At 42.9% G+C, this 144,179-nt stretch overlaps 1 protein-coding gene across 4 annotated transcripts; it reads right to left on the bottom strand.

The window, feature by feature from the left end:
• Window positions 1-2,023: 2,023 nt before the first annotated feature.
• POC1A (POC1 centriolar protein A) lies at window positions 2,024-111,489 on the bottom strand. Of its 4 annotated transcripts, XR_012159880.1 has the most exons (12): window positions 111,310-111,489; window positions 110,373-110,457; window positions 107,461-107,632; window positions 102,727-102,906; window positions 94,983-95,090; window positions 93,386-93,501; window positions 81,109-81,242; window positions 59,512-59,580; window positions 56,566-56,664; window positions 24,834-24,974; window positions 17,413-17,889; window positions 4,337-4,397 (listed from the first exon to the last, which is right to left on the bottom strand). XR_012159880.1 is itself a non-coding variant. In XM_073352460.1 (11 exons), the coding sequence occupies exons 1-11, from the start codon at window positions 111,325-111,327 to the stop codon at window positions 4,299-4,301; spliced, it is 1,221 nt and encodes a 406-aa protein (XP_073208561.1). In that variant the 5' UTR covers window positions 111,328-111,486; the 3' UTR covers window positions 2,024-4,298. The 4 variants fall into 4 exon arrangements, 3 of the variants coding, with proteins under 3 accessions (XP_073208561.1, XP_073208563.1, XP_073208562.1); XM_073352460.1 differs by lacking the exon at window positions 17,413-17,889 and having other exon boundaries at window positions 2,024-4,397; window positions 111,310-111,486; XM_073352462.1 differs by lacking the exons at window positions 17,413-17,889; window positions 111,310-111,489 and adding an exon at window positions 110,930-111,075 and having other exon boundaries at window positions 2,024-4,397.
• Between the last annotated feature and the right edge of the window lie 32,690 nt (window positions 111,490-144,179).

Consider the following 144,179-nt stretch of genomic DNA (forward strand, 5'->3'; position numbering starts at 1 on the left):
GCAGTCTGAAATATCCTAAGTGACAGGAGCCAGTCATTCCAGCCAAGGTAAAGCGAATGCCAGAGAGGTGGGAAATTTGTAACTACACACTGATGGCTTAATTTGCTGCAGTGAGAAAGATGAACCAAAGTATGCTAAAAATCTACTTGAATAGAATATTGGTTCTCTCCCCCTTTAACAAACATACGGTATTTAGATCTATCATTACAAAAGTTACGTGTCGTTATCCCTATTTTAGAGGCTGGGAAACTGAGTCACAGAGCTAATGAGCTTCCTCCGTGATGACTGTTTCGTTTCAGAGCTGGGAACAGAACCCAGACCTCATGGCTCACAGTCCAGCATGTTATCGACAGCAGCAAGCTGGTTCCACGCAAGATAGCTGTTGATTGGGTTCCGTTTTTTTCCCAACGCCTGGATTCATGTGAGCCATCCATGATCTTCACTTCAAATCAGTGCTGTGTGGAACAAAGGTAACAGAATAAATCATCCTGTTGGAAATGCATTTGGCATAGGGTGACCTTTTCTAAAACCTGGATAAAAATTGCACCTCTGCCTTCTTAGCACCACAAAGTGGCTAATTCAAGTTGCTTATGCTTTGAAAAGAAGTTTAATTCTAATGCAGATGTAACTTTATTTTATTTTTTTAATTATTAAGAGACCAAGCAAATGTGTGATTTGTACTGCCAGGCTGGTAAGGACAAGTACAGATTCTCCATAGTGCCGAGTTTAATCTTATTTTTTAGTTAGCTGATGGATGTCTGGTTATGACACTGCAGCTAGAGGTAATTTCTGCTGAGAACCCAGTCTCTAACCCAGAACAATCAGCATCATAGTGCTCTGTGCTTTTACCTACTTGGTTATGAGCTAAACTGTGGTATCTCTCCAATTCCAGCTCCCAGACAGGAAGGAAAGTGGGCCGTGCTTGAAGATTCTTGCGTTTTCACAGATCATGCTTATGTTTAACATGCTCCATACCCAGAGCAGCCAAAAATCCATTTGCTGCAGCCTTCAGGCGTATGTAGCTCCCCTAGGGACCAATCTCGGCACAAAGAACTGTTGCTAAAAGTTGAGTGAGGTCATATGTCTGGCAAATCTAATGGCAACAAATTAAACTGCTTTTTTAAGAACTTGGCTTAGGGTTTGCCTTGGAGATCCAAACCAAAATCCTTAACCCCTGGTTGTCCTCCCAGGAGTCACCCAGAGCAAAATCAGCAAAACTGAACCCTTTTGAGACTGTATTACAACCCGTCCCCCACCACTCATCTATTCAATTGCTTCCTGAAGTAGCAGTTTTGCAAAATGGTCATTGCAGATTGTCCAGTGCCATGAAAATGTGAAACTTAAAAATGAGAAGAGATTTAAATCACTCGCGGGGGGCGGTGGGGGGAGTATTTTGTTCTAGGTTCTGTTAAGATACTTTATCAGTCTTTCTGAGATCACAGAAACCTGGAGCTACATTGGTAATGTGAAGTGTGGAATATCCAAAACCGCCTAAGTGAATTAAGAGGGCAATTCTCATTGAAGATTCATGGCATTTGTGTTCCTAACTTGAGAATGCAATCTCTAATGCTCAGGAGAATAATTAGAAATGTGTTGATCAAGAGCATTTTTGGTTGAAAGTTGTATAGAAAGAAGCAGCCTCAGAATATGATATGTCTACATGACTATTATCCATTTAATCCAATTATAATAGAAGTTGTGTATGCATATATATATATATATATATGTATGTGTGTGTGTATATATATATATATATACACACACACACACGAGCATCTTTGAAATTAGTTCACATTAAAAACTAAAAGGAAAAGGGTCTACATCAAATGTTATACCCAAATTGCTTTTATTGAAAGCTTCCATAAAAAATACTATACAAAATGCTTACATCTCCAAGACATTAATATATTTACACTATTAAGAGCAATACAAAGCTATATTTTATAAAGTTTTAGGGGGAAAGCACTTAAGAGAATCAAGAAAATGGAGAAAATTGAAATTTAATTTAACTAAAGAGCATTCCAACACATTTGGATTCAATTGATAAGATCCAATTACAAGTTCTCATTCCATGAAACCACTTTTTATTGTAATAATTTCTGCCAATCAAATTAGATCAGTTTAGGGATAGCCCTCCTCCTTTAAAAGCAGATTTTCCTCCCCCCCCATCAGTGAAAATGAGGTAATGACTTCACAACAGAAGGCCACTGAAAGCTTCTAGAAAGAGCATTAAAAAAAATTGGTTGTTAGGGGAAAAAATATCATTGAATCGATTCCAGTAGATGAATCTAAGTGAAAATAACGATTTTTCAGATTCACAGCTTGGAAATGGAGAAAATAAGCATTCTTAGTCTGTGGTTACACAGAAAGAGATTCAAATTAATCAACCAAAGATGCTTAGAAACAAAACAAAGCCACTGGCTGCTTGCAAACCAAAAGGAGTGAAATCTATTATGGTAGCTCCAGCGAGAAGAAGTTGGAGATGTGGGAAGCACCTGCATAGGAGGAGTTAAGGAACTTTCTGGTGCTGGGAGAGACAATGAAAAGAGTTTTATCCTGATGGAAATAAACAGCTCTCAGTCGGATTTACAAGGTTTCTGTAGAATTCAGGGGGACACAGCCTTCTGCAGAAACAGGTGCAAGAAAAGGGCTGGTTTTGCATAGCCCTGTGTGAAAACAGATATGCCAGCCAGGCCTCAGGCAAACTTCCATAATGCCCAGAGCACGTCTGGAGATGGCAGGATTTGGAAGCTATGTGGGAGAGGAATGAGGCTGGGAATCAGTGCAACTGAAAAGGTCAGAAATGCAGCAGCTAGGAGGAGTCCAGCAACTAGGTGAGGCTGGGGCTCCTGCAGCTGATTTCTCAAGGTGGGTAGGTAGTAGTGACTACAACAAGCACTTATGGTGGGGTGGGGGGAAGGGAGAGCTCATGGGTGAATGCTGGGAGGAGTATTAGCAAAGCAGGGGGCCCAGAAGTGTAGGCTCCTGTGCAGTCACATACTGGACACATACATAGAGTCCTGACCGTACAGTCTATGGGGGGAAGATATCAAAGTGAACTGAAGTGGCATTCCAGCTATAAAATATCAAGATAAAATTGATTTGGGACACTCAGACAGAGAAAGCAAGTAAAAGGCTGCGCTAACAGTTCTGCTATTTATCCTCCTCCCCACAGCTCTCTTAAAAAAAATGAATCAAGATATATTAAAGAGAATGTTGCTTAGGACCATATTGTATCTCTTCCTAGCTGGTGCCTCTCATCTCGCCTTAGGCCCTGCTATTTTCACCCTCTACACACTGCATAAGAGAGCAGTAGATCCCACACACTACAATATCCTTTGTGCAAAGGACGTTCAGATTCGCTCTTCATCAAATTCTCTAGGAGCCATTTGGGACTTGGTGATGCAGAACCTTCTAGAAGCATGAGTCACGTTCCCTGACGCTTGCTACAGTTTTAGAATAGAGGTGCACGTCCACCATTTGGGCATTCTTTGCCTGTGAGCAAACACCCCAGCATGCACGCAGATACCTCAACAATAGATCAGCAAATCTGGCACAGCACTTCCCAGTTGCTTCACATTCCCCAAATGCTCAGATTAACTAGTTTAACTCAGCAGCAGCTCTGAGAAGGTCAGATCTTCCCCTCCCCTACGCTCCACATACAATACTTGTGCTCTCAACAGTGCCAGCACAAGGCATAAGCGGACTTCGGGCTTGAACACATTAGCGCTTACTTCGGTATAACTTACGTCGCTCAGGGGTGTGAATAAGCCACACCCGAGTGACCTAAGCTACTGCCACTCGGGGAGGTGGAGTAATGATGCCGACAGGATGCCGATGAGCTCTCTCCCGTCGGCATACAGCATCTGCTTTAGCAGCGTTACCGTGGCGCAGCTACCTGGGTACAGCTGTGCTGCTGTAGTGATTCTAGTATAGACCAGCGCTAAGTAATTGCTTAGGGCCCCGAGCAGCTCATAGGGGCCCCCATTCGCATTTTATTATGTATTGTGAAGGCAAAAAAATATTCCTGCTTAGGGCCCCCCTTGGGCTAGCACTGCCTCTGTTCAACGGGGAGTTAACTCAAAGGATCACCAATTGTTAGCTGTGTTTAGTGAAATAAGAGAATTTTATTCTTACAGTAACAAAAATGTGTATTTACAGATGCCATTGGCTGTACATTTTATTTTAATAAAATAAGTGATTCCATCTGTTAAAAATGATTCACCCAAAGTATTAGAAACACACAAACAAAACCCCAAGCCTCCAGACAACTCTGGCTTTATCAGCCCCTCGTGGAATCAATTCCCTTTACTGTGCATGAGCTTCTGCTGATTCTCAAGACACTCCTTCAGCTTGTCTTCAGTCAGTGTCAGTCTTTGCTCCAGAATGGAAACAGTCTGCAAAGGGAAATAATAAAATAAAGAGTGCTGCTGAGTGATATATGAAGATAAGCCACATGCTGTACGCTTACTGCTTAGCACAGATGCTAAATATACTGTACCACAAGCTATTCCAGGTCTATACTCCACAATCACAATTTCCAAAGAGGCTTCAAGCTCAGCAGCTTCTATTGAGGATAATAGGAGCTGCCAAGCTCAGCTGAAAATCTGGCCCTAGTTATGGATGCTGAGCACTTTCAAAGCGTGGGCCCAGATTTCCTCTTCACTCCCTCCCCCTTTTTGGTGGAGTGTTGTCTACCTTTACATATAGACAATTTCTGCTTCTAAAAGGCCAAATACCAGAGAGCTCATGTAATAGGTGTACACTTAAAACCCCTGACATACAGGTGTTTTGAGTAGTTAGTCCCTTTTTTGGCCTGTTATCTTTGATTTCATGTCTTAGTTCCAATTCTTTTCTCCTTTCCTGATTGCTGTGTCAGTTAGCTATATATAAGGCAGGGGAGTGACATCATTGTGGTTCCTCTCTGCCTCCCCACCCAAAGAGACACTGAAAAACACCTGGGAACAAGAACTAAACTGAGGGGAGAAGGCATGAACCCAGGCTGGGAGGGCATCCAGTCTGTGAGTGGAAATACCTGAAGTCTCAAGCTGCAGGCCAGTGCAGCTGCCTTTCAAGACTTTCTGTAATCTACAGTGTGACAATATTTAGGGTGAGAAATTACATTTTGTAACCTGTTTCTTTAGTGAATCAAGCTTAGTTTGCGTGTTTTGTTTTATTTGCTTAGTAATCTGCTTTGTTCTGTTTGCTACCCCTTTAACCACATAAAATCTGCCTTTTATAGTTAATAAAATTTGTTTTGTTTATTATTAAACCCAGTTTCTGTAATTTCTAACCGAGGGACAAGAAGTTGTTCATACCTTCCTCTACATTGAGGGAGGGGGAAAATTTATTAGCTTGCGTTGTATAGATTTCTCCACAGTGCAAGACAATATACCTTTGGGTCTGCACTCCAAAGGAGGTGGACACCTGAGTGCTGGGGCAAATCCCTTAGCTGAGGCTTCCCAGAGCTGACCTCAGTGTATGTCATTTTGCAGTTGGGTGTGGCCCTGCCTGTGTGTGTGTGCTAGAGAAGGCTTAATAGCCTAACTAAGCAAGACAGGGTAAAGGGAGCCCAGGCTCGTGGAACAGGTGGGCTCAGTGGTATTCCAGAACATCAGGTGGCATCTTAAAGGGGGGCAACCCGTCACATGCTTATCTTAACATTGTATTTGTGCCCTCTACAGAAGCTGATTAATGCCTTATAAATATGATCACCACTAGCTCTATCTCATAGCTCTAAAATCTAGATACAGACATGCAAAGTATGCAGAAAGCAAATTTTAAATTACATGGAGATAACATTTTCTGCTGGAAGTCATTTATTGATTATTTTGAAGTAATCAAAGATAGTCAGCAATGTAAAAGTGCATTTCAAGGACACTGAAGCAGTTGGTAATGTTGAAATATTAGGTATAGAAAGCATTAACAATTAGAAGCCCTTGTTGCACCTTAGAGACAAATTTATCTGGGCATAAGCTTTCATGGGCTAAATCCCACTTCATCACATAACCACCACCCTATAGTGGAAACCTACTGACCGCTATACTTACCTACATGCCTCCAGCTTTCATCCAGACCACATCACACAATCCATTGTCCACAGCCAAGCTCTAAGCTACAACCGCATTTGCTCCACTCCCTCAGACAGAGACAAAACACCTACAGGATGTCTATCAAGCATTCTTAAAACTACAGTACCCACCTGGTGAAGTGAAGAAACAGACTGACAGAGCCAGAAGCGTACTGAGAAGTCACCTATATAAGACAGGCCCAACAAGAAAAGTAAGAGAACGCCACTAGCCGTCACCTACAGCCCCCAACTAAAACCTCTCCAGCGCATCATCAAGGATCTACAATCTATCCTGAAGGATGATCCCTCACTCTCACAGACCGTGGGAGACAGGCCAGTCCTCGCTTACAGACAGTCCACCAACCTGAAACAAATACTCACCAGCAACTACACACCACACAACAAAAAACACCAGCCCAGGAACCAAACCCTGCAACAAACCCCAGAGCCAACTCTGTCCGCATATCTATTCAAGGGACACCATCACAGGACCTAACCACATCAGCCACACCATCAGGGGCTCGTTCACCTGCACATCTACCGATGTAATATATGCCATCATGTGCCAGCAATGCCCCTCTGCCATGTACATTGGCCAAACCGGACAGTCTCTTCGCAAAAGAATAAATGGACACAAATCTGACAGCAGGAATCATAACATTCAAAAACCAGTAGGAGAACACTTCAAACTCCCTGGTCACTCAATAACCGACTTAAAAGTGACAATTCTTCAACAAAAAAAACTTCAAAAACAGACTCCAATGAGAAACTGCAGAACTGGAATTAATTTGCAAACTGGACACCATCAAATTAGGCCTGAATAAAGACTGGGAGTGAATGGGTCATCACAAAAACTAATTTCCCCATACTAATTTCCCCCTACTGTTTCTCACACCTTCTTGTCAACTGTTTGAAATGGGCCACCCTCATTACCACTACAATTGATTTTTCCTCCCTTGGTATTCTACTGTTAATTGAATTGTCTCGTTAGCACTGACCCCCACTTGGTAAGGCGACCCCCACTTGGTAAGGCAACTCCCATTTTATCATGTACTGTATATATATACCCCCCTGTATTTTCCACTCTATGCATCTCATGAAGTGGGTTTTAGCCCACAAAAGCTTATGCCCAAATAAATTTGTTAGTCTCTAAGGTGCCACAAGGGCTCCTTATTGTTTTTGCTGATACAGACTAACATGGCTACCACGCTGAAATAGAAAGCATTAAATAAAATTAATCGACATTTAATCACTAAAACAAATTCACATATTTTACTAGGGCTGTCAATTAATCGCAGTTAACTCACATGATTAACTCAAAAAAATTAATCACGATTAATCGCAGCTTTAATCACACTGTTAAACAATAGAATACCAATTGAAATTTATTAAATATTGTGGATGTTTTTCTACATTTTCACATATATTGTATTCTGTGTTGTGATTGAAATCAAACTCGATATTATTTATTACAAATATTTGAACCGTAAAAATGAAAAACAAAAGAAATAGTATTTTTCAATTCACCTCATACAAGTACTGTAGTGCAATCTCTTTATTGTGAAAGTGCAATTTACAAATGTAGATTTTTTTTCTTACATAACTGCACTCAAAAACAAAACAATGTAAAACTTCAGAGCCCACAAGTCTACTCAGTCCTACTTCTTGTTCAGCCAACTGCTAAGACAAACAAGTTTGTTTGCATTTACAGGAGATAATGCTGCCCGCTTCTTGGTCACAATGTCACCTGAAAGTGGAAACAGGCATTTGCATGGCACTTTTGCAGCTGGCACTGCAAGGTATTTACGTGCCAGATATGCTAAAGATCCGTATGCCCCTTCATAATTTGGCCACCACTCCGAGGACATGCTTCCATGCGGATGACGTTCAATAAAAAAATGTGTTAATTAAATATTTGACTGAACTCCTTGGGGGAGAACTGTATGTCCCCTGCTCTGTTTAATCCGCATTCTGACATATATTTCATGTTATAGCAGTCTCAGATGATGACCCAGCATATGTTCATTTTAAGGACACTTTCACAGCAGATTTCACAAAATGCAAAGAAGGTACCCATGAGAGATTTCTAAAGATAGCTACAACACTTGACCCAAGGGTTAAGAATCTGAAGTGCCTTCCAAAACCTGAGAGGAACGAGGTCTGGAATAAGCTTTCAGAAATCTTAAAAGAGCAATTCTACAATGTGGAATCTACAGAACCCGAATCACCAAAAAAGAAAATCAACCTTCTGCTGGTGGCATCTGACTCAGATAATGAAAATGAGCATGTGTCGGTCTGCACTGCTTTGGATGGTTATTGAGCAGAACTCGTCATCAGCATGGACCCATGTCCCCTGGAATGGTGGCTGAAGCATGAAGGGACATATGAATCTTTAGTGCATCTGGCACGTAAATATCTTGCGACGCTGGCTATGACAGTGCCATGCAAATGCCTGTTCTCACTTTCACGTGACATTGTAAACAAGAAGCAGGCAGCATTATGTCCTGCAAATGTAAACAGACTTGTTTGTCCGAGTGATTGGCTGAAGAAGTAGGACTGAGTGGACTTGCAGGTTCTTAAATTTACATTGTTTTATTTTTGGATTCAGGTTTTTTTGTACACAATTCTACATTTGTACATTCAACTTTCTTGATAAAGAGATTGCACTACAGTACTTGAATTAAGTGAACTGAAAAAATACTGTTTCTTTTGGGTTTTTTACAGTTCAAATACTTGTAATCAAAAATAAATATAAAGTGAGCATTGTACACTTTGTATTCTGTATTGTAATTTAAATCAATATATTTGAAAATGTAGAAAACATCCAAAAATATTTAAATAAATGGTATTCTATTATTGTTTAACAGTGCGATTAATCACACAATTAATTGTGATTAATTTTTTTTAATTGCTTGACAGCCCTAATTTTTACTTTATCAGTTAAAACTTAAAATGAGAAGCTCTGTTATAAACACTGATAAAACACTCCTCACACAAATGAAACTGGTGTTTATCCAATAAACACTGGAAAAACACCAGAAATGGTTACTAGTATCCAGGGCCTCCTCTACACAGAGCAGTAATGCAGACGATCAGCAGGGTGGAGAGTGATTTCTAAAGTTAGTAATTCTATCGGCTACTGACTCCTCAAGAAACGCAGCAGCAGATCTAGACACAAGAGGAACAACACACATCCCTCTGGACAGTTGGGAAGTGGGATCAGTCTAGCCAGATGACTTTCCTTACTTTCCTTAAGTATTTTCCTTACTACCCTCATCGTTAAGGATTTTATAATACAGAATCTGTCTTTTTTTTAATTGAGATTTGAGGAGTTTACAGCTTGATCTCTTAACTTGAAGAGTTTTTCTTATTTCAAATACAATTTGGATGAAACTTGTTTGGTGGTTTTATGATAAGTGGAAGCTAGTACTTTGGACACAGTTTGGAACATATTTCAGAGTAGCAGCCGTGTTAGTCTGTATCCACAAAAAGAAAAGGAGGACTTGTGGCACCTTAGAGACTAACAAATTTATTTGAGCATAAGCTTTCGTGAGCTACAGCTCACTTCATCGTCAGATAAATTTGTTAGTCTCTAAAGTACCACAAGTCCTCCTAGTTTGGAACATGTTACCTTAGAAAAGTCTGGCAGAGCATTAGCATGTATTGTATCAAATAGCAAAAGAGCCCTATTCCTACATCGTAAGATTTTATTCTGCATCACACACATTTATTTATAAAGGTATGTTTTCATTATAGCAAAAGAATCTACCAGAACAGGACACAATATAAAAGGAATTAAAGGCATCCTAATAACTTAATTTTAGATATGAGGATTTCAAACCAAAAAGCACAAAGGAGACACTAGAATGATTACATCTTGGCATTACAATACGTTATTTCATTTTCTTCAGTTTTCATAATCTCATAATTATGATATCATATAATAAGGCCAACACAGATTTCTAGACCTAATGTAAGAAACAATCCAAGTCCCACAGAACAGGGTTTGTGCTCAATATCCATGCCAATGTTCCTGGTAGTATGTGCCATATGAAAAGCAGTGCTGAAGCACCACAATACTATACTGACAAACATCAGGACATAGACTCAGACTCTTAGACTTTACTGTCAGAAAGGACCATCATGAACATCTAGTCTGACTTCCTGCACATTGCAGGCCACAGAACCGAATCCACTCACTCCTGTAATAGACCCCTAACCTCTGGCTAAGTTACTGAAGTCTTCAAATCATGATTTACAGAGACTCCACTATTTACACTAGTTTAAACCTGCAAGTGACCTGTGCTTCGTGGTGCAGAGCAAGGTGAACCCCCCCACAAATTATGGCTGAAGTTTTAGGGTACATTATTCTTCACAAGGTCCTCACAATTCTCATGGACACTTATGACAAACGTTGCCAAACTGCACTGGTGTTAATCAGGATATATTTATCTGAATCATACATTTATTGTTGAGATTAAGGTGTCACCTGGAAGTAGCTACCTGAGCAAGGCCTGCTTCTAGATATTATTTAGGCTTGTTAATGCTATATTGGAGTAGCTAAAGCCTTGCACATGAGTCCCTAGGGAAAGACTGATACGTTCCGAACACACAAACTAATCAAAGAAAGGAAAGAAAAAATACAAAGTAACTCAAAGCCCCAGAACCTTGAGGGCTTTGTCATAATTACAGCAAGAAAAATGAGCTTCAAAAAACTAAGATGGGTGGGCCACATGATTCAATCCCATCAAAACAGTGCATGCTGTATTATAGCAAGGTAACAGGTCCCACCGGAAGCTCTATGGGAACTGCATATTGAAGGACCGTAGACTGTAATGTCATATTTTTAACCAAAGTGGCAATATGAGATTTTGCTTAATTATTCTTTATTGTATTTAAGACACAATCATTTTTAGAGCACGTTACTGGTTAGATTATCTTAATATTACATTGGAGTTTTATTTAAGGACATTGTATGGGATATTTAAGGATGGAAGCTGTTCTTAACTTTGATTTTTGGTCTCCTTCCCCATGTGTTATTTGGTGACCTTTCAGGCGTTTATGCTGTTTTATAGTACACAGAGAAATATATACAATATACTTCTAAAATTATCTACTTTAGTTTAGCCACAAATATATACTGAATATACATAACTAAATACAGTTCACAGTGATCTAAACACTGATGCTTTCACAGTAGCTCTGCAGAATTAGTCATTTTAAAGGCATTCAAACCACTTTAAACATATTTAGCACAACAGATTTCTTATTTGAGCGGACATGGACAACAGCCCAGGTTTAAAGTAATAGCTTCTAGAAGCCAAAGTCCCAGTCCTGCAAGATGCTGTGCACCTCGGGCCTAATCCAAAGCCCACTGAAGTCAATGGAAAGATTCCCATTGACTGCAGTGGGGGATTGCATCGGGCCATCAGAGGTACCGAGAGCTCCTTCTCATTGAAGGACAATAGAATCTGAAGGTCCTCAGCAGCCCAAGGTAGGTGCTCTGCACTTTTCAGGAGCAGATCTTTGGACTGCATCTTGCAGTGATACTACAGTGAGACGCGAGGAGCATAAGGGTGGTATTTAAGCAGTTTTAGAAGGAAAAAACCTTCCTCATTTCCAGATTATAAAGGAATCAAAACAAGCATATTTCAGAGTTGCTTCCAGCAAACAGTAGCTACAACAATATAATACAGAGCACTGTCAATATCCTGCAAAGAAATGAAATATCCCAAATGAGTCTGACAGCTCAAAGCTATTGTATCGTCAAAAGGGAGGATTGAGAATTATGAAAAATAACCTCATCTAGAGGACCTAGATGCTAAGATGTCAAAAAGCAACAGCTCCTCCAGTATTTCAAAGGTTTTTCAAACTGAAATGTTTCCTAAAGATCTCAAATAAAGAACACAGCACTGGAATCAAAACTGATTCATTTCATATTTTCTAAAAGCCACTCCTCTGATCTCTGTTATCCATTATGTGTTCTGAATAACATTTCTGAATGTAAACACAATTATTTTGCTTTACTTATTTTAGACTACATACTTTATTCTGAAGACCACTTTCAGTCTGAACTAAACTAATTTCCCCCCCTCCAAACTGTGTTTTTATACTAGTGAATTTCATTTAAAAAAATTTACCCCCCTCTACAATCGCTTCCGGAATAAGAGAAATGATCCTTTAATCTCACACAACCTAGACTGTCCCTTAGTTCCTGGTGTGGATTATCTCAGGGCTTTAAAAACTCTTCTAAATTTCACTGTGTTGTTTTTCCCCCTGGCTTTAATGGAGTATTAGTTTGGATGAATATGAAACTCTATTTCCTATGGGTGGGTTCTCTCAGCAATTTATGAATTTTTATGATAACCTGATTCTGAACTCGGTTTTCATTTGGAATAGACACATCTTTCTTCACACACAAAACAGAAGCTATTTCCCCCAGCAGGTGCCCATTATGTACTAGTGTTACATATATTTGTCCTACTGATAATGGCAACTGCAGGTGTTTATGATGATGGCAAAGTACATTAAACCTGCATGCTAATTATTCCAAATTAAGTTTTCCATTGCAGCGGAGATATTCATCCACTGACCTTCTGTCTTACAGAGAAATACTTGAGTTGGAAGTCCAGCTAGGAAAGAGTGTGAGATAGCACACTAACACATATTTGAATATCAAACATATCCTAGAGCAAATGGGTTTTGAATGAAAAAGTTACCCAAAAGAAAACATCTTTGTTGCCTCATAAAAATGTTATGAGAATATTCATTCCAACTCCTCATCTGGACACATTCGGTTTGACTACACTGCAATTAAACACCTGTGATTGGCCCATATCAGCTGACTTGGGCTCGCAAGGCTCAGGCTACTGTGCTGTTTAACTGTGGTGTAGTTGCTTGGTGGAGCCCAGGCTTGGGACCCTCCCAACTCCACCCTGGACAGGGTCCCACAGCCCATGCTCCAGCCCAAGCTTGAACATCTCCACCACAATTAAACAGACCCATAGCCTAAGCCCCTCGAGCCCAAGTCCGCTGATGCAGGCCAGCTGTGGGTCTTTAATGTAGCATAAACAAACCCATTGAATTGATTGCTGCATCTTTAAGTTTAGCCCATTTCTGAGAACAGCAGAGATATGAATTTCATGCTGCTGCTCAGGAAAATGAAGCCTGAAGTTTTTATCTTTGCAGGTCAAATCTAGGATAGCACTCAAATTTAGGATGTTTATATATACAAAAATATAAAATATTTGTAAAGTAAATCAAAACTAAAAGTGATTCTAGTTAATATTTTAAATACATAATTCTTGCTTACATGTCATCTTAAGACCATTTCATTTACAAAGTAAACAAAGGAAGATGGAGTAACATTTACTCTCAATTAGAAAAATATAATACTGGTTAAAAACATTTGCACAAACCAAGAGTAAATCATCATAACATGATGCTAACAGGCATAACATAAAGCATCATCATAGACATTAGCTACATCACCTACTGTGTTATTGCTAAAAGTGGTATGCAGCAGCCACTAGTCCCATCTGATACAGCTTTCTAGAGTTAGTTGATGTACTTCACTGAAGAAGCAACCCTACGAAAGCTTATGCTCAAATAAATTGGTTAGTCTCTAAGGTGCCACAAGTACTCCTTTTCTTTTTGCGAATACAGACTAACACAGCTGCTACTCTGAAACCTACTTCAGTAGGGCCAGTTGGGCAGGCCATAGCACCTCTACAGCGTCATCACTGCTACTTCCAGCTGGTGTCTGGCAGGAGGAGGCCTCTTAGTACAATCAAAACAGTCCTACTGTCTCATAAGTAGACAGCAGTCCACTTCATCTTTACAGCTGCTCTCAGTGGAGGGAAGGTACTGACAATTGGTGAGCAGACAACGTAACGTCAAAAATTTGCAACATGGGAGAAAGAACTGGTCGTTGGCCGCAGCACAGTTCTCAACTTTCAGATGTCAATGTTCAACTGGTTTCCTAGTACTAATGATCTCTCGGCATTGCAAAGTCATGAAAAATCATCTTTTCTCCCCTCTCCCCGTAAAACACTGTTTAGGATAGAACATTATAAATTGTTTAAGTGATGGGCTAAGTTAAAAAAGACATTAGAAAATGAATAGGAGATCAATGTGATGTTTGCATAATTTCCAACCAAAGTAGTTTATCACAACTACAACGTGTTCCGCACATTATGTTAATTAAAAGGTTAGAGCTCAGTAAATTCAATGGGAACAAAAGAACATCATGATCACAGTTTTATTCCAACTTTCTCAAGATAGTATATTAGAAAAATACAAGCGCTCTCTCGATGCTAAACAATTAAAATGCCTGGGAAAACTGAGACAAATGTGCAAATATACAGTATGTGGAAATATCGCAGGGGAAGCCTGTCTTGTGTTCCTAAATGTGTAGTTCCGCTTATGAAAGTAAAGCTTTTCTTACTGGTGCTATTCAAGCATATTAATTAAATGGTTCATTATAAGATACCAGTAAGACAGCTAACATACTCCTGCTCTTTTTCCAAGTAGACCATCTGTGTACCTTTAATTTTATGGAGACAGACTTTTTTTTAAGAACCACCTGAAATGCAGTGGCATTTACGTATTTTAGGGTATGTCTATACTACGGAATTAGGTCGAATTTATAGAAGTCGGTTTTTTAGAAATCGGTTTTATATATTCGAGTGTGTGTGCCCCCACAGAAAATGCTCTAAGTGCATTAAGTGCATTAACTCGGCGGAGTGCTTCCACAGTACCGAGGCAAGCGTCGACTTCCGGAGTGTTGCACTGTGGGTAGCTGTCCCACAGTTCCCGCAGTCTCTGCTGCCCATTGGAATTCTGGGTTGAGATCCCAATGCCTGATGGGGCTAAAACATTGTCGCGGGTGGTTCTGGGTACATATCATCAGGCCCCCGTTCCCTCCCTCCTTCTGTGAAAGCAAGGGCAGACAATCGTTTCGCGCCTTTTTTCCTGAGTTACCTGTGCAGACGCCATACCACGGCAAGCATGGAGCCCGCTCAGGTAACCGTCACCCTATATCTCCTGGGTGCTGGCAGACGTGGTACTGCATTGCTACACAGCAGCATCAACCCCTTGCCTTGTGGCAGCAGACGGTACAGTACGACTGGTAGCCGTCCTCATCATGTCCTAGGTGCTCCTGGACATGTCGGCCAGGAGCGCCTGGGCAGACATGGGCGCAGGGACTAAATTTGGAGTGACTTGACCAGGTCATTCTCTTTAGTCCTGCAGTCAGTCCTATTGAACCGTCTTATGGTGAGCAGCCAGGCGATACGGATTGCTAGCAGTCCTACTGCATCATCTTCTGCCGCGCAGCCACGAGATGTGGATGGCATACAGTCCTTCTGCACTGTCTGCTGCCAGCCAAAGATGTAAAAGATAGATGGAGTGGATCAAAACAAGAAATAGACCAGATTTGTTTTGTACTCATTTGTCCATCTAGGGGACTCATTCCTCTAGGTCACACTGCAGTCACTCACAGAGAAGGTGCAGCAAGGTAAATCTAGCCATGCATCAGTCAGAGGCCAGACTAACCTCCTTGTTCCAATGAGAACAATAACTTAGGTGCACCATTTCTTATTGGAACCCTCCGTGAAGTCCTGCCTGAAATATTCCTTGATGTAAAGCCACCCCCTTTGTTGATTTTAGCTCCCTGAAGCCAACCCTGTAAGCCATGTCGTAGTCGCCCCTCCCTCCGTCAGAGCAACAGCAGACAATCGTTCCATGCCTTTTTTCTGTGCGGACGCCATACCAAGGCAAGCATGGAGGCCGCTCAGCTCACTTTGGCAATTAGGAGCACATTAAACACCACACGCATTATCCAGCGGTATATGCAGCACCAGAACCTGGCAGAGCGATACCGGGCGAGGAGGCAACGTCAGCACGGTCACGTGAGTGATCAGGACATGGACACAGATTTCTCTGAAAGCATGGGCCCTGACAATGCATGCATCATGGTGCTAATGGGGCAGATTCATGCTGTGGAACGCCGATTCTGGGCTCGGGAAACAAGCACAGACTGGTGGGACCGCATAGTGTTGCAGGTCTGGGACGATTCCCAGTTGCTGCGAAACTTTTGCATGCATAAGGGCACTTTCATGGAACTTTGTGACTTGCTTTCCCCTGCCCTGAAGCGCATGAATACCAAGATGAGAGCAGCCCTCACAGTTCAGAAGCGAGTGGCGATAGCCCTGTGGAAGCTTGCAATGCCAGACCGCTACCGGTCAGTTGGGAATCAATTTGAAGTGGACAAATCTACTGTTGGGGCTGCTGTGATGCAAGTAGCCCACGCAATCAAAGATCTGCCGATATCAAGGGTAGTGACCCTGGGAAATGTGCAGGTCATAGTGGATGGCTTTGCTGCAATGGGATTCCCTAACTGTGGTGGGGCCATAGACGGAACCCATATCCCTATCTTGGCACCAGAGCACCAAGCCGGCGAGTACGTAAACCGCAAGGGGTACTTTTCAATACTGCTGCAAGCTCTGGTGGATCACAAGGGACTTTTCACCAACATCAACGTGGGATGGCCGGGAAAGGTACATGACGCTCGCATCTTCAAGAACTCTGGTCTGTTTCAAAAGCTGCAGGAAGGGACTTTATTCCCAGACCAGAAAATAACTGTTGGGGATGTTGAAATGCCTATATGTATCCTTGGGGACTGAGCCTACCCCTTAATGCCATGGCTCATGAAGCCGTACACAGGCAGCCTGGACAGTAGTCAGGAGCTGTTCAACTACAGGCTGAGCAAGTGCAGAATGGTGGTAGAATGTGCATTTGGACGTTTAAAGGCACGCTGGCGCAGTTTACTGACTCGCTTAGACCTCAGCGAAACCAATATTCCCACTGTTATTACTGCTTGCTGTGTGCTCCACAATATCTGTGAGAGTAAGGGGGAGACGTTTATGGCGGGGTGGGAGATTGAGGCAAATCGCCTGGCTGCTGATTACGCGCTGCGAGACACCAGGGCGGTTAGAAGAGCACAGGAGGGCGCGGTATGCATCAGAGAAGCTTTGAAAACCAGTTTCAGGACTGGCCAGGCTACGGTGTGAAAGTTCTCTTTGTTTCTCCTTGATGAAACCCCCCGCCCCTTGGTTCACTCTACTTCCCTGCAAGCTAACCACCCTCCCCTCCTCCCTTTAATCATTGCTTGCAGAGGCAATAAAGTCATTGTTGCTTCACATTCATGCATTCTTTATTCATTCATCACACAAATAGGGGGACGACTACCAAGGTAGCCCAGGAGGGGTGGTGGAGGAGGGAAGGAAAATGCCACACAGCACTTTAAAAGTTTACAACTTTAAAATTTATTGAATCCCAACCTTCTTTTTTTTGGGCAATCCTCTGTGGCGGAGTGGCTGTTGGCCGGTGGCCCCCCCACCGCGTTCTTGGGCATCTGGGTGTGCAGGCTATGGAACTTGGGGAGGAGGGCGGTTGGTTACACAGGGGCTGTAGTGGCAGTCTGTGCTCCAGCTGCCTTTGCTGCTGCTCAACCATACACTGGAGCATACTGGTTTGGTCCTCCAGCAGCCTCAGCATTGAATCCTGCCTCCTCTCATCACGCTACCGCCACATTTGAGCTTCACCCCTCTCTTCAGCCCGCCACCTCTCCTCCTGGTCATTTTGTGCTTTCCTGCACTCTGACATTATTTGCCTCCACGCATTCGTCTGTGCTCTGTCAGTGTGGGAGGACAGCATGAGCTCAGAGAACATTTCATCACGAGTGCGTTTTTTTTTCTTTCTAATCTTCACTAGCCTCTGGGAAGGAGAAGATCCTGTGATCACTGAAACACATGCAGCTGGTGGAGGAAAAAAAGGGACAGCGGTATTTAAAAAGACACATTTTATAAAACAGTGGCTACAGTCTTTCAGGGTAAACCTTGCTGTTAACATTACATACACAGCACATGTGCTTTTGTTACAAGGTCGCATTTTGCCTCCCCCCCACCGCGTGGCTACCCCCTCAACCCTCCCCCCTCCCCGTGGCTAACAGCGGGGAACATTTCTGTTCAGCCGCAGGCAAACAGCTCAGCAGGAACGGGCTCCTCTGAATGTCCCCTGAAGAAAAGCACCCTATTTCAACCAGGTGACCATGAATGATATCTCACTCTCCTGAGGATAACACAGAGAGATAAAGAACGGATGTTATTTGAACGCCAGCAAACATACACTGCAATGCTTTGTTGTACAATGATTCCCGAGTACATGTTACTGGCCTGGAGTGGTAAAGTGTCCTACCATGAAGGACGCAATAAGGCTGCCCTCCCCAGAAACCTTTTGCAAAGGCTTTGGGAGTACATCCAGGAGAGCCGCGAATGCCAGGGCAAAGTAATCCTTTCACATGCTTGCTTTTAAACCATGTATAGTATTTTAAAAGGTACACTCACGGGAGGTCCCTTCTCCGCCTGCCGGGTCCAGGAGGCAGCCTTGGGTGAGTTCGGGGGGTACTGGCTCCAGGTCCAGGGTGAGAAACAGTTCCTGGCTGTCGGGAAAACCGGTTTCTCCGCTTGCTTGCTGTGAGCTATCTACAACCTCATCATCATCATGATCATCTTCTTCGTCCCCAAAACCTACTTCCGTGTTGCCTCCATCTCCATTGAAGGAATCAAACAACACGGCTGGGGTAGTGGTGGCTGAACCCCCTAAAATGGCATGCAGCTCATCATAGAATCAGCATGTTTGGGGCTCTGACCCGGAGCGGCCGTTCGCCCCTCTGGTTTTCTGGTAGGCTTGCCTCAGTTCCTTAAGTTTCATGCGGCACTGCTTCGGATCCCTGTTATGGCCTCTGTCCTTCATGCCCTGGGAGATTTTGACAAAGGTTTTGGCATTTCGAAAACTGGAACGGAATTCTGATAGCACGGATTCCTCTCCCCATACAGCAATCAGATCCCGTACCTCCCGTTCAGTCCATGCTGGAGCTCTTTTGCGATTCTGGGACTCCATCATGGTCACCTCTGCTGATGAGCTCTGCATGGTCACCTGCAGCTTGCCACCCTGGCCAAACAGGAAATGAGATTCAAAAGTTCGCAGTTCTTTTCCTGTCTACCTGGCCAGTGCATCTGAGTTGAGAGTGCTGTCCAGAGCGGTCACAGTGGAGCACTCTGGGATAACTCCCGGAGGCCAATACCGTCGAATTGTGTCCACAGTACCCCAAATTCGACCTGACAAGGCCGATTTAAGCGCTAATCCACTTGTCAGGGGTGGAGTACGGAAATCGATTTTAAGACTCCTTTAAGTCGAAATAAAGGGCTTCATCGTGTGGACGGGTACAGGTTTACATCGATTTAACGCTGCTACATTCGACCTAAAGTCCTAGTGTAGACCAGGGCTTAGAGAGAGAAGCCTTTATATCTGGATTCTGAATTCAAACACGCAACACCAGTCAAGAGGTAGATCGACACTTCACTGGGCAACAGGCAGCATGCAGATGAGCTGCCACCAGAGCAGCTCAGAAAGAAGACTGCAACTCAGAGTCACAATCTCCTTCCCAGTTTACTCTTGCTCTGGATGGAGGGTATTGCCTCAGGGCTACATCCAGCACAGGTCATGTTACCTGGTCACCAAGGCTCCTTCCAGTCCCCAGCCACCTGTGTGAAAGAGAAGTAGTGGTGGCTTTGCAGAGCCTTCTTCCCCAAGTGTTGTAACCCATGATCCATGTAGCCTGCACAAGACAGGAAGAGGCACTTTACACCCCTTTACTCCCTTGCATAGATACAGAGAGCTACTGATGATCTAGGGCCTAGGCCTCATGGAATGGTAAATTTAACCAAACTCTAACAAAATGGCTAGTTATGTCCTCCAGAGTTGCAATGATAAGACTCCACAATCCTTTGGAGCGCCTGACTCCACAGAAGCACAAATTCAGTCCTTTCTGACCTCCTTTGGCCTCTTATTAGAATCACAGAATCATAGGGTTGGAAGAGACCTTAGGAGGTCATCTAGTTCAATCCCCTGCTCAAAGCAGGACCAATCCCAACTAAATCATCCCAGCCAGGGCTTTGTCAAACCTGACCTTAAAAACCTCTATGTATGGAGAGTCCACCACCTCCTTAGGTAACCCATTCCAGTGCTTCACCACCCCTCCTTGTGAAACAGTGTTTTCTAATATCCAACATAGACCTCCCCCACTGCAACTTGAGACCATTACTCCTTTTTCTGTCATCTGCCACCACTGAGAACAGCGTGGCTCCATCCTCTTTGGAACCCCCTTTCAGGTAGTTGAAGGCTGCTATCAAATCCCCCCTCACTCTTCTTGTCTGCAGACTAAACCCCAGTTCCTTCAGCCTCCTTGTAAGTCATGTGCCCCAGCCCCCTAATCATTTTCGTTGCCCTCCATTGGACTCTCTCTAATTTGTCCACAACCCTTCTGTAGTGGGGGGACCAAAACTAGATGTAATACTCCAGGTGTGGCCTCACCAGTGCCGAATAGAGGGGAATAATCACTTTCCTCGATCTGCTGGCAATGCTCCTACTAATACAGCCCAATGTACCGTTGGCCTTCTTGGCAACAAGGGCACACTGCTGACTCATATCCAGCTTCTTCTCCACTGTAATCACCATGTCCTTTTCTGCAAAACTGCTGCTTAGCCAGTCGGTCCCCAGCCTGTAGCGGTGCATGGGATTCTTCCGTCCTAAGTGCAGGACTCTGCACTTGTCCTTGTTGAACCTCATCATATTTCTTTTGTCCCAATCCTCCAATTTGTCTAGGTCACGCTGGACCCTATCTCGACCCTCCAGTGTATTTACCTCTCCCCCCCAGTTTAGTGTCATCTGCGAACTTGCTGAGGGTGCAATTAATCCCATCATCCAGATCATTAATCATGATGTGGAACAAAACCAGCCCCAGGACTGACCCCTGGGGCACTCCACTTGATACCGGCTGCCAACTAGACATCGAACCATTGATCACTAGCCTCTCCACACATGCCTCTCCTCTCGCTAATAAGAGTAATTATTTCTACTGTTCCTGCCTGCAGCACTCTGAAGTCTTAGTTGTGTGTTTTCTTGTCTCATTCAGCCAAAGTCTCACACTCTAAGGGGTATAATACCATCATAGTGCTAGCAGAGTTATGGAATTGTTTAATATCATTAAGTGCACATATGTACTCTCACATAACTATACTGGGTGCACCTAAGGATACAGCCAGTGTCAAGTGAAGATTAAAACACTAAAATTAAATTATTTTAGTGTTATTCTTGTGTAGGTACAGCTTGGAAAACTTTTCCCTAAATGCAGCTATTTTTACCATCTTTTCAGACTTCCTATGTTCTAATTTATTCCTCCTCCACTCCTCTCTCTCTGCTAGGTCTAAAATAACATTTGGAATTTCTGAAGTTACTGAACCTCTTTTTAAAAGGTATGTTTGCATTACATATATCTATTTTAAACCCCACATATCGTGTTTACTACAGTATTTTTCCTCTGATAAAACACCTATACAGTAGAAATGGAGCCCATTACTCAAAAATTAGAATTGTGTATCAGAATTACATAATGAAAGATAAAGAATGCATTCCAATCCTACTACTGGTGAAGCACACGAATATCGTATAAACCAGTAGCTTCCATTTTATTCATGTGTACAACGTTGGATATGCTAACCAGAATGGTTTGAAACAGATCAGCAGTAGGTTCTAAAAGCACTCCCCCCCTCCAATAGTTTTCTTGTATTTCTATTGAATAGCATTATGATTCTTTTGAAAGAAAATGTGTTTTGGTTTTCACCTTCCTATTTCCACTAAAGATGTACGTGTTGCAATATTCAACACATTTTGATAAAACGAGCACTATTTTGACAATCCACCCCAACCTCCACACTTTTCAATCGTGTTCATGTTCCGCAGGAGCAGAAGACTGAGCTGGAATGAGAATTAGCATTTTGATATGATGCATTCAAATTCTTCTGCATTCTATGAAAACGGCAACATTTCTTTTTAATATGAGAAACAAGGGAGACAAACCTGTTATATTTATATAAATGCATATATACTCTTATTTTTATATCCCCCTCAGACAAATAATACCTTAATTAAAGAACAGGTATGTGCACTTGAACCACCATATCACAAATATAACCTTTAAGATAGCTACAAAGATGCTCATTAAATCTTCTCACTCAGCCTTTCCAAATCACAACCATGAATTGATCCTCTTTGCATTATGTCATCAACATCCACCACCCTGCAAAACATGCCTTCTCCCTGCACCTCCACATACAATATTTAATCTTTCCATTCGACACGGTTACCATTAAGAAATTACAATTTTCTAACTGGAGTGATGAACTGGTGTTTTGTTGGAGGTGGGGTTGGTTTTTAGTTGCTGGTTATGTTTTGTTATGCTGTGTTGGATTTGGATGTGTTGCGTTTTAACGGCGGGGATTCTTTAAGTGGAAATAGTTTGAAAGTTGTTTATCATTTTAGGAAGCTGGTATTGTAATGTTTAGAGTAGTGTTATTTAAGTGATACTGTAAGTAAGAATAGCGTGGTAAGAAGTGTGCAGAATTAGTGGAGGCAGGAGTCGTGTGTTGTGGATGTGAGTGAGGTAAAGTGGTTAAAACAAAATTAATGCTTAAAAAAACAAAAACAAAAAATACCACAAGACAGGGCTGCAGTGGGACCCAGATATGTGCAAGGGAGAAGCATGGTGGAGAGAAACAGGACAGAAGCTGTTGGGGAACATGTGGGAACTTGAAGTATGTGGAAGGAGTTAGGGAAAGAGTGGGATTTGAGCAGGGGAGGGGACAATGGAGCTATGCTGATTTTATAGGCTGAGGATCTAGAACTGAAGTTAATTCTTTTGTGCAAGTTAGTGATGCACTCCCCAAACTGAAGAATGCTATGTGTAATATCTACTGACCAGGTTTTTTTAAAAATATGAATTGAACACATAGATTTCCTTAATTTCCAGAAAATAGTATGCTACTAGACCATCCCTCCCAGGATCCATGCAGGCTTTCACAATCGTGGAGAAGGAAAGTTTAAAGGACAAAAAGATATTTATTTTAGTGTTTGGAACCCCACATGATTGTGAATTCACAGAAACTGGTCTTAATTTTAGAGTATTATTTGTAACCACTGCAAATTTAAATTTTCCAGTGCTTTGAAAGCATAAAGTGCTTATATAAAGGACCAAGAATTAATGGTTGTGAAGGTTACTGTTGACATACATTTTAATAGAATAATCTAGATCTTAATTTAGAATTTTCTGCTACCCTGTGACACATGACCAGAAAGGGTGAAGCGTCCTGCAGGATGAATGACTCAAATTCAACCCTTAAAGACATATGGGGAGATAATGTTTGGGTTTTTGTGCATTTACAAATATACTGGTAGTGGTCAACAATGTAATCGAACAGTCCCTGTCTATGCTGTATTCTGTTAATTCAGAGATCAAAGAGACATAAATGAACTGTAAACACAGGCTGTTGCTGTATTAATCTCTCTTCGAAATATATAGCGAATCATCTGCAGATGGAGGGAAAACATGCAATTACCTTATGTTAATTTGTGTGAATAATTAAAGGCGATGCTTAGGAAATGAGAGTCTATTGTTCGCCAAGGGACTCCGAGCTGTCAAAGAAAGCCTGAACTATATAAAAACGGCTTGGGTCCTGATCCTGTCATCTCAGATCTGCTTAAGCTTTATCAGGGGAAGTTTAAGTCACAAGATGAGATCCCAGTTAAGCTGGTACTCCCTGGATATGTTATTGGACATTGGACTATAACCTATGGACTAAATTCTAAAAACTCTTTGCAACTACAAAGCTCACCATCTCTGCTATAAATCTGAACCTCAAGAATTTAACTCATGTCTGTATGTATATTGATCTGTTAACCATACTCTCTCTTTTCTTTTTTAAAAATTTTAGTTAATAATTGGCTGTAAGCGTGTATTGGGGTAAGATCTGGAATATTCATTAATATGGAAGGTAATGTGTGTAATCCTTTGGGATTGGTAGAACTATTTTATGTGATGAAATAAGATTTTCATTAATCTTCATCATATCTGACTTGGGTAACTAGGTGGAGGCCTGAGGCTGGGTTACTTTAAAGGAATTGTGTTTTGGACTTCTAAGTAACCAGTAACGTATAACAAAAGCGGTTTAGTGCTGGCTTGGTAAACCTAAGTATTGAAATATCCACCAGCTTTGGGGTTGTTTGCCCCATCCTTTGCAGATCACCTGAATTGAGTGACCTCAGCTGGCTCCCCATGGGACTCCGGTCACACACCCCTACATTATTCTCTAAGGAGCTTCAAAGTACTCCCTGAAAAAGTTAAGATTAGCTCCACAAAAGGGGATAAAATATAAGGTGGGATTTTGAAAAGCCATCAGCACTGGCCTAACTCTGCTCTCACTGAAGCCAGTAGAACGTTGCACAATGCATATGCCATAGATGTTGAATTCAGTAGCAGTTTGTGTTTTACCATGAAGCATGATACTAGTTAGTAGATGGAGATGGGATTATATTTAAATTACAGGTTTTGTGGACTGTAAACTTCTTTATGTCCTTCCAATATTTCTACTTAAAATGTTGTTTTTGATATTGTGACAACTTTTTAGATAATCCAGAAATTTGACATTCTCCATCATTTTACAGAGATTTACCAATAAGCTTCTGAAAAACAGACGAGTTTTGAGACTATTCACAATTTTACTTTAAGGATCTATTTCAAAAAGTCCATATTTCACTTGAGGACAGAAGATGACCTATTACCACGAGCCCATAAAGCACTTCATACCTGAGTAAGAACATCTAACTGTCCAACAATATGCTCTAGGGTATCTGCAAGACTTGTCTCCTCCTCTTGCTGGTGCTGGTTCCTGGCAGATTCTTGTGTTTTGTTTTTCTTAGGAGGATCACCGCAATCCATTTCTGATTGCTAGGAAAACAGAGAGACGACTATTTGTTAGTACAATGCAAGCAACAGAAGAAGTATTTCTGCCTCAGGGATAGGTTACAGTAAAGTATGATCTGTCCTGGAGAACTGAATCTATGCTATGAAAAGGGATCGATGGTGTTGAGGCAACAGCGCACAGCTAGAAATTAGGAAAGCTGCCATGTATTTGTGTGACTTGGGGAAAGTAACCTCTGGAATATGGAGATAATATCTACACCTCATGGAAGTAATGCATGATTCAAATTACTAAAGATTGTGAAGACCTGTGGGCTACTAGGATGGAAGGTGCTACAGAAATACGAAGTGTACCTGAAGAGAGAGACACCAGGGAGACAATTTGTATACTTTTGCACATACACACGATTATAAATAATATACAAAGTTACCATGGTGATGAACATCCCCTACAATTTTAGTCCAACACTGTAAAAAGCAGAGAGGTTTTTTCAATATTACAGGGAACAATAAGCTCTCTTCTCAGATCTATTGGCTACACTAAACTTGACTTCTACAGTTAAGCATGTAAAATTAAGCAAAAATGTTCCAATACACATGTAAGTTAAACATGCATAGTTTGGTTCAGTCATTTTAATTTTGTTTAGATCTTGAACTCTGTCTCTTCTCACAAAACAAGTCAACTTTGAAGTTTCAATCTCAGCTGTTTTTGTTATGAAAGCTTGATCATTTCACTACATAAACTCCTAACTCAAACATTTTTGCTAAAACTCCCCCTCCCCCCTACGCCCATCCTCCTTAAAAGGTGATCTTTTATGTGAGACAAGCCCCACAACTTTATCTACTTTCTGGATACAAATGAACTGGTGTCAACTGAATAAACTGAAATGTTTTTTGTAATGTAAAAGCTAACTGCTGGAATAAATGATGCTGAATGTTCCAATACTTACTACTTTACATAAACTATCAAAAATTTACATGGATTTGAACCTAAACTCCAGATCCATACATCCCCAGACCCTGATCCTCCATCACCTTGCATGATCATTGATAACCAAATAAGAATGTTGACATCTTTCACTTGCTTGGGACTAGTGTAAATGACTGCAAAATGCCCAAGCCAGAGAACCAGGCACTCAGACTTCAAATTGCTGGAAATCCAGATCCAAGTCATGCTGCTCAGGCACATCTCTAGGTAGAACATGGCTAATGATTCCTTGCCTTCTTCATTCCTGAGCACAGAATTAATAATCTGTTTCTCTGAGTAATGCTGTTTATTCTGTCTCAGCCCTACTTGATGTAAGTCACTTGAACACATTATACAACAATGCTGTAATTTTAAGACTAGGACAAGTTCTTACCCCATCGGAAATAAATAAATAAATAAATATATATATATATATTTTTTTTAAAATCAACAGCCCTGCACCCTAAAAATCCACATTAATTCCCTTAGCTTTTGAAGTTAGAATAGCATAATTGTGAAACATTTGTTTTAAGTATTAATTGCATTGCTTGGTGCCCTACATTCCTTCCAGCTGTTCCTCTATACAAAATAAGGCCCTGATCCTGCACTGGAAGACCCCACTGGTGTAATTCAGTGTTTGTGAAGAACCCCATTGAAGTCCATGGATCAGCAGCCCATCCAGGCAAATCGCAAATAAGGAAGTCAGAACCTCATTTGTACACATGCTTTATTTTAAGCAAAGAAGTTGTTGGGAAGAAGGGAAACCACTGCCCTACAAAGAATTTCCACAGTTTGTATATTAGATCTGCTCCAAGAATGTTTAACCACCAAGGATTGCACTGCAAACAGTGACAGTTTACTAATATATGTTTGCTCTAGCACAAGCTAATTAACTCCAAAGGAAACCTGATAGAACTGCAATTTGTCTGAGTTTACCTAAAAGAAAAATTTGATGTGCCCAGTAGGTAATCAGCAAAAAAAAACCCACCAAGAATATTCTTCTGTTATTAACCAAACTAATTTTATATTTTGATTGACTGGTCTATAGTTACTCCATACCCATTCCTGTGTATCTGAGCTACAAGCACACTAACATTATACAAATCTTCACTTAAAATGTTTACAGACTTCCATGTCAGAACCCATTAGAAGAAGCTGACTCACTGAAGCAGAAAAATAATTGTACTGATAAACTGTTATCCTTTTACCTTTAAACAAAGCAAGAACCTGACAGCTTTTCTTTTTTTTAAAAAATGGTTCAACTTATAATAATCCTGAAAAAATACTTATAAAAGTTTTTTTTTTTTTGGTACATTGCATTTAGAGACAGTCAAAAAATAAAGGTTTAAGAGCCTACTGCCTCAACATTTAGCTGGCACTATCATTATTCTATGAGATCTTCCCTTCCCGACAAAAATCATCACTTTTCCTTTTCTGGGATAAGTCAAAGCATTTTCATCCAGATTTCCATTGTGTTCAGAGCTATTAGACTCTAAAAATATGGATTTGATTAAAAAGGGGCAGATGAGGCTCAGATGCCTGTAAATGACACTATTTCCCAAAACATACTAAAACAGAAGTCAATGAGAGTTTTGCCTGTATAAGAAACAGAACCAGTACTTTGCAGGGCAAAGGCTGCGTAGAGTAATTAACAGATTTTAAAATATACTGAATCTGAATCGGGCCTTTGGGATTTCTTTTGTGCCCCACTTAGGGGAAAAAAGGTAGACACATTATTATTGGTTTAAAAACAAATAGATGGGAAAGAGCCTGTGCTACATAACTGTGTGCCAGGTTGAGTGGCAGTTCTTCCAGAAGCAACTATCAGCCCTTTTGGTTCAGTGCAAGTACAACAACAACACAGGTTGCTGCTGCATTATTGGGAAATAACCTGCCATTATTAATTTGTTACTATGTCCCCCTGATTACAGTGATAAATATCATTGTGGGGTCTCAGGAGAGCCTGCAGGTGCTCTCTGGTCCTACTTTTGTTTTTAATGAAAAGCCCAAGTGCTTGCAAACTTTTCCGTAACCACCACCACCACCAACTTGTGTCTGGGATACTAGAAGTGGCCTACTAGAATTTTGTACCCAACTGAAGAAAAATAAGGAGAAAACAAATATAGACATTGTTTTCCATTTTGTCATAGGGCTTTTTTCCCCCCTTTTGCTGTGCTTTGAAAACAAGCAGCAGCTATCTTATATTTAATAGATGTACAGGGCATGTGGTAAGCTGGTGACTACAATGGGACTGGAAGTAGGTTCAAGAGCCCATTCTTCAAGCAGATGAAAAAGAAAAAATGTTGCAAAAATAATACATGCTATCAAAAGCATGAAATAGGTACCAGCTTCACAACTGTTTCAGCACTATCAAGTGTCATTACACAAAAAGACACCTGTACTCCTTCACTACTAAATTGTAAGGTAACATGCCAGATGAATTCTGGGGAAGGACACTGAAGACAATGACACTGATGTGGAGGTTTAATCTATTTTAGTCATAGTTCAAGTGAACAGTTTATTCAGCACAACTGAGTAAACGTATGTGCCATTAAATACCTTATTACAACATCTGCTTATCAGGCATTGGAAGTATAGCAAGAAGCAACTGAACATTAAAAGAAGAATGGATAAGCAGTTTTCAAATACAATACAGCTCTTAGCACCCACTTAAATAGCACACTCCAACTACTTGGGGGGCCATGGAGACAGGGGAAATAATTAGCCTTCATTCCAAAAATCTTCACATTGAAACTTATGAAAACTGTTCTAACTAGAGAGCATTCTACTCAGCTACCATACTGCTGGGTCTTGGACGAGTCAATTTTGGAACATATAAGCCCGTGGAAAATACAAATTGATAAGCAATTATATAAAATTACAGCTAGCTTCTGAAAAGCTAATATTAAAAAGGGGCACAATCAGCTTAATCACATTTCTATCTGAAACCTTTATACTGACTATTGTTACAATTAACACCCAAGATTAATATAACTGAAAGTAGGAGCAAAAAGGTTTCTGGGTTGGGGTCTTTTTTTTTTGTTTTGTTTTTTTTTGCAGTCTATTTTATCCATTTGACAACACCCTGCCTCTAGTCAGTTTCATTATTTCTCCTTGACTATTAAGTTTCTCCCTTCCTTGACAGACCCTCAAAAGCTAAAAGGGGGAGCTAAAACCCCTCTCAATATAAAACAAAACAGGAAATTAAGAAGTCAGCAGACACTACTTAAAGGGTACTTTATAAAAAACTGGATTTTTTAAAAATAATGTTAATTTAGAAAGAAAACAGTTGACAGTCTTTAAACTATGGATAGTCTGATATTAAAAATATTAGACTATGTTTGAAGGCTTAGTTGGAATAAAACAGGAACTAATGGAAAGAAATTGGCATGGGTAGGTTGTCTTATTTGGGACCCCATTATGCAAGTCAAACAAAGAAGATATTTAAATCTCCTCTTTCAAAATCATTTTCACTACAGGTAAAATGTTATTTTAACTGTATCTGTGGAGAGTAACAGTGACATCCAGTGGAAATTCTCATTAGTTTCAAGATAAACTAATCAGGAAGGTCACGAGTACTACACAATACCAGTTCTCAGGAACTCCCCATCGTGAGGTTCTCTTGTTCCTTCCTGCTCATCGATACAAAATACCATTATCCGAACAAATACAACATGATTCTAAATGTGTAAAACCATTCAAAAGCAGACTGTGAGGAGTAACAGAGGGATCTCATTAAACTGGCTGAATAGGCAACAAAACAGCATATGAAATCCAACACTGATAAGTGCAAAAGTAAGGCATATTGGAAAAAATCATCCCAGCTATACATACAAAATGAAAGGGTCTAAATTAGCCGTTACCACCCAAGAAAGATCTTGGAGTCACTGTGGATAGTTCTCTGAAAACTTCTGCTCCATGTGCAGCAGTGGTCAAAAAGGCTAACAGGAACTATTAATAAGAAAATAAGGCCAAATATAATAATCCATAAAACCATGGTACGGTCACACCTTGAATACTATGTCCAGTTCTGATTGCCCCATCTCAAAAAGGATATAATGGAACTGGATAAAAATTCAGAAAAGGGCAACAAAGATGATCCAACGGTATGGAACAGCTTCCATATGAGGGGAGAGACTAAAAAAAGAGTAGGACTGTGCAACTTAGAAATGAGACGACTAACGGGGGATATGAAAGATCTATAAAATTATGAATGGTGTGGGAAAAAATTAATAGAGAAGTGTCATTTACCCTCTCATACAATACAAAAAACAGGGGTCACACGATGAAATGAACAGGCAGCAAGTTTAATACACACAAGAGGAAGTACTTTTTCACACAACTAACCTGTGGAACTCATTGGCACATGATATTGTGATCGCCAAAAGTATAAGTGGGGTCCAAAAAAGAACTGGATAAGTTTATGGAGGATAATTTGGTCCATCAATGACTATTAGCCAAGACAGTCAGGCTGCAACCCCATGCTCAGGGTGAACCTAAACCTCTGACTACAGGAAGTCAGGAGTGGAAGTCATGGGTGGATCATTCCATAATAGCCCTATTCTATACCTTCCCCCTGAAGTCTGGTACAGGCCTCCACTGGAGACAGGATATTGGGCAAGATGGACTGTGTCTGTCAATATGGCAGCTCTTATGCTTCCTTGTCAAGTCAGTGTTAGCATTTGAATTTCTGGAATGCTCAAATTCCTCAAGTTTGGAACTATTCCACAAATCAACATATTCGCATCTGTAGCTAAGAAAACACAAGCTGTACTAATTTGAAGGAACACTCAGATATACACCACTATTGCTCATCTCTAGAGGCAACCCCTCAGGCTAGCACACAACTAGTTTTTGATTCTCTAAAAACATAGAGCTTATCCCCAAAACACCATGCGTGTTTTTGTTTAAGATATACTTCTACACAGTGCTGAAATTCAGGATAGGTCAGATAGCCCACATATGCATCCATCAACTTTATCCAAAAATATTTCAAATGGAATCCCCTTTTCCTGGCACAGAGAATGTTGAGTTCTAACATTAATACATGGCTCATCTACATTAGCACCCTTGTTTTTTGTAAACCATGGAGTATTCATTCTAGTATTCCATGATTACACAGAAGATAAACACATTAATTTCAATGAATCAAGCAATTTTAAACTCAAAAGGCACCATTGCCCAGCTGCCTGATGCACCTTCCTACACTGATCAGACTAGGCACTGACAAATTTGGGATATTTCTGGTGAAAGGGCATCACCATCTAGCTTTGCTAAATAAGGAACAAAATAAAATGCTGATGGGGAGAACAGCTAATGGCCAGTTAGAGTTCTTACCACATGTATTTCAATAGTCAATTTAAGACAAAGAGCTCATGAACAAAGAGAGAGGAAGTGTTTATGGAGAACATTTAGATTTCCATACACGACATTTGAGTGTACGATCGCTCATTCCTTTAATACCCACTTCCTCCCCAGCATTTTCATTTTAAAAAAAATAAAGACAAAAAAGAGCAGCAGTTCCTCTTTTCTACAGATGGGCATTCCTATCATGAGCTTCTCTTTTCCCTACCCCTTCCCCTCCTGTTTACCTTGCTCTTCTCCCTCACTGTCTTGGTCTCACCGTGTTCTACTCAGTTGTGCTTTATCTTTAGCCAATGTCACTTTGGTGACTAAGAGACAACTGTTATTAGGTAAGTGTTTAAAGGTAACATCCAGAAGCATAAAAAAAAAAAAAAACAGAATTCCTACACTGTCTCTTCAGAGTGACCAATTTCCATGGCATCCAGGCATTCCATTTGGTTTGTATTTTGCGCCAAAATTCCATGGTATCCATGGTTTCCATGCATCAGTTATTATGCTCACGTTTTCTGGGCCATATTTTCCTTGTTTCCATGCCAGAGCTGGAAGAAAATAGCAGTCTGTGGTGTTTTCCAGGCAGGAGAGTATATCTAGTAGTTGGCTCTCAGTCCTGTGGTCATTAAGACTCCATGTGATTTTTGGAAAGAAAAACTTTACACTTCGTATTACTTATAAAGACTAGTGAGTACTTACCTTCTTAACAGAGATGTTTTGGAGTCAGTATCTAATGCAGGTTGAGAGACTCAAATGACAGGATTATAAAAGCAAACAATGGAAAAACTAATTCCACGGTCCTACTATGGAAAGTTAAATCATAGGAAGAGATTTTTTGGTGAAATATTGCACAAAGTTTCCAGGTCCTTTTCCACTCCAGTAACTATTTGAACTACCTAATTACCACAGTGATCAAAGAACCTGCCAAAAACTGTGTGAATTTGTTAAGACGACTACATCGGGAGGTTGTGGAAGCTTTTTCACTGGAGGTTTTCAAAAGGAGGCTGGATAGCCATCTCTCTTGGATGGTTTAGATACAACAAATCTTGAATCTTGGCAGAGGGTTAGATCGGATGATCCTTGCAGTCCCTTCTAACCCTATGATTTATGACTTTGCGTACATGCATAACATTTTGTAACTAGCAAAGCTATGACCAGGTGTGCAATTACAGAGCCAGATGTCTGGTGTTCCCTTTGAAGGATAATTCTTCGGGAAGGTGGAACTTCAAGTACTATCAGTTGCTCCTAAAGGAAAAAAAATCCACTCTATTTATAGTAAAGAGAAGCTAGAGGCAGGATTCATGTCAGAAGTTTTCGCTAGGTAGGATAACAGCCAATTATCTTGATTTGTAGATTAGGGTTATGCTCTCTCTCTCAGGTCAGGTGATTTGACTCTCTCCTTCTTGCTCCTGCTACTTCCCAAACCCAGGAGGCAGTTCTTCTGATCTCTGATAAGAGGAGGTAGTTTTAGTTTTACCTTCCCGAACCCTCCTTGGCCATCATATCTCCCTACCACAATGCAGCCTGAGCATTTTTAACAAAAGACACCAACAGCTTTAGTGTCTAAACACTCAAAACACTGCGAGTCTTGAATGCACACAAGTGATCCCTGATGGGCCAACATGCTGTGTGACTTCAGAAGGATTAATTAAAAAAAAATACAAATTCAGAACAGTTTCTGTGCTTAAGGCACCATGACACGAATTCTGTACTAGGACCAGAAGAGGAATTTGAACAGGAGAGTTAGTCCGAAGGACTTCTACAAAAGCCCGACTGACTACTGTTTTATAAACCACTCAAGATAATTCAAGGGAAGTATACGAATGGATAGCTATCAACACACCAATATTTTACATGCTTATGTACAAGTGTTCTTAGATGTACGTGCTTTTAAAAGTCAAAAGACATAGGCTCAACGCTAGAAAGAAAGACACATGCAGCAAAGCAGAAGCTGCTATGATTTACATTTAGCGTCTCATTTTATTTACTGGTGTCATTAATTCCTTTGTAGTCAAATAAGAAATTAAAACGGTAACATTTTCATTTGGTATTTCACTCACTTTAAACTATTAGTACAAAGAAACAGTCTATGGTTTTATAATTAGCTAAGGACTGAATCATTTATACCACCCATCTCTCTCTAAAGCTGACATAAAATAATGGTTCGGGGGGAAAAACAAATCTTGCTTCTGTCTCTCTCTGAATTATGCCTGAAGTATTAAAATAAACCACAAAGCAGCAGCATAAGTGGGCGAATTTACATTAATTAGCCTGAAATGGCACCCCGAAATAAAAGTAATTTTCCCCTCTCCAATAATGCCTGGTCGTGACTTGCTTTATTGTCCAATAGTCTGAACACTCAGTAAGTGCCAGATACTAGCTGAAGAACAAGTCTACTCACTTCTACAGGAGGAAAATAAAAGTCTGATCATTCTCATTCGTATTTCTGCCAAAAAAAAAAAATCTTATCTAAGCAGAACACTTTCTCTTAAGGAAAACAATTGTCTCAGACTTCGCTGTTAATATCTATTAATCGTCCTAGTGGTTAAATCAAATCACTCAATGAATCTTCAAAAGCAAAAGTTGATGCAGCATATCTCTTGCTTTGAGGAGACAAGGTGGAAAAAGGTGAGTAAACAATCTGAGGTTAGGGAAAACTATGAGAGTGGTACAGCTCAAAGTAAGAGGACAGCATAAAGCTTTAGCATCCCTCTCCATCAATACAGTCAACACAGCAGGAGTAAATGCAATAGTTTCAGGGGAGGAGTACTTTAAAAGGTGGGGAAAGCACATGCTTGTAAAAAGATCTCTTATTTTAGTTGGCTATTAAAAGCTAAAAGTGCACAGAAGACTAGAAAGCTGTTTCAAGATACTGTACCAATACTGACAGGTTTCAGAGTAGCAGCTGTGTAAGTCTGTATTCGCAAAAAGAAAAGGAGTACTTGTGGCACCTTAGAGACTAACATTTATTTGAGCATAAGCTTTCGTGAGCTACAGCAGCTGTAGCTCACAAAAGCTTATGCTCAAATAAACTTGTTAGTCTCTAAGGTGCCACAAGTACTCCTTTTCTTTGTACCAATACTGTTTACATAAGCCCAGATTTTTAAAAAGTATTTAGGTATTGCTGCACTTAGCATTGCAATGCTTAGCTGATTTGGGAGCCTATGTCTCATTTTTATTGCTTGCTCTGATACAGTTTGCAATCAAATGTACATACCTTGCTCGCTCTGCATCTGAGATAATGCTTCACGAAGACCACAGTCTTGTTTGTCTAGCTCTGTTCAGGTAAATTCAGACACCTTTCTAACATCCAAGATGCAATTGAGTCCCTCCTTTAATTGTGTCTTGTCTACATCAAGTCTGGTGCTGCTGCAAGGTTTATTGCAGTATTTACACTGGTGGTCACAACAGTGGGACTCTTTCTTCCCACATACCCACTCCCCAAACCACTCAATTTAGTGCTATGAGCGGCCCCAGACTAATAAAAAGTCTTCACAACTCAAGTCACTATACCTTCAAAACAGATACAGAACTTACAGCTGTAATCTAAACTTCCACAACCAACATGTCTCAACCCTAACCTAGAATGACCTCTGCTAGACTACAGCTCTATTTATATGCCCTTTCAATCCTATGCCTGTCTGTGTGGGCTGCTAAAAAGGTGCCATCAACTGTGGATTTTAAACAGTTTAATTAAATCCTAACCTTGAGAATCATTTCTCTAGAATGCTTTGAACATCTTGTTTGATATCAAAATGTTTTTAACCATTCAATATGTAATTCATCAGCCCTCAGGAGTAAAATAAAAGCAGTCATCTCCCACAAAATGAAATTTCTAAGCTTTATTGCTGTAAGGCTCCTGATCAAAAAGTAAAATATCAATTTCTACAGCTATGAGTGCATATTTCATACAATTTGGCTTACCATAGCTTAGCATATATTATACAGTCAATGAAATTGGTAATAAAGGCCCAGTTGCCATTTCCAATTTGGAAAAGGTTACATGCATGCAAAACAAAAGTGCGTAGAAAAAAATGCAGTTTTAAATCTCTAATTTAAGACACACTGTACTCACTACGCTCTGTCCCACAACTGGAAAGCCAGACAGACAAAAAAACATTTGTTAGTAGGAATAAACTCTGAAATTAAATGACAATTGCATTTTCTGAGAGTACAACTTGTAGTAACAGACTTCCTAAAAAAAAAAAGTGGCATCTGAGACCTTGGCAGTATGGAAGTTCCAGACTAAAGTGATTCAGCAATACATTTACAGGTAAATATTTTCCTTCCCGTAACTCCAGTACATGACTCTAGAACTGTTGGGATCTGCCTAGCATTTACAGAAAATGGAATATGGAAGGAAAGAGGAGGTTACTCACCTTGTGCAGTAATCGAGGTTCTTCGAGATGTGTGTTCCTGTGGGTGCTCCACTTTAGGTGTTCATGCACCCCTGCGCTCATAGTCTAAGACTTTTGATAGCAGTGCCCAGTTGGGTCACACATGCATGGTCCCTGCCTCGCGCTGCTGCAGGCAGTTACCGATGTCGTGCAACCAACCCCCACTCAGTTCCTTCTCTACGGCAGAGACTAATAAGGAAACTCCGAAGTAGAGGGGAGGAGGGAGGGTAGTGGAGCACCCACAGGGACACACATCTCGAAGAACCTCAGTTACTGCACAAGGTGAGTAACCCTCTCCTTCTTCGAGTGTTGTCCCTGTGGGTGCTCCACTTTCGGTGACTTCAGAGCAGTGCCCTCCGATGGAAGGAGGGGCTTCGGAGTTGAGGTCGTGACCTCGATAGTACAGAGCATCCAAAGGAGGTATCAGATGTTGCTTGTTGCTCTAATGCATAGTGCTGTCTAAAGGTATGGGCTGAGGCCCAAGTAGCAACTCTATAAATGTCCATGATAGGTACATTGTGCAGGGAAGTCGTGGAGGCTGTTTTAAAGGCTCTAGTGGGATGTGAGCAAAAACCCATGGGGGATTGGCAGTCACACTGATGATAGAGTTTTATGTGATTATGGATCTACTTGGAAATTCTTTGTTTAGAGATGGAGCTCCTTTTGGAACATTCAGTGATGGATAGAAACAGTTTGGGTGATTTATGGGATGGTTTAGTCCTGTCTATATAAGAAGCCAATGCCCTCCGAACATCAAGATTATGAAGTGTGTAATGTGTTCTATCTGTGTAGGGTTTAGTGGTGTGGTCTGAGGGAGGCTTTATCCTCAAAGACAACTATGTATGGGGGTTCCGCCATGAAAGCCCAGAGTTCTCCCACACGTCTGACAGATGTCATTGCCACAATAAATGCTACTTTCATAGAACGGTGTAGCAGTGATTATGTCATCATGGGTTCAAATGGGGAAGAGGTGATGATCCGAAGGACCAGGTTCAGGTCCCATTGTGAAGTAGGCTCACATAGTTCAGGGTACGCATTATTGAGTCCTCTGAGGAAACATTGGGTCAGTAGATGGGTAAAGATGGGATGGCAATCTACCTTGGTGTGGAATGTTGTGATGTTAGGTAGATGGACTTTTATTGAGCTCATGGATAGGTCTGACCATCTGAGTTCTAATAGGTAACGCGGTATAGAGGGTAATGTCCCTGGGATGGAAGTCATCTGTTTTAGTTGGCACCAGGCCTTAACTCGTCTCCCCTTCAGGGTGTATGGGTGACAGTTCATAACTGTTCAACTGTGTAACAGTATATTTTGTACCTCCTCTGAACAGATAAGCTCTGGGTCCATGAGCCATGGAGCAGCCATGTTCTGATGCAGGACACGGCCTGAGTCCTGGGTCAGCGGGTGATACAGAAGTGGAAGTGTGATTCATGGACGCACGGTCATGCTGACGGGATAAAGATACCATGGTTTGGCAAGACCATGCTAGTAGAATTACTGTGGCCCATCAGCCTGATCTTGTGGATCACTAGGTTCAAGAGAGGAATAGAAGGAAAGGTATAGAGAAGGGGAATGTTCCACTCAAGGAGCAATGCATCGCCTAACAACTGCACACCAAGACCTGCACCAGAATGAAAACAAGGGTGTTTGGTATTTTGTGCAGTTGTAAAAAGGTCTACCGTGGGGAACCTCCCAGTATTGAAATACATGCAGGAGTACTGAGTTGTCGAGCTCCCTTTGTGGTCCTGAGAAATCTGTCTGCTGAGGTATCTGCTGTGCTGGTGTGGATTTGTGTCTGTTGCACCAATGTCATGGTTTTATGGCTTGCACATAGAGGTATTGTGAGTGTGCTCCCCCTTGTCTGTATATATAATACATACAAGCTAAGGCTTCAGATAGGCTTGTCCTTGATGAGTGGCAGGAATTGGGAGCAAGCACTGCAGACAGCTTGAAGCTCCAATAGGTTTATGTGTCAAAGGGATTCTGCAGAGGACCAGCAGCCCTATATAGAATGTGGGTGCAAGTGTGCGCCGCATCCCAGGAGTGAGGCATTTATTGTCTGAATGAAGCATGACCCCGTGCATACGTTGGTCGGTTTTGCCCACCAGAGAAGGGGGTCCTTTATTTTGCCCGATATCATGGGGTGCTTGTTTATGCTGTGCCTGTGTGGAACAAGCGGATACGTAGCCTTCCTTGTAAGCAATGGATGTTTAATCTGGTGTGTCTGACAGCAAATGTTGTGGCTGCCATGTGGTCAAGGAGTTGGGGGCAAGTCCTGGCAGATACCTGTGGGCTATTTCACGCAGTAGGTATGAGGCCAGTGACAGTGAGAGAACGTTATCTCGGTAGTGAGGCTATGGCCTCAATACAGTTGTGGTTGGCCCCAATGAAGTCCAGCTCTTGCACTGTTGTTAGACAGGCTGGTTGGTATTTATTAGGAAGCCCAGATTCGTGAAGAGGGTTACCACCTGTTTGATGGCTTGCAATACTGTTTGCTGGGTTGACGCTTTTAGCAGGCAGATGCTTATAGTGTGTAGTGTGACCATCTTGAATCGTTGTGTTTCTGACAAACTTGTTGAATTATCGGAGGTTGATGGCTGGGATACAGCAACTTGAGAAGTAAATTGTTGTCCCCTCAGGGCCTGTGTCTGCGACCTTGTGAGTCAAATCACCGCTGTTGTTGTGAATACATTGGTCAGTGGTATCATTGGGATGTAAACTAATTCCTCTGTTTCCTCTTGGGTTTGGGGTGATAGGTTCCCAAGGATTGGAGAGTCACTCGTGAGTCCATGAGTGGAGTGAGTCGTCTGTCTTTTTGGCGAATAAATTGGGCTGGCAAGTCTTCCACCGTGGATTGCACCTCTTCGGGGAAGCCAGAAAGACAGAGCCATGAGGTCCTTCTCATTACAACCACCGTCGACACAGATGTTGCAGCCCTGTCCTCAGAATCAAGTGCTGCAAATTGTTATCCCTTGTCCTTGTCAATAAAATTAATCAATTCGGACATTTTTGTTTAGTCTGTATAGTTGTATTTCGTTAGTAATGTCGCATGGTTGGCTATGAAAAGGTGAGATGTAGCCAAGGAGTGAGTAACTTATTGCCAAAACTGATCAAGTCTTTTCCAGTCTTTATCCTGAGCTGTGTTTCTGGGCTGTTGTTGCATGCCACGTCGCTGGACTGCATCTATCACTAAGAAATAAAGCGCTGGATGCGAAGTCTGTGCCCTTTGTTGGTACACACCTCCTGTCAGACCTCCCGCCGGCTGGAGAGGCAGCCACAGGGGTCCACAGAATGACCATTACAGGTCCATCAGTGCCTCATTCATGTGAAGGGCAATTTCTTGTTTTAAATGAAGTGGATGTATGCAGAAGTCCACTAGCCCATGCTGTATCACGGGGACCTCCTCAAGGGAGATGTCCAGAGAGGGCCACCCTCTCAAATAAGCCATGGAACAGTTTGAAATCATCCCCTATATTAGGGGGAGGAGGCATAAAGGTGTCCTCTGTAGACAATGATGGCAAGTGGGTAGGTGATGTCCCCTGCAGGAGTGGGGGTTCTTCCTCCACTTTCCCTGGTACCACTGAGGGTGCAGGTACAGAATCTGTGGGGAATTACTGTGTGCTGGGTCTGGCTGTGGCAAGTCGTCCCCCCTCGTGTGGGGCACATGACCCATGGAGTCCAGTATACCCATTGGGATGGGAGCGGCATAGGGGGTCCCCATACCACTGTAAGTACCTGGGGACAGCATAATATGCCCCAGGAGAGATTCCTGGGTTGACTGACTCCTGATGGATAGGAGCCGGTGGGGGAATAGCTTCTGTTCTTCCTCGTCTTCCTCCTTCAAATAAGGAGCGAGACAGTGAGTGATGTTGGGGATGCAGGAAGACGTGGTGCCGAGGGTATCATTCTCGTATTGGTACCGCGGATAGGGGGATCGGGGCAGAGCTGAATACCAGAACCCTCTGTCTGAGGAACTGCTGCTGTGCTGGTTTGACTGGTCCTTGCGGCTGCCTCCTTGTCAGTGTCCGGACTGTGGAAGAGAAGGCGGCACTGCTGGCTGCGCCTCTGTGAGTGTTGGGCGCCACGCCGCCGTTTGTACAGCGCGGTGCAGAGACACAGGGTTTTGGTTTCCCCTTAGTGCCTGTGTCAGAGCCGGCTCTTGCAGAGTCTCTGGCTCTAGCAGTGCCAGGATTTTCCACTACTTCAGCTCCCGGTGCTGACAGCACAGCCGGTGCCGGTATTGGATGCCTGCCCACAAAGCGGCTGTAGATTGTTGCATGGAGGCACTGGGCTCTGACCTCCCCTCAGTGCCTGTGCCGGAGCCATCCCCTGCAGTCTCTGTCTGCAGCAGTGCCGGAGCTCTAGCCACCCGAGCTCCCAGTGCTGACAGCACAGCCGGTGTTATTATTATCCGTGGGACAGCTGTGGGGGGGGGGTTTTGGTTTGTTTGGTTTTTTTTAAATCCTGTGGTGGGGATCCAGGTGCTTCCTCGAGTGACGCCCGGCGGGGCACTCCGATGTGGGGTTGGAGAAAGGACCCCTGTCCGAAGCCACGGTTGGCGAAGTGAGGGGGGAGAGGAGGGGTCCTGAGCCTCCTGCTCTGCCACAGGTCCAAGAGATCTCTCCACTCTGTGCCATTCTGGCCATGAGCCTGAGGCAATGCAAAACTTTGTGGCATGCCTGCTTTGGCCAGGCAGCAAACACACCGAACTTGGCTGTCAGGGACAGGCACTGTGAGCCTGGAGGCAAGGCGCTGAAAGCCCAGGAAATCGGGCATTCCCGTTGGGAAGGGGGGCTTTCGCTCTCAAAATGTTGTTTTTCTGAAGTTCCTGGCCGTGAGGTGGTTGGTTGTTTTTTTTAAACCAAGGAGAAAAGAAAAGGGAAACAAGCTAAGTAGCTGCTAACAATTAACTAATTAACTACAAAAGTTAGCTGCTTGCTCTGACTCCTAGCCAAGGGCGGCAGAGAAGGAACTGAGTGGGGGTTGGTCGCACAGCATCGGTTAACTGACTGCGAGGCAGGGACCACACATGTGCGACCCATCTGGGCACTGCTACCAAAAGTCTCCGACTACGAGCACATGGGCGCACAAACACGTAAAGTGGAGCACCCACAGGGACACACATCTCGAAGAAGAAAGATTGTTCAGGAACAAGTGCCTCCAGCACTTTACAACTAAAGGTTGTATCTGCTGTGATACATCAATGCCTTAAGGCCACATTGAAGAAGGCAAAGAAGCCCAAAATATGGCACTGCAAATCTTAACCCGTCTCATGGGCATCCTCTCTCTTAGCGAAAGATGGAAACAAAGTCCTGACGCTGAAAGGATATTGCTTGTGTTTTTGTAAGGCTTCTGGGTAGTAAGTTTGTTTTATTTCATTAATGTTTGCACTATCAATTAATATTATATCTGTTCATTGAAATACTTCAGTAAGACTTAGTCCTGTATTACCCAATGCTGAGGATGTTGAAGAACTGAACTTGCAATGCTCTAATTCCATCATTTGCAGAAAGCATGCACCCAAGTGTGAACATCCATTATACATTCTTTTTATTTAATTAGAAGCTTCTCCACAGAGTTTTTATTAATCAGCAAGGATGGGAAATAAAAACCCAGGAAAAGTGAAACAATGAGATTTTCATAATGTGACTTCACTCAACCTGGCAATGGTTCTTTAGGCATCACAGCTTGTCAGATACCACAGTTTAATATAGGCCAGTAAAAAGATTTGTAGGAATTGAAAACAGTACATTAAAATTATAGAAGCAGAATCATAGAAGACTGGATTGGAAGAGACCTCAGGAGGTCACCTAGTCCAACCCCCTGCTCAAAGCAGGACCAATCCCAACTAAATTATCCCAGCCAGGGCTCTGTCAAGCCCAGCCTTAAAAACCTCTATGGATGGAGAGTCCACCACCTCCTTAGGTAACCCATTCCAGTGCTTCACCACCCTCATAGTGAAATAGTGTTTCCTAAATATCCAACCTAGACCCCCCCCACTGCAACTTGAGACCATTGCTCCTTGTTCGATCATCTGCCACCACTGAGAACAGCCGAGCTCCATCCTCCCTGGAATCCCCCTTCAGGTAGTTGAAGGCTGCTATCAAATCCCCCCTCACTCCTCTCTTCTGCAGACTAAACAAGCCCAATTCCCTCAGCCTCTCCTCGGAAGTCATGTGCACCAGCCCCCTAATAATTTTCATTGCCCTCTGCACCCTCAGCAAGTTCGCAGCGATCCATCTCATTAATAAAGATGTTGAACAAAACCAGCCCCAAGACCAACACCTGGGGCACTCCGCTTGATACCGGCTGCCAACAAGACATCAAGCCATTGATCACTACCAGTTGAGCCTGACAATCTAGCCAGCTTTCTATCCATCTTATAGTCCATTCATCCAATCCATATTTTTTTAACTTGCTGTCAAGTATACTGTGGGAGACCATATCAAAAGCTTTGCTAAAGTCCAGATATACCACATCCCCTCCTTTCCCCATATCTACAGAGCCAGTTATCTCATCGTAGAAGGCAATCAGGTTGGTCAGGCATGACTTACCCTTGGTGAATCCACGTTGATTGTTCCTGATCACCTTCCTCTTCTCCAACTGCTTCAAAATGGTTTCCTTGAAGACCTGCTCCATGATTTTTCTAGGGACTGAGGTGATTCTGTAGTTCCCTGGGTTCTCCTTCTTCCCTTTTTTAAAGATTGGCACTATATTTGCCTTTTTCCAATTGTCCGGGACCTAGCCCGATTGGAGACGTTTGTGTAAGTATTGCAAGAAAGGTCTGCCATACATTGCATAGTTATCTGCTAATATATTGACAGTTCTAGTGCTGTACAAAACTTTTAGAGGTCTTTGTTCCTTTAATTCACACGTTTTGAAGATGCACGTTTTCCACAAAGAAAGATAAAGCTGCTACGATCAAATCTAGTTTCAAAACAGAAGACTCCCCCAATTTATTATAGGTGACACAAGGAATGATATCTACAGTTACAGATATCTGACACTTTCCATGATCAGACCCCGGTTTTCAGCTGCTTATAACCAACATTGTCAAATTTTAATAATTTGTGCTGAAATTTTCCATGGTGTCTGCCTGCCTCAGGCTGAATTTTTTGAAAGTTTCAGCCAATCCAGAGCTTAAGGCTAGGGAAACATGTTCTCGAAGAAGAAACAGAAATTCCATCATGTGGCATCATGCTGACACCTACAAAGGTCATCAGCAGGGTTGGAACCTTTAGATCCACTGCACTGAGCTAACAGAGTAACTGAAAGCAGTAGTAGACTGTCATCCTCTAAGTGGAGCAAACTAGAGGAGGGGCATAAGACTCCCACTGCATAATTCTACAGTAATCAAACATTGCACTACCACTCCTACTTCAGTGTAGTGTTTTTGGCTTTTCCTGTAGAATACAGCAGCAGTTTATCTGAAGGGCAAGGTACAGTATATATTCACATCTGATCGTGCAGGGCATTATCTGTTAATGGGAGTTCTAGTTCCATGCAGCTAGATGAAAATTCACGCCAAGAGGGGATGCGACAGCAAGTAGAAGAAAAAAAATGCTAAAAGGGAAGTATGAGCTGATGCCAAAATTAGAGATAGTTACTAATTTGAAAACCAAGAGGTCAGAACAGAAAAAACATATGACATATGAGTAATTCAGGAAGAATTTACTTACATAAAGAATGACTGGATAATGGAATGAATGCAGCACTCAGCAATGAGAGCAATGTGACAGACCACAGGGCAAATGTGGAAAAGAAAATGGTACAACAATAAACAGATTTAGCTGGGAGTAAAATGAGACCGGTAGTTTGGATTTGGGAAGTCTGTAAAATCATAGATCTTAGCCTCCTCCAGGATACTAGGCAAGGGTGCCTGTTACTTCCATTGCTTTTTGATTTAGCTCTTGAGCCCCTGGCAGTAGCTATATGGGCTCACCTAGATACCCGAGGCATATAACTGATTCCATGGAATATAAATTGATGTTCTATGCAGATGATGTTCTTTGGTATATATTCAAACCAGAAACCACTATTCCAGCTCTCCTATTACTAATTTAAAAATTCAGAGCAGTATCTAGTACTAACTAAATTGGGAAAAACTGAAACTATTGGAAATCTCCTGGTTATCATGTAGGGCTTTTTCTGAATGGAATTTCCATAGGCAAACTGATGCAATCAGGTACCTGGATATAAAAGTACCAAGAAACATTAATGAACTATTTTCTTTCATATAACTAGTGATACAAATAGGTGGCATCCTCTCTCCCTGAGCCTGTGGGGAAGGGTTAATACAATAAAAATGAATATTCTCTGCCAAGGCTCGTCTGTATTCTAAATAGCCTACCTGTAAATATCCTTCCATCTTATTCTAGACAATTTAACAACATTATGAGAGCTTTTCTGTCGGGTCCAGGTCAATGCCTATGACTACCATTTAAAAAACTCCAGCTACTTTTAGTCTGGGTAGGGATGGGCTTCCAGACCTATAAAATTACTATTATGCTCTTATTGTGTCAGATGTCAAAGTGGGCAAAGCATGCTAACCCCAGTATACTCGCATGGGTGGAAACTGAATGGGTACTGATTAGGGCTGTCGATTAATCGCAGTTAACTCATGCAATTAACTGAGAAAAATTAATCGCTATTAAAAAAATTAATTGCAATTGATCACAGTTTTAATCGCATGGTTAAATAATAGAATACCAATTGAAATGTATTAAATATTTTTGGATGTTTTTATACATTTTCAAATATATTTATTTCAGTTACAACACAGAATACAAAGTGTACAGTGCTCACTTTATATTTTCTTATTATACATATTTGCACTGTAAAAATGATAAAAGATAGTATTTTTCAACTAACCTCATACAAGTACTGTAGTGCAATCTCTTTATTGTGAAAATGCAACTTACAGATGTAGATTTTTTTTTTTTTTGGTTACATAACTGCACTCAAAAACAAAACAATGTCACCTGAAAGTGAAAACAGGTGTTCCCATGGCACTGTCGTAGCCGGCGTCGCAAGATATTTACGTGCCAGATGTGCTATACATTCATATGCCCCTTCATGCTTTGGCCACCATTCCAGAGGACATGCTTCCATGCTGAGGATGCTTGTTTAAAAAAAAAAAATGCACTTCTTAAATTTGTGTCTCAACTCCTTGGGGGAGAATTGTACGTCTCCTGCTGTTTTACCCACATTCTGCCATATATTTCATGTTATAGTAGTCTCAGATGATGACCCAGAACATGTTTGTTTTAAGAACACTTTCACTGCAGATTTGACAAAATGCAAAGAAGGTACCAATGTAAGATTTCTAAAAATAGCTACAGCACTCGACCCAAGGCTTAAGAATCTGAAGTGCTTTCCAAATCTGAGAGGGACAAGGTGTGGAGCATACTTTTAGAAGTCTTAAAAGAGCAACACTTTGATGTGGAAACTATAGAACTTGAACCAAAAATTAACCTTCTGCTGGTGGCATCTGACTCAGATGATGAAAATGAATGTGTGTCAGTCCGCACTGCACTGGATCATTATCGAGCAGAACCCATCATCAGCATGGATGCATATCCTCTGGAATGATGGTTGAAGCACCTGGTACAGAAATATCTTGTGACACTGGCTAAAAAAGTGCCATGAGAAAGCCTGTTCTCACTTTCAGATGACATTGTAAACAAGAAGTGGGCAGCATTATCTCTTGCAAATGTAAACAAACTTGTTTGAGCGATTGGCTGAACAAGTAGGACCGTGTGGACTTGTAGGCTCTTAAGTTTTACAATGGTTTATTTTTGAATGCAGGGGTTTTTTGTACATAAATCTACATTTGTAAGTTCAGCTTTCATGATAAAGAGATTGCTCTACAGTACTTGTATTAGGTGAACTGAAAAATACTATTTCTTTTTTTTTTTTTTTTACAGTACAAATATTTGTAATAAAAATAAAGTGACCACGGTATACTGTGTATTCTGTGTAGCAGCCGTGTTAGTCTGTATTCGCAAAAAGAAAAGGAGTACTTGTGGCACCTTAGAGACTAACCAATTTATTTGAGCCTAAGCTTTCGTGAGCTACAGCTCACTTCATCGGATGCATTCAGTGAATTCTGTGTTGTAACTGAAATCAATATATTTAAAAACGTAAAAAACACCCAAAAATATCTAAATAAATTGTATTCTATTATTGTTTAACCGCACAATTAATCACAATTAATTTTTTTAATTGCTTGACAGCCCTAGTATTGATGCATCCAGTTCCCTCTGAGGGTCTGCTCCATTCATCTTTTGTCCAGTGGAGAAAAATAAGGTGCCTGCTGTGGAGGCTACATGAAGGGTCTGGGCCAACCTAGCTAAGGGGTACCAATTTCATCCTAACCATTTTGGAAGAGCATCTATCTGGGGTAACCCAAACTTGTAAATTGGGGAAAAAACTATAATTTAGAAGAACTGGCTGAACAGGCATCATATGGATTTCCCAATTAGTCATGGATGAGGGCTGTGTATCTTTTCTAACACTTAAACTAGTGGTTCTCAACCAGGAGTACGAAGATGTCTTCTTGGGGTACATCAACTCATCTAGATATTTGACTAGTTTTACAACAGGCTACACAAAAAGCACTAGCGAAGTCAGTACAAACTAAAAATTTAAACAATGACTTGTTTATACTGCTCTATATACTATACACTGAAATTTAAATACAATATTTACATTCCAATTGATTTATTTTATTATATGCTAAAACATGAGAAAGTAAGCAATTTTTTTAGTCACGGCATGCTGTGACACTTTTGTATTTTTGTGTCTGATTTTGTAAGCAAGCAGTTTTTAAGGGAGGTGAAACTTGGGGCATGCAAGACTATTCAAACTCCTAAAAGGGGTACAGTAGTCTGGAAAGGTTGAGAGCCATGGACTTAAGCAACTAGATGACCTGCCAATCTCAGTGGAATGGCAATACTTGATAATAACTAAAACACTTGATAATGCATCAATTTGGTCCAGATGCCCTAGGACTTCCAGAGGCCTTAGATCTACTGGGAACTTTGGAAATACTTCATAAACTCCACAGGCCCATGTCCACTACGTATGCTTTACTAAGGAAGAGGACTTCCATTGGTCTGGAGTTTTTTGTGAGAGCATGGGAAGGGGAGTTATGACAGTCCTTAAAAGAACCCTAGTGGCAGAGCATATTACAGAATGTTAAAAATGTTTCTGTGGATCTCAGGCTACAAATGACACCACATCTTTTCAAAATGTATTGGACGCCACAGATACTGTAAAAGATGGGGGCCTTGTCTTCTGATATTTGTTGGCGCTGTAATAAAGAAAAAGGAAGCCTGATGTAAATGCTATGGGACCGTCCAGTAGCCAGGCAGCTATGGAAAGAGGTGGACACAAGAATGGAAACAGTGCTTGGCTTGAGCAACCAAACCTCAGCCGAAAATTATATCCTATGGTATATACCTGCTATGCTGAGTTTAACTCCACCACAAAGATGTTGGTTCTTGAGAGCTCCAATGATTACTAAGCACATGATTTTACAAAAATGAAGAAGTAGGCTTATGCCCAGAACAGAGCAGTGCTATTCGACCCGAGTTAGCAGCAAAAAAAAAAAAAAAAAGATAGCTTATCAATGTCAAGAGCAATGATATGAATTCAAATAAATTTGGACCTCTATTTCTTGATATATCTGAATAAGGAATGCTGAGTTAAGTGGAATGGAAGCTTAGAATTATTTGAGCTGACTTCTCACTTTTTTCCCCACCTCTTCCCCTCCTGGCCTATCCTCTCTTCCCCTTTTTGCCAATTTGTGCATGTCATTTTGTTTATTATTGTTACCCGCCTTAACATGTTATGTCTGAGTAATATTCTCTAATTTTGTATTGTCAAAGTTGCAAGACCAGACAAGTTGAAAAGATGCATAATTGCATAATATTGTTCGATAATCTGTGAAATGTGCAGTATTTGCTGGCATACAAACTGAGTGATTTACCTGTTTGTATTTTTACTGTTTGCCTCTTTATGAAAATTAATAAATTAATCACACAAAAAGTAAGTCACAAATCTTGATGAACTATATGCGTTACTTCTACATCATCATTATAATGAGTAACTAGTAAGTAAAATGTATTTGAAAGTAATGGTTTGATGCCTTGGCATGTATTGCATTTCAAAAATAATATTAAAAAAAGAAACAAGGGACAACATAAAAGATATCGCAGTTAAGCATATGAATGAACTTAGATGGCAAAGATAACATGGAAGCATGCAGCAGAGATAAAAAGGTAGAGCCAATGACTATTCACTAGGGCTGTTTAAAATTATTCAGTTTCTTCGTTGTTCGGGAAGGATTTTATCCAACTTACAAGGTAGAGCCATTTTTCCTGAAGTCACTAAGAATCAACATTAACGCTTCTATAGGAAGATGTCCCAGCCCCTTTTACGGACGGCCATTTTAGAATGACAGATGCTGAGGAATTAAGACATTCACTGAGTAAGCGACCATGGGAGGAAGTATTAAATCCACCAGTGAAGGAAGAGTTCCAAACTTACTTAGCTTTTCCAACAAGATAAGGTCAAGTCAAGTGTGCTCAGACCAGAAAAGCATTGGTTTAGGAAGAGAACATGCTACTGTCCCTTTGGTTAGAATGTACTGCAACTATACCACTATTGTTCGTGAGTTTGCTATACCACTAGCTTCTAAATTTCACAAACTGTTAAACACAAATTGAAAATTAAGATTACTATTGGAAAACGTTTTACTAAGCAGTGTTCCCCTTAAGACATGTAGAGGGTGTGTGGGTATACACACCAATCCATCCACATCTACACCCACACAAATTAAAATTTAAGAAGGATAAGAGGACTATTTGTTAGAGTGGAAGCATGAAGCTTTGAGACTAATTTTGCACATCTGAATACATAAGTTCAGTCTTCCAAATAGGCACACCTGAAACACTCAGACATATCCAGATGTGTTGTTCTAAGTTACGGCAACTAATTTAATACATTTGCTGGCTGTGCTATTTAAACACATCCATAACATTTCTAGGCTTGGAAGGATTAGATGTTTACTGGTAAATGTCTTTTTCATTGTACACACAAAATGAAGAAAAAATATTTCACCAATAACCAAATTTAGATCCAGAAAGGAAGAAAACGCTGCTTAAGATCTTAAGAGTTTAACGACACTTACTTTGTATATTTTGACATGTGATGTTGAAATATTTGTTTTTATGGTCATAAAGATTTAACTTTTTGAATCTCAACATCTACAGTCATTAAATAATTATTGTGTGACCCCCCTCGATAATTTACCCCAACTTTAAAAATTTAAATAGATAACAGAAAAAATGCTTACAAAAAAGCATCGGGATTAGCTGTTGAAATTATTAAAAATAACTGAATTCTGCAAAGCCTATTTATTTCAAAAACCAAGATTCTGCAGACAGACCAAAGGCACCAGGACTCATTCTGGAATACGTATACGCTATATTTGTTTTTTTTTTTAAAGTAAGTATTTGACTCATATGGTTGCAAAAATCACATCTGAAGAGGTATAGCACACTTCCTCTGCCATCAGTGATAATCTTACCTTTTGCCATGTTCATCATCATACGCTCACATCTTCACACTTTTAAAAATTCCTCACTCAAGACCATGTCTCCCCATGTACCATAGTGCGTAAAACTTTCCTCACAGTAAAAAGAGTTTCACGGAAGGGCCTAGAGCAAGCTTCGCAAGCATCAGACAAAAAGCAGGGCTTTCAGAAAGTAAAAATCAGCAGAAAATACAGCTGTACATTCTAAAATCCATCTCAGCCTATCTAGTGTAACTCCTGCACTGCAGTAATATCACATACTTCAAAACTTAGATGCTAACATGCCTAAACAAAGGCCAATATTTGAGCTTAAGAAAAGAAGTCTATTTAAGATACTGAATTTTCCTTATTTTCGTATGTATGAAAAGTTATATTTACAAATTTAGCTTAAAACCCACAATTTTGTTCACCACCACCCTTTTTAATGCACAAATACAGATAAATATCTAAGCAGTTTCCAAATGCCAATGTGATATCAATTGTTCAGCATTTGCTCTTCAAAGAATTTACTATACATAGTCTTCCTAGAATCTGGAAAATAATACCAACAAATATATCATATAATGAAATACATATGCTAGTAAAATCATGTCAGTAATGTAAGGGAATTACATCCTATCAATATGCTTCCTTTGTACTGAGAAGAAATTATGACAGTGTGATCAACTCTCTGTGAAGAATAAATTATAGGATTAAAGATTTCAGATCACATGTTCCAAGAAGATGGAAATATGTTCTTTAGGCCTCATCCTGTCATATGCACAGACTCCTGTGCCCACAGTGAGCCCCACTGATTCAAGCGGCCTCTGCAGAGGCATAAGCATCTATCCATTTGGAGTCATTTGCAGGATCCAGACTTTCAATCCTAAACTCTTTCTTCAGACCCCCATCCTATAACTTCCTACATGCATGGTTAGCTTTAGGCATGTAAGTAGCCCCTTGGACTTCACTCACTAGTCACATGCTTAAAGTTGAGTGCTGAAGCATTTACAGGATTGAGATCTAAAACTAAGCTGCTTGTGCCTGGAACCATATCTTCCTAGGAGCTTAGAAAGCACCTAGTGAGATGCCCTGATCCCGATTTGGGTCTCAGGAATTAATGCAATGCTGCTACCACCACCATCTATCCCTTTCTAATGGTTCCTAACATTGTTAGCTTTCTTGACTGCCAATGCACATTGAGCAGATGTTTTCAGAAAACTATCTACAATAATTCCAATACCTCTTTCTTCAGTGATAACAGCTAACTTAGACCCCATCATTTTGTACGTATAGTTGGGATTACGTTTTCCAGTGTGCATTACTTTCCATTTATCAACAGTGAATTTCACATGCCATTTTGTTGCCCAGTCATCCAGTTTTGTGAGATCCCTTTGTAACTCTTTGCAGTCTGCTTTGAACTTAGCTATCTTGCATAATTTTGTACCACCAGCAAACTTTGCCACCTCACGGTTTACCCCTTTTTCCAGATCATTTATGGATACATTGATCGGCCCCAGTACAGATCCCTGGGGAACACAGGTAATTACTTCTCTCTATTCTGAAGACTGACAATTTATTCCTAGCCTTTCTTTCCTATCTTTCAACCAGTTACTGATCCATGAAAGGACCCTTCCTCTTATCCCATGATTGCTCAGTTTGCTTAAGAGCCTTTGGTGAGGGATATTGTCAAAGGCTTTCTGAAAGTCCAAGTACACTATATCCACTGGATCCACGTTTGTTGATTCCCTCAAAGAATTCTAACAACGTGATGAGGCATGATTTCCCTTCACAAAAGCCATGTTGACTCTTCCCCATTATACAGTATTAATCTATGTGCCTGCTAAATCTGTTCCCTAATATAGCTTCAACCTATATGCTTGGTAATGAAGTTAGGCTTACTGGCCTGTAATTGCCAGAGTCACCTGCCTTTTTTTAAAAACTGGTGTCACATTAGCTATCCTCCAGTCAACTGGAACTGAAGCTGATTCAAGTGACAGGTTACATAACACAGCTAGTAGTTCTGCAATTTCATATCTGACTTCCTTCAGAACTGCTGGTGAATACCATCTGGTCCTGGTGACTTATTACTGTTTAATTTATCAATTTGTTCCAAAACCTCCTCTACGGACACCTCAATCTGGGATAGTTCCTCAGATTTGTCACCGAATTCCTCATGTATGGGAATCTCCCTCACATCCTCTGCAGTGAAGACAGATGCAAATAATGCATTTAGCTTCTCCGCAATGGCCTTGTCTTCCTTGAGTGCTCCTTCAGCACCTCGATCGTCCAATGGCCTCCACTGTTGTTTAGCAGGCTGCCTGCTTCTGATGTACTTAATTTTTTTGCTGTTAGTTTTTGAGTAGTTTGCTAGTTGCTCTTCAAAATTCTTTTTTGGGTTGACTAATTATATTTTTATATTTGACTTGCTCAAGATGCTCCTTTATTTTTCTCAGTAGGAGTTGACTTCCAATTTATAAAGGATGCATTTTTACCTCTAATCTCCTTTTTAACTCTGTTTAGCCTTGGTGGCATTTTTTTGGCCCTCTTAATATTTTTTAATTTGGGATATAGATTTAATTTGAGCCTCTATAATGGTATTTTTAAAATGTTTCCATGTAGTCTGCAGACATTTCACTCATGACTGTTCCTTTTAATTTCAATTTAATTAGCTTCCTCATTTTTGTGTACTTCCCCTTTTTCAAGTAAATACTACGGTGGCGGGCTTCTTTGGTCTCCACCCCCCCTTGAAGGACGTTAAAATTAACTGCATTATGGTCACTATTACTGAGCGGTTCAGCTATATGTACCTCTTGGACCAGATCCTGTGTGCCATTTAGGACTAAATCAAGAATTGTATCTCCCCTTGTGGGCTCCAGGACTAGCTGTTCCAAGAAGTAGTCATTAATGGTGTCTAGAAATTTTATATCTACAACCGATCCTGAGGTACCCAGTCAATATGGTGATAGTTGAAATCTCCCATTATTACTGAGTTTTCTATTTTTATAGCCTCTCCAAGCTCCCCGAGAATTTTAAAACCACCATCATCCTCGTCAGGTGGTCGGTAGTATATTCCTACTACTATGCTCTTATTATTCAAACATGGAATTTCTATCCATACAGATTCTATGGTACAGTTTCATTCATTTAAGATTTTTCCTACATTTAACTCTATACTTTCTCTCACAGACAGTGCCACTCCTTCACCAGCACAACTTACTCTGTCATTCCTGTATTTTTTGTACCCAGATAGTACCGTGTCCCATTGATTAACATTGTTCCACCAAATTTCTGTGATGTCTATCAATATCCTCATTAATACCAGGCACTCAAATTCACCTATCTTAATATTTAGACTTCCAGCATTTGTACACCAGGCACTTAAGAAATTTATCATCAACATTTAGTTGTCTGCTTTCATGTGATGTAATTGAATGGGATTCTCTTTTAGACTGTTTATCTTCAATTCCTACCTGTACTTTATCAAATTCTACTCTCTCCTTTTTGCTAGAATATAGAAAATCCCCATTAATAGATTCTCCCCTCGGGGATGTGTCTGTCTGAACCATGTGCTCGTCTGCACCCGTTGGCTTTTCCCCAGCCCTTAGTTTAAAAAATCCTCTACAACCTTTTAATTTTACATGCCAGCAGTCAGGTTACATTTTGATTTAGGTGAAGCCCATCCTTCCTTTATAGCCAAGGTCCCTAAAGTCTGGATCAACTAGCTGATATCTCATAAAGGATGCAGCAATTTTATTCCTCCCCTACTCCCAGGATCAGAAGGGAAGTCATTTTTAGATCAAGTTCTGTTTTGTGTCCACCACCACGATGCAATGTCAGGCCAGTTTGATCTCAAGTAGTCTGTTGCAAAGAGTAGTCGGAAGATAGAAGAGTCATGTATAACTTAACATGCAATCACTCATTTCTTCTTATATCCATCACTCGTGCTAACCTGCTTCTCCTCTCTCAAGGAGGCTGCCAGAAGAGCTATCTGGCATTACATGTTCTGTTTTTGTTTACATTACCTCTACTTTGGTCAGTATACAATGCTTAATAAAGTAGCAGGACTTTGTAGCACAAACTCTCATTAGGAAACATTTATTGATTTAGGTGAAAGGCAAAATGACACAGGAAGTACTAAAGTATAATGCCTAAGTGTATCGGCAGTATTGGTAAGGAATAATTGACAATAGCCCTTGAAGGGATAACTCAGTAACAAAGTTAAAGGGTTCTGCAGACAGCCTTTTTTAAAAAAACAAAATTTGTAGTACAGTCATGCAGCAGTGGTGGAAAAGATTAAGCAGCTTCCCTTTTTAGTGGGTGAAGTTATTGTTCTTAATCGGAAAATCAAAAGCTACTTACAAGAAAAACAAAAACTGCAGTTTTAAAGTTTGATTTTGTAAATTTTTTGAGAGGTGGGTTGAGCACAAGGCTAAGGGGAGGAAGGAAACTATAAGTTCTCAAAATCATAACAAAATTTATCTGCAGAAATATCTTGTTTTTAAACCACTCTAGCTTGCCTGAGACAAAACACAGCCCTTATATATAAAGAAAGCTGAACATATCTCAGTTTTAATGCTTGCAACAAACTGGAGTTATAAGGAAGTGCTTTAAAAAAAACCAAAAACAAACAGATTTTACCTTTAAAGAGAGTATTATCCAAAAATAGCTTTTAAGGATAAGAAGTCGTCAAACTGATGTGCAAGTGCAATGTTATGAAAACAAGGGCTCCGTGTTCAAGCTATTTACAATCACTTAAAATAATAAATCAAACCACCTCCAGAATCATTAACCTCTTTTCAACAACCATACCTGCTATGCTTTACAGACCATTTCACATCAATTTTAAAGCTAGACAACCTATGGAATTTAAATCAGTGCTTGGGCTCTTCGCAAGGAAAATTGTGTTTATCTCATCCTCTTACAGTCCAACCTGTAATAGGAGAACTATGGATTCTTAAAATGAAATATTCTTTGTAACCCAATGTATATCAGGATACTGAAAACTGAGGCTGTTGAGCGTTTTTGTTTTGAAACGAAAAAGGACAAGACCATAATTTTGATTATGTGTAGCAAATCCACTGATAAAGCACTCGCGTAGGTCCTGCTTTCACTATATTTATAACCATGTTGCAATTCACCTGTTCACAGTATGATTGTTATACGCATGGTAAGAACAGTGACAATCCTGAAGACCATGAGTGCAATCCTGTAACCACTGTAGTCAAGGGGGTTTTGCTACTGATTTCAATGGGGCCAAGATTTATCCTAAGGTCCACTGTTCTGCTGAGGATCAGAGCTGTCTCTCATCCACATGGCAATGCTAGAACATATTTTAACCAATTCCCATGATACAGGAGAATTTCTACTGAGGCTGAGATCACAGAGATGTGGCATGGAAGTCCTGAATTGTTTTAATGGACTATCCATTCTCAGACTGTGTCAACTAGTGTTTTTCTTAACTTCCACTCTTGCTAACCCCCATGCAGTTCCACCAGCAGTAGTGCTAGCATGGAAAGGCACCCGAGTGTTTTTAACCAAGATGTCTTCTAACCATGGTCACAGCAAGTCTAGAAGACACTGTGTTTAAACACCATGCCAGTGCTCCCACAGTTCTTCCCACATGTTGCAATGGTGTAATATTTTTCTTAAAAGTTTCCCTGTCACAAGGCCTCACACTAAAACTTCACTCTGCATCTAGTTATGCTTCACTCCAGTATATGCAATTTTCACTGGTTTAATACTTTTGGAATGCAGCAACTTTGACAGATAGGTTATGCTGCTTTCCTTGGAAGTGTTGCTTCCCCCTGCTCCTCTGTCCAGTCGAGCAAAGAAGTCTCCACTGTCTCTGAGAAAGAAAGGAACCAAAGTGACTGCAACTCCTCTTAACATGGAGTGAACAGCTAATCTTCCAGACGCAAGCATGCACACAACAACGGCCAGCACAACCAGTGGCCATTGGAACTTCGGGGAGGGAGAGGAGGTGGGGGGAGAGAGGGCTGAGTAAAGGGAGGAGAGGTTCTGCCTGGTACGCCTGCTTCTTTTGCAGTGACACACTGCTTTTAATGTGTGAAAGGGCAGCAGGGTTGGGGGGTGGCAGGCCATCTGAAATTAGGGAAGATTATTAATAGTCTAAAATCACCTAGTTCATTTCGTAAAGTGACAGCTAAGGGGGGATATGATAGATGTCTCTAAAATTATGAGCAGTGTGAGGAAAAAAGTGTTATTTGCAGCTTCATATAAAACAAGAAGCAGGGGTCATTCAATTAAATTAATAGGCAGCAGGCTTAAGACAAACAAAGTACTAGTTCTTCACATAATGCACAGTCAACCTGTGGAACTCGATGCCAGGGGACGTCACAACGGCCAAAAACATAACTGGGTTCAAAAAAGATTTAGATAAGTTCATGGAGGATAGATCCATTAGTGGATATTAGCCAACATGGTCAGGGACCCAGTCCCATGCTCTTGGTGTCCCTAAGTCTGACTGCCAAAAGCTGTGACTGAATGATAGCGGATGGACCACTTGATAAATTGACCTGTTCTCTGCACTCCCTCTAAAGTATCTGGCACCGGTTACTATGGGAAGACAGGCTACTGAACTAGAAGGGCCACTGGTCTGCTCCAGTATGGTCTTTCTTCTGTTCTTATTACAATTCTGCCACAAGCCAAATCGATTTATTCATATTTTTCTAAGACTAGACTTCGGTTGCTGCTGTTTTGTTTTCTTTTAAATGAAACATTATCCACATGGTAACGGTATCTTTAAGAGCAATTCTATTGAAGTATTGCTTATATATTCCCCTTTCTCTAAGGCCATATTACTCATCCAGTTCTTTAATTGCACTTTTTATGGGGTAATCAGAAACAATACCAGTCTCATCAATAAAACAGACTTTATGCAACTTAAGTTAATGCTGGAGAAGATGACGACTCTGCAGCCTGAAATACAGCCAGACACTTTGTAAGGTGTAGGTAATGCTCATTAAATATCCTCTGAGTTTTCTCATTGAAAAGGGAAATAGCTGGCTCACAATCTACGCAAAAGCTAAAAGTGTTAGAAAGAATATCAGTGAGTGGTGCTCACACAGATTTCAAGAGTGTCCTCTGAAGAGTTATTGTTAGGGCACTTGATTAGAATTTAGCTTCACCTGGTAATGACTTGAAACAGGGAGATCAGCTGGTAGGGAAGAGAGAAGATAGCTCTCCACACAAAGCTTCAAAGAAAAACTAGTGTCTCCTCTCAAATATATTGTATAGGTAGGTAAACTAGGGAAGTCAAAACGTCATCAATGTTAAATGTAAGATGGTCTGACCTACCAGATTGTGAAGAGTTCCTGTTACATTAGTGGCATACTTCTGAGTTTTCAATACATCTCCATAATCAGCAGCATCAACGTTAGTTTTCCATACCATCACCTGCAGAATAAAAACCAGCTGACTAAAAATAATCCTTTCTAAAACCTCAATTTACACATATACATTAATTTTGCTGGCAGTCTGGAAAAGTGTCAGCACACCCAGAGTTCTGAGAGGAAAGCTTTGCCAGCAAAGAGCAATATAATAGGCTTTGGCAACATCAGAAAGATGTTATTCAACAGACAAGTTGCATAGGGCTTGTCTACATAAACATTTAATTTGCTGCAAGCTGGGGCGTGAATCTATCCCACAACTAGTGTACCATGGACTAGCCTGTCTGTATGGACCCAACTGATGCGAATTAACAATATGTTAATGTGCTTTGATCTACTCCTCTCTGAAACGGGATTAGATCAACACATGTTAACATGCATCAGTAACAGCCACATGTTCAGTCAGTCCACAGCAGACTAGTGAGAAGTAGAGTCACACCCAGCAAACTGCAAAATTGTTTGTGTGGACAAGCCCATCGTTTGAGTTCTCAAAAGATAATGGCCTTTTCTGACCCCCCTTGGGTCGAGTATCCCATGGAACTAGGATTCCTATTTAAGTTGGTACGTGTTTAAAATATTTTAAGCTATTCAACAAATAAAAGGACATTAAATACTTGTAGGATTTAACGTTTATGGAGTTTATTTTAGCAACTAATTAAATACAAAAGTATTTGTGGTGTAAAAAGCTGTTCACAGTTTTATTTCCATGTTTTTAGAAATATTAATTGTATTTCACATTATACTTCCATAGTTACAGAAACTGATCATGCAATTGTGAAACAGGAGCCAAAATAGAAAGACACCTTTGTGTATAACCTGAAACCCCCAAAAGACTTATACCCAGGTTTAATTTTACACAGAATAACTCAATGCATAAAGTCAAGAATGCGTATAAAACTTTGCAGGATCAGGCTATAGACATTATGAATTTAACTTCCATAAATAGCATTTTAATTCTAACCTTAGAGGAAATTTTTATTAAACACATTCATAACAGAAGTGTGCAGAAGACTTTAAATATACACAGTTTAAGAGTTATTTCTTCCTCCTTGCATTAAAGTTTTGCACATGCACACACAGACACTCACAAATTCACCTCTGGGCTGATATTAAGTACAGAAAATTACAGCCAAAAGGGAGGATTTTTCAAAAAAAGGTATAAAACTGGGAGTTATACCAGAAAAGCTAGATGAGTAGGACCCTTTGGAAAAAAAAAAAAAGATCAAGTATTATAATTTGGTTTCCCAGCTTACCAGTAGCAAGAGATATTTCTAGACATGAGAAATGTCATCTCTGAGAAAAAAAGGACTAGCTGCCAGATACAACAGTGATTGCCTCATATGAAAAAATATACAAATTCAAAACCAAATAAAGGAATCCAAGAAACCTTTGCAACTTACAATTAAAGGGAAAAAACCACCACATATCCAGGTTACCACACAAGTCATCCAGTTATGTAATGGAGAGAAAAATAGCTAATACTGTCCACTTTCTTCATATTACTTTAAATTGGAAATTGAGATGTGTGAAAAAAGTCACTTACAGACATCTCAAAAGTTATGAATGTTTTTTAATGATTATATAACAATATTTTCATATGGTTACTATTTTTGAAGTGTATCATTACTACAGCTTTCAATAACACCCCAGTTTCTTCAGAAAAAAAATCAATATTAGCAGAAAAGCCACACTACAGCCATCTTGCTATTTCTATTAATCTCTTTATAAACACAAAGAGTTAGGTAATTATTTCAAAAGCAAAACTACAAGTAAAACCTTAACAAAATTACCCCTTATTATTTAACAATGCAAGAAAAAGGGGGGCAAATAATCGGATCAGCATCTCAAAAGATGCTGTTTAAAGGCTAAAAAGAAAAAACATCTTATTGAAGTAGTAAAGTAACCTTTACAAAAAGACATGTTCCATTTCCTAGCAGTGCTTCGGGGGTGGGGGAGAAATGGGAGGGGGGAGAAGAGGGGATGGGACAGAAACTATGTCATGAGTTGAGGGTAGAATTTTTTTTTCCTTAAGAGGATAACATTGAAGAAAGCAAGGAAGGAAGAAAGCAAGCCAATTCAAAGGGATTCAGATACATGGGGCTTAAATGTTGATATAAGCCTCATATAGACAACAGGGAGGAAAATAATCAGAAGCTATTATAAAGGAACATTAATAAGGAATATAGACCAACACAAAGAACATGAGAGAATGAAAACCTGCATAACAACTGTCACCTCGCCCCACCACAAATGCCTGCCTACTCAATCTCTCGAGCGGTCAGAGGAAAATGAGAGTGATATCCCACTGAAGGCAATAGCAAAACTTTAACAGAGTCAGAATTTCACCCTGCAAGCCTTCTCAAACTGTTTGAATAATAACCCTTCCTTTGCTTCAGTTTATCCATGAGGAATGGGTATAATATTGACCTACCTCTTGGCGTGATGCTTAGTGTATAGAGAGCTCTTTACCTTGAGTGGAAAGGTGATTTACAGTAAAGTGCCGATTGTCTGGGCACTCAAAAACTTCTCCTGTATGTAGTAACTATATTCTATTGGATTATTTTCTTCTATTTCCTCCATCTTGATTCACCTTACACATGCTCCAGAGCAGATACTCCATCTATAATTTCATTCCCTAACCTTAGACATACAACTTTCTCAATTTTAGCCAATTTTCAAATGCGATTATCTTAAAGGGTCATGCTAATTTATCCCCTCCTCCCCAAACTACATAGTTCCAAACACACTTGATTTTTCTGCATCATAATTAGACACATTTTCTGTTCACTCAGTTACATCAAGAATCTACAAAACAGAGTTTACAGATGTCAGATTAGGCAGATACATCACACACCTGTTCATCTGACCCTCCAGAAGCAAAAAAGTCCCCAGTTCTTGAGAAGGCAACACAGGTAGCTGGCCCCTGTAAAACAAAAACATTTATAGATGAGAGCTACAATGCTGAGGTTCAAGAGTCTTCAGACAAAAAGTATTAGTATAATTTTAACTCAGTCAAAATCAAACACTTATTCCTCAATATAGATTGATAGGTGCTACTTTAGAGGTTACTAGAAGTTTCTCATTTACTTTTTAATTTAAAAGGAGTCTTGTGGCACCTTAGAGACTAACCAATTTATTTGTACATAAGCTGTAGCTCACGAAAGCTTATGCTCAAATAAATTGGTTAGTCTCTAAGGTGCCACAAGTACTCCTTTTCTTTTTGCGAATACACACTAACACAGCTGTTACTCTGAAACCTGTTTTTAATTTAAGATACCCAGCTCCTCAATACCAAATAGCCAAGTGTAAAAAGAACTACAGTAGGTGTTTTAGTGAGAAGCGGTTAAGGACAATGTGTAAAATTTTCAAAAGTACTTAAATTAGTTTGAGCCAGATTTTCAAATGGTATTTAGGTACCCAAAGAGACCGCTTCTGAAAATCCCCCTAGGCACTTATCTGCATCTTCAGGCACCTAAATGCCCCTAAAATCTGGCTTCTAGGCCACTTCAAAAACACCACCCCTCTTCTTTTAAGGAGTAATCCACCCTTTGTACCTCTCTCTATACATTCAAAATAATGTTTAAGTGATTTTAAAATACAGATTTACAAAAGTTTGGACTCCGAGGAGTCACCAAGTTTTTAGTCGCATACAAGTGAGAGACCAAGAAAGTTATCTTTCCTTGTCCTGAGTGTAATGGACTTCACTTCTTTTTCTAACTTTAATTTTAAACTTCAGTCCATTTCCTTCTCCCCCTTCATTTATTAAATCTGCCTGAGGGAGGGACTATTTTTAAACCCTTCAGTCTGCTTTCATTTTAAAATGGTCAATCCCCTCTTTTTTTGTGAAACTGGTACTTCTAGAAGTAGCACTTGGAGTTAGTGACCAAATACCAAAAGTATTAGTATAATTTTAACTCAGTCAAAATCAAACACTTACTCCTCAATATAGATTGATAGGTGCTACTTTAGAGGTTACTAGAAGTTTCTCATTTACTTTTTAATTTAAAAGGAGTACTTGTGGCACCTTAAAGACTAACCAATTTATTTGTGCATAAGCTGTAGCTCACGAAAGCTACAGTCTATTCTACAGTTTCCAAATAATGGTGGGGAGGAGGGAAGAGAGGCAGAGGATAAAAGAGAAGATCGTCAGCAACAGCAGGGAACTGTGAACATATACATGGTTACATTTTCAAAAGGTAAAAGGCTGACAGTAATGCAACCCCAAACATTCAAAAATCATGAATCAGCACCTCCACCCCAGAAAAAGAAATAATGATTAACTTTAAAAGTGACTTTGAAAAAGCATATCTAACTATTTATTTGCTTTCCAAGCCCTTAGAAGTCACATTTTCAAGCTTCTCCTCCCAAACTACAAGAACTAGACATTTTAAATAAAATGCCCACCAAGTTGAGATTCACACAATCATGTATCTGCAGGAGCTGGTGCTTTCAGAGACATCAAATATTGTGAGAACTGGTAATATTGGGATTGTAGCCCTCATCTGCTCAGATCAGTGAAGCACATAGAGCATACCAGAACATCCATCCAATTATCTTTTTATCAGTTTTTTTTTCCCCAAACAAGACAGAGAAACCTGTTAATGACAGGTTTCAGAGTAAAAGCCGTGTTAGTCTGTATTCGCAAAAAGAAAAGGAGTACTTGTGGCACCTTAGAGACTAACCAATTTATTTGAGCATGAGCTTTCGTGAGCTAAGCTCATGCTCAAATAAATTGGTTAGTCTCTAAGGTGCCACAAGTAAACCTGTTAATGTAAAATGGACATGTCTCAACTGATCTGTCCCTCTTAAAAATGTAACCCAATCTTCATGCTGTGTTACTGCATTTCTTCACTCCCTGCTATAAATGTGTAGCTGCAACTGGCATGAGGGAGGAAGCAGAAAGGACCAGTGTGGATGGGATGGAGGAAGGATGGATGATTAGGATTGTGCATGCTTCTCTGCCAAGATGTCAGCAGGTGAAGGGTATTCAATGATGCAATCTCAATTCTCCAGTGCACCAAGTTACTAGTACTACAGCATGATCTTGGTGTGCTAATGTCTCTGTGCTGAATCACCGGGATCTCCCTGTACTCCTCCCCCACACTGCACTGCAGAAACCCTGTGTGACCCTAAAGCCCCAGTCAATCCACCATGCCAGAGTCCCACTCATGCAGAGCTCCATCTCTCCTTTGGAGCCCACTTCTCCCATCCCCACTACCCGGCCTGCCTCCCAAGGCGCTTTGTGCTGAGCAGAGCAAACAGAAGGGAGGCAGGCTGGCAGGCAGCGTCAGGAAACAGCAGTAGCTGATAAATCTGAGCAGCTCCCTCAGCTAATATTTGCATAGTTCTGGTCAATATTCCAAAACGAGGAAATAACTTGTGTTTCATTTTAAAAGTGCAACAGCAGCTTGTGTCAGATGTCATCAGAGCAATTTTCTAAGTAGTCTGGGACAGTGGTTAGTGAGAGGAACCCACAGAAGCCTGAGGAACACAGCAACATTTCAACAAGGGAGCATTTCTAAAATCAGTTTCCTCTGCAGAAGTCAGTAAATATTATACTAAAAGAGCTACAAAGAAAAGAGTCACTGTGTCAAACTTGGAAACTAAGTGTAATCATTAAAGAAAGAGGAAATTTTTGCTTTAAGTACAAATCTCATGTCTACAGTGCCCTGACCAGACCAAAATCCACATTGAGAGTCAGACGGTGTTAAGTCTACCCATTATGAGTTGTGCAAGAATTTTCCCCCACAACACAGTGTAGGGAAATGCATAATGATTACCGCAGTTTTCCTTATCACCATTACGTTTATAGAGGCAGACAACTTCAGCATCCTTGAAGTCCAGTGGCACTGATTCTTGCTCCCAGATAATGTGGAAGAGCCATGTTAGATGTCTTGCAGTATGGTAGTCACCCTGCTTACAGATCTCTGCTGGACTGTCACCTGATGCAGGTGCTTTTCCTTGTGACATCCCTGCTTGACTGCTGTTATTGTCTCATAAAATAGGGGACTAGTGCAAGCTCTGCTTGTAATGGGCATTGTAGAAGAGGATTAACTGCTTTCCTGGAAATGTTGGAAGCATGACTGAGAAGTAAACTAAAAAAAAAAAAAACTGTCCATCCATTTGGAGCAAAGATGTGATCTTTTTATGGTGGTCGTCAACTTCACTAAAGCTTTTGACTCTGTAAATCATGAAGGACGCTGGTGTCTTTTGCTCATCTCTGGATGCCCTCTAATGTTCCTTTCTGTCATTTAGTCCTTCCATGATGAGATGAGAGCCAGAATAGTGGAAAATGGTAAGATATGTGTCACATTGCCTGGAGTGGCTCACAATCAAGTGCGCCATGCTCAGGGCAGACTGTCAAAAAGCAGGACAGATACCCCAAATTGGTTGTATGTTCTAGAATTAGATTTCACCTATCTGGTAACAAATGTGAAATCCCAAAGTACTATAATAGTCTTATAATGGAGTCACAGTCAGTCCCCTTGGACACTCCAGTCTATCTTGCCACCCAGGAAAGCTAGACTATGTGATAAATGATCACTTACACCAAAGATCACAATATTCAGGCTACTCCCAGTCTCAAGGGACCAGTCACTTACCCCAGGTCAATTTGTATCTTAGATCTCACACCAAAGACAATGCTTATAGCCAATCCTGTACTAAGCTAACTAAAGGTTTATTAACTAGGAAAAAGAAATGAGAGTTATTTACATGTTAAAGCAAGCAAGCATATATACGCAAATGAGTTTCAGTCTGTAATTCAAAAGGTGACTGTTGTAGTCATCTCAATTCAAAATATCTTTCAGGACTAAACCATACCAAGCTGTACGGGGGTCTCTTTGCTTATGTTTAGGAATCTTTTCTCCTCATAGTCCAGACAGCATAGAAGAGATTCAGTTTCTCCTTGTCAGCGATTTTTATCCCCTCCACTCCAGAGCTAAAACTGATGAGATGAGTTCATGCATAGGTCTCTCCTTCCTGGATGGAGTTAGCAGTGCAGTCAGTCAACAGGGCTTCTGTCCTTTGATGCTATACAATACCTCAGTTGCCTTCAATGGGACATCTGGTATGCAGGACAAGCACTTTACCTTAATTAATGCTTTTTGTTTGGCGAGTTACCCAATTACAGAGGTTTACAATGCAAACACTCAATGTAACTTTATACCATGGGCTACAGAGGTTATAAGAGATCAATACATGCAGTGTCCTACAAGCATCGTATAAAAGTCTAAACACTAAATACACTCTTTTCAACTTAAGGTCTATTATCTATTTTGATTACACTAACACACAGGTAAGCAAGACTGGTTTCCAGCTCTGCATTTGTAAGTGTTCAGTGAGACCTGGGGCCTTGGAATGAGCTCGCACCTGATGTGCCAGTCACCATCAAATCCCTTTCCTGACACCAACAGCTCCAAACAAGGTTGCATACTGGCTTCCACTCTTTTCTATCCTTTGTTTGGCTATGCTCATGGATGCATTTCATGACGTTCAGGACTCTCTCCTCAGGCCCTATGCTACCAGCACTCCCAGCTATCTCCGAGACACCACTGACTTCCTGAGGAAACTACAATCCCTTGATGATCTTCCAGAAAACACCATCCTAGCCACTATGGATGTAGAAGCCCTCTACACTAACGTTCCACATAAAGATGGACTACAAGACATCAGGAATAGCATCCCCAATACCATCACGGCAAACCTGGTGGCTGAACTTTGTGACTTTGTCCTCATCCACAACTACTTCAGATTTGGGGACAATTTATACCTTCAAGTATCAGTGGGACTGCTATGGGTACCCGCATGGCCCCTCAATATGCCAACTTTTTTATGGCTGACTTAGAACAACGCTTCCTCAGCTCTCATCCCATTATGCCCCTACTCTACTTGCGCTACATTGATAACATCTTCATCATCTGGACCCATAGGAAGGAGGCCCTTGAGGAATTCCACCAAGATTTCAATGATTTCCACCCTACCATCAACCTCAGCCTGGGCCAGTCCACACAAGAGATCCACTTCCTCGACACTACAGTGCTAATAAGCAATGGTCACATAAACACCACCCTATACTGGAAACCTACTGACCACTATACTTACCTACATGCCTCCAGCTTCCATCCAGGACACATCACATGATCCATTGTCTACAGCCAAGCTCTAATATACAGCCGCATTTGCGACGATCCCTCAGACAGAGACAAATACCTACAGGATCTCTATCAAGCATTCTTAAAACTGCAATACCCACCTGGTGAAGTGAAGAAACAGATTAACAGAGCCAGAAGGGTACCGAGAAGTCACCTACTACAAGACAGGCCCAACAAAGAAAGTAACAAAACGCCACTAGCCGTCACCTACAGCCCCTAACTAAAACCTCTCCAGTGCATCCGGGGGGAGGGATAGCTCAGTGGTTTGAGCACTGGCCTGCTAAACCCAGGGTTGTGAGTTCAATCCTTGAGGGGGCCATTTAGGGATCTGGGGCAAAAATTGGGGATTGGTCCTGCTCTGAGCAGGTGGTTGGACTAGATGACCTCCTGACGTCCCTTCCAACCCTGATATTCTATGATTCTATGATCATCAAGGATCTACAACCAATCCTGAAGGACAACCCATCACTCTCAGATCTTGGGAGACAGGCCAGTCCTCACAGACAGCCCACCAACCTGAAACAAATACTCACCAGCAACTACACACCACACCACAGAAACACTAACCCAGGAACCAATCCCTGTAGCAAACCCCAGTGCCAACTCTGTCCACATATCTATTCAAGGGACACGATCATAGGACCAAACCACATCCGCCACACCATCCGGGGCTTGTTCACCTGCACATCTACTGATGTGATATATGCCATCATGTGCCAGCAATGCCCCTCTGCCATGTACATTGGCCAAACCGGACAGTCTCTACACAAAAGAATAAATCGACACAAATCTGACAGCAGGAATCATAACATTCAAAAACCAGTAGGAGAACACTTCAATCTCTCTGGTCACTCAATAACAGATCTCAAAGTGGCAATTCTTCAACAACAAAAAAACTTCAAAAACAGACTCCAACGTGAAGCTGCAAAACTGGAATTAATTTGCAAACTAGATACCATCAGATTAGGCCTGAATAAAGATGGAAGTGGTTGGGTCATTGCAAAACCTAAACTTAATTTCTCCAATACTAATTTCTCCCTACTGTTACTCACACCTTCTTGTCAACTGTCTGTAACGGGCCACTCTCTTACTACTTCAAAAGAGATTTCTACTCCCTTGGTATCCTGTTGTTAATTGATTTATCTCGTTAGACTGACCTAACACTTGGTAAAGCAACCCACATCCTTTCATGTATTTATACCTGCTCCTGTATCTTTTACTTCATACATCCGATGAAGTGAGCTGTAGCTCACGAAAACTTATGCCCAAATAAATCTGTTAGTCTCTAAGGTGCCACAAGGACTCCTCATTTTAAAAAAAAAAAAAAAAAAAAGAGTGAAAGTTACTTCTGCTACTTGCTTTAGATTTAAAGTCTCTAGGAACACATAGACCAAGGGTAGTTCACAAGTACAAGGTACAGACTGTCTTATAACTTTTATTAAAAAGTTACAATTAAAGTTATTACCCAAGTATATAGAAATTCTATACAAACCTATACACAAGTTACAAATATAGTTATGCTCACATCCTTAACAACAGTGTTTGGGTCTGATAGGTCGCTCATAGTTTGATCAACAGAGGAGGGATGGTTCCTGCTGGAGTCTCCCTTAGGGAGCTCAATTTTCCCGTTATGGGCATCTCCTTATTATAGGATGATTCTGTCTATACCTACATTCTGTACATGCCCATAAAAGGGTCAACCCTCTTTTCTCTTATTGCTTGGTGTTCCCTGGAAACTTAAGAGACCCCAATTTTCTATAGGCTGTGTAAATTCCCTTTAGTCTCATTGGCACTGACGCACAATCTGTATCCTGTGGTTAAGACACATTTCGGAGACAGATGCACCTTTACAGTATTTTTATGATCTAATCTTAATCTTCTGGGTAATTTTGCACACTACCACCACTTGGTACCTTTCCTGCCCCACCCCCCATAATCTTCGGACATCGGGTTATTTTTCAGTCATTGTCTTATGTCATCATTTCTGGTCTCCAAGGCCTAAAATAGCCAAGCTAAATCTTGCAGGCCTCGGCCTACCAGTTCTTGCATTTCAGCTTGTCTTACTTATGTTTAATACATGATTCTTCTAAATACTGATCAATCTTATACTTTTATAATCCTACAAATGAACTCTAACATACAATGATTATATATGACAAATGCTGATTAAATATAACATCACACAATAAATGAATAATAAACTAAAATCATTGGCTACACAGGTCTGTGGAGAATTTTTGCTACCCAGGGAGTATACTATCACAGAATGCCACAATTGAGGAGATTATCCATCACATAGCCAAGTCCAGCTCTGCATTTGGAATGCTCTCATACCCTTATGGAATGATAGCGGCATCAAAACAAGGAGTAAGCAAAATGTCTACCAGGCAGGCATGCCTCAATGCTTCTGTATTGTGGAGAGATACGGATAACATACCAGGAGTCATTTCTTTTAGACTTTAAATAGTCTTAACTAGTCTTCCACTGAAGTAGTGGTTGAATAGAAGTGCAATACTATTCATGCAGGTTTAAACATCTGGTTTAAAGTATTTTCACAAACATTTAAGAAGTACACAGTCTCAAAAGGATTAGGCAGACACTTATATGCAATAAAGCAGAGTTAGGAAATACTTATCTAAGTACAGACGCAATAGACAAACTGTTCTATTAGGAATAAATAGTGGAGAATACCGGGAATGAAATATTATGACAGACACTAAACAATTACTTTGCAGCGTGCTTCAATAAATGTATATGGCTGAGCTTCTGTCTAAGTGTGAATCAGGTTTCCAGAGACTGCAGATGACTAAGGCTTTTGGGAAAGTTAATTTAACAAGTAAAAACTTACATAGAGAACACAAAATGTATACTTTGACTGAAGTAGAGTTTGAGTAATCTTGCTATGTTACTTCAGGTCACACTACACCCAGACAGGCAGACAAGCAGCTTTTCATTATCCTTAATCAAGTTAAGGGGATGTGCTACTTTAATAGCACTGAACTTATTTTGCCAAAAATCAAGCCATGTCCCTTTACCCAGTTCCCCTTCTTCCTCTGATGTGCTTAGAAAACAACATACATTGAACCTTACAAATAAATATAGGCCAGATAAATTGCTGTTGTAAACCACTAAGCTCATCTGTTTGTTGTCAGACAGACAACTGCTGCTACTTGCACCCACATTTCTTTGTCCATGCAAATACACAGGCACAAGATTATACCTGCACAAGTGGAGGCTATGAATGTCCTGAGATCCCAGGACATCTGTCCATCCCTGGTTTTAAGGGGGCTAAACCTCCTGCTAATTCCTTCAGAGGACAAATCCAATGACCCCATGGAAGGATTTGAAATGAGTTCTTAAAACAACTTTCTTGTAGTATAAATCATCTCTTAATGGAGAGGTCTTGCCAGGATTTGACTTGGCGGTTCCCATTTCTATATGTTTGTACAGGACTTAGCACAATTAGAGGCCAACCAGTGTAGGCAATACGGACTATTAACACATAGTACTAGTACTCCCATGCGTCGGGACCCCAAAGTGAGTTGCAATCCCTTTTTAATGGGGTCACCATGGCTAGTGTTAGACTTGCTGGGGCCCAGAGCCAAAGCCCACGCCCCCCTGCCCAAAGCCCAAGGGCTTCAGCCTTGGGCAGCAGGGCTCAGGTTACAAGCCCCACCCTGCCCACACTGAAGCCATGGGACTTTGGCCCCCCGCCTGGAACGGAAGGGCTTGGGTGGACTCAGGTTTCGGTCTCCCCTCCCTGGGTCAGAAGGGGGTCATGGTTCAATGAAGTTTGAGAACCCCTGTAGTAGTCCAACTATCCCTGCAGCTGTCTCTCCCCCAAAAAAGAGAATATTCATACATGCGTGGCCAGTGTGTAGTTTTCCCCCTGCCTTCTCCATATTAAGAACTGCTAAGCTCTCAATTACTACCACGCGCTCTCAAGAAGAGAGATTCTAAATAGAACAAACCAACCAGAAATGATGCAAGTGTGAAACATACAATCTGCTTGGAAAAAATCTAAATACTGGTGCAATACTGTTGAAGGATATGACATTTCTAAAATAAACAAGTAAGTCTTACGAAGAAAGATCAACATTTTGGAAAGATTATAATCCTCCAAGTATTACGTACTGCATCTGAAGTTAACACCTTTCTAATGCAAGTTCCATTGTGAACAGCCTGACTGTAACAGGTGGGAAAAAGACAGACAGAAATTTACATCAGACAAGCTATTCACAATCAAGACCAACCCAGAAGTCTAAGCTGTAGAACTATTGTTCTTTAAATGATTTTATCGGTCACTAAATATTTGAGTATATTCAGGTAATTTAGCATGCTACAAAATCACTTCAAACACACAATGTAACCAGAAGAACAGCACCTACCATATGCCAGAGGAAAATGGAGATTCAATAGGATGTACATGGACTAAAAATAGAACCGGATATAAAAGAATACACGTGTGTACAAATGGAAAGAACAAGGGGAACAGACAGGTCAATAGATACAACACGCTTAATTTGTTGACATGAAACAACAAACAAAAGAAACACTGTTGCCTAGGCTTTGCCTAAATATTCTCCCTGTAAAGAAGAATGGCATCTGAGATTAAGAAGCAGTCAGACAACGTGTATATTTTGGGATTAGTAGAATCTTTTATAAGTTTTTTACACTCTCTCAATTGTTTTAGTACTGCAAATTGAAACTTAAAAAAAAAAGTGTTTGAAGTATACCTGTGAGGATGAAAAAGTGAGAGCAAGCCACCTCTGTTCAAGTAACATCACACTGTCCAAGTCTCAGGCAGGTCTTTAAACTTCCTAGTTTGCACCATTACTCAAATCTTTGGGACTGCAACAGATCTCTAGCAGATAACTTTGTCCATCCTTCTGTACTTTGGCAGGAATGCCTTTTGTTATTATTACTAGTAGTATTACTGTAGCACCAAGAAGCTCTAATCATCAACCAGGACCACTCTGTGCTAGGTGTTGTACAAACACAGAACAAAAGACCGTCCCCTGCTCCAGACAGCTTACAGTCTATATATAAGACAAGAAATGACGGATGCACAGAGACTCATAGGAGAGTACGAGACAATATTGGTTAGTATCATAAGCTGTGGTCTGCCTATATTAGCAGGCTAACCATTACCAAGGTTTTTGTAGGTATCATGTTCAAAGGAGACTAAGGAGGGTTTTAAAAGTGGATAAGGAGTTAGTTTTGCAGATGTTTACAGTGAGGTCCTTCCAAGAGTGAAGGGCAGATTGGGAGAAAGGACAAAGATGCTCATTTGAAAATTTAACAAGTGGGAAACGGAGGCAGCATCGTGGGCTGATCAGAGATAGAAGTCAACATGTCGACAGAGAAGAGAGGTAGTGTGGAAACAGGCTGTGAAGGGTACTGAAAGAAAAAAACAAGCTGATTATGTCTGGCGCGATAGATAAGGTGGAAACCTGTGAAAGAATACAAAGAAGAGGGTGACAGCCAAAGTGATGGGCTAGGAAAGTGATCTTTGCAGCAGCAGGAGCAGCATTCTGAAATTTCTGTTTTGTTTAAATGGCTGGTAAATAAGCTGTGCTGAATGGAATGTATATTCCTGTTTTTGTGTCTTTTTCTAACTCAAGGTTTTGCCTCGAGGGATTCTCTATGTTTTGAATCTGATTACCCTGTAAGGTATTTACCATCCTGATTTTGCAGAGCTGATTCTTTTACTTTTTCTTTAATTAAAATTCTTCTTTTAAGATCCTGATTGCTTTTTCATTGTTCTTAAGATCCAAGGATTTGGGTCTGTGTTCACCTATGCAAACTGGTGAGGATTTTTATCAAGCCTTCCCCAGGAAAAGTGGGTAGGGCTTGGGTGGATATTTTTTTGGGGGGAGACGTCTCCAAGTGGGCTCTTTCCCTGTTCTTTGTTTAACATGCTTGGTGGTGGCAGCACAGGGCTCAAGGACAAAGCAAAGTTTGTACCTTGAGGAAGGTTTTTAACCTAAACTGCTAAGAATAAGCTTGAGGGTTTTTCATGCAGGTCCCCACATCTGTACCCTAGAGTTCAGAGTGGGGAAGGAACCTTGACAGAAGGGTATTGAAAGAAAAAAACAAGCTGATTATGTCTGGCGCAATAGAGAAGGTGGAAACCTGTGAAAGAATACAAAGAAGAGGGTGACAGCCAAAGTGATGGGTTAGGAAAGTGATCTTTGCAGCAGCAGTAGCAGTATTCTGAATGAATATGGGAGGGCCAAGACTGCATTTGTCAAGACCAGAGAGAACAATGTTGCAGTAATCAAGTCACAGGACAAGGAGAGCCTTGACGAGAGTTTCAGCGGCACAGATGGATAAGAAAGGCCGTATCTTAGAGATGTGATGCAGAAAGATTCTGCAAGACTTAGACATAGCCTGGATGTGAGGACCTGGAGAGGTCTGGGTCAAAGATGACACGCAGGCTGCAGGCCTGCATGACAGGCAGGATGGTGGTGTTGTCCACAGTGATCAACAAAGGAACAGGAAGCGCAGGCGGTGGTGGGGAATTAAGAGCTCTGTTTTAGCCATGTTGAACTTGAGCTGCTAGACACCCACACGCAGATGTCAGAGAGACAGAGAGATCCTGAGATTTTAGTTTCAACAGGTGACAGGTCCAGAGTAGAGAGGCAGATCTGTGAATTGCCAGCATAGCCAGGGTAGCTGAACTTGCATTTGCAGATGAGATTACCTAGAGATTATAGAGGGAGAAGAGAAGGTGACCAAACAGAACCCTGTGGAACTCCAAGGAAAGTTGGGGAAGAGGTGAGGGGGGACATGCCAAAAAACAATAAGAGGTAGGAGGAAAATGAGGAGAGAACAGAGTTATGGAAACCAAGGGAGCCAAAGATTTCAAGAAGAGCATAGTTGACAGTGCAGACAGGTCAAGGATTATGAGAATGAAATGCTGGTTCTGAGTTTGGCTAGGAAGAGATCATAAGAAACTTTAGTGACAGCTGTTTCAGTGAGGTACAAGGAGTGCAAGCTGAATTAGAGTGGTTCTAGGATGGAACTGAGGGAAAGGAACTCTAGATAACTATTTTAAACTGCATGCTCTGAGCTTAGAGATGAAGAAGGCAGATGGGATGGTAGTTGAAGAGGCAATTAAGGTCACGGATGGGTTTGGGGTTTGTTTTAAGATAGGAGAGACTTGTATTGAGGAGAAAAGTCACAAGAGCAGGAGCTTAAGGAGACAAGTAAGGGAAGGTGAGAGTGGGCACATGGGAGATCAGGAAATGGGATCAGATAACTGGGCCAAATGTAGGGGTTAGACAAGGAAAGCAGATGAGAAACTTCTACATTAGTTACAGGGAAGAAGGGGGAAGAAACCTGTAGGAGAGGAAGACAAGACAAGCCGAGGGAAAAGGGAAGGTCACATCACATTTGCCCATTTTCTCTTGGAAGAAGTCAGTGAGATCCTGTTCAGAAAGAAGTGGAAGCAGGAAGAGGGAAGGGTTTAAGGAGTGAGTCACAGGTGGCTAAAAGGCAGCTGGCATTGCATATGTGAGATTCAATCTATTTGGTTAACTAGGGCATTGGCAGGCTTGAAGTAGAGAACAAATTTATAGTGGAGAAATCAGCATGGTCCCTGGATTTCCACCACAGATTCTCTTTAGCATGACAGGAAGAGTGGAGGAAGGATATTGGGTATGAGCAAGGGCTGGGGTTTTGCAGGAAGACCTTGTGACGAGAGAGGGGGGCAAAAAGAATCAAGGGTGGAAGAGAGTGAAGCATGGATAGAATCAACCGCCATATCAATAGAAAAAAGGGAAGAGAGGCAGGCCGGCAGGCAGAAGGCTTAGAGCAGACAAGAAGTCATTAATGCTTATCAGAGTGGATAAAAAACATTTATTTAAATTATAAGTTTGTCTTTTTAAAATAAACTTATTTAATGCTAATTCTGAATTTAATACAAAATATGTTAATGCTTAAAATTATAATTTAGTTATAAATGTGAAACATGTTTTGATAAAAGAAGTTTATGTATCCAAAACATTTAAGGTTGTTTTCTTTAATAAAAAAATTTTTATATGCGGTTTTGTGTATTTGTTTAAATTCTGGTTACTATCCTAATGCAGCTTGACACAAAACGTAAGCAAAAAGTTATTTCGTAAATAAGCAATATATCATTCATTTTCTAACATTCTAACAATGTAGAATAAGAATCTGAAAATATTAAGCTATATAATTGCTTAAAAATTTATAGAGTTATAGCATACCATCCTATGTTGCAAAAAGGAGTACCAATCTAGTGTAAAGGCTCTAATTAGTTGTAAATCAACATGTTTTAATTGTTATACTGTAGAACCTCAGAATTACGAACACCTCAGGAATGGAGGTTGTTTGTAACTCTGAAATGTTCGTAACTATGAACAAAATGTTAGGGCTGTCCTTTCAAAAGTTTACAACTGAACAGTGACTTAATACAGCTTTGAAACTTTACTATGCAGAAGGAAAATGCTGCTTTTAATCATCTTAATTTAAATGAAACAAGAACAGAAACCGTTTCCTTACTTTGTCAAAAACTATTAAATTTTCTCTTTTTTTAGCAGCTTACGTTTAACACAGTACTGTAGTCTGCACTTTATTTCCTTTTTTTTTTTTTTTCCCCCAGTCTCTGCTGCTGCCTCATTGCATACTTCCAGTTCCAAATGAGGTCTGCAGTTGACTAGTCAGTTTGTAACTCTGGTGCTCATAACTCTGAGGTTCTACTATATTAACCAATAAGAATGCACCTTTCTTTTAAAAAATAAAGGAAGTACAAATGGAAATGTTGATTAAAATCAATTTTTTTTAAATCAAAGCTTTCCACCTGGTGATTTATATTTCTGATTTAAAAAATTGCCTTGATTTAAAATGAATCCATCCTAATGCTAACGGGATGGGTGTCATAGAAAGGCCACGTGACTGGGCATGAAAGTGGGAGCTTATGGGCAATGCTGAAAGACCAGATGATGGTCAAAGACATAGCACTCAGCAACAGTAAGAGATAGGGGTCTGCTTAATGGACACCATGTGAAGCACATGGCCCTCTTGGCAAGAAAGTGAGTTGAATCAGGGCAAGAGCGGTGCAGCAGGTCCCACTATGAGGCAGCTAGGACACATTGCCCCAGGGAGTGGGAAGAAGACTATTGTAAGCCTTTCAGAATAGAATAATGTCTTACTGAACCTTGAAAGTCTTCATTAATGAAGATTCCAGAGCCCCAGGTAGGAGAAGACTCTATTGTTTAGTGGATATTGGAGTTAGAGTTTTTCTTAATACTTAACCTACTTAACCCTGAGGTCTTGCAAGCTCACTCCTTTTTGGTTGCAGCTTCCTGTCCTCTTTGCACCACCCCTTTATGTATTTGTAGAGTTATGTCTCCCCTCAATCATTTCATCCAGACTCCCCTCCCTCTTGCATTCCTTGCACATGCAGAACTCCTAGAGCAGGGGTTCTCAAACTTCATTTCATGACTCCCTTATGACAACAAAAATTACTTCACAACTCCTAAAGGTTGTGAAGTAATTTGGCAGGGGGGCCAAAACTGAAGCTCAAGGGCTTCAGCCCCAGGCAGGGGGCCTGCAACCTGAGCCCCGCCACCCAGAGTGAAAGCCCTCGGACTTTGGCTTCAGCCCAGGGCAGTGAGGCTCGGGCTTCAGCCCTGGGCCCGGGCGCCAGTCCTGGCAACTCCATTCAAAAGGAGTCCCGACCCACTTTGGGATCCATTGTCCTAGAGACTTCATGAGGAGCAAAGCATGTTCGATCAGGCCCGCAGCCATTAAGGAAAAAAAGTCAGCCTTACAAGTTCTGCACTCACCACCTCCTATTACTAAAAGGAGTCAGGGAATGGATTTCTTGATGATTACCTGTTCTGCATTCCCTCTGGGGTACCTGGCACTGGCCACTGTCGGAAGACAGGATACTGGGCTAGATGGACCTTTCATCTGACCCAGTATGGCCATTCTCAATTACCCATCTGTATTTTGAAAATACTCCTATGTATTATTTGTTATACATGACTATGAATACTTCTATATAAACACATGCATAATATGGTTCAATTTGTGACACTGCAGAGGAAACCAAGGTAAATCTCTGCCATAGATACCATTTATTTTTTAATTACTGAATTTATGGTGGAATACATTATGTCATTTCTTTGACAAAAAGCAGTTCAGCAAACAGTAATGTTTTCCACAACAGGAGTAATATACAAGCTTTCAAAAAAATTCATAGTTAGAGGCGGCAATTGTTTTAAACATATTATCTTCACTAAGTATTTTACTATTAAAAGGTAAAATAGTACTATTTGTGGTAGCGGTCAGTTACACAGTAAACATACCCGTTAGGTACTATAAGTTGCCATTTAGCACCACCACACCCTTTTATAGTGATTTTGCTCACAGAGAGTCTGAACGTTACAAATGCTGCTGCTGCTAAGTCTTAAAACATTCAGTTTATAAAAAGACACCACCGTAACCTGGGACTCTCATGAATCAGAGACCCAAAATTTAACTTAGGTTCTATCATCTGTTAATAGGATTTGTGCTTTTATTTCCTCCCTCCTGGACCAGTCCACACAAGAGATCCACTTCCTAGACACTACAGTGCAAATAAGTGATGGTCACATAAACACCACCCTATACCGGAAACCTACTGACCGCTATACTTACCTACATGCCTCCAGTTTCCATCCAGGACACATCACACGATCCATTGTCTACAGCCAAGCCCTAAGATAACACTGAATTTGCTCCAATCCATCAGACAGAGACAAACACCTACAAGATCTTTATCAAGCATTCTTAAAACTACAATACCTACCTGGGGAAGTGAGGAAACAGACTGACAGAGCGAGACGGGTACCCAGAAATCACCTACTACAGGACAGGCCCTACAAGGAAAATAACAGAACACCACTGGCCATCACATACAGCCCCCAGCTAAAACCTCTCCAGCACACTATCAACGATCTACAACCTATCCTGGAAAATGATCCTCACTCTCACAGACCTTGGGAGACAGGCCAGTCCTCGCTTACAGACAACCCCGCAACCTCAAGCAAATACTCACCAGCAACCACACACCACACCACAGAAACACTAACCCAGGAACCAATCCCTGTAGCAAACCTTGTTGCCTACTGTGTCCCCATATCTACTCTAGCGACACCATCAGAGGACCCAACCACATCAGCCAAAAGCTCATTCACCTGCATGTCTACTAATGTTATATATGCCATCATGTGCCAGCAATGCCCCTCTGCCATGTACATTGGCCAAACCGGACAGCCCCATGTAAAAGAATAAATGGACACAAATCGGACATCAGGAATGGTAACACACAAAAGCCAGTGGGAGAACACTTTAATCTTCCTGGACATTCTGTAACAGATTTGAAAGTAGCTATACTTGAACAAAAAAACTTCAGAAACAGACTTCAGAGAGAAACAGCAGAACTAAAATTCATTTGCAAATTTAACACCATTAATTTGGGCTTGAATAGGGACCGGGAGTGGCTGGCTCATTACAGAAGCAGCTTTGTCTCTCCTGGAATTGACACCTCCTCATCTATTGTTGGGAGTGGACTACATCCACCCTAATCGAATTGGCCCTGTCAGCACTGGCTTTCCACTTGTGAGGTAACTCCCTTCTCTCCATGTGTCAGTATATTTATGTCTGCATCTGTAACTTTCACTCCATGCATCTGAAGAAGCGAGGTTTTTACCCACGAAAGCTTATGCTCAAATATATCTGTTAGTCTTTAAGATGCCACCGAACTCCTTGTTGTTTTTGTGGATACAGACTAACACAGCTACCCCCTGATATTTTTCTCTTACTATGTCAGCTCAAAAATGGCTTGGTCTGGAAATCTGAAGTTCTGTTTTGTTACCTGCAATGAGAACTATTGTGCAGATATTTTTAGAATAGTTGGGAAGTCAATTTTGGAGAAAGTCACTCACTGTAAAACTTCCAAAACTTTTCATAACCCGATAGAGATTATGAATTCCTGTGTTTAAGCTTTCGTTAACAAGACAGCTTCTAGCTCTTTTTGTTAAAGATAAATAGAAAAGGAATGCTGATCACGGGCGGCAGTTCACCAAGTTAACCTTACCCTCAAAGTCATTCAGTTATTCATGGGCCTCCTGCACCACTCTCCTCCACATCTAGGAAGGAAAACATGTCAGCCACCAGAGCTGCCTGGTAGAGTTCCTGCTCGTGACTGAGAGCATCTATGCACACCCTTCCTACCATAAAAGGAGCAGATGGGGGAATCCTAGACCTAATCTTCAATTCTGTAACTCCTTCAGTGATGCTACTAAAAGACACCATGACCCACCAGTCCTTGAGCCAATGCCATTTTCCTTTCCACAGAGGTAACTGCATACTACAGTGCCTCAGCAGCAAACTCATTTTCCACCCATTTATCCACTGACAACCAGTTGAGTAGTGGATAAGGAAGATGTAGTGGCAGAAATTCACCCTACTGATGGGTGAACACATGATGGCATGATATTTAATCCCTTCTGTCAGGGGATGAGTGGTATTGGCAAAGACAATTAATTCTTTAAAAATGTAGAGGTAAGAAGCCATTACACACCTAAATTATCTTGTCATGGGAAAAACATTTAGATGACTTCAGGTCACAGTTACTAAAAAGAGCATGTATACCAATAAAAAAAGTACATAAATACTTACAAGATACTTCTTCACTGGCTTTTTGACAACAATTAATTTAAAAAAAAAAAGTTTAAAAATAGAAAAATAAAAGCCTCCACTTACTATATTTCAAGTGGTATCTAAAAATTTCACTACTTATAAGACCACTATACACAGACACACATGCATCTACCTCAACCCTTCTCCACACACACCGAAAGCCTGGAACTGCATGCAAATTTGATGCTGTCCTCTCTCTATATTTTGACAGCAGATAGCGGAGTAGCACATCCATATGCTGATACACCTGTTTAAAGTGTCTTACAGTTTTAGTCAGTGAAGTGGAGAGTTTCTATAGTTTTACCACTTACCAATCAGGCGGGTAGAAGGTGAGGATTATATGGCCAAAATTAAGATTGCTTGCAGAATCTTAACTCTGCATTTTTTGGACTCCTATTTATAAATATAACAATACTAATGTTTTACGTAACCATTTGCTTACAATGTCTACTCTGTTAATGAAGTTGTCTGGAAGTAGTCATTAGAACCTTCAGATAAAGTATACATACAGTGTACATATTTACATTTTTCTAATGACTACCCAAGAACGACTTATAAAGGTCCTGTAACATTCTGTTCCTGTATGATGAACAAATATCAATGGTGGGCCTGCACACCAAGTCTCATTTGTATGAAAGTGAGTGAAAGTATTTCACAACTTGAAGCACTTAAAAACGTGCAGCTACAGCATGATATTTTGCAGCTGCAAGATGCCAGCTCAGAGCTACGAACTCCAGTCTCTCTGATGATCCTTCTGGTATGAGAGGCCAGCTCCATTATAATTAAAGACAGCAATATAAACTTGGCAAGTCTCCCTATTTAAACTAGAGCTAAATCAGCCAGTAACACAAATTCCTTGCACTCCAACAGTTGCGTCAAAGCACGTTTGAAGGAACTCAAATCTTTCTTCTTGAAATTTTCACTTACAAATAACTGTCCCAGAACAGCAATCAGCTGTCAGAAGAACCACCAAATCTGGACCAGGTATATTCTCCCACACAAACTCACAAGTCAAGAATGTCTTCAGAACAAGCTGTTCATCTGAGTAACTAAAAATATATATATATATACATATATTTGTCTTTTAACACTTCATTTTCAACTACAGTGGCACTGACTGAGGAGATGTCTACATTGCCATCAGAGGTGTGACTGCAGCACATGCAGACATCACCAAGCTAGCTTTGAGCTAGCTAGTTTGGGTACCAAAAGCAAAGAAGCCACAGCAGCAGCAGACGGCAGCATGGACTAGCTGTCCAAGTACATACCCAGGGTCCCAGGCAGAGCTGAAAAGCTCATGCTGTCATGGCTTCATGGCTACTGTTACTTAAGCTAATTAGATCAAAACTAGCTTGGATAAGTGTACACTTGCTGCATCTCCCTGTCACTGGGGCAGTACAGACAGCTGTGTTAAGGTTAGAGAGGAAGTGGTAAAGACACAATACATATCACATACACACTTTCTGGGGGGTGAAAAAGTTACATTAAATCAGCCTCTAAATCAACACAGCAGATTTTATAAGGTTGCAGAAGTCAACCCAGGGCCAGAATAGGTCTGTTGAACCAGGTCCTAAGTTAATATACTACTAAGATTGCACAAGAATGTTTGATTTTTTTAGAAAAAATGCTCTCTCTCATCCCCACCTCCTTCCATTACTCCCTAACTGGAGGAACTAGCGTGTTGCAAAGCAGATTATAGCAGTCCGTCACTGCAGAAGAGTTTTCAGCTGTTGCTAATACAACGTAACAAGGAATGCCGGAATCCAGCAGATGATGAGCGGCAGGTCTGATTGACCTAAACCAGACTCAAAACTGAGTGACTTGTATGTCTGTGTCCATATGTATCCAATGCAAAATGGTCAGTCCCATATCTGACTAGCTGATTCAAGAACAGTCTAGTCATTTTTTTAAAATATAGGATCAATCCACACAAATCTACTTATGAAGTCTCCTCTAGTATTGCACAATGCAATACTCAGCTATTCACTACTTTTTCAGATCTGGAACTACTCCAGGCCAAGGTCAAATTCTCTCCTTTATGCAACCACACGGTGGGGAAGAGGGAGGCAGAAAGAAGAAAAAAACAAAGAGAGAGAGAAAGTGTGTGTGTAGAAATCAGGCTCAGACTCCTAATAAATAAGTTCATCACATACTAAAAAGACACTCCCCCTCTCTATGCTTCCCCCTTCTCCTGCTCTCAAACTAGGACTCACTATAAGAGGCACACAGTCCTCACTCTCCACTACCTAGGCCCTCTTTGGTGGTATAGTGGTGAGCACAGCTGCCTTTGAAGCGGTTCACCTGGGTTCGATTCCCAGCCAATGCAATGGGGGGGGGGAGGAATAGCTTAGTGGTTTGAGCATTGGCCTGCTAAACCAAGGGTTGTGAGCTCAATCCTTGAGGGGGCCATTTAGGGATCTGGGGCAAAAATTGGGGATTGATCCTGCTTTGAGCAGGGGGTTGGACTAGATGACCTCCAGAGGTCCCTTCCAACCCTGATATTCTCTGATTCTTCCAGTAAATTATTAATGCCCTTGCTCCCCTTAAGTGTTAAGTATGAAAGAAAACGGGGTGTGTGTCTGTGTGTATTTTTTTACATGTCCTGTATTTAGTGGATAGCTTGTTTTTGTATTTCATGTAATTCACCCCAGTATACAGCTTCAGGCTAGGGTTTTCAAAATGGGGCCTACAAGAGTTGAGCTTCCAAATGGGGCTACAAAAGCCCAAAGCCCTTTGACTTTGGAAGTCCCAGCCCTCAGCCAATAAGGACACTGTTGGGTTAAAATTTAAATCGTCACTATCATCATCTTGCAAAATAATATTTTAGAACTTGTTTGCTTTTCATTATTCATGCCTTTGCTGCCTCACTCAGCTTGGACAGTAAAATTAGACTATTTATTTAGATTTAACATTTAAAAAAACACAAGAGCTCCAAGCACTCTGAATATAATTAGACCTACCAACAACAAAACACCCAGCAGCATAAATACTAGAATACAAATAAGTTAATTCTGCCAATCAGGAATATTACGTAATCAAATGAAGATAATTTATCTTAGGCAGCTGCCAAAATGGGAAGACTCCAGAAAAGCTCTCACCCCCAAATCACGCCCAGGAACATACCCCTTCTCCTTCCCAGAAACCCTATAAGACAAAGTAACTAGTCTGTGTATAGAGCCATTTTCCAATATTGATCCCTATGTATGAGCACTTTTTATTTCAGTAGCTGACTCTGAAGGAAAGATTGTTTTACAAAGCAAGTTCTCACAATTTAAAAACAATTTTAAAGCCAAATTTGGATCTGAGGTGTATACTGTCTCCCTTTTTTCCTTGCTTATGAAAACAGTACATTAGATTAATAAGTTACATTTCTTGTCATGTTTTCTCAATATTTCCTCCACCACTACCCCCCCCAGATGAAATTTCAGGTTTAATTAAAAATCTGATCAAGGAACCTTAAGAGTTATAGGCCAAGAGAATTGAAGCCTAACACTCGACTCAACATCATTTCTCTGTCCATCTGCTGAGTCCACGTGCTTTATGCATTACTTTACGAAAGTAATAGTGAAGATTCTCCTCACCTGATGACCATGAAGAGTATACAGCAGCCTTCCTTCTAGTAAATCCAGAATTTTAAGGGTTGAATCATTGGAGGCAGTAATGAGGTAGTTTCCAGAGGGGTGAAAGGAAAGACAATTTACCACAGCACTGTGTACTAGAGGAGAAAAAAAAATACATACACACACATACATCCAACATCTGAAACCAATTTACACAGTAAGTTGTCCCCTCCTTCTGCTCCCCCCCCCACAAAAAAAAAAAGGTGCAGGCACTTTCCAATACTCTGTTATAATGTGTTTAATGTGTTTTCTGATCATAATTTTCACATTATGCAGGAACTCTTTTCAAAGCATTTTACAATGAGGGTCATATCTTCAGGCCTGGGGAAGAGTAAGTTTTGCCAGTTACTCCAGAGCCCGGTTTGGCCCTATGCATTTTAGGTTTAAACCAGAAGTTTGAACTGTACACCAAGGTCTTCTCTTACCAACAAAAAGGGAACATTTTTCCACTGAGGCTCTACTTTTCTCAGATTCTAAGCCATCTTAAAATGAAGACAAAACATCAAAGCCAGAATCTCAGGGAGAATGTTAAGTAACACTTTTGTGAAAAACTACGGAAAGTGATTTTGTTTTGACTTGCCACTTGTGTCAAAATTTTGTCTTCCTCCAAAATCTGCAGTCTTAGTTTAAGATACTTTGTAAGAGAAGTACCAGCCAGCTTGAAAACATATGTTTGATAGCAGCCCTATTTGAAGGTCTAGCATGAGATGTCTTTATAGTTTCAACAAAACTCACCAGGACATGAAAGTTTGTTAAAACAGTAAAGTAGTATTTTGGGATTTTTAATTTTGAAAACATGCATATCCAGAGATACAAGCCTTTCTACATGGGGGCAGAGCTTAAGAGCGGTACTTGGAAGAGTTTAAAAAAAAATTTTTCAGGAAAAGTCTGAATTAATCTTCTGAATAGTATCTTTTTCAAACCTCTGCAACAAAATGATCTCCTTATATTTATGTATTATAGCATAAATATGCTATTGAGCATGTTTATCTGTGGGAACATATAGTACTTCACATAACGTACAAATGCTTATGCATATGTGATGTTACAGGATACTAGTAAACACCACTTAAACATGTTTTGAACATGAAGTCAAATTTATCTCTTAGTTACATTATCTAGCTCCAAAATGTTCTAGCGCCTTGAATTTATGCTTTATTATAAAAAGAGCCAGACAACATTCTTATTTTTATTTCAATCCAAGTTGCACATTAAACTTACCTAGTCTTACTACAAACCGCAGATAGAATTTTAAAAGCACGTAACATCTTGCATTAGATTATGAAATCTGAAATAATCTTGTTGAGTTGTAACACAGAATGTAGATATTTCCCCTTAAACATTACTAACAGCTCTCACATCACCAACAATTCTTAAAGTGTCTTTTAAAAAAGAGGCCCAACTGTACAAAAAAAAGATTCTTAATCCAACCCAGGTAACCTGGAAATGATTACTGCCTCAGGTAAACACTTAACTTCACATGTAATTGAAATAATGAATTTAATTCCATCATGTATATATTTTCCCAACTGATGGGCAGTGGGGGGAAAAAAAACCGCAAATATTTCTAGAGACCGAAATTCATCCAGAGATCAAAAATGGAACAAGGTTTTTACTATAGATATATTTTATTTTGGCTCATGTCACAAGAATAGGAATGTTAGTACAGGAACCCATCACAATGGGATAAAATTTCACCAAGTAATAATTTTCTACTGCTAATGAAATGTATATAGCCAAGTAGTATATAGTTGTAGTGGCCAAGCAAGGTACTAACAAACTTCAACAGGACTTTATTTTTTAAAGTGGAAACCTCTTTTCCAAGCTGCTGTTGCACCATCAGTAGATTTCCCTCAGCCTCTTCAACTCCTCCCCCTCCTTCCTGTTTCCTGTCCTTTCAGACTCCCAACAGCCAGTGCTCTCAATTCTAATAATTACAAGCAACATCTAAACAACACATTCCCTCCTCTCTTGAGAAACTCTCCCAATTACAATAAACGTTGTTCTAACCACAGGAACAAATAGGAAACCAAGCACTATATTGTTAACAGAATTATTACACTAAAAACACTATAGACACTAGGTAACATAGTCTCTAGTCCAGACAGGTGGTCGTCTGGGTCTGAAAGGCCATCTCTCAAGCCCCGGTTCCAGTGCAATGTCTTGTTGGTTTGATACTATGGTGAAGTCATCCAATGCAGACTGGGTGTTGGCATAGTCTCCTCTTGGTGCATAAGCAGGTGCAAGATAAGAAGCATCCCATATCACCCATCAGAAAGTCGATCAGTGTAAGGTCCCTTCTTCGCCATGATTTTAAGAGGAGCTGTGAATTTATGAATTCCCCTTTGCATAAAATTCCAGGTTTTTGTATTCTAACAAAGGAACCACACTGAAACTTTGGTTCCTTAGCACCCCGCCGCTTGTCTGTGAAAGCCTTATACTTCGCTTGGTTCTGTTCAACTATTTTTCTCATATCATCCTCGGTTGGGGCATCAGGTCGTGCCTTTAACAATCCAGCAATGTTCAGTTTAGTATTCATCCGTTTCCCATGCAGTAACTCTGCGGGTGATCTTCGCATTGTGGCATGTCGTGTAGCTCGGTATGCTTGCAAGAAATCAGTAGTGAAGGTTATCCACAATCTCCCTTCCAGTTTTGCAAACTCTCTTTCAAACTTCTGTTAAACCGTTCAATTTCCCCATTGGCTTGAGGGTAGTATAGGGATGACCTTCTGTGTAAAAATGTTCCTCTCTCCTAGAAAAGTTTCAAACTCCAAGGAAGTAAATTGACTACCATTATCTGAAACCAGTTCTTTGGGGTTCCCTTCCCTGCTAAAAACTGAAGAGAAGAGCTTAATTACTGTAGCAGAAGAGATTTGCGATGTAAATGCTACCTCAGACCATTTACTGAACTACTCTATTAAGGTGATGGCATAACAACAGTCAATTGGAACAGTATCAAAGGGTCCTACAATGTCAATTGCCACTTTTTCCCATGCAGATTCAGGAAGAACAGGCTGTAATAGAGGGGTACATGTCACTGCTGTCTTATCATGGATTTGGCAAGTGACACAGAATTTTATGAGTGCGTCAGTTTGAGAGTCCATCCCTGGCCACCAATACAGATCCCATAGTCGTCATTTGGTTCTGACAATTCCTTGATGAGTATTGTGTGCCAGGTGTATGAGTTTTGACTGTAATTCTTCTGGCACAAGTAGCCGGTGTGTACCTCATAGCACACAGCCATCGAGAAAAGAAAGTTCACCCCGAACTCTAAAATAAGGCAGCAAAACTGGGTCAAGGTTTTTAGGGTGACTGGGCCGTCTGTCAGAAATTCCCATAGTTTTTGTTGAATTGGACACGCTGAACAAGCAGCTTGAAATTGTTCTTGTAACTACAGTAAGAGTGCTTGTAATAAGTGCAACTACTACACCCTCATCCTCCGGTGGATCATCTGGTGAAGGCAAAGGCAGGCGAGAAAGGCAATCAGCTACCACATTTTGGTTTCCAGGTTTATATTCCAGTTCATAATTGAAAGAGTAGTCTTGCAGACCATCTAGTAATACGATATCCTGCTCTTCCCAGTTCTTTCGTGGTGAGCAACGTCAAAGGGCCATGGTCTGTGCGCAACTTGAACATGCGGCCCCACAGGTAAGTTCTCCATTTTTCAGTAGCCCAGACACAAGCAAGTGCTTCTTTTTCGACTGTAGAATATTTCCTCTCGGCATTACTTAGTGTCCTTGAAGAAAATGCAACAGTCCTCTCTGTGCTGTCCTCATGAAGCTGCGTGAGGACAGCCCCAAGTCCATAATCAGAAGTATCAGTAGTTACAATTATGGGCAAGACAGGACTGAATAGTGCAAGTACTGAACTATGTACAATCAAGTCTTTCACCGTTTCGAAACTAGCTTGTGCATCCGTTGTCCACACTAAGGTTGAACTTCCCCGTAATAATTCTCGTAACGGTTCAATGACAGAAGCATAATTGGGAATGAATTTTGCATATCAGGAGGTAAGACCCAAGAAGGAACGTAAGTTTTGCAAATCTGTTGGAGGAGGAACATTTGAAATTGCCAGGATATGAGCCGGATCAGGTTTTAGTCCAGCCTGTGAAATTGTATGCCCCAGAAAGGAGAATTCAGTTTGTCTAAATTTGCATTTGGACCTATTGCACTTGAGGCCTGCTTTGCTGATGCAGTTTAGTACAGACTGCAAGTTACTGTCATGCTCCTCCAAAGTATTTCCAAACACGATAATATCATCCAAATAGCACTGAACTCCATGTTGATTCTTCAAAATCAATGACATTTTTTGGAAGGCACTTGGGGCTGATGCGAGACCATATGGAACACGTTTAAAACGGAATAGTCCCTCGTTTAATAAATGCTGTGAGGTCTCTGCTATCTTCTTGCAACATAACCTAGTGGTATGCGCTCTGCAAATCAAGAGCAGAAAACATCTTTGCTCCACAGAGTTCTGCAAATACTTCTTCTATGAGAGGAAGAGGATAGTTGCCAATCACAATAGCTTTATCTGGCTCCCTTAAGTCCACACAAAGGCAAATGCCTCCACCCTTCTTCTGCATCACTACTACAGGTGAAACCCATTCCGAGGAGTTAATCTCTTCAACAATGTCCTCTTGAACAAGTTTTCTAAGTTCCTCTGAAACAGCTTCCCTGACTGAAAATGGTAAGTGCCATAATTTCTGTCATACAGGCATCACATTATTCCGCATATTAACTTTATGCGGAAACCCATAAGCACAGCCGAGTTTCTCCTCAACCTGGTGTTGAGTCCCAGCTGAAACTGGTGTGTGTACCGCAAGAGTGTTTTGCTGAGGAAGATCAATTCGTCCATAAACTACCCTGAGATCTAAAGCAGCCTATAAATCTCTGCCAAGGATAGGAGTACCTTTGTGGACAATGTAGAATTCTGCAGTTACACAGCAATCACCAAAAGTAACTATTGCTGGCAGGCAGCCACGTACTGGAATATGATTTTTCAAATAGCACACCAAGTGAAGCCTGGGTTCAGTAAAAGGCACATCTTTAAAGTAATGCAAATAGATGGAATCAGGTAGTATAGATACTGCTGAGCCAGTGTCCAACATTAGCTGAATAAAGTGATTTGCCTGAGGGTATGGCAGAAACATTTACCGTGCACTTTATTTGTTCTGGAATATGTACAGTAGTGATTTTGTCCATGCTCAGCACAGTAACATCTGGTATTGTAACTGCATGCACCTGTTGATTGAACTAGCTGCTGTGACATACTTTAGCAAAATGCCCAATCTTTTTGCAACGATTGCACTGAGCTACTTTTGCCGGATATCCTGTGTAGCTTGCAAGGTGTTGTGGGGATCCACAGCAAAAGCATGCTTTTACTGTATTTTGAATTTGCTGATTTGGTGGTTTTTCATTAGTTTTCCTCTTGTAATTGTTTGTCTGCAGCGATACTGAACTTTTCTGCAAAGGAGTCACAGCCTGGACTGTGCCTCCTGTATCCATGCTCATTATTTTGGCTTCAGCTGTAGCTGACTCAATCTGGGTAGCAATCGTTATTGCTTTTTCTAGTGTAAGTTGTAGTTCTAGAAGTTAACGTTCTTTTACAAGCAGCATGGTTGTTTTCTCAGTGAGCTGGTCTCTAATCATCTCATCTGCCATATTCCCAAAGTCACAAGTTACAATCAGACTCCCCAGGGAAGCAATATACTGCATTATAGTCTCCCTTGGTTTCTGCTCACGCTGGCGAAATCTGTAGCAATTCGCTACATTCACTTTTGGTACAAAAAAGTTCTTTAATGCAGTGAGTGCAGTCTCATATTTATTGTCTGCAAGGGGAAAAGTGTAAAATATACGCTGCCCTTCTGCTCCAAGGCAGTGGATTAGCAGAGCACGCTTTCTTACTTCAGAAATCTCTATAGCACTGATTGCAGGCAGATAAGTCTCAAACATATGGATCAAGGCAGTAAAAGCAACTGGATGCTCACCTGGGCTTTGTAGAAAGGGTGCAGATGGGTTCAGAGGCAGAAGATCCATCCTTGTCACCAAAATGTTGTAGTGGCCAGGCAAGGTACTAACAAACTTCAACAGGACTTTATTTTTTAAAATGGAAACCTCTTTTCCAAGCTGCTATTGCACCCTCAGTAGCTCTCCCTCAGCCCCTTCAACTCCTCCCCCCTCCTTCCAGTTTCCTGTCCTTTCCGACTCCCAACAACCAGTGCTCCCTATTCTTATAATTACAAGCAACATCTAAACACCACACCTCCACACTCAGATCTATTATCCCCCACTCCATATACCCATTCAGTTAATGGGCATACATGTATTTTATCAAAGGAATAAATTTCAGAACAGAATACTTTGACCAAGCCTGCACAGAGAAGTGACCAGAACGATGGTGGCCAAGAGTGGATCCTCTGAAGCCCAGGACAGGAAATGAACTACTTTCAACTTCAACAAAGAGCACGGGAACTTTCTAGGATGGAAGGAAGCCATACAAACCCCCCAGACAGGTCAAGGCCAAGCTTTGTAAGCAGCCACAGCTTTTGTGCCCAAGTACTTCTTGGCAGCCATAAGCTCAGAGAAAGTTCCATCTGTCCTCCTCTGCCATTAATTATTGCTATTTATTATCTGTACTACCTTAGTGACTAGGGACCAACTCATAGACCAGGGACACCACTGTTCTAGGCATTTACAAATACAGAACAAAAAGACGGATTGTAAGCCTCTTGAGGCAGGGACCAAGTAGAAAGTGAGACAACAGATAGATATAGACAGAGGGAGGAGTACAAAGAATGATGCAATACTGGTCAGCATGATAGGCAGTGGTCACAGCAAACTAGCAGCATAATCACTGTCAATTTTTTGTAGGCTTCACAGCAAAGGAGATTTAAAGGTGGATGATGAAGTAGCTTTGCAGATATTAATGGGGAACACCTCCCAAGCATATGAGGCAGCATGGGAGAAAGCACACCAGATGTTTGAGAAGTTAACGAGTAGTAGAGGTTGGCATCATGGGCCGTTAGGAGGCGATCATCAATAGCTCAACTGCTTCCCATTCCCCTCAAGAGATACTTCATACCACCACCTCCTCCTCCTCCCCCAACCCACTCACACTGAGTTTGACAGCAAGTGCTGTGATCCAACTCTATTTCATGCTGCAACCAACAATACCAATGAATGGTAGAGGCAACAGGGGAAAGAGGAAGCCGCTGCCACTGACTTGTCCATTTGCCATTCAAGGCTTAAAAGTGTGTATGACCAATATTAGAGAGACACAGTGTCTCTCCAATATCCTGGGACCAACATGGTTACAACTACACTGCATATGGCCAATATTAACAGCCAGTTATGATTAGCCTAGTACTAAGGTCATACGCACATCTCTTTTTGCAGATTTATCCACTAAAATTGAGTCACTGCAGTCTATAGGGTGAACTTAAGTATTGTGACCAAAATGTAAATCATGAACTGTGACAATGGTCAGCCCATTGAGTACCAGAGATTAGTTAATGCTATTTTTGCTGCCATTGACTAGAATATAAATTAAGATGGCCATAACACAACCTCAATAAAGGTGGTTTCCATTGTACATCTATTGTTCTGTATTTTTCATCTTTTTTTGTTCTTTATCAACAGTTCTAATAAAAAAAATATTCATCATGTTACAAAAAAAAAAAAAGTGTAGGGCTGTTCCAGTAGACTAATGTAAGCACAATGTGAACTGACAAATTTTGGGCACAGCAGAGTTGGCTCCTAAAATACTGTAATCTGGGATCACCTCTGATCTGATGGCTTACTCACAGATCAATGACTCTGGGCTGTAGGTTAAAAAAAAAAGAGAACTAATGGGTAAAACTGAAGGAAATCCAAAGGATTCTAAGCTACTGTTAGTAATACAACCTCTGTTCTCCCTTGCTGCAAATGATGCCTCCCCTTCTCCACCCCCATACCAAAAATTTTAACAAAAAACAAACATGGAAAACAAATATTTTGGCAATGCACAATGTGATCAGGATGATTGCCCAGGGTACTCAACTCCATGAAATCTGCATTGCACTTGTTTTTGTGACCTAAATGTACAATATATGATATAGTAATTTATTCCAAATGTAATAAGTATAAATGGAATAAATTACTATCAACATTTATTATTAATTTGTATTGCGGTACCACCTAGGAGCCCCAGCCACGGACCAGACTCCATTGTGCTAGATGCAAATAAACACAGAACAAAAAGTCGGTCCCTGCCTCCAAGTGGCTCGTATAGAATAATCTAGTCCCCTAAATTATTCTGTTACTAGCCAGAACCCCCAAAGACACTTCAGATGGCGGACATGGAAAATGTCTTTCATTAGGCTACCTCTAATTATTTATGCACTTGCTGTAACTAGACTGGTAAGAGATGTCACTATAACTTTATCCTGCTACCTGTAAGAGTAGTGCATCATGCCTAATACACAAAATGGCTTGACACTAATAAAATTTTATGTCTGAGTAAATTCAGACAGTCATTCTGAAGAGTCCACTATTTACTCCTCCTAGATAATGAGTAGTTGAAGGTTAAGTCATATCACTGGGATGCTAGTTTTCCTTATTTTGCAATATGGTATCAGATTTGCCCATGACAACAGGTCTTAACATATTAGTGAATTTCACACCAATAACATGGCTATACAGACTCTTTTTAGTTGATCTGCTGTACAGGAGTACTCCTATCAGTGTAGTGGATAAACAGTTCATTTGTCTGCTCATTAAGTATGTCCAGATTATTTATAAGTTAGTTTATTGAGAGACACTATACAAAAGCAGAAAGCAAATTGTAAAACCTTTGACTATCATTTACAAATGGTGCAGTTGGAACAAAGTCATGGCAACAACAACAACAAAAGATCAATTACAATTCTTTAATCAATCCAGTTTGACTCTTACAATGGATTCCCTTAAAATCATACAGAAACGTGTCAGTTTTTTAACATGATTATATATTGAAGGAAAAGATGCCCTCTAGTGGAATTGAGTGATTTCATGGTTATCTGTTCTTCTAAAAATATAATTTCATTTTCACATGTGCGATATCCATAACTTCTATCTAAATCAAATGAGTTAGGTATATAAATCCTCATGCAGGAAAGAGAGAGATACCCATTTGTATCTGCAAAGCAACTGGCATGAATTCACTGTGCTCATAACCATTGCAAGTTATTAATTTTAATTTATTATTTCAAACTGAAAGTTTGGTGCCTAATTAGGATTTATGCAATAGCTGGTTTTACAAGATTTCAATAACAAAAGTGTAACAATAAAATGCCACGCAGGAAAAAGATAGAGTTAAAAATCCAGAGACAAAAATAAACCTGGCAGTCAAATAGCAACTAAGCCACACTAGACCCAGACAATTTAATCTCTCTAAATCATAAGCAGGAAGAGATCACTGTAGAGCCAAATAATGGTGTGGCTGGAAACACATGCTGTTTATCCTGCCACTGCATAAAAGCTGATAAGCAGTTTCAGATTGCCCTTTACCCTAGTTTAAGGATTTAAAAAGTTCTGCCTGTTTTATAACAGCAGAGGTTTTATACCCATTTCTAAGTTTCACTAATACACACAGTTTGGAGTAAGCACTTCTCTCAATACACAGACAACTTTGCTAGTGGAGTTTTGGCCAACAGAAAGAATATACCCCCTTTACCTCAGACACTAATATTTGGTTTGTATTGAAATTCTTGGTTACAACTATAGTGTAACCAATAATATGGTGACACGCATCCACCATCCACAAGCATTCTGCACTGAGCCTCTTCTGGAAGGTCTTTGTTTTTCTTAACATAGGTTTATCAACATAAATGTTGATACATTGAAAAGGGCTCACAGAAGAGCCCAAGAACAATTAAGGATTGGAAAATATGCCTTATAGTGAAAGACTCAAGGAGATCTATCTGCTTAGCTTAAAGAAAAAGTTAGAGGGGACTTTATCACAGTTAATAAGTATCAACATGGGGAACAGAAATTTAATAATAGAGGGCTCTTCAATCTAACAAGCAAAGGTATAACGTGATCAAATGGCTGGAAGTTGAAGCTAGACAAATTCAGATTAGAAATAAGGTGCAATATTTTAACAGTGAGGGTAATTAATCATAGGCACAACTTACCAAAAGTTGTGGTGGATTCTCCATCACTAGACATTTTAAAAATCAAGATTGGATGTTTTCCTAAGAGATATGTGTGACGCTCTGTACCTCGGGGGAACACATTACACCCCCATGTTCATCTTTATAAAATGATTGTGTGGTATCCAATGCAAAGTTGGTCATGTTGGGTGTCTTCGGAAGGGTTCATGATACACTGAACATTGTTGTTATAGTGATGTTATAGTAAGGTTATAATTTCATGTATATAGTTATGAGGCTGAAAATGTATCGTCATGGCTTAAAGCAAGCCCAGGCAAAAACTCTCCAAGAACAGAGAGGCAGTTCACACTTCATCAGGGCATGTATGGGACAAACCCAGCCCAGCCTCACAGGAACAAAGGACACTGGCCTAGGCAACAACAAAAGAATCTGTCAGACTCTCGAGTGAGTCAGCTCCCTTCCTTTGGTCAGTTTGGAAATGCAATGAGGTCATGCTCACCTGACTCTGAAAGAGGGGTGGGGGCGCAAAGCCAAGAGGGAAGAAAGGACATAATAAAAGGGAGAGACATTTGCCATGCACTCTCTCTCTCTCCCACCTACATCTACAGGCACCACACCAACAGACTGAAGCGCTGATCAAAGGGGAGAGCCTGGCTGAAGAGCAACCAGCCAGCCTGTGGTAAGAAGCATCTAAGTTTGTAAGGACACTGAAAGTGTTAAGATCAGCTTAGAATGCGTTTTGCTTTTATTTCATTTGACCAAATCTGACTTGTTATGCTTTGACTTATAATCACTTAAAATCTATCTTTATAGTTAATACATCTGTTTATTCTACCTGAAGCAGTGCATTTGGTTTGAAGCGTGTCAGAGATTCCCCTTGGGATAACAAGCCTGGTACATATCAATTTCTTTGTTAAATTGACAAACTCATATAAGCTTTCAGCGTCTAGCAGGCATAACTAGACACTACAAGACGGCGGTTCCTAGGGTTGTGTTTGGGCCCGGAGGTATTGGCTAGTATCATTTGGTTGCACAATCCAAGGAGCAGCTTACATGCCAGAGGCTGTGCGTGAACAGCCCAGGAGTGGGGGTTCTCACAGCAGAGCAGTGTAAGGCTGGCTCCCAGAGTCAAGGATTTGAGTGACCTAGCAGATCACCGGTCCAGACAACACCAGAGAAGAATGTCAAAATATGCTCTAGTGCAAACTGGAATTAATTCAGGGAAGTCCTGTGTCCTATGGCCTGTGTTATACAGGGAGTCACACTAGATGATCACAGACCTTAAAAATCTATAAACAGTAAAAACAGCTCTATATATGCATGTTTACAGTTCTGAAGTTTGCAGACTGGTTCATTAAAACACTGCCTCTAAGAAGGATTATTTACTAAAATGTGGTTAAGCAGGGACATGGTCATTTGACAAATGAGTGCAGCAATCTCTGAAGGCTAACCCTAGGGACTATCTCATCACACTTAGAGTACCAGGAGATCATGTAGCTTTGAATTTCAGAAACCCTCAGAGAGAAAGGAGGGAAGGTAAGTTCCCTTTTTTTACAGTGCTGCTGTTCACTTGCTTCCTTATGGTACCAAAGGACTTTGATAGCCTCAGTGGCCTCTTCGCACACATCCCAATTTACTATTGAATGCGTTCCTCTCAAAACACTTATCTGTAACAAGAGTTTAAGCATATGCTTTTAGAGGTAGATGTGAAGGAGGAGCTGGCTACTGAGGAGAAGTGATAGGACAGCTCTGCTTTTTTGGCATTGCTACCGCTTTCCACACCTATCAGCCATATGTACACTCACTAATTATTAATAATATAGGGAGGCTAAAGAATGATTAGTTCCCCCAGTCTGACTTAAGTAAACAGATACACAAAGCTGAAAACATTGTTGGGTAGGGACATAGCACAGGCTATATAAAGCCTAGAGGTGCCAACAGTTTAATTTAGATCTGGCAAGATTTATTTTCAACTTGTAAAGTGAGCAAGAATGCATTGCAAGCAATTTTTTTCCCCCTTGGCCTACCCTCCTGGGGATCCAGTTATTAGGTTAAATACCACAGTGGAAAAAAACAAACAACAAAAAACTCTCCTAGGTCTGTAACTTACCTTGATAATGCTGGAGGAGTCTATTCATCCTAACATCCCACACCTTCACTGTGTTATCTGTACCAGCTGCAGCAATGCACGTACCACTGGGATGAAAATCCACATGATTCACAAACCTATAAAGAAAAACCCAACAGTTTAAACTTGAAGGGATCCCTTCCAAGAAGGAGTACTACAGTAGGTTAGTGTAATAATATGGGGACAGGAGGAACTCTGACTTGATGCTAAACACAGCTCAAGTCAACTAACATTTATCTTGTGCTTCTCTCACACCCCTAAGGCAGGATATGATATAGCACTATATTTTATACATTTGTATTAAAAAGAATTTGAGGACAATTACATGAGTTCCAGAAGCAAATCTTCTGGAATTTTGTAGATTTAAATGTCTTAACATTAATTTTCAAAAGTTAATATTTAATAGAAGTAATTATTTTTTACTAAGATCATAGGAGTTCTTTAATTGGTGCTTATGAGATACAACATGCAGCGATATCCTCTGAACACATTGTTATTTTAAAGGAAGTATAAAATAGATCCTTTGTAAGGTGCTTTGTAACTCTTGCTCTATTGATACAAGCAAGACATCAGATACAAGAAAACTGACTGTCCTATTAGCATCCTTACATTGCACCATATTAAGAATACCACCAGGCGCTTATATAGTGCTTTTCATCAAATTCTCAAATCTGTTGCGTGGAGGAACCGTGTGTACTAAAAAGGCTTATGAAAAATAACAATATTGTACCATGACATTAATGAGATCAGAATCAAAGGTCATGACATTAAATACAACCTTAATGACAAATTCAGACGTTATCTTGAAACAAGAGAATTGTATGACAGGGAAAACAAAAAAGGCAGTATGCAGTTACTGGTCTATTGAGGAGGTGTGTGTCAAATGATGCTATGGAATGGAAAACTAGAAATCATGGGTTCTAGTCTCAGTTCTATCATTGACTTGTTCTGTAACCTTGGAGAAGTCCCTTAATTTTGCGGTGGTTCAGTTTTAGCTGTAAAATAGGTATAACACTTCCCTACCTCACAGACATGTAGGAGGTTTGACTAATTTTATGAATGGTTTAGAGAGCTAGAATGAAAGGTACAGCACAAGTGCAAAGCATTATTACAAACACCTTTTAATTCTTGAACTTCATTAATTTAGAGCACAATAAAGTTTTGGCAAACCTAGTGAAGGGAAGTGAGATCTAAACCTCCTTAAGTTCCCTAGAACTAGAGATCAACATTGTGTGTTGAAGAGAAGAGACATGAAAAGTTTCATTTAATGCGGTTTTGTCCCCAGCATAAATGTGGCTAAAATGATTTCTAGAACTGTTCTCACACCTAGGCCACTAGATGGACGTTAAAATATATTTAGCTCCATTTACACTGACATCCATGTTACTTTCAAGCCCAGCTATAGGATATCTGGAAGGAATTGTTGGTGACTAAAGGTCATTTCTGTGTAGCTAGGATCTATGTGACTGTGCAGTCAGTCAGTTACGATTTAATCTCTTCCAAACAGTAAAAGCAGTGTGGAAGGCTCAGGTAAAACAGCCTTGTGTGTCTTGCCCCTGCGCATTCTACTGGTACTCACCCACCATGCTCACAAAAAGAATGTATACATTCTCTGCTGGTTTTATCCCATAGTTTGATAGTTTTATCATCGCTGGCAGAAGCTATTAGTCTTCCATCAGGAGAAAATCTAAAACAAAGATAGGAGTTATAACAAAGTTCAGAACTAATAAGGAGCTGGAGGGGATAGACAGTATGGGCTAGATCTGGATACCTTACTCATGGCAGGATGCATCTTAGGGTTTCTCTACACCAATATTTAGTTCACAGCATGCTGGGATGTAAATCTACACCGCACTAGCCTGCCATGCACTAAATGTCATTGTGTACCCTGCTGCCTTGTATTGTGGATCCTGCTGTTCTCTAGTGCACTTCGATCTACTCGCATTTCAAAGCAGGGTAGATCAAAGTGCACTAGGGAATGGTTAGTGTGTAGCAGCAGGGTCCACAGATACTTAGCATGTGATAGTTTACACCCCAGCTTGCCGCAAATTAAATGTTCATGTAGACAAGTATATACTCTTTGAGTAGTCCCACTGATGTCAGTATGACTACCTGAGGAGCAAGGGTAGCAGAATGCAGAGCTAAATCTGCAAAGCTAATTTCTATGAGAAAAGCAACCTAAAAGGACTGAAATGATTGAACAACAGGAAGATAGATTAAGAGACTATTCAGAAAAAATGGTTAAACTGATTTCAGATCATCTATCCCACTTGTTTTCATTTAAACCTGTTTCAAATGCTTCATTTCTAGGCCCTGCTTCAGACAATTTCTAGATTCACTACCAGTAGGAAAGGTAATTTATTTGTCTTCAAAATTCCTATATTTCTGGTTAAGACTATTAGTAGAAGTTCAAAATAGGCAACAGTAACTGTAGCATTAGAAACGCTGTTTGACAGTACCAGACTAGTGCAACCTTAAGCTGCCCTCTCCAACAACTTCACGCATGCAAGTCACACCACTGAGATCAACACACCTCACATGCATAAATATTTACATGATTAAGGCTTTAGGTTGCAATGAAAGAATTACAGTCATGTGTATAACATAATGGGGATAACACTATTTCGATATCGCATCATGTATATTCTCACACACACCCCAACACCAGAGTACGACAGCAATATTAGAGATTAATGTCACTATAACTCCCAGATGAAACAGCAGCCTTACTTTATGGACATTTTAGGGGTTCTTCATTTAATATATACTGCATCAAAATCAGTTAGAACTAAATGACAGCTGCTTTTTAAAAGCAGCATTCTTTCCCATTTAAGCTGATTCTTTCATTTTCTACAGTACTTTTGCTATTATTTGTAGTCATATGTGCTTTTCTGACTAAAACCACAAGTGATAATTGTTTATCAGACCATTACAAGCTTCCATATTGAATACCTAAAATAACAGCAAGTTTAGCACATCAAAATGCCAAAGTTTTATATATAGTTCTTCTCCAAGACCATCTTCATTCTTAAAGTACACTTTCCCTTTAAAAAAAAAAAAAAGATTTCTCCTAACGAGGCAGGGACAGGAGTGCAGATGATAATTTCTAATCAGAGGCCTGATCAGCCTAAAAGGTGATCAGATATATTTAGATAAGCGTTTTAATACTGCTTTCTGCTGTCGAAAGGAATCGCCATACTAGACAGGGTAAGAAGAAGTGAAACAGGGTTGAAATAACTAAACAGCTGGCTTCTCTTATGGACAGAAAAGACCATAAGAATGGCCATACTGGGTCAGACCAATGGTCCATCTAGCCCAACAGCCTGTCTTCCAACAGCAACCAGTGCCAGATGCTTCAGAGGGAATGAACAGAACAGGGCAATTTCTTGAGCGATCCCTGGATGGAGACCGAATTCTTTTTTGAATCCAGTTATACTTTTGGCCTTCACAGCATCCTCTGACAAATTCCACAGGTTGACTGTACAACTGTATGAAGAAGTACTTCCTTTTGTTTGTTTTCAACTTGCTGCCTAAACATTTCATTGACCCCTGGTTCTTCCATAATGTGAAGGAGTAAATAACACTTCCTTAATCACTTTCTCTACACCAGTCACAATTTTATAGACCTTTATCATAGCCTCTCTGAGGTCATCTCTTTTCCAAGCTGAAAAGTCCCACTCTTTTTAATCTCTCCTCATAGGAAAACTATTCCATACCCATAATCATTTTTGTTGCCCTTTTCTGTACCGTTTCCAATTCTAATATATTTTTTTTGAGATGGGAAAAGCAGAACTGCACACTAGGTGTGGGAGTACCATGGATTTATATAGGAACATTATGATATTTTCTGTCTTGTTATCTATCCCTTTCTTAATGGTCTCTGACATTGTTAGCCTTTTTGACTGTCACTGCCCATTGAGATGTTTTCAGAGAACTATCCACAATGACTCCAAGATATTTCTTGAGTGACAACACCCTGTGTAGAATCCATTAAGTCCATTAATGGCTATTAGCCAGTAAGGAATGGTGTCCCTAGCCTCTGTTTGTCAGAGGGTAGAGAAGGATGGCAGGAGAGATATCACTTGATCATTACTTGTTGGGTTCATTCCCTCTGGGGCACCTGGCATTGGCCACTGTTGGTAGACAGGATACTGAGCTGGATGGACCTTTGGTCTGACTCAGTATGGCCATTCTTATGTTCTTATCCGTTGTGACGTTACACTCCATATATTTATGGAAATATGCTTATGAGTGTGAATATAATGTAACTGGAATATGCTTTTTGCAAAAGGTCTCTTGTAAGGATCATTACAAACCTTATGATCTACTGTTTCATCCTATTTGTTTCCATGTATTATTTCTATGTCTGGAGTTAGGAGAATAAGGCCATGGCTACATTTGCACATGTAAAGCGCTGGGAGTCAAACCAGCCCTCAGAGACAGCAGCAGGGAAAGCGCTGCCATGCGTTTACACTGTCAGCAATAAGCACAGCGGCGTGGCCACATTAGCTCCTCTTGCAAAGCCAGAGAGAGCAGTGCATTGTGGTTGCTCTCCCAGCATGCAAGTGGCTACAGTTTGCTTTTCAAATAGGGGCAGGGGAGGGTTGAGTGTGACAGAGAGTATGTTATGTGTATGTGAGGGGAGAGTGTGTGTGTTTTGGGGGGCAGAGAGCATGTCAGCATGTTGTCTTGTAAGTTCAGACAGCAGCAAGGGGAAACCCTGGTCTCAAACCCCCCCCCCCCCGCCCTCACACACACGCACACCACATTCCACAGTAATGGTTTGCTTTGTTCCAGAGCAGATAAGCATGGCAGCTGTCAGAAGTGGAGCTTTGAAAGGGGATATCCCCATGCCTGCAGCCGAGTCCAAAACAATGCCAAGAGTGGCCACTTGACTTCAGGGGATTATGGGATGTTTTGGGAGGCCAATCACAGCGAAGTATTGCAACACATCATCCACACGGACACCCGAGCGTTTCAGCAAGGTCTATGCTTCTTGTGGAGGTGGATTACCAGGAGCACTCCAGCCGCAGAGTCCAGGCGCTCTAAGTGCCTTGCCAGTGTGGACACCTCAGGAGTTAGGGTGCCCGGGGCTGATTTAATGTGCTCTAACTTGCAAGTATAGCCAAGACCTAAGATATAAACTTGTATTACTGATATAAACATGTTAAGTGGAAGCCATTAAGGGTGCTTCAGAATCAATGAACTGTGAATGGGTTTGTTTACCTGCAACCCTTCCTGTATAAGTGTCTCCCAGCTACTAGGTAATGAAGAAGGAGGTCTTACAGTGACATGTGACCATGTCACCTGGTACTGGAATCCATCTGAAACTTGGTGCTTTTCCATTTAGAAGGAGGGGTGGGAACCCAGGGATACAAAAGATTCCCACCTTGTGCCAAAGATATAAAAGGGGGTGGAACAGAACAAAGGGGGCTGCCAGTCATGAGAAAACCCCTAGTTACCACCTGAACTGGAACTAACAAGAACAGTACCAGGGGAAAGGATTAGCCCCAGACTAAAGAGTCTAGTCTATGAAAACAGTTTACTGGAACATCGGAAGGTGAGATTTACTTGTATTCAGTTTCTTAACTGCATTAGGCTTAGACTTGCGTGTTTTGGTTCATTGTGCTTAGTAACTTACTTTGTTCTGCCTGTTATTACTTGAAACCACTTGAATCCTACTTTTTATACTCAATCATCACTTTTGTTTATTAACAAACTCAGAGTAAATGATTAATACCTGGGGGAGCAAACAGCTGTGCATCTCTCTCTATCAGTGTTATAGAGGGTGGACAATTTATGAGTTTACCCTCTATAAGCTTTATACAGGGTAAAACGGATTTATTTGGGGTTTGGATCCTATTGGGAGCTGGATGTCTGGGTGCTGGAGACAGGAGTACTTGCTGAGCCGTTTTCAGTTAAGCCTGCAGCTTTGGGGGCATAGTTCAGACCCTGGGTCCGTGGTGCAGCAGGCTAGCATGTCTGGCTCAACAAGACAGGGTTCTAGAGTCCCAAGCCATCAGAGAAAACGGGCTCAGAGGTAGTTTCAGCACAGAAGGTGACAGTCCTAAGGGGGTCTCTATGACAGAACCCATCACACCCATCGTTTTGTATGTATAGTTCAGATTGTGTTATCCAGTGTGCATTACTTTGAATTGATCAACAGTGAATTTTATCTGCTATTTTATTGCCCAATGACACAGTTTTTTAAGATCCTTCTGTAACTCTTCACAGTCTGCTTTAGACTTAGTTATCTTGAGTAATTTTGTATAGTCTGCAAACATTGCCACCTCACTGTTAACCCCTTTTTCCAGATCATTTATGAATGTGTTGAACAGCACTGGTCCCAGTACAGATTCTTGGGGGACCTGGCCATTTACCTCTCTCCATTCTGAAAAGAGGCTGTTTATTCCTACCCTCTCTTTCCTATCTTTTAACCAGTTACTGATCCATGAGAGGACCTTCCCTCTTATCCCATGATTGCTTACTTTGCTTAAGAGCCTTTGGTGAGAGACCTTGTCAAAGGGTTTCTGAAAGTCCAAGTACACTATATCCCCTGGAGCACCCTTGTCCACATGGTTGTTGATTCCCTCAAAGAATTTTAATAGACTGTTGAGGCATGATTTCCCTTTACAAAAGCCATGTCGACTCTTCCCCACTAATTTGTATTCATCTATGTGTCTGATCATTCTGTTCTTTCCTATAATTTCAAACAATTTTCCTGCTACTGAAGTTAGGTTTACCAGCCTGTAATTGCCAGGATTGCCTCTGGAGCCTTTTTAAAACATGGGTGTTACATTAGCTATCCTCCAGTCAACTGTACCAAGGCCAATTTAAGGGATAAGCTACATACCACAGTTAACAGTTCTGCAATATCATACTTGAGCTCCTTCAGAACTCTTGGGTGAATATCATGTGTTCCTGGTGACTTATTACTGTTTAATTTATCAAGTTGTTCCAAAACCTCTTCTACTGACACCTTAGTCAGACACAGTTCCTCTAACGTGACACCTAAAAAGAATGTCTCCGGTGTGACAATCTCTCTCACATCTCCTGCAGTGAAGACTGATGCAAATAATTCATTTTGCTTCTCCACCATAGCCTTGTCTTCCTAGAATTCTCCTTTAGCACCTCCATCATCCAGTTGCTCCACTGATTGTTCAGTGGGCTTTGTCCTACTTCTGATGTACTTAAATTTAGCTGTTACTTTTTGTGTTTTTGCTAGCTGCTCTTTAAATTCTTTTTTGGCCGGCCTAATTATATTTGACTTCCCAGAGTTTATGCTCCTTTCTATTTTCCTCAGTGGGATTTGACTTCCAATTTTTAAAGAATGCCTTTTTGCCTCGAACCACCTCTTTCACTCGGTTGTTTAGCCATGGTGGCATTTTTTTGGTCTTCAAAAAAATAAAAAAAATAAAAAAACCCACCACAACCACACCCAGTAAGAGGGTACACATAGTTTGAGCCTATATTATGGTGTTTTTAACATTTCCATGCAGTTGGCATGCATTCACTCTTGTGACTGTCCCTTTTAATTTCCTCATTTTTTTTGTAATTCCCTTTTTCAAGTTAAATCAGGGGTTCTCAAACAGGGAGTCATAAGGTATTTAAATGGGGGGAGGGGGTCGCGAGCTGTCGGTCACCACCGCCAAACCCTGCTTGATTCTCCAGCATTTATAATTGTGTTAAATATTAAAAAAATTGTGTTTTTAAATTTAGAAGGGGGCGGGGGTCACACTCAGAGGCTTGCTGTGTGAAAGGGGTCACTAGTGCAAAAGTTTGAGAACCACTGAGTTAAATGCTACTGTGGTCAGTTTTACTGGCATTTCCCCCCACCCAGTATGTTAAATTTAATCACATTATGATCACTATTACTGAGTGGTTCAGCTATGTTCACCTCTACAACCAGATCCTGCACACCATTTAGGACTAAATCAAAAATTGCCTCTCCCTTTGTGGGTTCCACGACTAGCTGCTCCAAGAAGTAATCATTAATGGTATCTAGAAACATTTACCTCTGCATCCCATCCTGAGAACACATACCCAGTCAACATGACGATAGATGAAAAATCCTGCATTATTACTGGGTTTTCTGTTTTTTGTAGCCTCTCTAATCTCCCTGAGCATTTCACAATCACCCTTACCATCTTGGTCAGGTTGTCAGCAGTATATTCCTACTGCTATAGGGATTATTATTCCTTATGATTATTATTCAAGCATAGAATTTCCATCCATAGAAATTCTTTTATACTCTTTGATTCATTTAAGATAGTTACTATAATTGACTCTATGCTTTTATTCCCCCACATATACTGCCACTCCCACACCAGTAAGACCTACTTTGTCATTCCTATATTTTCTGTACAGTGGTTTTACCATGTCCTACGGTTGAACAATGGCAATAATCAATATCCTCATTTAAAACCAGGCACTCAAGTTTAACCATCTCCCTATTTAGACCTCTTGTATTTGTATACAAGCACTTATAAAGTTTGTCAATATTTAGTTATGTCTTTGTTTGACTTTCTCTTCAGTTCCTACCTACTTCATCAAATTCTATCATCTCCTCTTTATTAGACTATATAGCATCCACTTTAATAAATCCTCCCCTCAGGGATGTGTCTGTCCGAACTGTGTGCACCTTCATACCTGTTGGCTTTCCCCCAGCCCTAGTTTAAAAACTCCATTACAAGCTTTTTAATTTTACATGCCAGCAATCTCATTCCATATTAGTTTAGGTGGAGCCAGTCCTTCCTGTACAGGCTCCCTCCTTTCCCAAAAGGTTCTCCGGTTTCTAATAAACCTAAATCCCTCCTCCCGACACCATAGTCTCCTTGAGACCCTGCTGTTTGACTATCAAACTGGCACTACACATAGAACTGGAAGCATTTCAGAGAATGCTATCATGGAGGACTTTTAAAAAAAATATATATATATATCTTACCTACTGCCCTAAATTCGGCCTCCAGGACCTTTCTCCTATCTTTCCCCTATGTCATGTACCACTTGTTCCTCCCCAGCACTGCATACAAGTCTATCTAGGTATCTCAAGAGGTCTGCATCCTTTGCACCCAGCAGGCAACTCTCCATGCAGTTCTCCCAGTCATCACAAATCCAACTGCTAAAGAAAAAAACTGAGATGTTACATTTACCTGGGGGTTGGGCAACAGGATATATGGATGTCTATACCTGTTCAAAATTACTTCAGCTCAGGACTGATTTGAAGCATAAGGCAATGTTGTTACACCAAAGCCGCATGTTGAATGCACTCTTTGTTTTAAGACATACATGACCACCGCTTTTTGCCAGCGGGTCGTACTTACTTGGCACAGCGAACCCAGTTTATGTGCTGGCTCAAGGAAAAGAGAAATTTCTGTCTGTGAACTGTCCATACTTTGACTGTTTTGTCATCAGAAGCTGTAACCAAGGATTGTCCATCACTGGAGAACTGAACGCTTCTTACAGTTGCCGTATGAGCCTTGAACACAGTAGATTCTCCTTTGCTAGGTAGAAAAAGGAGTGTATTATTTTTAAGTTGCACGAGAGCCTAAAACAGTATGTTCTAAACAGCCTGAAGCTTGTGTACAGTAAACAGTGTTTCTAACCACTATTTCTATAGGCACCATATACATTTATGTTAGGAGGAAATTGTTGACCTATCCTGAGCAGACAAGTGTTTAGGAACTATACAAAATATAGCACTAAAAGAAACTGCTCTGTTTGATTTTAGTTACTGAAGCCCATCCTAACTTGAGACAATTTACATTTGTGTTGTCTATACAGAGGTAAGAAAAAGGACATGTTTTAAAATTAGCGTGCATCAAATATTCTGCTTCAGATACACTTCCATTTGGTAGCAATGGAATGTCTAATACGGAGCACAAAATAACATTACAGCAAATACTTTTCCTATACAGCATCTTCTAAGAAATACACGATAGCTACTTTTAATCAGAAATACGAGAAGTGTGACAAAGTGAGATCAATTTAAAAACACAAACAAGCTACAGAATTTAATATTAAGTATCATTAGTTCTTCTTCTTGCCAACATTTTCAAAGTAGTGCAGAAGGTATTTTTCTGGCAAACAAATACAAGATTGCAGTACAAAATTCTGAGAATGTCAAGATTCAATAGGTGGATGGGGAGACTATCAGCCCTGAACCACTCACTCCCTAGAGTAGGGTGGGCTAGCAATACCACAATGCTGAATGATCTAAAAGTTCAAGCCAAGAGCTGAATGAGAGAAGTAGTGGGGTTCTCATTAAAGCTGATATTTAATGCTTGCTTGATAAAAAGGTATGGTCTCCAGACAGCCACAATCATCATTGTAAACTCTCATTATAAGGGTAGAAAAAGTTTGTCATTGAGTTTAAATTCTTTTACTAGTTTATTTTCAAAACCCCTGGATTAGAGGACAGGATAAGTGGGATCAAGGAAGATCTGAAGAGGAAGGGGGAGGAATGAATGAATCTCAAAATGGATAAAATCCATGTTTTTAGAGCAAGACATGCAAATGTTAATTTGGTACTGAAAATTTCTGAACTACCTACCTTCATTTTTAATGAAGTCAAGACCTTCTCACACAGTATAACGCTAACAGCAATGCTACTGACCTTCATGTTTTGTTAAGTTACTCAAGACTACCCTTATTGCTTTTTTAAGTTCTGCCCTCAGTAAAGAGATTGCAGTGCATTTATTTTACTACATTTAATCAAGCTGTGAATTTAACACACTAAAGAGGCATCTGACAATCTTGATATTTTCCTTGAGTATAGTTATAGAAGTTCAGTGACTGATAATTCTAAACATACACACACAAATGAATACTCAAAAAAGTTACCACATGACCTGCCTCAAGACGGGCACAGGTAGAATAATTCCCTTTCCATTCTAGCTTACTTCTGAGATGGCAACCATACATACAGCTTCAATCACTGAACTGATATCTTCAAGGCACTGAGATATCATTTAGCACAATTCATTCAACTTCAGCCTTCCCAGAAGATCCAGTCTTTCCACACAATTTACACATTCACTTCCAAGAACTCCAATAAAGGAGGCTTTTTTTGTTGAATTTATTTTCAGGATTACATATATTGGCAGCCAGGCTCTGGATGCAGAAGAAGAAACTGTCACTCCCTTTTTTCTGTCTAGATGGATGAACAGTGAGGTTAAATTTTAATCAGGTATAATTTATCTAGTGTCTTTAAATAATACACATGTTTTTATATACAAGTGTGTTATATTTCTTCCAGGAAAGTTCTATTAAACAGAAGTGAACTATAACTGAAATTGCAATCTGCACATTTTCATACTGCTTCAATGTAAGTGTAGCTTAACTTTGATCCATTTTACAGCGAAATTGGATCAATTGTACAGTCATGCTGTCATTATGAAGGTACGACACCTCCATATTAAAGGACAAATTGAGATTTGCACTACAAATCACAGATTAAACTTTTATTTACGAATAATAGTGTATCTTCCCTAAATGTATTACTTTCTCTGAGTACAGAACAAAAATGTAAAGAATTTACAAGAGAGCCTATTAGCTTATGAATAAGTTTTTAAAAATGGGTCTTGAGAAGGGAAGGAGGGGCAAGTCTAATCTTTTTTTGTTTTTATTTCTCTAGCAAATAGAGTCTGGATTTTTTAAATCTGACTAACTTCTAGATTGTAGCAAGAACTAGGGCACAGGCTAATTTAGGCTTACTGTGTTAATAAACAAAAATACATACAATTACTCATAGCCATAAAACATTCCAACAAAAACAGAAATGATTAATTTTAGAATGTCTTCCCTGCCTCCTGGGCTGCTGTGTTTAGTTTCAATTGCTAAAGAATACAAACCCAACACCAGTAAGAGAGACCCACCGCAAGTCTGCTTCCCTCTCAGGGCCCAGACTCACGATTTCTTTGTAAGCGACAAAGAGTCCTGTGGCACCTTATAGACTAACAGACATATTGGAGCATAAGCTTTCGGGGGGTGAATACCCACTTCATCAGATGCAAGTAGTAGAAATTTCCAGAGGCAGGTATAAATATGCAAGCAAGAATCAGGCTAGGGATAACGAGGTTAGTTCAATCAGGGAGGATGAGGCCCTCTTCTAGCAGTTGAGGTGTGAACATCAAGGGAGGAGAACCTGCTTTTGTAGCTGGCTAGCCATTCACAGTCTTTGTTTAATCCTGAGCTGATAGTGTCAAGTTTGCAAATGAACTGAAGCTCAGCAGTTTCTCTTTGAAGTCTGGTCCTGAAGTGTTTTAAAGGTAGCCATCCTGCAGCAAAATCTGCTAGTGTGTGTCCAGGGAGGTCGAAGTGTTCTCCTTCAGGTTTTTGAATATTGCCATTCCTAATATCTGATTTGTGTCCATTTATTCTTTTACGTAAGGACTGTCCAGTCTGGCCAATGTACATAGCAGAAGGGCACTGCTGGCACATGGTGGCGTATATCACATTGGTGGACGTGCAGGTGAACGAACCTGTGATGGTGTGGCTGATCTGGTTAGGTCCTGTGATGGTGTCGCTGGTGTAGATATGTGGGCAGAGTTGGTATTGAGGTTTGTTGCAGGATTGGTTCCTGAGTTAGAGTTACTATGATGCAGTGTGTAGTTGCTGGTGAGAATATGCTTCAGGTTGGCGGGTTGTCTGTGGGCAAGTACTGGCCTGCCTCCCAAGGCCTGTGAAAGTGAGGGATCGTTGTCCAGGATGGGCTGTAGATCACTGATGATGCGTTGGAGAGGTTTTAGCTGAGGACTTTATGTGATGGCCATAGGAGTTCTGTTGGTTTCTCTCTTGGTCTTGTCTTGCAGGAGGCGGCTTCTGGGTACACGTCTGGCTCTGTTTCCTTATTTCCACCCTGTGGGTATTGTAGTTTTGAGAATGCTTGGTGAAAACCCACCAACCCTTTGCCGCTTTTACAGATCCAGACTAACACGGCTACCCCTCTGATATTTCTTTATGGTCTTTAATAGTAGTACTTCCCAGAAAGCCACCCTTCCCCTTCATGTGGTAACCAGCACGAGGATTCCAGCCCAGAGAGATGGGGAAGATCACTTCCTCAGTTTAGTGCAAGAGTCTGGCAAGAGGAAGGAGACACTCTCAGCTCCATACAGAGGTCCAACAGATGTTACTTCTAGAAAAAGTAAAGTTGCAGACAGAAGTGTGATACGAGTCCATATTGCACGCAGGCCTTTGCCACTTATGGTGTATTTCCGTTGGATGCGTAGTAGATGGGCCTGCTCTAGGCTAACTAACATACTTCAATCATTTTAAAACAGCAGCACAGAGAGACTGGATGGTTTGGGAATGGCAAAAATAATGGTTTGCAGCTGCCAGACAAGGATCTCAAAGCACATTACAAACATCAAACTAAGTCTTCCAATCTCCCAGTTAGATAGGGCACCATCACAATTTTAGAAATGATGAAAACTGAGGCACAGAAAGGGCAAGGTCCCATGCAAGTCCATGACAGCATCAAAAATTCAGGTCTCCCGACTTCCAGGCCTGTGCTTTAGCCATATACCATCATTATGCTATTAATGGCACAGGGAGTTATTAACCTTTAGGTCAACAATTAAAATTTAAAACCAGATGTCATGAAAAGTCACCCATTGTTTGGTGGACTACAACAAGCAAGTCAGAAATCCAACTCCTAGAACAGATGCCTACATCACAAAAACTGAGCTCTGTATGTGTTACTGCCAGAGCAAAGCTAAGGACTAATGAGCCATGGAACATGAACTGGGATGGACACTAGTAGGTAACTATTTAAGTACAGTAGTAGAGCTGTGTCAGGAAGTTTACACTGATACGGTCTATGCTATACCTGTTCTGTAGACAGAGGATTTCAGCCTCTAGGGCTAACAAGCTGGCATATTCTTCAGGATTAAATTCACCTTTATAGAAGAGTCCTATGCAGGATAGCGGTTGCATCACCTAATATATTTTCCTTTAGCAAATAATAGATTCCCAAACCTCACAGTGGAGCACTCCTGCTAGTGGAAATCACACACTACAACTTAATATAAAAGAGTTAGGAAGCAGGATATACTTACACATTTGGAACCCATAAACGGACAGTTTTGTCTCTGGAGCCTGAGGCCACCAGATGGCCAGAAGGTGAAAACTGAACACACATCACTGCATCTTTGTGACCCACAAAGCGATAGGCTCTCATTTGCGGTCTCATACTCCAGATCATCAAGCACGAATCCATAGAGCCACTTGCTAAATTTAAGGGGAAAAAGTCTCATTTAATATCTTCTCTGAGTACACTGGAACAATCACACACACTGAAGGGATCAGCACAGATTTCAGCCCTTTCAAACAATGGTTCTCTCCATTGAATTAAGACCTTTGTTAACCCTGGGGCATCACTACATATTCTATATTTCATTAGCAATTCAAACCAACCATTCAGAATCATCACTTATTAATTGAAAGTAGGCATGGCAACCCAAGCTAAGAGTTAGTTCATGTAATTCTGTTATTGCCGTAGACAATATAAAAACAAAACAAAAAAAGTACAAACATTGTAAGAGATATTCCAATAAAAGGCAATACACAAATGTGCAGAGGCTCTAAGATTTGAGACTCAGTCTCTCTTCATCAAAAGATTTTTTTCTGTTGGAGAGCAAACAGCAGTCACAACTTTGCTTGGTTAATTATCCAAATGCAGATACAAAAGCAGACAAGTCCAGCAAGTCAGCAACAAAGAAATAAACACTTGTGACAGTGCTTTGTGCCCCAGGACACTGGTTTTTCTATGGTTACACAGTTACCTACATATCCTTCTGAGGCACTGCTTCAGATGAAGGTTCCCAGCCTTCTCTGTGCCACTGACCCTGATGAAAGTAGAGCTACCCAGTTTCACCTACAGCCTGCCACATTTTATATGTCCGTAGTGCAGTGGACACTTACTGTGATGTATAATTGCACAGATTCAATGGCAACTTAGAGAAAAATATTAGACAGCAAACCTCTAAAATGGTGACAATTAAAATACCTCTTCAAATTAATCCTACATTTAAAGTATAGAAACTTTGTGGGGAAGGGGCTGATTTTTTGATGGGGGTTTTCAAAGCAAAAAAACAGACAACTATGTGGTATAAAAATCTTAGCCTGCCAACAGATAAAAGCATCATCTTTATCTCCCTGTCAGAGCACCAAGTGGGACATATCTCCAGTGAACGTAAAACATGCCTAGAAAAAAACAGATTAGTTTTTGATACTAGATTTAGATGCTACAGTATCATAATCACAAGGAGATTTTAGTTTGTTTCAGTTGTGGCAAAATACCAAATAGCTTTTGCTGGAAACATCTTTTTATTTCGCAGTCATTTCAATACAAAAAAGAATGCCTCTCTCCTTTCTTGGAAAAGATTCAGGATTAACAGACCCATTTCAGACAGGATGTTCCATTATTCATGTTCCTTTAAAGGAACAAATTCATACATTTCCATTCCTGTGGCTTTTTGCCAGCAATACCTTTCCCTACAAACATTAAGATTAAAATGAAAAAGGTAGCTAAAAATATGTGGACTGAGGACAGGGCTCAGCCTCTATAGAGATAGTAATTCTATTCCTAAGTATGCTACTGATTCAATGTGTGATGAAGTTACATAACTGCAGTACCACAATTTCCATATCTATAAAATGGGGAAAATAGCACTTGGCCATCTCTGTAAAGCACTTTGAGATATAAGCAGTATTTTGCAGTTTATTATTGGCAAGTCATTAACAGCATTGGGTAGGGTAAACAACCCAGTAAAATGGCATCAAATGAAAGCTCACTTCTTCAGCTTAAAAAATATGAAGAATCGAATATAAAGAATGGAAAGCGTACAGGCTGCTTGAATATAGAGTAGCTGACTCAATATACCTCACTCAAATATTTTGAGTCTTCCTGCCTGCATTTTCATTCATAGAAGTGCTGTACTCACAGCACTTGCTATGTAGGATTGTAGCACTGCTCTTGATCTGCAGCTGCTGGCCTGAACCTAAAAAGAAGAAAGAGCAAGGGAAGGGAGACAGGAAACAAAACAAGAATAAAGGAGCCACTGAGAAACAAAAGGGAAACAGGGTAGGAGGAATTGGTAATCTAAGAGAATATGCTCTTTGATAACCCTTTGCTCTGAAAATTAGGGACTATGTGGGTTACCAGGATCCTGATAAGGGATACTGAAATAGGCTTTCTGACAGCCTATTGGACTACTGAATTTCAAGGTGCTTAGCCCTGCTCTGTCTGTGTGTGTGTCTACTGGGCACCTTTGCCATATCATTTCTTTGTTCACCACCTCCGCAACAGACATAGCAATTCTCTCCTGCACTAAAAAGCACAGTGGGCTTCAATGTACGTAGTAGGCCAGTTAACATCAGTCAATTTCTATTTGGTTCTCAGGAAAGACAACTGGATCATAGCATATCAGGATCGGAAGGGACCTCAGGAGGTCATCTAGTCCAACCCCCTGCTCAAAGCAGGACCAATCCCCAATTTCTGCCCCAGATCCCCTAAATGGCCCCCTCAAGGACTGAACTCACAACCCGGAGTTTAGCAGGCCAATGCTCAAACCACTGAGCTATCCCTCCTCCCAATGCATCATAATAATGGACTGTGGATTGAAAACAAGCCTTGGTTTAAGCCACACCAAGTAAAAGTGAAGTTTTTACCAAAAAGTGGTTTCAGAGTAAAATGAGGCACACAAATATGCAAGAGACAGTGTAACACTCAATGCTCCTTGCAACTTTGTCAGGATAAATATGCATGCGCACACACACTTAAAAATGCCATTTCTAGAAGTTAAGCAAAAATGTGGGCCTTTCAGCCTTGAAAATAACTCTTCAGTGATCTACAAGTGACTATTTCTGAGCCTATTTTGTAACTCAGCTGCTCCTTTAATTACACTGAAAAAAGAAGAGACTTGTCAGGTGCAGCGTCAGGCCCTTAAAGCATAAAAAGATAATTTACCCAATTGCTTCTTATTGAGACTGAAATCCACACTAGTGATGGCATCTCGATGGCCTTTAAAGTGTTTCTCCAGAGACGGATCCTCCTGAAAGACAATAAAATTGAAAGAACGTAGGCTAATGTTAATAGTGACCTTTCCACACACCAAAAAAAAAAAAAAAAAATTTTTACATATTTTTATGACAAGGTTTAGCAATTTCCCCACCCCAAAATATTCGAGGCCAGATTTCCAAAAGAATAGTAGCCCAGCACTGGGTGATAAAAAAGAGTATATGTGCAACTAGTCGTATAATTATGCATATAATTACACAAACAATGTATGCAGCTATTCAGTTGCACATCGAAGGGCGGGGGCGTGGGAGGAGAGACACAGAGAGAGAGAGGAGAGAAGTCAAGCAGAAATAGCAGCAGGGTGGTTAAACATCACCCTCTCACGTCATCTGTGCGCTTCACGAGATTTGTGAGACACCAGACACTGGCGGCCAACTACCAAAGTGTATTTTTTTTTTTTTTAGCCCACTGGGCTACAACGCAGTAAACCTAGTTGCCAAAGGCACCTTCAACAAGCGGGGATGATTTCAGCAAGCAACCCCTAAAGAGCGTCGTTTTTAAAACGCCAGCGGGGACGTCCCCACGGACCCAGTGACGGCGAGGCCGCCCTCCCCGCCCCGAAACCGGTCGGTCCCTCGCTCGGACAGGCAAGGGGCAGCGCCCCGGCCAAACCGACTGGGGGCTGCGTCAGGCCCAGGCCACAGAGCAAAACTCACAGGCCCCGCCCAGGCCGGGCCCCCGTGTCGCCCCCGAAGCACCCGGCAAAGCCGCCGCGAGCGGGGCAAAGGCGGAGCAGCGGGACAGGCTGGCTCTGCGGCTGCCGAGGGCTGTTTGAACCATTCACAGGGCTCCAACAACCCTCCCCAAGCGCTGCCCCGGCCCCTACCAGGCAGGCGGCGGCCATGGCGTGCGGCGGGAGCTGCCGGGCCTGTCGCTCTGGCCGCGGCGCCGGTTCAGTTTCCGCGCCTCTCCGGCCGCCCTAGTAACGGCGTCAGGCCCTTAAAGGGGAGGCCGGGCCGGGCTTCGCCTCCGACGGGAAAAGAGGCCCAGGACTCGCTCGGCGTCATGCGGGGGCGGAGCCAGGGGACGGGGGACATGGGCGCGCGCGCCCGCGATGCCCGGCCTCTGGGTGCGCGCACACCTGTTCTTACAGACTCCGTTCCTTCTGCTGTGCACACTTCTGCTTTCTCACCCACCTACTGTTCACCTGGGTACACTCAGTCATACACACACACTGCACCTGTGCACACATGCAATTCACACATTCCTCCGCAGGGCATTCTGGGCCAAAAAAAAAAAATTCTGCACCAACAACTTAAAAATTCTATGCACAATCCTTTAAAATTCGGCAAGTTTTATTTGCCAATAAATAAATGCAGAGGCTCCTGCATGGCAGTGGGGAGCACAGGCCACTGGCTGCAGGAAGGTGGGAGCTCACCCTGCAGCATCCCCACCCTGGGGACATGGACTCACTGGTGAGGCTGCACCCGACCCTGACACAGCATAAGGCCTGGCCCTGCCCATCTGTGCCAGGAGCACCAGGTGTAGGGCAGGCAGGCTTAACCAGGCAGGATCCAAATGTGGAAGGGCTCAGTGTGGGGGGGATCCAGGTGTGGGGTGAGAGGGTGACCAGATGAAACAGACAAAATATCGGGAGACATGGGGGAAGCAATAAAAAAAAGCAGCTGGAGCGACCAAAGCTGCACTATCGGGACAAATGGCGTCCTGACCGTGCATTGGTCGGGACATGGGACAAAGAACTAAAAATTAGAATAGACATCTGGTCACCCTAGAGGATTCTGTGTGGAATAATCTGGGTTCAGGCAGCTCGGGGTGGGGGGGTGAGCTAGTAGGGTTGCCAACTTCCTAATTGCGCAAAACCAAACACCCTAGCCCTGCCCCTTCCCTGAGGCCCTGCCCCCCCCCATTCACTACATTTCCCCTCCCTCAGTGGCTCACTCTCCCGCACCCTCACTCACTTTCACTGTGCTGGGGCGGGGGAATTGGGGTCTATGAGGGGGTGAGGGCTCTAACTGGGGGTGCGGGCTCTGGGGTGGGACCAGAAATGAGGGATTTAGGATGTGGGAGGGGTCTCCGGGCTGGGGCAGGGGGCAGGAGAGGGTGAGCGCTCTGGGGGTGCGGTTCTTGGGGTGGGGCTGGGGATGAGGGGTTTGGGGTGAAGCAGGGGGATCCAGGCTGGGGGTGGGGCAGATGGGTTCAGGATATGGGAGGGATCTCTGAGTTGGGGCAGGGGGTTAGGGTGCAGGGGGTGAGGACTCCATCTGGGGGTGCAGGCTCTGGGGTGGGGCTGGGGATGAGGGGGTTGGGGTGCAGAAGGGGACTCTGGGTTAGGGGGGCTCAGGGCTGGGGCAGGGGGTTACTTCCAGCGGCTCCTGGTCAGCGGTGTAGCGGAGGAGCTAAGGCAGGCTTCTTGCCTGTCCTGACCCGCACTGTGCCCCAGAAGCGGCCAGCAGGTCCGGCTTCTAGACGGAGGTACAGTAGGCAGCTCTGCAGGCTGCTCTTGCCCACAGGCACTGCCCCCACAGCTCCCATTGGCTGCATTTCCTGGCCAATGGGAGTGTGGAGCTGGTGCTCGGGGCAGGGGCAGCATGCCGAGCCCCATGGCCCCCACACCTAGGAGCCGGACCTACTGGCCGCTTCCAAGGCAGAGCGCAGTGCCAGGACAGGTAGGGACTAGCCTGCCTTAGCCCCACAACACTGCCGACCAGACTTTTAACGGCACATGCACATTTGCACACACACTCCAGGGCCATTGCAGCTGATGCCTCCTCTAACTGTGCCCGCAATTGCCACTGCCTCCCACTTCCCTCTCCTGCATGCTATGCTATGAGCTGCCCCTTCCCTGGTCTAGCTCTGCAGCAGCCAGGGAGCTCTTAGCCCCTGTGTGGGGACCCAAAAGCCTTCAGCCTCCCCAGCCTGCAAGAAATCACACATATGTATGATTCATCTCTAACCTGAAGGGACTACTTCTGGTAGCAGGAGGACAATTCACGTCCCATCTATATGAGCAATGTGTCCTACTTATAGCCACCAATGCAGCTGTAATAATGTCTAGGTCTGATATAGCACTTTTCGGCTGTAGCTCTCAAAGCAAACCCCTAGTGTGGACAGATAAGCCCTACAACCTAGGATTTACACTGGTGCAGTTAACCCAGGTTTCGCTCAGGGCTACTGCATGGATGCAAATCATGAGTGGTTTTGCATGTCAGCGCTAGAGGTTTGCAGTGATGTGACTACACCAGTGGCTACTCACCGCTGGATGAAATCCCCAAGTAAAGCTAGCTGACAATTTGTCAGAAATTTTCAATTTTCCTGAAAATTTTTGATTTTCCATCTTAAAAAACCAAAATGATGGAGGCCAATTGCAGGCCAAGAAGGCTCTTGCAAATTTCACTGTCTGCAAGCAGGAAGAAAGTGAAATTGACAAGAAGCCTCCAGGAAAACAGCTGCAAAGGCAACAAATTCTTTTCTGAGAGAATCCAAATGGATTTTTTCTGGAAAAGTTGTCATTTTTGACATTTGCCCTGATTCAGGATGAACATTTTTTCAAAAACATGAATTTTTTTATGGGACGGTATTTCCATTTTCTGGCCAGCTCAATCCCCAGTGTCAGAAAAGTCTTCAGATTCCAGCCCCTGAAGCCCTGTGGGGGTCTCTGCTGAGATTGCCTAGAGAAGGCTCCAATGGTGGTGATGGCTTTAGTGAGACTGACTCTTTTCCACAAGGAACTGGAATGAGATGATCATCACTTCATCCCACCAGACAGCCTCCCCCAGTAACACTCAATCACTAGTAATTTTAGCCAAAACCAATTCTCTAGGGATGAAAAGCTCTATACCTCATTGCCAGTCCAATGAGCCATCCAGATTGTCATTGTGTTTTGGAAATCATCAGCCAGTCCTGATTAGGACAGCCATCTGTATCATTTTGAGGGCAGAGATAGTTACACATTACTAGATGCTGCCACGTAGCTGAGCACAAAAAACTCCCCAGATCATTAGCTTTGAAAAAAATCCGCATTGCTTCAAGACCGGAGCTTCAGCCAGTATTTCATGGGTCCAAAGTATGTGGTTCATGAAGCCAGTTCTGCAAACACTTACTAAGCAGCAGAGATAGTGCTTACGACTGCGAGTAACTTTATTGAGGTCAGCACCTACACGTTAGCATTTTTGCAGGGTCCATTCCCTATTATAGTTTAAAACTGTTCTATGAAGCAAGGAGCGTGTCTGCCTCCATGTTCTGTTTACACTGATGGTGCTCCATTATAATATTATTGTCATGTACTTTTTGAACACGGTAGGTTGCAGGTCAGGCTCTTATACCAGATATGCACTGATTACAGGGCTTCCTTTGTAGAGAGATACATCAGATACTCCTGGGGGAATTCTGCACCACTGTGGGCATTCATAATTAATAAGCTGTGCATATTTTTAATTTTTTGCACAGAAAAAAGCTTCTGCCAGAAAGTTGCTGCAGTTCTGCCTTTTGCCCACCAGATGGTGCTGTGATGATAGAACAGAGCAGGATCTCCTGGCCAGCTCCAGAAGAGAAAGAGCCTGCATTCTTCACAGCGCCTGTCAGGCCAGGTCAGGAGACAGGGGCTATGGGGAGACAGACAGCATGGGGCTGCTGGTGGGGGGGTCACAGACAGGGACTCATAAGGGCTAGTGGGGGAGGACAGACTGGGGCAGGGGCTGAATGGGAGTGGAGGCACAGTGCCACAGGGGGGTGCAAGGCCAGATGGGGAGGGGGTGCAGAGCCACTTAGGGACAGGGGTGGCTGAGTGGGGACACAGGGGGACAGGGGGAGGGGGTGCAGGGCCACATAGGGATGAGGGGCTGTTTGAGTGGGGGTGCAGGGACACTAGGACAGGGGGTGCAAAGACACAGGGGGGTGCAGGGACACACAGAGACAAGGGCAGATGTTCCTGACTGAATGGGAGAGGCTAGAGGTCAGCAAGGGTCTGCATGGTGGAAGCTCCCTAACAATCCCTTCATGTCCCCCCAAAAAAACCTGTTCCATACTTTTCCCACCTATACCCAACAACCCTCCAAGTTGACACCCAGGCTCCTTCCCAGCAATCCGTCTCCTGACTCCCCCAAGCCTTGGCACTGCTTCTGAGGGGTGTGGGAAATACAGTTCTGTATTGTAGTTTAAATGAATTATTGCTCAGAGTTCTATATTAATATGCCTAGTAAGGAATCTATTTGTCAAAAAACATTTCCTGGGTCTTCTTTGTTGTCTGTATTGTTACAGACATGCTTGGTATTGTGAAATAAATTACCAAAAATAATTGAAACCGGGGTGATTATATTGTGTTATTTAGACAAAATATGCAGAATTTTGCAGAATTTGAAAATATTGTGCACATAACTTATTTTTTTGGCACCGAATCCCCCCAGGAGTAATCAGAGATGGGTTCACCATAAGATCATTTAATGCACTGCCAGGAATGGTTATTGTCAGATTAAAGTATATTACACATGGCTCCGCCAACTAACTAAACAGTATAATACAGTTTCACATTCTATTACAAATATAACTATTTGAATGCATTGATGGCTTTAAATTCACCTGAGGATATTTTTGTTTTATTTTGAAATTCTCCAAACTGAAAGAAAATCCACCTTCAAACAACCCAGTAAAATATCCAAATAACAAAGAATGATAAAAACCTAGTAAAAGAAATAATAAATATATATAACCAATACATAACATCAGTTGTTAAAGAGCCTGACATAGGTTGGTCCCTAACTAAATAAGGTTGCGCAGGTCTGGCGGAGGAAGGGGGCTTTATGTGCACAAGGTGGGCCCAGAGCAGGACAGGAAATGGTTTTCCCATCCCATAAGAGCTTTTGAAATTTCAAAATATCTCCCCATCTCGAGTAAAGACAAAAAGTCAAAATCTTGATAATTTTCACTTGTCAATAATCTGATTTTTAAAAAAAATGGATCAAAGAAAACATTTTGTTCTGATCAATTCAAAACAGTTTGTTTCAATTCTGACCTTTGTTTTAAAAAAAATTCTTAAGTCTGAATAAATTAAATTTTGAAAGAAAAAGTCATTTCAAACCAGAAAACTAAACTTTTCATTCAGAAAAATGTCAAAAGGTTCCATTTTGACAATTTCAAAAAACTTTCTCCAAGACATTTTCAAATTGGGAGAATCAACAAAACAGACCTTTTCGCTCTCAAACAGTTCTGGTTTTGACCAATCAGCTTTTTCCAACAGACATTTTGCTAGAAAATTCCCAACCAGCTGTAGTGCCTACCCTGGGTCTAAAACAGTAACAAACTTTCTCTTACTGTGGCTTCTGTAGGTTGCATCATCCTGGATCACAATCTTCTGGAAAACATACCTTCAGGCTGGCTCCACTTCTACACCCTGATGGTGGGCCATGGAGCAGAGATTAGGCTTGCTAGTAGGATGTTCTCCCACACACTTTCTGATACCTCTTGGCAGCTCCTTTGCCCAGCCAACTTTCTGTCATATACAGCATGGTGCCAGCACCCTCAACTCCCACTGAAGCCACTAGTAGTTCAGGGTGCTCAGCACCACCTGTGAGGAGTTCAGGACCTTGCAGCATCAGGCCTTTGCTGTGGCCAGACATTATGAGAGTCTGCGTTATAGGCATGGAAGTGAGACTGACAGAAGGAAATGAATGGACCATCTGAGGCTCCTGTCATTGATAGAGTGGATGAAGCAGGAGGGCATGCAATAAGATTCTTGCTGGGCCAGAGTTTAGGGATGCCAACCCTCCAAGTTTGTCCTAGAGTCTCCAGGAATTAAAGATTAATCTTTAATTAAAGCTTAAGTTATGTGATGAAACCTCCAGGAATATGTGCAACCAAAATTGGTAACCCTAGTAGAGCTGTGTAGAGCCTAAGAGGAAAGAACAAGAAGTTTAAATAGATCCAGTTGGTGATGAGGAGCTAGAGAAAAGATTCAAACAGAGAACAGTTTGATGTGGAAGGAAGGTAATTTTAGCAGCTGTGTTTTGGATGGACTGGAATGGGAATGGTGGGACTCATCCAAAAGATTCTGAACCTCAAAGGTTTCAGAGTAACAGCCGTGTTAGTCTGTATTCGCAAAAAGAAAAGGAGTACTTGTGGCACCTTAGAGACTAACCAATTTATTTGAGCATGAGCTTTCGTGAGCTACATCCGATGAAGTGAGCTGTAGCTCACGAAAGCTCATGCTCAAATAAATTGGTTAGTCTCTAAGGTGCCACAAGTACTCCTGAACCTCAAAGAGCATCCATCATTCATTCTTTTTCCTGTGATGCCATCTAGTGATGATTGTATTACCGATATTTGAAACTATTTACAATCTCACTTTCCCTTTCTTTCTCCCTCTCATTCATGGAATTCAGTGCACTTTGGATACTGGTATATGTTTCTATAATTTCCAAGGAAACAAACCAGAACATTCAAGAAGCATCAGATATGTCTAAGTCATTGGACAGAATAATGCTCAGCCCATCTTAAAGAAGCAGCGAAAGTAAAATGTTTGAGGAGTGTATTACCAATGTGGAACAAGCAAAAGTATTAAACAGGAGCATTTTCATTCATGCCTTCTGCACCTTCCACTTGTGGCAAAAAAAATATATGAAATATGAGGTTTCAGAGTAGCAGCCGTGTTAGTCTGTATTCGCAAAACGAAAAGGAGTACTTGTGGCACCTTAGAGACTAACCAATTTATTTGAGCACAAGCTTTCATGAGCTACAGCTCACTTCATCGGATGTAGCTCATGAAAGCTTATGCTCAAATAAATTGGTTAGTCTCTAAGGTGCCACAAGTACTCCTTTTCTTTTTGCGAAATATGAGGTGTATTTACATGATCCATAATTATTATTTACATCAGAAATGCTGAACCAATTGAGATAAAGGAAAACTTATGTGAAGGGGAAAAGAAATTCTCCCTCATCCTAATTTTAATTTGTCTTAAGTGTCTTTCATTTTGGACACTAGAACCTAGAAACCCAACTGAGATCAAGGCTCCATTGTTGTAGATGCTGTATAGATACACAGTCTGATACAGATACAGATGGTCCCTTCTCTGAAGAACTTGCAATTTAAACAGATAAGCCTTAATAGAAGGAAGTATTATTGGAGACTGAGGCCCATAGTCACACAGCGAATCTGTGGCAGAGCCAGGAATTTAACTCAGGTGTTCTGAGTCCAAGTGCACTGCCTTAACCTCATGATCATCTTTGCCCTCTTTGTCTCACCTTCAGATCTTGTCAGGTTGAGAGGTGTTTGTTATGGTGGCAACATCCTTTTGTAGATTTAGCCCTGTATTTTAGTGGGGTGGGGTAAATTGAGGCCAAACAGCTAAGTTGCTGCATTAATTGAAGTAGTTCTACAACATAGCCACCAGGGGACAACACCTAGTCACACATCTTTAAAAGTACAGCAGAACTTTATTTTATACAGTGCCTTCTGTACCCCCATGTTTTCCATAGTAAAAAAAAAAAAAAAAAAAAGGCCATAAAAGTGCAAAAAATGAAAGCAGAGGGAGGAAAATTTAGAAGCAGAGACAAGGGAGAAAAGAGCTTTTCAGAGGAGCTTTGAAAATAGATGGAGAGTCAAACAGGCAGATAGAGAAGACACCAGGCAGCAGAGGCTGCGCAGGAGAAGGCTCTCAGATCAGTGGTGAGACTGCAAGGGCCAGAGAGGAAGCCAGAACAAAACAGGAATAGGAGTGAGTGGAAGAGAGAGAGAATTTCCCTGAGTTAAATGAAAGCAAATCCAGGGAGGGTTTTGTAAACAAGGACAGTTTTGAGCTGGAGTGTCAGGAGTCGGGGAGCCAGCCTAGCTCTGAGGAGGTGGGTAATGTGATCCCATTGCACATGAGGGAGTGTGGATAGCTGATCGAGCCAGCTGTGGGGCAGGGAGGCTGGCTGCCCTGGGGCCCTCAACTCTGGGGGAGTCCGCATGGCAGGGCTTCCGTGGAGCTGCGGACCCTGGTAGCTTGGGCTCTCCAGCCGTGCACCAGGCGAACTGGCAGCAAGGCAGGCAGCTTTCAGAGGGAAGCCTGCCTGTCAGGCTAGGTTCTGCCAGAACCTTGTCTGTGATTTGTCAGAAGTTCATCAAACCTGATGTGCCTCCGTTAAAACGTGGGGTTCAGCAAATCTGTATTTTTCACCTAAGCCCTCAAAATTCCTAACCCGCTCATGTACACAGCTTGATCGTTAGCCTGTAGGTGGTTGTCGGGGTAAAGTGGCAGAACAGACAGTGAGCCTTCACTTCTCACTTAAGGGTCATCTACATTGGGGATGTTTTCAATGCAAACATCCCTATAGTAGACAAGACCTTAGTCTTACACTGGGCATATTACTAATCCCTCTTGCAAGGGATACCCTACCCACCACTAGATGTCTCTAGTCACCTTTTAGCTGGTGGCTCCTGGCCCATCCCTCAGGAGGGGAGTTAGAAAAGAACCTTGAGAGAGAGGGCTTTTGGCACAGAGGAGGAATCCTCACAGTATGCTCTCAGTGTAACCTCCAGAGGGAGGGTGTAACCATGCAGGGCCCAGAGGATGAGAGTGATCCAGAGATGACAGGCAGATGTGCAGACCAAAGAGATATGGGTAAATGAGAGATGAGGAGGAGAGAGACGAAGGCAGAGTTGTGTGTAAGGATGTTCTTCTTGGCTGAGAGAAACACTTCTGCCTTGGAGACATTTAGATGAAGGAAGTTGAGACGAAGCCATGGATTGCTTGATTGAGACAGATTGAGAAGGTGCCCTAAATCTTGACAGACTATCATCTAAATTTGAGTCTAGATTACATATAAACTGACATTACAAAACCAGCTTTAAAACTACATGTAAACCCATCAAGTTATCTGTGTGCTTCTCAAAGGAATGCCACTTTCTTGGTGTTGTAATCCTCCTCCTCCCTACCCAAGCCCCTTTGCCCCATATCTACTCAGACGAGCATGTTATATTTCCCTTGGAAGGTCTTTCAGGCAGAGACCACATCTTTCAGATGATCTGTAAAGCACCTAAAACTTTTGCCCGTACTCAGATATCTCAGAAATTGCAGAATTTTATCAGGCTTCCCCCCAAAACCCACCTTTAGGCTATAAAACAAGCCTGCACAATTACAGCACCTGAAAGGTACCTTTTTCAGCAAAGGCTTATAACGAAAGTGCCTCTTTAACCATAACCACGTGATTACTGCTGCAAAGCAATAATGTCTACAATAAAAGGCTCATTAACTTATATCCTGGGACTGATATGGCTACAACTTCACTGCATACAGTTTTCCAAGAGGAAAGTTTTCTGTCAGAAAATGCTGATTGGACTAAATCAAAATGTGTCAGGAGAATGTATCAATTTCATCATTTTCAATGAAAAATTATCGAAAGGTTTTGTTTTGGAAGGTCAAAGTGCTTTGATTATATTGGAAATGGTGAAGTCCAATGTAATATAGAATACACAGTAGATAATATAATAGAATGATAAAGTTGAAACAAAGCTTTTCCACCTTTCTGAACCAAAGCACTTCCGTAAAGGTCATTTCAATATTTCCAAAACACATTTTTTCTGAAATTTTGTTTTATGGGAAATTTCGAATCTTCGACTTCTCATTCCAATTTGGGGTAAAAGGAAGTTTCAAAGTGTCGGAATTTCCCATGCAATAAAAATTCCACATTTCAACCAGCTCTAATTAGCAGTAAAACCAACCAGATTCTATGGTGAACTATGCCCCACTTCTCCTGAGCTTTCGTAAGTACAAGATATGTTTGTTCCATTAGACACCTAACGTGACTTTAGGGTTATTTTTTCAATACTGGGGCCACTTGTAGGTCCTGATCCAACATCCTTTGAACTCTATGGGAATTTTTCCATTCATTTCAATGGGAGTTGGAGTGAGTTCTACAGTGCTGGGTGTATGGAAAGGAGCTGGAATAGGAGATGGCAGATGTAAGTGGATTTGAATTTTCCCTCACTGGGTTGATTGCAGTGACACATCTGAAAATGTTAAGTATTATTAGTTCAGAGAAACTTGCAGACTTTTAATTCTCTTCCAGATCAGATCGCCGATCCTTTTGAGATTCTCCCAATCACGGATATTTACAGTCAGCAAATCTCACTTTGACTCTTCTCAGTCCAATTATGTGCCAGCATCAAGGGCCAGAACCCAGAGGCCATTCCTGAAATGAGCACTTTATGCATGTGACTTGTCTGACTGTGGGTTGCAGAACTGAGCCCCCAACCATTTTGAAGTCCACTTTCCAGCCTTGCATTCACTGCCCTGCCTATGGTCGAAAATATTAAAAGCTAATTTCCAGTGAATCTTTCAACATAGGCTATTTATATAACTGTGATATAGAAGCAATCCAGCTGTCACATGGAGGTCTTCCTATCTGCCACCTGATTTATAATGGAAAAGACCTTCTCCGAGCATTTCCAGCCCCTGCCAAGGATATACATTGAAAGCCTCTCTGTTATTCTGTGTAACCATAGAGACACGCACTAGCTCCATAACTCCTGCATTTCATGAATAAAGAGTCACGGATAAAACAGCAGCCCACTTTGTGCAGCACCGGTATTGTTAAGCATGCAATCATTCCACAGAATTCAGGTCAGACAGTTGTTACATGAAGGTACAGCAAGACTTTGACTTCAAAGAAGAAGCCTGATTCAGAGAGCAATTGGGTATTAATTTTATCACTAGACTTGTCACTCAGCCTATTGGATTTAACTTATTACTCACTAGATTGGCCACTTATTTTTGCATTACATTTTCAAATTGTGCTAGGTTTCACTAATATTAGAGAGGCTGAAAGTAGCCCAAAAACTATATTATATATTTCTATTTCTTACCTTTTATATTGTGGTAGCACCTGACGGGTGCAAATGGGGTCAGGCCAGCTCTGGGCTAGGTGCTGTACAGACCCACAGTAAAGGACAGGCCCTGCTCTGAAGAGTTTATGGTCTAAATAAACAAGAGACCAAGTGGTAGGAGAAATGGAGCATTGCTATCCCCATTTCACAGATGGGGCACTGAGGTGCAGAGAGATAAAGTGACTTGCTGAAAGTCACACACAAAATGCCCAGCAGAGATGGGGATTGAAGCTGGATCTCCTGGGCCCCAGGCCATGCTTTAACCACCAGGCTGTCCTGCCTTGCTAATTAATTTTGTGTTCCTATTTTCCAGCCGAGGGTGATCCTCAAGAATTAATTTCTTCAACTTTGTACTTTTATCCTGGAGTTTATAATTAAATAAGAACTGGCCAAGTTTAACCTACCACTGACAAACAGTTCAGAGAGCAAAGTACCCCACTGTAAGGCCCTGAGGACCAGGGAAGGTCGCAGCAGAACGATAGAATTGTCCGACATGGGTGAACATAACATAAGAACGGCCATACTGGGTCAGATCAAAGGTCCATCTAGCTCAGTATCCTGTCTTCCGACAGTGGCCAATTCCAGGTGCTTCAGATGGAAAGAACAGAACAGGTAATCATCAAGTGATCCATCCCGTCGCCCATTCCCAGCTTCTGGAAAACAGAGGCTAGAAACACCATTCCTGTCCATCCTGCCTGATAGCCATTGATGAACCTATCCTCCAAGAACTTATCTAGTTCTTTTTTGAACACTGTTATAGTCTTGGCCTTCACAACATCCGCTGGCAAGGAGTTCCACAGGTTGACTGTGAGTTGTGTGAAAAAATACTTCCTTTTGTTTGTTTTAACAGGCTGCTGTTAAGCACAGAGCTGGCGATCTCTTTTCATTATGTGCTGGCACAGTTTAAAATGGAAGCTGAGGCAGGGGCTGCAGTTTCTCCAATCTGAGAGGTCCAGTAAGGCCAAGTCACCCCACTGCATCTCTCTACTCTGGGTAATTCGTCCCAGGAGAAAGTTCAGCCTGAGCAAGGTAAGGGGTCTGATTTCACTGGCCCTGTTCCCATGCCAGAAAGCTGACTTCCTCTGAGCACATCTGGCCAGGCAAGGATTCCAGCAGGCATTCGCAGCAAACACAAGCTGGAGCACTTCAAGTGCTCCTCTGATTTGTCCTGGGGACAGGTCCCCCAGGATCAGAGGAGTAACTTAAAAGCTGCCATCATTTCTTTCCGGCCCCAGTGCTTCTCAGCAGTCCAGAGAATCCGGCCCAATGATTTCAGGGAAGTTATTACTGGCTGAGAGCAGAATCTGGCCCAGTGGCTTTTAGAATGTTAAAGCAACTCAAACCAGGTCTTGGGATGGAACAGCCACCTCGGCGATAACAACACCACCACCATTGGGACGCTATCTTGTGTACATAAGCAGCTTAGGCAAGTTATCAGCAATTCCAAGGGGCCAAATCTGCAGTTGATGATTGGTGTAGCAAAAAGGATCCTGCTACACCAGCAACAAGGAGACCTAGTGTCGTAGGAGCCCCTTCACCTAGGTAGTATTCCCTTTAATCGGTAGTGATCCTTCTAGGTCTGGTTAAACCAGCTTTAGGACCAAATGACACCAACCATATAGTGCAAAGCAGCCACAGTCCACCGGAGAAGCTGGCCCATAGGCTCAGTAGGGTTATATATCACCCCCTAGGGTCAAATCCCCCGCTGATGTAAACTGATGTCGCGCCATTAGCGTCCATGGAGCTATGCTGATGTACAGCAGCTGCGGTGTGGCTTCTTGTATCCCTGTCACTTCTTTTCTCTTTGTGTACATGGCCTACTTTGTCCTGCCAGCAGCTAAGAGTGAATTATTCGTTTGTTTGTTTTTCCTGTGGTCATTTTCATTTCTTAGAATTCAGAAAATGTCCAGGGCCAGATCCTAAGATCTTTATCCAACTCCTACTTGGGCAAAACCCCCATTGACTTTAATGGGAGTTTGCCAGAGTAAATATTGAGTAAGGACCTCAGAATTTGACCCTGTGTTAATGGAGAAAAAAGAAATGTGACCTGTGTTTATATCAGAAATCCTTATTGCTGTCTAATCACTATGCACAAAAGTCATCAGAGTTTAGAGAAAAGGGGGATGAACTCTGCTGAAGGTCACTAGAATCCATTCCCTGGGCTCTGTGATGACGAATGTGTAAACCAGAGAGAGGGATGGTACAGCATTCAGCTTTATAACGATATTAACCTGAAAATGTCCAGGAAAGACTTGCTGCCTGGCAGAGCTACCAGCTCCCTCCCACTCTCTGTCTCATTGAGCATCACCAGCAGTGCTTTTAATGTTTCTAAACCAAGGGTTTTCCAAGTGTGGGGTATGGAGCAGCACCAGGCGGTGAGTGGAATGCCTCTGTCACAGGGACCAAGCATCTGGAAAGATGTAAGCCTTGGAGTTTCCTACTTCTTCTAGCCCAGCCCTGGTCTCTTTAAGGACTTTAAGGAGAGTGGAAAGTCCACAGTATGCATCCGATGAAGTGAGCTGTAGCTCACGAAAGCTTATGCTCAAATAAATTGGTTAGTCTCTAAGGTGCCACAAGTCCTCCTTTACTTTTATACCAATACAACTGTGTCTATGTTAGGGGGTGTACCAGTATAACTATATCAGTTAAAAAAAAAATCAGACCCCCCCCTAGTCAAAATAGTTACATCGGTACAAACTGTGTGAGAGACCAGGCATTAGGGGAAAATCTAGTTAATACAGGAAACCCCGTCTCCCTCACTTTTTCATGCAAACATGCACAGTGCTGCTGCAAGGAAAGAGTAAAATTGGGATGGGGAGGAGAGATCTCCGCAAGAGGTTCCCTGTTTTAAGAAGCTGTCCACAATAGGAAAGACGCAGGAGTTTTGTCATTGACTTCAGTGGGGACCAGAATTTTACTCTGAGACTCCAGTGTCCCATCAACACCAGGGAAATTGTCCAGTTTTAATACTGATTAGAACCATAATGCTAACCCAGTTTTAGGTGTCTTAAGGTAACCTGAGGTCTTGAAATCAGTGGCTCTCAAGCTACTGTACCCCTTTCAGGAGTCTGATTTGTTTTGTGTACCCCCAAGTTTCACTTCCCTTAAACCTACTTGCTTACAAAATCAGACATAAAAATACAAAATTGTCACAGTACACTACTCCTGAAAAATTGCTGATTGTCTCATTTTTACCTTATAATTATAAAATTAATCAATTGGAATATAAATATTGTACTTACATTTCAGTGTATGGCATATGAAGCAGTATAAACAAATCATTGTCTGAATGAAATTTTCTTTTGTACTGACTTTGCTAGTGCTTTTTACGTAGCCTGTTGTAAAACTAGGCAAATATCTAGATGAGTTGATGTACTCCTTGGAAGTCATCTATGTATCTACAGGGGTATGCATACCCCTGGTTGAGAACCACAGAGTTAAGTGAAAATGGATCAATCGGGCCACCTTAAACTCCTTAAATCTGCTCTAAGTGGTTTTAAAGCTGTCTCCGCTGAACCAACTCTAAAACCAAGTAGAAATATTTCCCCACTGTAGACAGGACCTAAAAATATGGAACCACTTCTTTTATAGATTGCAATGAACGTTAACAAAGGGTGGGGGGAGGGTGTATGTGCTTGTACACTATTCCAGGGCTGATTATATCTCTCATTCTGTGCATCGTTCCCCCACAAGGCAGCCTAGCCCCCGACCCCTTAGCTCTGAATGTGTTTAATCTTTGAATAAATGTTCATGCCTGCTAAGTAAACATAGAGTCTCCCGTCCAAGACCTTGGCCTTGCTGGGCTGGGGCACACAAGCACTCTACATGGAATTTCTGACCTTTTTCCTCTGCCTTGTAGGGCTTGGCACGAAAAGGCCATGGGAGTTCACAAGGTCATGGGAGTGCACTCACGAGTATGCTGACACAACCACAATGAACAAAGAGATCAGTGCCAGGTAAAAGCCACTGGAGTTCACAGGAACGCACCTGATCTATTTAGGGCTGGAGTCTGCCACTCTTACTCACGATGAGGAGCACCTTACTCTGCGAGTAGTCCTAGGTGCTACTCAACATGGGTCTCAATGGCAGGAAATGGCTCCCACTTCACTTACCCCAATACCATCAACTTCTCCATACTCTGCTGATCTCTAAAGGCCAGGCTCTGGTACTATTCCACACAAGAAAGGTTATCCGAGTCCAAGAGCAGTCCCATTGCTACTCAGTGATACCCTAACGCTGACTACCTAACAGCATGCTTCCTTGTTCTAATTACTATCTAGCATGCTGACTAGTATTGACGCCGTAGCATGGGGCCACCCTGTGTAGCACCGTACTATGCAAGCTGAAATCAACAGGACCATTTCTGAATCTGAGTCAGAATGGCAGAATCTGGCCCATTTACGTGTCTGTGAAGTTTGTCAGTGTCTTGCTTATGGCCCAGCTCTGCAACCCTTCCTCCTATCGAGTAGCACCGACTCATGCAGCCATCCCACTGAAGCTCAGGTGTGTAGACTGCAAGCTCTGTGAGGCAGACAATATCTTCCTCTAGATTTTGTACAGCACCAAGCACACGGATGGCAGATGATAAATGTTAACCATGATACAGCACTGAGGTGAATCCTGATCTTGGGTTATCAGTCCCTTCCTCCCAGCTCTATCCTTATCATTTGTAGAAAGCTCACTTAATCAGACTGGTTCCTTGGTTCACCCCAGTTCATGAACATCGTACCATCACACTGAACTCTCCACTGACTATGTTCAGCAGCTTCTTGGTTACCAACATTATGAACTTTTTTTTGTTTTAAACTTACTGTACTTTGTGGGCCTTGGCTGCACACAGTTAGAGCACTGCAAAGCTCTGATAGAAATGCCAGCACTAATTAACGCATCTCAGATGTGTCCTCACAGCAGCTCTCACACGTGCACTGCAATATTCCTCCCCCACTATCTTTAGCATTTACCTGCCTGTTAACAGCTGGCTAAGACACACAATTGCAGCAACTTTATCTCGGCATGCTGAACTCCAGCCATTATCTCTGGTCATGTTGGCTCTTTGGAGAGACAGTGGAATGTTTAAGAATTCAAAACCCAGCACAACACTCTGTCATCTATCAACGTATGAACCCTCAATCCCTTTTGTGATTTATCCTCACCCCTGTGTGGCAGGGCAGTGCTATTATCCCCATTTCACAGGTGGGAAAGTGAGGGACAGAGAGGCTAAGTGACTTTCCCAAGGTTAGTCAGGGAGTATGTGACAGAGAAGAAACTCCAGGTCTCTGGCCAAGGCTCTAACCATTTATAATCATGACAGGCCATCCTGGCTATCAGACACAGTGAGGGGAATCTCTCAGCTCTACAGCACTCTCTCTTCCTCTTCTGTAAGGCACAGATTAGATCAATTACATATATTGGTGGTATAGTGATGAGCATAGCTGCCTTCGAAGCAGTTGACCCAATTCCTGGCCAATGCAAAGATGTATTTTTTTAGGGGGTGGGATAGCTCAGTGGTTTGAGCATTGGCCTACTAAACCCAGGGTTATGAGTTCAATCCTTGAGGGGGGGCCATTTAGAGATCGGGGGCAAAAATTGGGGATTGGTCCTGCTTTGAGCAGGGGGTTGGACTAGATGACCTCCGGAGGTCCCTTCCAACCCTGATAGTCTATGACTCTAAGGCACAGAAACTGCAAAGGCTGCCTGGACCTGTAGAGCTACTCTGATGACTCACCTTGGCAGCCAGATCAGATGGCTCTCATTAGTTCCCACTCAGCAAAGGCAGAGAGGCCTCCCTGAAGCAGAGAGCTAGTGTAACCCACTCTATGTGATGCTCTTTCCCTTTCTGGTGATGACTAGGCCGCTAATGAGACTGCTACAGTTTTAACTAACAGAGCTGGTCTTCGAGCTCAAGCAGCAGCAGTTCATGCTTTTCGATCAAGAGATCTCATTCCCACGATCAATCCCTGCTATTATCCACGCCCCCAGGGGTGTGGTGCTTAGGGTGACCTGACAGCAAATATGAAAAATCAGGACGGGGTAGGGGGTAATAGGAGCCCATATAAGAAAAAGAGCCAAAAATCGTGACTATCCCTATAAAATCAGGACATCTGGTCACCCTAGTGGTGCTACTCCACCAGTAGAGAATGGGCTAAAAAATTCTGCCAGGAAAGCCCCTGTAGCTAACCCATTGAGGCTGGAGCTAGAGTTAACTTTATCTTGATTAGTTTTGAATTTCTTCACATTTTCAAGACTGAAGGTCAGATTCTGCTCTCTGTTAAACCAGTTTAAATCCATCAATTTATCCCAGCGCAATTGAGATCTGAACCTGATCCTGTAAGAAGGACAAGGAAAACAGGAATCTGCCCAACACATCCACAAAGTGTATTACAGCTTAAGCATTATAATGACCTCGGGGCCAAATTCAAGCCTAGTTTAACTGGATGTAATGCCAGCAAGGAGATTTCTCAACTGTTTGTGCTGGTTGAATTATTAAGCAGCATGAGCCTCTGCTTGTGGGCACTTTCCAAATGAGCTGGGACATTTTCTGGTGCTAAAGATTTTGTGGCTTGCATGGTTATTTGGCATCATGTTAGCAGATGAGCAAGTCAGATGTGCCCAGAAACCTCCCAGTCCACACAGAGCAGAAAGAATATCTTGTTGCCCCCAAACCCAGTTAAACTGCAATGTAGTTTCTCTTGAAGTCCTTTCTCATGGCATAGTACGTGCTGTGACAAAGTTCCTCCTCTACCTTGGTGGGTCTTGCGCTTATTGGCAGATTTGCTCACCTTGGAGATTCACGGCAGCCCTCAGTTTGGCCATTTTCGTGAACCCACGGTCTAGGTCAACTCCTCCTGTGTCTGACCAGGAGTTGGGAAGTTTGGGAGGAACCCGGGCCCACCCTCTACTCTGGGTTCCAGCCAAGGGCCCTGTGGAATGCAGCTGTCTACAGTGCCTCCTGGAACAGCTGTGTGACAGCTACAACTCCCTGGGCTACTTCCCCGTGGCCTCCTCCCAACACATTCTTTATCCCCACCATAGGACCTTCCTTCTGGTGTCTGATAATGCTTGTACTCCTTAGTCCTCCAACAGTATGCATTCTCACTCTCAGCTCCTAGCACCTCTTACTCCCAGCTCCTCACACGCACGCCACAAACTGAAGTGCGCTTCTTTTTAAACCCAGGGGCCCTGATTAGCCTGCCTTAATTGATTCTAGCAGCTTCTTGATTGGCTGCAGGTGTTCTAATCAGCCTGTCTGCCTTAATTGTTTCCAGAAGGTTCCTGATTGTTCTGGAACCTTCCCTGTTAAGGAGCCGGAATCGTTCTTCACTCGCTCCTTAGCTATCTGCTTTCTATTCTTTCCTAAAGCCCCCTGGCCTGGATTTTTCTTACTTTTTGAACCTGCCGTAGTCCCCCCCGGACCGGGCCAGACGCTTTTTTGTTTCGTTTCGTCTTTCTGCCGTTTTTTTTTTGCTGCCGCTGAGTGCTGGTCAGCTGCCAACTTGCCGCCAGCACCCCCCGCCCCATGCCTGCTCCCGGGCGCAGCTATTTGCCTCAGCTGAAATCCCCGGAGGAGTGGGGGGAAGATTGCCGACCCGCTATCCGGAGAGGGGAGTGGAAGCCCCCAGACCCAGCCGTTTTGCTGTCAGCTTATTTCTGCAATTTTTCTCGGCCTGCCGAAAGCCTTGGAACACAGCCAACATAGCTGGAGAAGAAGACGACAGCAGACAGAAGAAATCACCCAGGGAAGCTACAAATCATCGTGGAGGGGGCCGTAAGACTGAGTAATTTTTTGAATTATACTCTCGTGGGGGGGAGTTTGACTGTGGCTTAATGCGTTTGTGGTGGCACAGGGGGTGTGGCATGGAGCTGCCCCCCAATCCATCGGTGCCCCCCCCCAACATTATTACAACTGTCACGGCCCCCCCGCCGTCCATCCCTGCTGACAACCTGCCATCTGCCTCGGATCCAGCTGTTTGCTTTGAACTCTGCCTTTCGGACCGGACATAACAGCCGACCAAACGAGACTCTTTGGACAAACGCCCACTCCTCTGCCATTCGGCTGGCCCCATTCTCCGACCATCATTTAGTCACCATAATGGTCTCCCTCCGTGCAGAGAGACCGGGGCCGGCCTACTGGCACTTTAACAACAGCCTGTTGGAGGACGAGAGCTTCGTGACGTCCTTCCGGGAGTTTAGGCTGGCCTGGCGAGAGCAGTGGCGAGCCTTTCCCTCGGTGCGGCGATGGTGGGATCTAGGGAAGGTGCCCGCCAAGCTCTTCTGCCGTGACTACACTTGGGGCACCAGCCGACGGAGAAATGCGGCAATAGAGCAGTTGGAACGGAGGTCTTAGAGATGGAGAGGCGCCTGGCCGCCAACCCCGAGGACCCGTCCCTCTGCGGAGAGTGCCGGGAGAAGCGGGAGGAGCTCCGGGCCCTCGAGGACCACCGGGCCCAAGGTGCCTTCGTTCGGTCCCGCATCCGCCTCCTTCGGTAGATGGACCGCGGCTCCCGCTTCTTCTATGCCCTGGAGAAAACGAGGTGGGCCAAGAAACACGTCACCTGCCTTCTTGCGGAAGACGGCACCCCCCTCATGGATCCGGAGGAGATGTGTGGGAGGGCCCGTGACTTCTACACAAGCCTTTTCTCCCCGGATCCGACCGATCCTGGCGCTTGCGGGGTGCTCTCGGAGGAAATCCCCAGTCAGCGTGGGCGACCGAGACCGACTAGAGCTGCCTCTCACCCTGGCCGAGTTCTCGGAAGCCCTCTGTCGCATGCCCACCAATAAATCTCCAGGCATGGATGGGCTGACCATGGAGTTTTACCGCGCGTTCTGGGACATCCTCGGCTCAGACCTAGTCACTGTCTGGGCTGAGTCCTTGCAGAGCGGGGTCCTCCCTCTGTCGTGCAGGCGAGCGGTGCTTGCCTTGCTGCCAAAGAAGGAGGACCTCCGCGATCTACAAAACTGGCGTCCCGTCTCACTCCTTAGCACGGATTACAAAATCGTAGCGAAAGCAATCTCGCTGCGGCTAGGGTCTGTGATGGCGGATGTGATATACTGTCCCGGGTCGCAGCATTTCTGACAACCTATTTCTAGTCCGAGACCTTTTGGAACTCGGGCAGAGAGATGGTCTGTCGTTCGCCCTCCTGTCTCTTGATCAGGAGAAGGCATTCGATAGAGTAGACCATGGGTACCTCCTGGGCACTCTGCAGGCGTTTGGATTTGGACCTCAGTTTGTGAGTTTTCTCCGGGTGCTGTATGCCTCCACGGAGTGTTTGGTTAGGCTCAACTGGACCCTGACTGAACCGGTCAGCTTCGGGCGAGGAGTGCAGCAGGGGTGCCCCCTCTCGGGCCAGTTGTACGCTCTGGCGATCGAGCCTTTCCTCTGTCTCCTCCGCAGGAGGATGACGGGGTTGGTGCTGCGGGAGCCGGAGCTGCAGCTGGTCCTGTCGGCGTACGCCGATGATGTACTCCTCGTGGTCCAGGACCCGGGCGACTTGGCGCGAGTGGAGGCATGCCAAGCCATCTATTCAGCAGCCTCCTCCGCCCGAGTCAACTGGGTCAACAGCTCTGGCTTGGCAGTGGGGGACTGGCGGCAGGTAGGCTCCCTCCTACCCGCACTTCAGACCATCTGGTGGAGTGCGGGTCCACTGCTCTATCTCGGCGTTTACCTTTCCGCCACGCACCCTTCCCCGCCGGAGAGCTGGCAAAATTTAGAGGGCTGGGTGATAGAGCGGATCCGGAGATGGACGAGGCTACTCCGATGTCTCTCCCTCCGAGGGAGAGCACTGGTGCTTAACCAAATAGTCCTGTCCACGCTCTGGTACCGGCTCAACACCCTGGCCCCGGCCCCGGGTTTCCTGACCCACCTCCGGATATTGATTCTAGAGTTCTTCTGGTCAGGAATCCACTGGGCCCCTGTTGGAGTTCTTCATCTACCCCTGAAGGAAGGAGGGCAGGGCCTGAAGCGTCTGTACACTCAGGTCCACGTTTTCCGCCTCCAGGCCCTGCAGAGGCTCTTTTATAGTGCACGTAGTTCGGCGTGGAGCATACTGGCGCACACCTTCCTGCGCCGTTTCCAAGGGCTTCGATACGACCGGCAGCTCTTTTATCTTTCTCCGAGGGGTTTTCCGCGAGACCTCTCCGGGCTGCCGGTCTTCTACCAGGACCTCCTCCGGACCTGGAAACTGTTTCTAACAACCAGGTCCGTGGCGGCCACCGTGGGAGCAGATCTCCTCACGGAGCCCCTGCTACACAACCCCCAGCTCCGTGTGCAGGTGGCGGAGTCCCGCTCGGTGTGCCAGAGGTTGGTCCTGGCGGAAGTCACGAGGGTCGGAGACCTCCTGGACTACGACCGGAGAGACTGGCTGGATCCCCTGACTCTCGCTCGGCGCATGGGGCTCTCCAGCCTCCGTACCCCCCGGCGCGTACTTCAGGAGGTGAAGGCCGCCTTGACCCCCACTGCTCGGGCTTATGTTAGCCGAGCCTTGTGCGAGGGCGCACCCCGCCCATCCCTTACCCCAGGCCCGCCGGACCTTTCCATCGGGCCCCCACCCCGTAGATCCCAACAAACCCCTCACCCTTTCACTGCAAGCCGGCTGCACGAACTGCAGCCGGTTAGCTTTCAAATTGCACCATGGAAATACTTATATACACTTACGTTTCACACCCTTCACGCCCACACCCTGGTGTCCCGCCCTGATACAAAGTGGCGGGATCTCCTGCCACCTTTGGAGGGTGAGCAACCTCGGTGGGCCAGCCTGTATTCCACCTTGGTCCCAAGGCCCGTCGGGGACATCAGTTGGCGGCTCCTTCACGGAGCTGTGAGCACGGGTGTGTTTCTGACACGGTTTACCCCCATTCCGGACACTTGTCCTTTCTGTAATGTGAGGGAAACCCCGGCGCACGTGTATTTAGAGTGTGCCAGATTGCAGCCCCTTTTCCGGCTCCTCACAAATATTCTATTACGCTTCTGGCTTCATTTTTCCCCTCACCTTTTTATCTATACACTTCCCATCCGTGGCCCCACAAAGTCGCGGGATCTTCTGGTCAACCTCCTCCTAGTTTTGGCTAAAACAGCCATTTATAAAACCAGAGAGAGGAGGTTGGCCCATGAAACGTCCTGCGATTGTGGGGCCGTTTTCCGATCCTCAGTACATTCATGTATCCGGGCGGAGTTCCTCTGGGCGGTGTCCACCGACTCCCTTGACGCCTTCGAGGAGCGGTGGGCACTGTCTGGGGTTCTCTGCTTGGTGACCCCGTCCGGTTCCCTCCGTCTGACCCTTTGATTGAGGGGAAGAGCGAGAGATGCCAGCCCCAGCCGTTGCCGCTGTGGATACCATCATTCCTGTCATCTAGGAGGGGTCCTATAATACATGGGTGTCTACCCCCCAAACCGCCCACCCCGCAGCCGTGCCCATCTTACCGGGCACTCTCAGGAGAGGGAGGATCGGTGACACTGGGCGCGGCACTGGGTAACTCGAGGGGGTGGAAGACCACGAGTGTCGAGGAAGCCCCCCCGCTCTGGGCCCAGGCTAGCCTGAACACTTCTCCCTCCTGAAAGCTGCTGTGTTATACCTTCTGATTGCGTTGTTTTGTTGCATAGTTGTTTTGTTTTCTTTGGTAATTCTTGTAAGTGTTACCAATAAACTTCTTTTCTGTTTCAAAAAAAAAAAAAAACACCTTCCCTGTTACCTTACCCAGGGAAAAGGGACCTACTAAGCCTGCTCTCCTGCTGCTGCCCTCTGGCCTGGGCTTTCCTTGCTTTTTGCCCCTCCTTTTGGCTTCCCCCCCAACCAGGCCAGATGCTTTCCCCCCTTTCTTTTCTTTTTGCTGTTTTTTTTTTCTTTCTCTGCTATTGCTAGAGTGCTGGCCGTCTGTTAGCCCCCCCCCCCCCCCCCCGCGCCCACCCTCGAATGCTGCTGCCGCTCCAGCTGAAACCCCTCCCCCAGAGAGGGGGTCCTGCCAGCCCGCTTCCCCGGAGGGGAGGAGTGGAAGGACCCAGCCCCCAGACCCAGCCACTTGCTGTTTGTCTGCGGACCCGTCTCTGGTCGAGAGGACTCTTATCACTTGCTCCGGCATTTCTGGAATGCAAAAAAGAAAACCCGGAACAGACAGAGAACAAGCCGTCCACCGGAGGAACACTGCCCGGGGACTCTACAAATCGCCATGGAGGGGGCCTAAGACTGAGTAACTTTCGAACTGTGCTCTCGTGTGGGGGGAAGCCTTGACTGTGTCTTAACTGTGTTTGTAGGGACACAGGGGGTGTGGCACGGAGCTGCCCCCCTATCCACCTGTGTCCTCCCAACCCCCACACTGCGATCTTCACCCCCCCCACTCCACCATCTTTGCTGGCTGTCCAACATCTGCCTCTGGACTCAGCTGCTCGCCCTGATTCCACCGCGTGGGCCAGAAGCACCAGCCAACCAAACAGGACTCTCTGGACAAGCGTACGGTGGTTCATGTGCCCCCCCCCATTGTCCACCCCACAGCTTGACCCTTTCTACCTGATCCCAACTCCTGTTAATCACCTGCCACTGCCCCCGCTGGGGCATCGACAATGGAGGGTGACCTCCACCGCTGCCATGCCCATCGCCTCCCCAGACTCTAGGGAAGCCCCCCCAGCCGGCGAGAAAGGTCAGGGCAAGAAGAAGGGGAAGGGCCCCGCTAAAACCACCGGGCTCTTCATGGTATGGGCCACCCCCCACTGCTGCAGCCCCGGCACCGACCACAGTGTCCTCCCCCGCTGCCCCCTCCACCAGCTCTGCAGATGTCCCTCCCTCAGCCCCCAGGACTTATGCCCGGGCGGCAGCAGCCCCCCCCCGCCTGCTGCCTCGTCATCTCTCCTGTCCACCGCCTCTGCCACCATCAATAGCGGCCAGGGCCCCTTTCCCACCATGACAAGGAAGCACGGTGTCCGATGCCTCCTGGTGCCCACCTCGCCCCACATGGAGACCTACATGCGGGCATTGGCGAGGGTGGTGAGGCCCTCGGCCATTGAGGTGGCCTCCAAAATGTACGGGAAGGCTGTTTTCTTCTTAGCATCGGAGGCTGCTGCCCAGGAAGCGGTGGAGAGGGGCCTGGCGGTGTGGGGGGGTGTTTGTCCCCCTAGAGCCGCTAGAGGACTTGGGCGTCCACCTGGTCCTGAGCTCTGTCCCTCCTTTTCTCCCCAATGCTGCTCTGCTACCCACCCTTTCCACCCTGGGGAAACCCATTTCTGTTATCAGCCCTCTCCCATTGGGCTGCAAGGACCCCACCCTCCATCACATTTTTTCCTTCCGCCAGCAAGTGCAACTTTTACTGCCATCGGCGGGGCGTGACGGAGTGGCTCTCGAGGGGTCCTTCCTAGTCCCCCACCAGTGGGCCCATTACAGGGTGTACTTTTCCACGGGGGAAGCCCGGTGCTACCTCTGCTGGGTGTCAGGGCATGTCTGGAGGGACTGCCCCTTAGCCCGGCAAGGAGGGGCACCTGGGATCCCCGAGACCTGGCAGGACATCGGCCCTGTCATTGCCGATGCCCCTGGCTGCCTGGTACCCAAACCCGCCCCCCCTCCTCTTTGGACTACCGCTACTCCTGCTCAGGCCCAAGGGGCACCTCCCCTACAACGCCCAGATGAGCGGGAGAGCCCCGCCCTCGCTGCTGACAATCTAGCGGGGCCTATGGGGGAGGGTGTGGCAGAAATACCACCAGGCATGGGAGAGAGCCTGCCCCAGGGAGAATCCTCCCTCCCTTATGCTGCCCCACCATTCCCCTGCCAAGTCCCTGAGCCCTCGCCCTTACCCCCTGACACGACCCCTGCTAACCAGCCCCCAGATGATGCCATGGAGGGCTGGGCCCTAGTCCAGGGGAAGCGAGGCAAGCGGAAGACTCGAGCTCCGCCTCATCTACCCAAGGCGGAGGCCCCCCGGAAGACCAGGAAGGGGGACACTGATGCTGAACCTTCTGGTTTGCCCACGAGTGCGTCCTATCCGTCGGTGTCAGCCGGAAAGACGTGGCAGCACCGGAGGGTAGTGTCTCCCCTCCACGGGAGACCCTCCCCTCCGAGATCCTCGAGGAAGCCCCTTCTGTCCTGACACTACCCGAAGCCCCTGTGAACCCCGAGGCAACTGTCATGGCGGGTGCCGGCGGGGAGAACCCCCGGGCGGTGGAAAGTGTTCTCTCCTCCATGTTCGAGGAGATTGAGGCCTTAGATCTGACCCCGGTCGCCCAGGGGGAGGACAACCTTTTGCCAGCAGATCTCAATCTGGGCGATCTCACTCCACCCCTCTTTTCCCCATGCTCCCTCTCCTTAACTGCTGCTTCTGCTCCCGTCTCCGAGGAGCCCCTGGACTCCTCCAACGACCCAGCCGCTGATGGCAGCCCGCTGACGACCACCAAGCTTGCTCAGGTGACAGCCGGCGCCACATGGCCAGGGCATGAGTCACCAGGGGTGCCCCCAGTTGGTGCGGAGCAATCGACTTCCTTCCCGGGCGGGGGCCCTACAGAAGATAATCCACCTCCTGATGCTGTGGCCGCTAAATCCACCACAGAGCGCGCGCCCAGGGTCACTGAGAGCTCCCTCCTCACCCCCTTAACCCTTGAGCCTGATCGGGAGGTGCCACCATCCAGCTGCTTGCCTTCTACGCAAGTCTTTTCTCCCCGGATCCGACCAACCCTGGCGCTTGCAGAGTGCTCTGGGAGGAGCTCCCTATAGTCAGCGCGAGCAACCGAGACCGGCTAGAGTTGCCTCTCACTCTGGCCGAGTTCTCGGAAGCCCTCCGTCGTATGCCCACTAATAAGTCTCCAGGCATGGACGGGCTGACAGTGGAGTTCTAACACGTGTTTTGGGACGTCCTCGGCCCAGACTTAGTTACCGTCTGGGCCAAGTCTCTGCAGAGTGGGGTCCTCCCTCTTTCGTTCAGGTGAGCTGTGCTCGCCTTACTGCCGAAGAAGGGGGACCTCCGCGATTTACGAAATTGGCGTCCCGTCTCACTCCTCAGCACAGACTACAAAATCATAGCAAAAGCAATCTCTCTGCGGCTAGGGTCTGTGCTGGCGGACGTGATCCACCCAGACCAGACCTACCTGTCCCGGACCGCAGTATCTTTGATAACCTATTTCTAGTTCGGGACCTTTTGGAACTCGGGCGTAGAGACAGTCTGTTGTTCGCCCTCCTGTCCCTAGATCAGGAGAAGGCATTCAATAGGGTGGACCACGGGTACCTCCTGAACACTCTGCGAGCATTTGGCTTCGGACCCCAGTTTGTGGGTTTTCTCCGGGTGCTATATGCCTCCGCAGAGTGTCTGATTAAGCTCAACTGGACCCTGACCGAATCGGTCAGCTTCGGGTGAGGAGTACGGCAGGGGTGTCCCCTCTCGGGCCAGCTGTACGCTCTGGTGATCGAGCCCTTCCTCTGCCTCCTCCGCAGGAGGCTGACAGGGTTGGTGCTGCAGGAGCCGGAGCTGCGGCTGGTCCTGTCGGCGTACACTGATGGCGTGCTTCTTGTGGTGCAGGACTCGGGCGACTTGGCGCAGGTGGAGGCTTGCCAGGCCATCTATTCGGCAGCCTCCTCCGCCTGGTCAACTGGGTCAAGAGCTCTAGCTTGGCGGTAGGAGACTGGCAGCAGGCGAGCACCCTCCCACCCGCGCTTCAGACCATCCGGTGGAGCGCAGGTCCACTGCTCTACCTCGGCATTTACCTTTCTGCCAAGCATCCCTCTCTGCCGGAGAACTGGGAAAATTTAGAGGGCGGGGTGATAGAGCGGCTCCGGAAATGGACGGGACTACTCCGATGTCTCTCCCTTTGAGGGAGAGTGCTGGTGCTTAATCAACTAGTCCTGTCCAAGTTCTGGTCCCAGCTCAACACCCTGGTCCCAGCCCCGGGTTTCCTGACCAACCTCCAGACATCGATTCTGGGGTTCTTTTGGTCAGGAATGCACTGGGCCCCTGTAGGGGTTCTTCATCTACCCCTGAAGGAAGGAGGACAGGGCCTGAAGTGTCTGCACACTCAGGTCTGCGTCTTCCGCCTCCAGGCCCTACAGAGGCTCCTTTATAGTGCAGGCAGTTCGGCATGGAGCATACTGGCACACGCCATCCTGCGCCGCATCCGAGGGCTCCGATATGACCAGCAGCTCTTTTATCTCTGTCCGGGAGGTCTTCCGCGAGACCTCTCCGGGCTGCCAGTCTTCTACCAGGACCTCCTCCGGACTTGGAAACGGTTTTTAACGACCAGGTCCATGGCGGCCACCGAGGGGACAGATCTCCTCGCGGAGCCCCTGCTACACAACCCCCAGCTCCGTGTACAGGTGGCGGAGTCCCGCTCGGTGCGCCAGAGCTTCATCCTGGCAGAAGTCATGAGAGTCGGAGACCTCCTGGACTATGACCGGGGAGACTGGCTGGATCCCCTGACGCTTGCTCGGCGCATGGGGCTCTCCAGACTTCGTACCCCCCGGTGCGTACTTCAGGAGGTGAAGGCCACTTTGCCGCCCGCTGCTAGAGCTTACCTCGATCGGGTCCTGCTTGAGGGTACACCCCGCCTACCCTCTATCTCAAGCCCACCGGACCTTTTAATTGGACCCCTGCCCCGTAGACCCAATCAACCCCCTCACCTCTTTATGGTGAGCCGGCTGCATGAACTGCATGAACTGGCTGAACTGCATGAACTGGCTGCAGCCAGTATGCTTCCAAACTGCGCCAAGGAAACATCTATACACGCTCATGCTCCACACCCTTCACACCCTCACCCTAGTGTCCCGCCCCGACACAAAGTGGCGAGACCTTCTGCCACCTTTGGAGGGTGAGCAGCCCCAGTTGGCCAGCCTATATTCCACCTTGGTTCCGAGGCCCAACGGGGACATCAGTTGGCGGATCCTTCTCGGAGATGTGAGCACGGGCACGTACTTGGCATGGTTCAACCCCATCCCAGATACTTGTCCTTTTTGCGGTGTGAGGGAAACCCTGGCACACATATATATTTGGAGTGCGCCAGGCTGCAGCCCCTGTTCCGGCTCCTCACAAATCTTTTATTATGTTTTTGGTTGCATTTTTCCCCTCATCTTTTTATTTATGCACTCCCCATCCATGGCCTCACAAAGTTGCGGGATCTCCTAGTTAACCTCATCCTGGCCCTGGCTAAAATGGCCATCTATAAAACCAGAGAGAGGAGGTTGGCCGACAGAGTTTCCTGTGACTGTGGGGCCATTTTCCGATCCTCAGTCCGTTCACGTATCCGGGCGGAGTTCCTCTGGGCGCCGTCCACCGACTCCCTGGATGCTTTGAGGAGTGGTGGGCACTATCCGAGTCTCTCTGCTCGGTGTCCCTGTCCGGCTCCCTTTGTTTTGACCCTTTGATTGGGGGAGAGAGTAAGGGACCCCAGCCCCAGCCATTGCTGCTGCGGACACCACCACCTTAGAGGGGTCCTTTCACATGTGGGTGCACGTGCCCCCCCCCGGGTTGTCCACCCCACAGCCTGCCCCTTTTGTTGGGTGCTTTCAGAGGAGGGAATTGTTGGTGACACTCGGGCATGGCGCCAGGTAACTCGAGGGGGTGGCAGACCTTGAGAGTTGATGAAGCCCCCTCGCTCTGGACCACCAAGTAACTGGGAAGGGTGGAAGACCACGAGAGTCGAGGAAGCCCCCCTCTCTGGGCCCAGGCAAGCTTGAACACTTCCGTCCCCTGAAGCTAATGAAAAAACAATCATGATTGGTTGCTGTGTTACACATTGCATATGCTGTTGTTTTGTTTTGTAAGTGTGTTATAAAAATAAAAAAAAACTTACTCTCCTATAGCCATCCGGCCTGACCCTGTCACAATGCCTTTGAAGGGAAGCCATCTCCTTTCTAATCCATCTCCCCATTTGTTCCTGATTCACTTAATGATGTTGGCTCCCACCCCAATACAGTTGCCAGTTACCAGGATGCGCATTTCTGGACTGGGGCATCAGTGAACGACGCACTGGACCATAGACAAAGCCGTCTGTACGATTCAAAGGACCCCAAGCTGCCTGGGCAGATCTAAAAAAGGGATTTTTCTGTCCTGTGGGTCCAATAGTGGGGTGAGGGGGGAGAGAATCTGTTCCCTTCTGATTCCATTACCAGAGGGAGCTTACAGGCTAGCCTGTGAGTTACAAAGCCTGATGGGTAGAAGTGGGAGAACTGGTACTTTTTTTTTCTTTTCAAATTTCAAGTCTTGATAAAAAAGGGGGGGGGGGGACACTTTTTGGATGAAATTTTTGCACCATTTTCCAACCAATTTTAGAGCTGGTTGACATTTTTCAAATTTCAACATTTCTGATTTTGATGCATTTTCACAAATTATGTCCCTTCTCCTCTGCTTTTCAGCCAGTTCTCTGGGGATCCCCAAAGGGGCTACTTCATTGGGGTGTGCTCCAGGGCAGCTGGGCCAAGTGATGCTTTGTGGGGGAGCAACCAAATCATTAAGGCCATGGGAACAATGGGAAACAAACCCTTACAGAGGCTTGGAAAATTGCTCTGTCCCTAGTTCTAGACTACAGGAATGGAGCATCTGATCCTGATTCATAACTCACACTGGTTTGATGATGGAGTAATTCCACTGGCTTTACGGGAATTACTCCAGATTTACACAGAGGTAAATGAGATAAGAATCAGGCCCCTTGACTTCAGTAAGGCAGCAGCTGAGGGGTTCTGGGTCCAGTGGTTACTGTCAAGGTTCCTTCCCCATTCTGAACTCTCCAGTACAGATGTGGGGACCTGCATGAAAGACCTCCTAAGCTTATTCTTACCAGCTTAGGTTAAAAACTTCCCCAAGGTACAAACTTTGCCTTGTCCTTGAACTGTATGCTGCCAACACCAACCGTTTTAAACAAAGAACAGGGAAAGAGCCCACTTGGAGACATCTTCCCCCCAAAATATCCCCCCAAGCCCTACACCCCCTTTCCTGGGAAAGGCTTGATAAGAATCCTCACCAATTTGTACAGGTAAACACAGACCCAAACCCTTGGATCCTAAGAACAATGAAAAAGCAATCAGGATCTTAAAAGAAGAATTTTAATTAAAGAAAAAGTAAAAGAATCACCTCTGTAAAATCAGGATGGTAAATACCTTACAGGGTAATCAGATTCAAAACATAGAGAATCCCTCTAGGCAAAACCTTAAGTTACAAAAAGACAACAAAAACAGGAATATACATTCCATGCAGCACAGCTCATTTTACCAGCCATTAAACAAAAGGAAATCTAATACATTTCTAGCTAGCTTACTTACTATCTCAACAGATGTTGTAAGACTGCATTCCTGATCTCTTTCCAGCAAAAGCATCACACAGACAGACCAACCCTTTGTTCCACCCCCCTCCAGATTTGAAAGTGTCTTGTCCTCTCATTGGTCATTTTGGGTCAGGTGCCAGCTAGGTTACCTTAGCTTCTTAACCCTTTACAGGTGAAAGGGTTTTGCCTCTGGCCAGGAGGGATTTTATAGCACTGTAGACAGAAAGGTGGTTACTCTTCCCTTTATATTTATGTACGGTCATAGTCAGAGAACTGGGCTCAATTCCCTGCTCTGCCACAGACTTCCTGGATGACCTAGCGCAAGTCACTTAGTCCCTCTTTGCCTCAGTTCTCCAGCTGTACAATGGGGCCAGGAAGCCACTCCCCTCTCTGTTCCTTGGTTTCTCTTCCCTCAGCATACTGTGTCCTGCCTGCCCCCTGTACTCCCCCCACCCCACAGACCCCGCAGCCGAAAGTCACACGGCCCCTTTGTTCTCAGTACGGGCTGGTCGCACTACTGAAAAGTGGTCAGATACAACAATGAGGGGAGTGGGTCAGAACCTGTATAGAACAGAAGGTCTTTAAACAATGATTTGAGGACTTCAATAGCTCAAACATAGGTCAGGGGGTTGTTACAGGAGTTGGTGGGCGAGATTCCATGGCCTGCATTGTGCAGGAAGTCAGACTAGATGATCATAATGGTCCTTTCTAACCTTAAAGTCTATGATTCTAGGTGAAGTTTCTGTAAGTAGCCATTACAGGGATCCTTTTGGCAAAGCTCTCTCTTTATAACTGTTTCTACTTATATCTCATCCAAAACCCACATCTCAGGTCAGATTCTGAAATGAGCCAAGTCATACTTCATTTCTTTGCCCTCCATTCTCCTCTTCTTCCCTCCCCAAATTTTGAATCATCATCACCTCATTCAATAATTGCACTGCATGTTCCTTCCTCCAGAATACTGATAATAATCGCTGATGACCTGACTCGGCAAAAAGCGAGCCAAATAAAACAGTTTTGATGTTGGCCTTCATGATGTTCTGTTCGTCACACCTCTTTCCATCTCAAACCAGCACCACTCACAATTGTCCTGTTTCTCTTAGATCCTAGACAGCTCCTTTTCCATTGAAGATGTTCATCCCCCTCCCCACCCTTATAGACAAAAAAAGTTCTACAGAGGTGGTGCAAAACCCTACACCTTCAATTGGTGACCCCGCTACCACTCTAGAACACGGCTGTCTAGTGAATATTAGGGAAGACCACACAATGGTTTCTGGTGCATCAGAAATTCCTGGCCACTCCTTTGCCCCTCCAACACTTTTTGTTTCTGTCTCAGAAACAATGTCTTCTTAGTGTCTTCGTTGGGACACTAGTATCTTCCTAGTGTCTTCACTTGTGTCTTCCTTGGGACACTAGATTTGTTAGGCATGACTTTCCTCGTGTGAATCCAATGGCTAAAGAAATCATACCCATCTAGGTGGCTGCCTTTTTCTGTCCTTGCTTAGTGCTTCCAGTACACTCCCTTCTGGCAGACAACCTTGGAGCGCTATGCTAGAGACGAACACACTGGCTGGCTAAAATAAGCAGCACTCACCGACCTTCATCAGTCCCAGATCCTACCCTGAACCAAACTACATTGGAGGCTTCAAAGTGTTCTGTGAAGTTTGATCAGGGTTTGTCGGTTTTGTTCGTCTCTGCAGTGGGAATGAAAGCTCTAAATACCACGTGGAAGGCTGTAGCAGTTCTCCCAACTCAGTCAGCACTAGCTCGGAAGCCAGTAATCTTGAGACATGGAGCTTGTTTGTTAAAGATTTGAAATCCAAGGGCCTCAATATGCAGCCCTTAATCACACGAGGGCAGAGCCTGATGCCTTGGCTTGCACTGCAGAGCACCTTACTCTAGGGGTAGCTCTACTGCAGTCAAAGAGCATGTACGGAGCAAAGTATTACTCAACATGAGTAAGGGGATCAAACTCTAGCTCAGGAGTCGAGTCATCAGGAGCAAGGGCTACAGGTTTAGACCCCCATTTTGCAGACCCAAAGGGTTCAGATAGGATTGATAGAATCCAGCCCTACTTGGGTAATACGTTATCAAAAGAATAGTATCATCAGTGCCACTAGCGCTGCCCTCGGAGCGACATACTCCTCAGTACAAGTGGCAGAATCTGTTCCTCCCCATTCTGAACCTCTGCAGCCTTCCTGGATCTTCCTTTCACCTCCCAAACACCAGGGGCTAAATTCTGCTCTCGTTTACACCACTGTGTAAATCCAGAGTAACTGCATTCATTGGAACGGAAAGTAATTCAGATTTATTCCACTGTAACAGAGTGCAGAATTTGACCCTCTGATTCCATTTCCCTGGCCTGGGAGTCCCTCATCACATATCAGTCCCATCTGTGCCTTTATACAGTGAGGGAAAGAATTGATTCCATTTTCTTGCGAGCATACCCGTATCTTAGATCACTAAATTACCCTGGGCATTATACAGAAATCGTGCTGGCTCCCAAGCTCATTTCTTATTTACGGCATACTTTAAAAAAACAATTTCTTATTACAGGACTTTTCTTACTGCACAACGCCTATGTCAGGCTCAACTGCAACTTCTCCTTTTCTTAGTTACTGTATTATGTTGCTTCTCCTCTTTCCCATCAGGCTGTGATTCAGTG

The sequence above is a fragment of the Lepidochelys kempii genome, chromosome 7 (assembly GCF_965140265.1).
Source record: "Lepidochelys kempii isolate rLepKem1 chromosome 7, rLepKem1.hap2, whole genome shotgun sequence".
NCBI lineage: Eukaryota > Metazoa > Chordata > Testudines > Cheloniidae > Lepidochelys > Lepidochelys kempii.

Bases quoted from the DNA above. Each gene is read 5' to 3' on its own strand.
- POC1A (XM_073352460.1), bottom strand. The intron at 95,091-102,726 runs GTAAGTACGACC...TCTTTGTTTTAG, and splicing joins AACTGGGTTCGCTGTGCCAA to ATTTTCTCCTGATGGAAGAC. The intron at 93,502-94,982 runs GTGAGTACCAGT...TTTTCTTTATAG, and splicing joins TCTTTTTGTGAGCATGGTGG to GTTTGTGAATCATGTGGATT.